General features: G+C 47.4%; 3 protein-coding genes, 1 long non-coding RNA gene and 2 pseudogenes across 7 annotated transcripts; 3 read left to right on the forward strand and 3 right to left on the reverse strand.

Moving 5' to 3' along the window:
* The first annotated feature begins 5478 nt into the window (after positions 1-5478).
* Positions 5479-24422, forward strand: LIN28A (lin-28 homolog A). Its single transcript, XM_050793119.1, has 4 exons — positions 5479-5509; positions 5967-6163; positions 19754-19938; positions 21005-24422. Exons 1-4 carry the CDS (start codon positions 5479-5481, stop codon positions 21219-21221), a joined length of 630 nt encoding a protein of 209 aa, XP_050649076.1. The 3' UTR covers positions 21222-24422.
* A 2918-nt stretch (positions 24423-27340) lies between these two features.
* DHDDS (dehydrodolichyl diphosphate synthase subunit) lies at positions 27341-72354 on the forward strand. 4 transcript variants are annotated; one of them, XM_050792240.1, is made up of 9 exons: positions 27341-27389; positions 27905-28022; positions 34099-34215; positions 39303-39445; positions 43208-43324; positions 45034-45135; positions 57912-58026; positions 60163-60270; positions 69977-72354. In XM_050792240.1, exons 2-9 carry the CDS (start codon positions 27960-27962, stop codon positions 70214-70216), a joined length of 1005 nt encoding a protein of 334 aa, XP_050648197.1. In that variant the 5' UTR covers positions 27341-27389; positions 27905-27959; the 3' UTR covers positions 70217-72354. The 4 variants fall into 4 exon arrangements, with proteins under 4 accessions (XP_050648197.1, XP_050648202.1, XP_050648189.1 ...); XM_050792245.1 differs by having other exon boundaries at positions 69980-72354; XM_050792232.1 differs by having other exon boundaries at positions 27353-27531.
* Positions 49601-54696, reverse strand: LOC126951250 (60S ribosomal protein L17-like; annotated as a pseudogene).
* On the reverse strand, positions 63222-64218 carry LOC126956931 (uncharacterized). The gene is made up of 2 exons (XR_007726543.1): positions 64161-64218; positions 63222-63336 (listed from the first exon to the last, which is right to left on the reverse strand). It is a non-coding gene; the product is annotated as an uncharacterized LOC126956931 (long non-coding RNA).
* Positions 72355-73474: 1120 nt separating the features above from the next.
* HMGN2 (high mobility group nucleosomal binding domain 2) lies at positions 73475-77193 on the forward strand. The gene is made up of 6 exons (XM_050793685.1): positions 73475-73687; positions 74546-74590; positions 74755-74784; positions 75151-75201; positions 75793-75888; positions 76337-77193. The coding sequence occupies exons 1-6, from the start codon at positions 73673-73675 to the stop codon at positions 76370-76372; spliced, it is 273 nt and encodes a 90-aa protein (XP_050649642.1). The 5' UTR covers positions 73475-73672; the 3' UTR covers positions 76373-77193.
* A 54280-nt stretch (positions 77194-131473) lies between these two features.
* Positions 131474-132375, reverse strand: LOC126957929 (developmental pluripotency-associated protein 2-like; annotated as a pseudogene).
* Positions 132376-139810: the final 7435 nt, after the last annotated feature.

Below are 139810 nucleotides of genomic sequence, written 5' to 3' on the forward strand. Positions count from 1 at the left end.
CTGGGAGGCCAGGGCAGGCGGATCACCTGAGGTCAAGAGTTCAAGACCAGCTGGCAAACATGGTGAAACCCTGTCTCTGCTAAAAAAAAAAAAAAAAAAAAAAAAAAATTTAGCCAGGGGTGGTGGCAGGCACCTGTAATCCCACCTACTTGGGAGTCTGAGGCAAGAGAATTGCTTGAACCCAGGAGGCGGAGGTTGCAGTGAGCTGAGATCGTGCCATTGCATTCCAGTCTGGGCAACTAGAGTGAGACTCTGTCTAAAAAAAAAAAAAAAAAAAAAAAAAAAAAAAAAAAGGACAGGCTAGAGCTGTGGCCCATGGAAAAGAAATCACAAACTTGGGCCCTATATTTATCAACAGGGTGGAATATATAGTCTCCATATAGTCTCCCTCCAGTGTTTTTGTCTGCCTGTATCTTTTTTCACTATTGGTAAAATGGTGACGGCACTAGTCATGATAACCACATACTAGAACTGTGGGAATAATGTGGGCTTTGCAGTCAAACATGTGTGAGTTCAGATCTGCCTCTGCCATGTATTAGTTGAGCAACATTAGGCAAGCTATTAATACATTGATTCAATTAAGTTTTAGTCTCCTCTCCTGTAAAGTACAAATTTAATACTTATTCTTCAGCATTATTGAGAGTCTTGAATGAGATTTTATTTTATTTTATTTTATTTTATTTTATTTTATTATTATTATTTTTTGAGACGGAGTCTTGCTCTGTCGCCCGAGCTGGAGTGCAGTGGCTGGATCTCAGCTCACTGCAAGCTCCGCCTCTCGGGTTTACGCCATTCTCCTGCCTCAGCCTCCCGAGTAGCTGGGACTACAGGCACCAGCCACGTCGCCCGGCTAGCTTTTTGTATTTTTTAGTAGAGACGGGGTTTCACCGTGTTAGCCAGGATGGTCTCGAACTCCTGACCTCGTGATCCACCCGTCTCAGCCTCCCAAAGTTCTGGGATTACAGGCATGAGCCACCGCGCCCGGCCTGTTGTTATTATTATTATCTAGCAGAATGCCCATTCCACAAAGGCAGGAATTTTTGTTTGTATTGCGCTTTGATGTATTCTTAACAATTAGAACAATGTCTGTCAAGGAAGAAGTGCTCAACAAATATTTGTCAATTGTTGGATGAATTATTATTATTACTAAGACCTCTTGCAGCTCTTTTATGAAGTTATGAACCTGCATAAAAGGAACTTAGCAAAATGCCTTAAAGAAAGGGATGTTCTTTGTGTTGATACTGGACACCCTTGTCTTCTCTAAAGAGTACATTTACCCTCCTTTTACCTAGATATTATTACTCTCAGAAACCAGTACCCAAGAAACCTACAACACTTAGCTATTTCAGTCTTGTCTTCCTTACTAGACTATAACTTCTCAGAAGCCAGGGAATATTTTTTCTTTCCTTTTTTACTTTTGTATATCCTCATGCTACTTAGTGTGTACTACATTTTATATGTTGGCTGAGCATGGTGGCTCACACCTGTAATCCCAGCACTTTGGGAGTCCGAGGTGGGTGGATCACGAGGTCAGAAGCTCGACACCAGCCTGGCCAATGTGGTGAAACCTTGTCTCTACTAAAAATGCAAAAATTAGCCGGGCATGGTGGCAGGCACCTGTAATCCCAGATACTTGGGAGGCTGAGGCAGGAGAATCGCTTGAACCCGGGACACAGAGGTTGCAGTGAGCTGAGATCACACCATTGCACTCTAGCCCGGGTGACAGAGTAAGACTCCGTCTCAAAAAACAAACAAACAAACAAAACCAACTAACTACATGTCAGGAACTGTTTCAAAAGCTTTGCCTACATGATCTAACTTCATCCTCACAATATCTCTGAGACATCAGTATTCTCATTATTCCCACAGGACAGAGGAAGAAACAGAGGAATACAGTAATCCCAGCTACTCAGGAGGCTGAGGCAGGAGAATCGCTTGAACCTGGGAGGCAGAGGTTGCGGTGAGCCAAGATTGTGCCACTGCACCCCAGCCTGGGCAGTAGAGTGAGGCTCTGTCTCAAAAAAATAAAATAACTTAAAGACCGAGATTAGTTTTTCTTCTACTTTGATCTTCTTCGACTCAAAAAATATTATCTCTTCTTTCCTAACCCTTTACAGTCATAATATGAGGAAGTAGGTTTCCCATTTTTCTGAACAAGAGTTTGAGATACCTGCATCACTCTCACAAAATCATATACTACTGGAAATCTCTCTCTCTCTCTCTCTCTCTCTGAGACAAGGCCTGGATGAGTCTGTCACCCAGGCTGGAGTGCAATGGCACTATCTCCTCACTGCAACCTCGGCCTCCTGGGCTCAAGCGATCCTCCCACCTCAGCCTCCCAAGTAGCTGGCATGCGTCACCACATTCGGTTAATTTTTGTATTTTTTGTAGAAATGGGGTTTCATCATGTTGCCTAGACTGGTCTCTAACTCCTGGCCTCAAGCAATCCTCTCACCTTGGCCCCACGAAGTGCTGGGATTACAGGCGTGAGCTACCACACCCAGTAGAAAATGCCATCTCTTTAGCATTCTAAAAATCTCTTGGCTGGGGCGTGGTGGCTCATGCCTGTAATCCCAGCACTTTGGGAGGCCGAGGCGGGCAGATCACGCGGTCAGGAGATCGAGACCATCCTGGCTAACACGGTGAAACCCCGTCTTTACTAAAAAATACAAAAAACTAGCCGGGCCCGGTGGTGGGCACCTGTAGTCCCAGCTACTCCGAAGGCTGAGGCAGGAGAGTGGCGTGAATCTGGGAGGCAGAGTTTGCAGTGAGCCAAGATAGCGCACTGCACTCCAGCCTGGGCCACGGGCGAGACTCCATCTCAAAAAAAAAAAAAAAAAAAAAAAAAAAAAAAAAAAGTCTCTTAGGCCGGGTGCGCTGACTCACGCCTATAATCCCAGTACTTTGGGAGGCCGAGGTGGGCGGATCACTTGAAGTCAGGAGTTCAAGACCAGCCTGGCCAACATGGTAAAACCCCACCTCTATAAAAATACAAAAATTGGCCAGGCGTGGTAGCACGTGCCTGTAATCCCAGTTACTCGGGAGGCTGAGGCAGGAGAGTTGCTGGAACCTGGGAGGCGGACTTGCCGTGAGCAGACATAGTGCCACTGCACTCCAGCCTGGGCAACACAAGACTCCATCTCAAAAAATAAAAAAGTCTTCATTCATCTGAAATGTGTCGGTGTTACCAGAGCGGGAACCTGCATTGAGAAAAATCAGGTTTTCTGGGAAAGACTTGGAGGTGGGAACTCAAGAAGGTATTCTCAAAACTGTGAGCTGGGAACCAAGACAGCGTGACTCAATTCAGCACCGTGGACAGAGCTGCTGAAGCCCTCAGGACCCTGGACAGAGAAGCAGGCCGCTCAATCCCGGGTAACCGAATTCGCATCACTTGAGAACCCACCAAGCGAAACTAGAGAGTTCAACTCCCCTTTCCCTCCCTTTTCTTCTCCCAGACCTCAGCCACCTGCTCCTGAGTCTTAGGAACAGAGGTACAGGGAGCGAATATATTTTAAGGGCGCCACTAACAGCGGGAGATAAGACTTTTGGGAGGGGAGGATTATGTAAATAAAAATGGCTCTGGCTGATGTACTAGAAGAACTCTTGAAAATTCTAATTAGAGTCCTCAGTTGGGAGTGGGGCACTGCTAACAATATTTGTTAACAATATGTATTTTTTTAGGCGGAGTAGCAAAGGGCCACACTTGTCCTTTTTATCCCACGAAGTCCCACCTCCCATTCCTCATGCTCAAGTTTTCGTTTCTTGGAGAGCACCTCGTAGGAGATAATTTCTGCAGTCTCTTGCTTTCCTTCCCATCTTCCCCTTCCCTACCCCCACTCATCCGGTCTCTCTGAAATACACATGTGCCCACATCCGCATGTGCACACACACACACACAAACACACACACAGAGCCACAGCGTGAGAAGCCCAAAAGGTTCTGCACACTCGGTGGAGAAGATTGAATTCAGAGCAAGCGGATGCCCCCGAAAGCAGGCTCTGTCCCTTTAAATGGGTTGTAGTGGTGGGGGAAGGGAACTGGCCGGAGCTGGCATTGTCCAGTTTGAACTGAGCACCGGAAGTGAAGGGGCAGGGCCAGGGCCGTGCACGGAGCCCCGGGCCATTGTCCATCTCCGACCAGGGCAGTAGCCACCCCCACTAGCCAGCCCTCTTTATCTCCTAGAAGGGGAGGCTACCTCTTCAAATGAGGAGGCCCCCCAGTCCAGTTCCTCCACTAACCCCACTATGGGGATGGGAGCGCATAAGGAGGGCCTGGGAATCTAAGAGTGTGAGGAGTACAGAGGAAGTACCTCTACCCACCAGCCCACCCAGTCCCTCTCTCAGCAGTGGATGGGGATGGGGTGGGGGTGGGACGAGAAGGCAGCTGGCGGAGAAACAGCTTCAAGACTCTTTGGGTTCCTCCTGCTCTTCAGGGAGCTTACCTGGGGCTAACTTTAGACACACAGGTTTGGAGGGAGGAAAGAGGGAAGAATTATTTACAACGAATCAGTTAAGAGCACTTTCTCTTTTCTAACTGGGGGAGGCCCAGAAAAACTCTGTGTCAGAAACTCTGGGAGGCAGACATTCAGATGTAGTCAGAGGCAGACAGACTTTGGAAGGCAGCGCTTTGGTCAGGACAGACCAGCCCTGTGTGTCCCCAGCCTCTCCCCCCTGCTCCCCCATCCCGGGCTTCCTAGTGTCCAGAACTCCAGGTCTATCTAAGCACACGGGGGTGGGGGGTGAGAACGGGTCAGCGCCAAGCAGCCGGGTCAGCTCAGAGGCCTGAGGGGGAAGAGAGGGGGAGGGGCGCTCAAGAGCTGGGGGAGGGGGAGGGCCCATTCATTTCTCCCTTGACAGGTGGTTTGTGTTTCTGATTGGCCAGCGCTGCCAGGCTCACACCTCCCTCCCCCAACTCTCTGGAATGTATAATTATCTGCGCGGGGGGTGGGGGTGGTGTGTGTGTTTGTGTGTGTGTGTGTGTGTGTGTGTGTGTGTGTGTGAGCAGTCACGTGGTTTTAAAACTACCCCCCCCCCACCAGGTCCCCCACCTGTATCTGCTTTGGGGACCCCTATTGAGTCCAAAATGCAGGATCCCAAATTCCGGGGTACTCAAGCCTTCTAGAGCAGACAGCCCCATCTCCAGATGTGTGTGTGGGGAGGGGGTGTCAAACCTCAAGGTTCTGAGAAGGGACACCCCAGAGGTGTCAGAGACCAGAGCAGTGGGGGAGGGCCGGAGCTGGAGCTGGAGGGAAAGGGAGGGGAAAGGAGAGGGAGGGGAGGGGAGGGGGCTGCCCGCGGGGGGTTGGGTCATTGTCTTTTAGAATTTGGGAGCCTTTGAAAAGCCGTGGGCCCTCCCACCGCTATTGTGCGGGGGAAGATGTAGCAGCCTCTTCTCCGAACCACCCCTTTGCCTTCGGACTTCTCCGGGGCCAGCAGCCGCCCGACCAGGGGCCCGGGGCCACGGGCTCAGCCGACGACCATGGGCTCCGTGTCCAACCAGCAGTTTGCAGGTTCGAGCTCGGGACTTAGCTGGGACACCTTAGGAGGCAGGGGCGGCCAGGAGCCACGTAGAAGGAAGGTGGAGAACTGACTCCAAGGCTGCCCAAAGGACCCCAAGACGGTGCGGCCTCCTTCTTCATAGGGCAGTCTCTGGAGCAAGGAACCTTGGTGTTCCAGTGGCGTGCGCGCCAGACTACGTGGGTGGATGGAGGGGAGAGGTTTGTCTCGCCATGAGTCTCCGGGAAACGCATTGTGGGAAGAGGAGCAAACTTTCGGGGCACCACTGTCCCGGTGTACGCTAGGGGAGCGCGGGAGGCGACCGGGATAGGTTTCTTCTGTTCCTTGGTAGCTGCCCCCTCCTGACTGTCCACTTATGGGGTTGGACACTCGGGTCTCCCTGCCTGGAGCCCGAGACCGCCTTCCGATTCCGTGCCCCCTAGCTGAGTGCCTGGCCCTCCCTCTCTCTAGGTGGCTGCGCCAAGGCGGCAGAAGAGGCACCCGAGGAGGCGCCGGAGGACGCGGCCCGGGCGGCGGACGAGCCTCAGCTGCTGCACGGTGCGGGCATCTGTAAGTGGTTCAACGTGCGCATGGGGTTCGGCTTCCTGTCCATGACCGCCCGCGCCGGGGTCGCGCTCGACCCCCCAGTGGACGTCTTTGTGCACCAGGTGAGACTGATTGCGGTAACTTTGTCCAGGGAAGGGCGTCTAGGTGCACGTATCCACGGTTGGGCTCCGGGTTCGCTGTTGAATTGAGGGCCTTCGGGAGCCCTCATTATGCGTCCCTGTCTTTGCTTCGGCACCCCAATTCTGAGTCCCTGTTAACTATCTCGGGGGGAGTAGTTGGAGGCAGCACCAATTATCAGCACCCCCGCCCCCTTCCGGGAACCCCTCCGGCTCACCACGTGTCTATTACCTCTTTCCCCTGGGAAGGGGTAGGGGGCAGGGAGGTGACCCCATGTGGCAGAAACTAAGGTTGTATTGTGCTTGCCGGTGGGGGGAGGGCGAGCAGGCCGGCCAGGGAAGCACATGCCGGGCCTGAGCCGGGCGCCCAGCGCCTCCAACGTCTGAATGGAGCTCAGAAGGCGGGAGAGAGTGAGGGCAACTGGCTACTGGACCCAAGGGGCATAAAGCCGAGAAGTCAGCCACATCCCCTTTTTAATGCAGACCTCACCTGGCTGGTCACTAAAAACTGGGTTTGGCCTATCCCTGAAGGATCCACATGGGAGCTTGTAAGCTCAGGACTGGGGTCTTTGCTGTCCACTTCCCGTGAAGAAGGAAAACCCAAGGAGCCCTGGCCTTCCTTACATTCCTGGGCCAGGCTGGGAGGGAAGTGGATAGGTCGCAACCCCAAGTTCTCAGTTAAAGCAGGGCAGCACAGTAGGGGGTGAAATTCAGTGTCGCAGGGCAGGGGGTGGAGGGAGGCTGGCCTCTGGACCTATTCTCCGCTTGGCATTTATGGCCCCAGACAGCCATTGATTGCTGTCTCAACATTCCTGGCCTCAAACAAGAAGCCAGAGACTTCAGGTCTCCCTCCTCCCAGGCTTCCCCTTCCTGAAGCCTGGTCCACCAGCTACCCATAAAGACCATGGAAAGGAAGTTGCTTGCTGCCTGTGGCCCTTCCATCTTTGGAGGTTTGCGGCTGGATCTGGAAAGAAGAAATTGCTAATCCCAGATCGTGTAGGTTGACACCCAGGCCGGGCAGGGAGGGGTTACTTAAGGGAGGTTGGCTTTAGGAGGTGTGGGGGAGGGGAAAGGAGGATGTGGGGATTAAGGGTTGGAGCCTGAGGGATGGCATTCTTGGGGGGAGGGGTGGGGAAGGGAGATGCTGGATGGACTAGTTGGAGGCAGCAGGGACATCTTTGAGCACAGCCTTCAGTGAGGAACAAACCAGGGGAATAGATGCAGAGAGATGGGGAGCCACTACTTAGTGCTGGGGCCATGGGGTCAGTGGGCTACTTGAACATCTGCCAAGAGGACCTGTAGCAGGATACTGAGCTGACCCCTTGCAGCATCCTGATCCCCCCCAACCCCCCATTAGACAGCTAGTTTCCCACTGGTGGCTTTTCTCCCTTCTCTGTATCATTTACATATGTGAGTGATAACCCACAGGAAGTAATTGTGGGAGAAAGAAGGGAATTGGCCTCTTTAGATCTATTAAATCACTTTATTACAGGAACCAGCTTTGAATGGCCCTCCTCAGCAGGGTAGCAAGCCTCCCCCACTCTCCCATTTATCTGATCACAAAGAGATTAAAATCTTTCCTGGTCTGGGGACTGGACAGCTCCCCCAACTTTGGGAGGCTGGAATAAAAGAGTCAGACCCAACGTTTCCTCATCTCCCATCCAAAGGCTGCCTGATAGGGAAGGGCTGAGGGGAACGTATCCCCTCATCTTTTGGGTTCCTTGGTGATATACATACCCCAAGGAAGGTGGTTTTTTGTTTGGTTTTGTTTTTTGAGCAAATGGGGACTTGGGCCTAGCAGGCTTCACCTCAGGATCTAGAGCAATTGGAAAACTATTGGATGGCATAGAGCATGCATTGAGTCTACACTACGGGGTCAGATGTACTGGCTTGGAAATACTGTGGATTTTAGGCTCTTGGAACATCCAGGAACCCACAGTTGAGTAAGTTGTCAAGAGGGAGCTGAGCTGGAAGAGAACTAAGAATTTGTCTCTCTAATCCCCAGCTCTTCCCATTCTACTCAGAAAGCACAAAGATGGGTGGAGATTCCCTGAACTTTTACCTGGTAGCTCTGATAATGGTAGCATGCTGGCAGGGCTTGGGTCAGGGGTCCTCCAACTCCACCTTAGCGGTAAGTTAGATTAGTGATTCCGGTCTTTGCACTTGTTTTTTGTTTTTTGGTTTTTGGCTTTTTTGAGATGGAGTTTGGCTCTTGTTGCCCAGGCTGGAGTGCAATGGCATGCTCTCTGCTCACAGCAACCTCCACCTCCCAGGTCAAGCGATTCTCCTGCCTCAGCCTCCCGAGTAGCTGGGATTACAGGCATGTGCCACTATGCCCGGCTAATTTTTTGTATTTTTAGTAGAGTCGGGGTTTCTGCATGTTGGTCAGGCTGGTCTTGAACTCCCGACCTCAGGTGATCTGCCCGCCTCGGCCTCCAAAAATGCTGGGATTACAGGCGTGAGCCACCGCGCCTGGCCCTTCTGCACTTGTGGTTAGAAATGACTCTCTGGGAATGGCGTGAACCGGGGAGGCGGAGCTTGCAGTGAGCTGAGATCCGGCCACTGCACTCCAGCCTGGGTGGCAGAGCGAGACTCCGTCTCAAAAAAAAAAAAAAAAAAAAAAAAAAAAAAAAAAAAAAAAAAAGAAATGACTCTCTGGAAATGTAATGGTAAAGGAATTTAGTAAACACAGGATAAATTGTTTACTGGGGGAGGAAAGTGTTCCCGAAGCAGAGAGTAAGAAATCTTTAACAAAACTTCCCATTCTTTGGCTGCTGGGGTTGGGCACCCTGGGGTTAGGGTGGGCTGGTGGGAAGGTAATTGTCCTAAGATAGCATCTACCAGAGGGAGGGGGTCAGGAAGCCCTTTTGCAAGTAAAGAGGAAGGGGGAAAGGCAATTTAAAAACATTTTCTTTTCCCTTCCAAAGTTGGGGTTATTAGGATCCCAACGCCCTATTAACTAGTGTTCTTATGCTCTCTCCCAAATGCTGTAATATCCTCTTCAAGAGTAGATAAGTAGGGGAAAAATCCCACCCCTTAGCCAAAAACTAAACAAAACAACAACAAAACACAAAGCAAAGAGATTTCTATAACAACTCTTCAGGTACACATCTTTAGATTTAGAAATCTGCCTGTCTCTAGAGTTAGGGAAATAGATAGCAAGCCCTTAAATGAGTTTCTCGATCTCAGCACTATTGACATGTTTTGAGCAGGATAATTTGTTCTGGGGAGTCTGTCCTATGCATTACAGGATGTACCGCAGTGTTGCTGGTCTCTACCCGCTAGAGGCCAGTTGCATCTCAGGTGTGACAATCAAAAACATCTCCATACATTTTCAAATGTCCCCTTGGAGTCAAAGTCTCATCCCTGCTTGAGAAACATAGTTATACAGGAAAGCTGGAGCAAGAAGCTAAACTGTCAACTATTTCCCTGGGATTCATCAAGAATTCAAAAATCCTCATTTTGGGCCATTTTAAGAGTTTTGGTGTAACTCATGTTTCCTGTGGTTCAATTTGCAAACTCTCAAGATTTATAAAAATTTGGAAATAAGGAAAACTCCCTGCTTTCCCATAGTTCCTCAGGACCCAGATATGTTTAAATCTCAAATATGTTTAAATTGACTTTCTGGCTAAAATGCTGTATTAGAAGACTAGGAGTCAAAAGAAAAGCCCAGATTTGACCAAGGGACCAAGTTGGTTTAGGAGAAAAAGTTTTTAATACCTAGACGAACTGCTGAAATTGCCCTGAAGCCACGTGGCCTGCTTTTTCTGGAAGCCATGAGTGAGGAGGTGGTAAGAGCAATCTTATTCAGGGTCTAGGTTAGGACTGCTGGGTTTGGTGGCAGGGTTGTGGGGGTGGGTGGGGAAATATACGTGATCTTTCCTCCTGGTTTGTAACACTGCACCTCTGATTGCTCACCTCGTGTCTAGTTATTGATGTACTGCTCTTATACCCTTCTCTATGTAACCCATAGGCTCTTTGAAGGGAGAAACTTAGCTGCCTGGTTAATTTTCTAGTATGCACTCGGTGGGCTGAGGAATGAATAAGAAAAGGGGCATCTTGAGGACCTTGGTGAATCAGAAGTACACTTAGCAGTCTGGGGTCCATGTCGGCAGAGATCTTTCGCTTTCTGGGCTGGCTACATGGCCTGGGCACAACATAGAATATGGCCTGGGCACAACATAGCACTATGAAAGTTTGTGGGATGAATGTCAGTAGATCACAACTCTGAGCCCAGAGATGTTCCTCTCTTTTTTGTTGATAGAGTGGAAGCCACAGATTTAGTGGCCATCCATGAGTTATTTCTGTCCTAATAGGAAAAGGCAGCTTAAAAATAAATTAACTTGATTTTTCAGAAAGTTGGTAGAGAGGCAGGAAGGTTCCTGAACACATGGTGGAATCTTCTGGGGTCCTCTTCTTTCTGAGACATGCTTCTAGACAATGTCTTTTATTTTTATTTTTATTTTTTGAGATTGAGTCTTGCTCTGTCACCCAGGCTGGAGTGCAGTGGCACGAACTCGGCTCACTGAAACTTCCAACTTTTGGGTTCAAGCAGTTCTCCTGCCTCAGCCTCCCAAGTAGCTGGGATTACAGACGTACACCACCATGCCCAGCTAATTTTAGTATTTTTAGTAGAGATAGGGTTTCACCATGTTGTCCAGGCTGGTCTCAAACTGGAGTGGTCCACCTGCCTGGGACTTGCAAAGTGCTGGGTGGCATGAGCCACCGTGCCCGGTGACAGTGTAAAGTAAAGGCTGTGACACCATCCTGAACAAAGCTTCAAATATGGGAAGTTTCTACCCTGTGGTTGTTGACAACTGCTGCCTGCCTTACAAGTGGTTTTCAGTAACATTCACCATGGCCATTTAGTGTCTTTAACATTGCTAATCACATTCTACTGGAATTATTGTTTTTTGGAGTAACTGCCCTAGGTAAAACTACATCTCCTCTCTTCCTGCAGGCATGAGTATCAACCACTGGCCACATAGTCAGAGTGGGAGGTCAAAGGAGTTGGGGGAGAATACACAGTTGATAGAGACTTATTTAACATGATCTCAGCATGGAGGTTTTTTTGTTGTTGTTTTGTTTTGTTTTGAAGACGGAATCTCTCTCTGTTACCCAGGATGGAGTGCAGTGGTGTGGCCCCGGCTCACTGCAACCTCCACCTCCCGGGTTCAAGCGATTCTCCTGCCTCAGCCTCCCAAGTAGCTAGGATTACAAGCACCTGCCACCATGCCCGGCTAATTTTTTGTATTTTTAGTAGAGACGAAGTTTCACCATGTTAGCCAGGTCTCGAACTCCTGACCTCGTGACGATCCGCCCGTCTAGGCCTCCCAAAGTGCTGGGTTTACAGGCATGAGCCACCGCGACTGGCCCAGCGTGGAGTTATTTAATTTAGACGAGACTTGACTTTTCTAAGCAGTATTCTTTTCTCAGCAGTAGACTGTAAGAACTGAGTTTCTGGCCTAAAAGTCTAGGAACCTTTCATTCTTATCCCCGATAGAGCAGGTGGTTGGGTGGGGCCAGGGTGGGACGTGGAGGACGAGATGACTGCCCTAAGGAGCTGTGGAGGATAAATCTACCTGGACACTTGTTCACAGCCCAGACCAGGTAGCTAGCTACTCAGTACCTCCTGGTATAGGCGCCCTCGGGCTTACCTTTGGCCAGACAGGCTGAGCAGCGCCATCTGGTGGAGAACTCCAGGCAGGAACTACACGGCCTGGCTGTGGCTGAGCAGAGGGGATCAGAGGGATTGGTTGCCTGAAGCCTTCGGTTCCAGACACCCCTTTCACCACCCTCCTTGACACACACACACCATCAAATAACTGCTTCTGGGAGAACCGGTTGGTTTCCTAACCCTTACCATATCTTACCTCCAGGAATGAAGCAAGATAGGGATGTGACACCACAGGACTGAGTCACTATAATTACTTTCATCAGGCCGGGCGCGGTGGCTCAAGCCTGTAATCCCAGCACTTTGGGAGGCCGAGACGGGCGGATCACGAGGTCAGGAGATCGAGACCATCCTGGCTAACACGGTGAAACCCCGTCTCTACTAAAAAGTACAAAAAACTAGCCGGGCGAGGTGGCGGGCGCCTGTAGTCCCAGCTACTCGGGAGGCTGAGCCAGGAGAATGGCGTAAACCCGGGAGGCGGAGCTTGCAGTGAGCAGAGATCCGGCCACCGCACTCCAGCCTGGGTGACAGAGCGAGACTCCGTCTCAAAATAAATAAATAAATAAATTAATTAATTAATTACTTTCTTTTTTTTTTTTTTTTTTTTTTTTTTTTTGCAGAAGAGCCAAGAACCCCAGCTTTAATCTGCACAACTGTAGCAAGTACCCTGAAATTCTGTTGCCACTTATGTAGAAAGAGGGACACTTAGGTTCCTGCGTGGTTTTTTTTTTCTTTTTTTTTTTTGTTCATACTTTTTTTTCTTCTATAATGTTTTGTTTTGTTTTTAACTCCACATTTCCTAAGTGACCCCTAAGGCTCATTCTATCTCTAAACTTGTAAAGGCATAAATTGATGCTGAGATGAGGTACTTGGTGTGGGCTGTATAGGGTAAGGCAGGCAATTACTGAGGTATTAAGAAGGGATCAGAAGGCCTAAGTACTTTAACTGGAGAGCTTCCTTCCCTGCCATCAAAAAAAGAAAAAAATGCTTTCTGTTGTCTGATGCCACATTCCCCAACACAGTAGGCCCAGGCAGGCTCCCCACTGTCCTAACTTGAAGAAATTGGGAAAGGATGATGTGAGTCATGCCTCCTCTCCTCCTCCCCTTTAAAACAATTTATCTGAATCAATAATTGAGGATTGGACTGAAGAGACCCAAGGGGAGGTGGTTCTGTTTGGTTCTATCCATGAAGTGGGCAGTGGGCAAGCCAGAGAAGGGAAGATGGCTGCTGATGGTGACTTTGGCAAGACTGCCTGGGGAAGGAAGGATTTTCTACATCTAGTTCTCTTACCATGACCATAACCCCAACATGGAGAGGAAGGAAGAAACTGTTGAATGTGGGGAGGAGGGAGAGGGGGATACAAGAGGGATCTGTGCCTTGGAACTCCAGGAATCTGACCACCAGAACCAGCCAGTGTCAACTCTTTGTTTCCTGGGGCTGGGCTCTATTGGGGGAGCTCAGGCCATGCCCCTCCCCCCAAGGTCTTTTCTTTTTGGAGGGGGTGGGGAAAGGGGCGGGGCCCTGCTTTGTGTGTGGTTGGGGGTGGAATGGGGGTGGTACAAGAATTTCAGGCGCTTTTCAGATGCAGGCCCTGGGAGGCTGGCTCTGTGGGGCTGCACGCTGATTACCTATCTGATAAGAGAGGAATTCAAACTATGTGTTTTAGAAAGGGGCGGGGGAGGAGGGCAGGGAGCCACCCCTGGAGACCACCGGTTTAAATCTTGGCCAGCCGGTTACACTGAGATGCCTGCAGGGGTGGGGGTTCACTCCGTAAAAGTCTTAGACCTCAGATCCTCCAGTGATGCAGTGAGTGACCTGAGAGGACTAGTCAATTTCTTGTTGCAAGTCCCCACTTAAAGATCCTCTTAAAATAAGCCTATGAGGTGTCCATAGAGGAAGGTGTTACTCTCCAGTAAACTGGGGCTCAGAGAGGGGATAGTCTTCTGAGTTTCTATAGCTAGTTAGGATAAAACCAGATGCTTGGCACTTAGTTCTCTCTGTTAACCCGCCCCATCCAGTCGGAAGAGGTTGATAATTGCCACTCCCTGAGGATTTATGTGTGGCAGGCGAAGTGCTAACTACTTCTCATGCATAAAACCTCACAGCACTACCATAAAATTAGTATTTACTCCATTTTATAGATGATTAAAGAAAGGAGGGAACAGGCCCTCAGACTCAATCAACCCTTGTTCCTAACCATTTACCTCCTTAATCACAGCTAGAACTAAGAGTGTCCCAGCCTAACACAGGCTGGGCAAGCCAGTGAAGCTGGAATTGCCTGGGTCCAGAAGGCTCTTGGTCTGGCTCCTCTAAGACCTCCCCACTCACCCACTAATTGCATCTCTTGTCCCACCCAGCTCAATAAAAAATAAGTCAAATCTAATTATAATTTTTATTTTTTGAGATGGATTCTTGCTGTCACCCAGGCAGGAGTGCAGTGGTGCGATCTCAGCTCACTGCAACCTCTGCCTCCCGGATTCAAGCGATCCTTCTACCTCAGCCTCCCAAGTAGCTGGTACCACAGGCACATGTCACCATGCTCAGCTAATTTTTGTATTATTTTGTAGAGAACAGGGTTTTGCCATGTTGCCCAGGCTGGTCTCCAATTCCTGAGCCTCAAGCTCAGGATCCACCTGCCTCAGCCATCCAAATTGCTGGGATTACAGTTGTGAGCCACCATGCTCAACCTTACAAATTTAAGTTTAAACTCAGGGTGGTTACTGTGCAACAGCAAGAGAGATATTGCACCCGGCCCGCAATATCATCTTAAAACAAAAATTTGGCCAGGCACAGTGGCTACGCCTGTAATCCCAGCACTTTGGGAAGCAGAGGTGGGCGGATCATGCGGTCAGGAGTTTGAGACCAGCCTGGCCGATAAGGTGAAAGCCCGTCTCTACTAGAAATACAAAAATTAGCAGGGTGTGGTGGCGTGTGCCTGTAGTTCTAGCTGCTCTGGAGGCTGAGGCAGAAGAATCGCTTAAACCCAGGAGGTGGAGGTTGCAGTGAGCTGAGATCGCGTCACTGCACTTCAGCCTGGGCGATAGAGCGAGACTGTGTCTCCAAAAAAAAAAAAGAAGTGATGAGGAATCTGTGGTTCCCATCTTGATGAAGAGCATGCTTCATCTAAGTTCCAGTTTGGAATACTCCCCCCCAGTCACCAGCATAAAATACTAATGCTACTTACTCATGTTTCCTTGAGCGAGGACTAGGTAGGTGCACAGTGATCCCTTTTGCTTTTTTTCTATGACGACTACTCCTTGTTGACATATTTGACACTGTTGTTTTACTAAAATAAATGAAGCTGTAATGAAGTCTATTCCGGGTAGGGTCTGAGATGCTGTCACCTCCACTAAATGTCAAGTTGGTGGTGCAGTAAGTGGCATGATAGAATGAGCTCTGAGCTTTAAATCAGGAACTCTGGGTCATCTGACTCTGGCTTTGCTACAGAACTAGCTGTAGGAATAACTTTTTTTTTTTTCTTGATGGCTGCTGGCTGTTTGCTAACTGCTTTATAAATATCAGTGTCCTTAAATTTTGGTACAAATATGCAGTGTTCTAATGGGATTATTCCATACATATTGTTCTAAATCTTGCTTTTTGTTTTTTCTTTAACAATACTGTGGTTATCTTTCTCAGCTGAATGATTAAAAATTTGCCTCCTGGTTCATTAATTCATTAAAAAATGTGCTAGGCATTATTTCAGGTACCAAAATGTGGCTGTGAACAAACCAAAGACTTTACGTTGTTTTTAATGGCTGCATGGTATTCATTATTATAGATGTACCATATTTATTCAACCGGTACATTTAACAAGGTAAAAAGCCTATATGAGGAAAAAACTCAAATTATATTAAAGGAAAAAATGAAAAAACATACCACGATCTTGGATTGGAAGATTCAGTGATTCTAAAGGCTATGGGAAAATATAAATTGCCAAGAATACCAGGTATTACCATTTAAATTGGATATCATCAGCAGCATAGCAACTACAAATAAACCGGTAGGTTATTTCCAATTTTTTTAAACCAACAATGAGATACTGAATATATGTGTCATGCTAAGACTTCCTACTGATATCTACTTATATTATGTTGTGTAATTCTTTTTTCTTAGTGATTCATGGTATATTTTTGTAGTTTTACCAGTCTGATTATCTGTCTTAACTTTTCAGTATTTTTCTTAACAATGAGGTGTTTAAATCCTCTGAAATGTATTTTGCATGTGTATCAAACAATGTGTAGGAATATGGCTTCCTTTCCAAATGGATTATTAATTTTTATAGCAGGATTTATTGGATTATTTTCCTTGCTTATTGATTTCTCCATGTATTCTCAGATCTCTCTGTAATTTTCCATTTTAATCCTCTGATCCATCTGCTTGGGTTATACTGTCTTTTGGTAATATTATTTTAATATAATTTCAAACTTTATAAAGGCTGCAAGAACAATACCCAACGCTCCCACATAACCTTTACTCAGATTCATCAACTCTTAACATTTTCCCCCTTTGCTTTATCATTCTTTATCTTGGTACAGATAGTTTTATTTCATTTTTTAAAACTGTAAATTGGAGACAGTAAGCACCTTTATCTCTAAATATTTCAGTGCGTATTTCCCAAGAATGGGAATAGTGATCTTTTTTTTTTTTTTTTTTTTGAGACAGGGTCTCACTCTGTCACCCAGCCTGGAGCATCTCTTTTCACTGCAACCTCTGCTTCCCGGGCTCAAGGGATCCTCCCACCTCAGCCTCCCCAGTAGCTGGGACTACAGGCATGCACCACTATGCCTGGCCCATTTTTGTATTTTGTAGAGACGGGTTTTTGCCATATTGCCCAAGCTGGTCTCGAATTCCTGGGCTCAAGCAATCCGCCCATCTTGGCCTCCCAATGTGCTGGGGATTACAGGCATCAGCCACTGTGCCTGACTGGGAATATCAGTCTTACATCATTTCAGTACACTAATCATAATCAGGAAATTAAACACTGATACATTTATCTATATACCATATGCAAATTTTGTCGATTGTCCTATTTTTTTTTTCTGTTTCAAGATTCAATCTAGAATCTTGGATTGCATTGAACTGTTCAGTTCTTCAGGCTTTGTCTTTTTATAGCCTTGACATTTTTGAAGTCCTGTTTTATAGGAATGTCCCTCGGTTTGAGTTTGTCTGATGTTCCCTCAAGGTTAGATTCATAGTCATAAGATTCAAAGTCATTAGATTTAAAGTCGTAAGTCCTTAGTGCATCATATCAGGAGATATGTGTGTCCTATTGTAGGCAAAGCAAAATGCAAAGAACTTGACTAGGGTATTATTTGCCAGTTTTCTCCACTGTAAACTTGCTGTTTTTCGCTTTGTAGTTGCTACGCTGCTGATGATATCCAATTTAAATTGTAATAACTGGTATTCTTGGCAATTTATATTTTCCCATAGCCTTTAGAATCACTGAATCTTCCGATCCAAGATCGTGGTATGTTTTTTCATTTTTTTCCTTTAATATAATTTGAGTTTTTTCCTCATATAGGCTTTTTAACCTTGTTAAATGTATTCTGAGGGTTTTGGTGTTTTTGTTTGTTTCTGAGACTCTGTTGCCCAGGCTGGAATGCAGTAGCATAATCTCGGCTCACTACAACCTCCATCCCATGGGCTCAAGCAATGCTCCCACCTCTGCTGGGATTACAGGAGTGAGCCAGACAGTGTCTGGCTCCGTCACCCAGGCTGGAGTGCAGTGGTGCCATCTCTGCAACTTCTGCCTCCCGGGTTCAAATGATTGCCTCAGCTTCTTGAGTAGCTGAGATTACAGGTCTGTGTACCATGCCCAGCTAATTTTTGTATTTTTTGTAGAGATGGCATTTCGCCACTTAGGCCAGGCTGGTGTTGAATTCCTGGATTCATGTGATCTGCTCACCTCTGCCTCCCCCAAGTGCTGGGATTACAGATAGGCATGAGTCACGGTGCCTGGCCTATTCCATTTATTTGTTTGTTTAACATGTTTTGCAGCCATTATTGTGATTTCTTTTTTTTTTTTTTTTTTTTTTTTTTTTTTTGAGACGGAGTCTCGCTCTGCCGCCCAGGCTGGAGTGCAGTGGCCGGATCTCAGCTCACTGCAAGCTCCGCCTCCCGGGTTCACGCCATTCTCCTGCCTCAGCCTCCCGAGTAGCTGGGACTACAGGCGCCCGCCACCGCGCCCAGCTAGTTTTTTGTATTTTTTAGTAGAGACGGGGTTTCACCGTGTTAGCCAGGATGGTCTCGATCTCCTGACCTCGTGATCCGCCCGTCTCGGCCTCCCAAAGTGCTGGGATTACAGGCTTGAGCCACCGCGCCCGGCCTTTTTTCTTTTTTTTTTTTGAGACGGAGTTTCATTCTTGTTTCCCAGGCTAAAGTGCAGTGGTGCAATCTCGGCTCACCACAACCCCCTCCTCCCAGGTTCAAGTGATTCTCCTACCTCAGCCTCCCAAGTAGCTGGGATTACAGGTGCCCACCACCACACCTGGCTAATTTTGTATTTTTAGTAGTAGAGACAGGGTTTCTCCATGTTGGTTAGGCTGGTCTCAAACTCTTGATCTTAGGTGATCCACCTGCCTTGGCCTCCCAAAATGCTGGGATTACCAGGCATGAGCCATCGCGCCCGGCCCATTATTATTATTTCTTAAATCAGTGAGCATCTTGAGGTTTTTTTTCTTTCCTAAATAAGGCATATAATATTGCTTTGAAATAAAAATACCACTTGATTTTGTATTTTTTCCAGTATTCTATTTATTTGGTCTTTTGATGATGGTATAAATACTAAGTGAGGCATTATGTGAAAAATGAATGTTTCAGTACTTTATAGTGTGACACTTTATATTTTATTTATTTATTTTTTTGAGATGGAGTCTTGCTCTGCCAACCAGACTACAGTGGTGTGATCTTGGCTAACTGCAACCTCCACCTCCAGGGTTCAAGCAATTATCCTGCCTCAGCCTCCCGAGTAGCTGGGATTACAGGCGACTGCCACCACACCCGACTAATTTTTGTATTTTTAATAGAGACACAGTTTCACATGTTGGCCAAGCTGGTCTTGAACTCCTGACCTCGTGATCCACCTGCTTCAGCCTCCCAAAGTGCTGGGATTACAGGCGTAAGCCACTGCACGCAGCTGAGCTACCATGCCCAGCTATTTTTATTGTATTTTATTTATTTATTTATCTATTTATTTATTTTTGAGACAAAGTCTTGCTGTGTTGCCCAGGCTGGAGTACAAAGGTGCCATCTCGGCTCACTGCAACCTCTATAGCTTGACACTTTAAATTTCATAATTTTATATTTGTTGATTTCTTCCAAATGCTTATATTTAGAAATTGTTCTCTTTGTTTGTTTTGTTTTTTGAGACAAAGTCTCACTCTGTTGCCCAGGCTGGAATGCAGTAGCATGATCTTGGCTCACTGCAACCTCCGCTTTCTGGGTTCAAGCAATTCTCCTGCCTCAGCCTCCCAAGTAGCTGGGATTACAGGTGCCTACCACCATGCCTGGCTAATTTTTTTTTATTTTTAGTAGAGATGGTGTTTCACCATGTTGGCCAAGCTGGTCTCGAACTCCTGACCTCAGGTGATCCACCCGTCTCGGCCTCGCAAAGGGCTGGGATTATAGGTGTGAGCCACCGTGCCCGGCCCTCTGTTCTATTTTATTAAGAACTTTAAATTCTTAATTTAATAGCTATAAAATATCATGGCATCTGCTTATATAATTATGATTTTTGTTAATGTACTGGTAGACTTTTGTTGTTCGTAATTGTAGTGACTCTGAGTCAGTTTCCTTACCAGTAAAATAGGAGTACCATCACATTTGATTCCTGCCCTACAGGAATAAGTGCTCCTGGTCTTTCGGTGTAATAATGGAAACTAATGTTATTTCCCTTCACCAGAGTAAACTGCACATGGAGGGGTTCCGGAGCTTGAAGGAGGGTGAGGCAGTGGAGTTCACCTTTAAGAAGTCAGCCAAGGGTCTGGAATCCATCCGTGTCACCGGACCTGGTGGGGTGTTCTGTATTGGGAGTGAGAGGCGGCCAAAAGGGAAGAACATGCAGAAGCGCAGATCAAAAGGAGACAGGTATGGACTGGAAGGCAGCTTTTAGGTTGCTGGGGCATCCCCAGTCTCCCAATCCTGTCAGTTTTGGGTCACACAGCAAAACACGAAGGGAAGCCTGTGGTCCCTGGCAGCATCTGGAAGGCTGAGTGCCTGCAATAGGTGTGGGCAAGGGCAGTAGGTGAGGAGGGCACTGGGGGTAACTTAGTGCTTCTACTTGGGACAAGTAAGTTTGCTCTGTGGGCTCTAGCCTCAATTGTTAAGTGAGGCCAGTGATACTAACATCCCAGGATGGTTTTAGAATTAAAGGAAATCATGGATTTGCAAATGATGGGACAAGATAGTATTATCTGTATCTGTTGTTGCTTTACCAGGTCTGCAAATGGCGGGTTTCCTTAATCTTGTTTGGTCTTTTTTTTTTTTTTTTTGAGACGGAGTCTCGCTCTGTCGCCCGGGCTGAAGTGCAGTGGCTGGATCTCAGCTCACTGCAAGCTCCGCCTCCCAGGTTTACGCCATTCTCCTGCCTCAGCCTCCCAAGTAGCTGGGACTACAGGCGCCCGCCACCTCGCCCGGCTAGTTTTTTGTATTTTTTAGTAGAGACGGGGTTTCACCGTGTTAGCCAGGATGGTCTCGATCTCCTGACCTCGTGATCCGCCCGTCTCGGCCTCCCAAAGTGCTGGGATTACAGGCTTGAGCCACCGCGCCTGGCCATCTTGTTTGGTCTTAAAGCCCCTTAGCTCTGAACAGATACTATAATTTGGCTTCTTTAATTTCTCTTATATTAAGGGTATGGAAGAATCTCTCCTATCCTCCAAGTTGCAGTTCCCAGTTGGGGTCAGTAACTTCTATTTCTGGTGTCTTGGTATTTTCAAGTTGACATGAATCTGAAGAGATCACCTAGACAATTAGATGTGGAAAGGACTTAAGAGATCATTTAGTAATAGTCCTCCTTTTGTAAGTGGGAAGTTTGGTCTCTGGGAAGGGAAGTAAGTGACAAACCTGTACCACAGCCAAGGTGTCCTCATTCATGGGAATCATCTGGCCTCTTCTTGCTCCTTTCTCTTACTTTTACCATCTTGCTTTGTACTAGGTGCTACAACTGTGGAGGTCTAGACCATCATGCCAAGGAATGCAAGCTGCCACCCCAGCCCAAGAAGTGCCACTTCTGCCAGAGCATCAGCCATATGGTAGCCTCATGTCCGCTGAAGGCCCAGCAGGGCCCTAGTGCACAGGGAAAGCCAACCTACTTTCGGGAGGAAGAAGAAGAAATTCACAGCCCTGCCCTGCTCCCGGAGGCGCAGAATTGAGCCACAATGGGTGGGGGCTATTCTTTTGCTATCAGGAAGTTTTGAGGAGCAGGCAGAGTGGAGAAAGTGGGAATAGGGTGCATTGGGGCTAGTTGGCACTGCCATGTATCTCAGGCTGGGATTCACACCATCACCCTTTCTTTCCTCTAGGTGGGGGGAAAGGGTGAGTCAAAGGAACTCCAATCACGCTCTGTCCAAATGCAAGTGAGGGTTCTGGGGGCAACCAGGATGGGGGAATCACCCTGCAACCTGCATACTTTATCTGAGGCTCCATTCCCAGAATTTCCAGCTTTTGAAAGTGGCCTGGATAGGGAAGTTGTTTTCCTTTTAAAGAAGGATATATAATAATTCCCATGCCAGAGTGAAATGATTAAGTATAAGACCAGATTCATGGAGACAAGCCACTACATTCTGTGGAAGGGAATCTCTCAGGAGTAAGCAGTGTTTTTTTTTTTTTTTTCACATCTTGTATCCTCATACCCACTTTTGGGATAGGGTGCTGGCAACTGTCCCAAGCAATGGGTAATGATGATGGCAAAAAGGGTGTTTGGGGGAACAGCTGCAGACCTGCTGCTCCTGTGCTCACTCCTGCCCCATTCTGAGCCAATGTGATTTTATTTATTTGCTCCCTTGGATACTGCACCTTGGATCCCACTTTCTCCAGGATGCCAACTGCACTAGCTGTGTGCGAATGACGTATCTTGTGCATTTTAACCTTTTTTTCCCTTAATATAAATATTCTGGTTTTGTATTTTTGTATATTTTAATCTAAGGCCCTCATTTCCTGCACTGTGTTCTCAGGTACATGAGCAATCTCAGGGATAAGCCGGCAGCAGCTCCAGGTCTGCGCAGCAGGAATACTTTTTGTTGTTTTTGCCACCATGGAGAGCAACTATTTGGAGTGCACAGCCTATTGAACTACCTCATTTTTGCCAATAAGAGCTGGCTTTTCTGCCATAGTGTCCTCTTGAAACCCCCTCTGCCTTGAAAATGTTTTATGGGAGACTAGGTTTTAACTGGGTTGCCCCATGACTTGATTGCCTCCTACTGGAAGATTGGGAATTAGTCTAAACAGGAAATGGTGATACAGAGGCTAGCAGAGGCTGGGCCAAGTGAAAGGCCCAGAGAGCAAGCCAAGATTAGGTGAGGGTTGTCTAATCCTAGGGCACAGGACGTGTTTTACATCTCCAGATCCATTCTTCACCAGATAAGGCTAGGCCTACCATGCACCACAGGGTGTGTGTGTGTTTGTAAAACTGCAGTTGCCAAGGATAAGTTTTAAGACCAATACCCCTGTACTTAATCCTGTGCTGTCCAAGGATGGATATATGAACTAAGGTCTAAGATTCTTAACCTGTCAAAATTCTCGGGTTCCAGGGAGACACACAAGTGAGGGCTTTGTGGTGCCTGGGGCCTGTGTCCTGCCCTGCTGCAGTAGTGATTAATAGTGTCATGGTAGCTAAAGGAGAAAAAGGGGGTTTCGTTTACATGCTGTGAGATCACCGCAAACCTACCTCACTGTGTTGAAACGGGACAAATGCAATAGAACGCATTGGGTGGTGTGTGTCTCTTCCTGGGTTCTTGTCTCCCCTAAATGCTGCCCCCCCTCTAGTTATTGTATTTGTCTGGGCTTTATAGGACTTCACTAAGTTGATTGCTAGGTGGCCTAGTTTGTGTAAATATAATGTATTGGTCTTTCTCCGTGTTCTTTGGGGGTTTTGTTTACAAACTTCTTTTTGTATTGAGAGAAAAATAGCCAAAGCATCTTTGACAGAAGGTTCTGCACCAGGCAAAAAGATCTGAAACATTAGTTTGGGGGGCCCTCTTCTTAAAGTGGGGATCTTGAACCATCCTTTCTTTTGTATTCCCCTTCCCCTATTACCTATTAGACCAGATCTTCTGTCCTAAAAACTTGTCTTCTACCCTGTCCTCTTTTCTGTTCACTCCCAAAAGAAAACTTACACACCCACACTCATACACATTTAACACTTGGAGTGTCTCCACAACTCTTAAACGATGTATGCAAAAATCCTGAAGCTAGGAAAACCCTCTATCCCTTGTTCCCAACCACCTAAGTCAAGACCATTACCAATTCTTTTTTTTTTTTTAAGATGGAGTCTCTATCGCCCAGGCTGGAGTGGAGTGGCATGATTGGCTCACTGCAGCCTCTGCCTTTTGGGTTCAAGCAATTCTGCCTCAGCCTCCTGAGTAGCTGGGATTACAGGTGCCCACCACACCCAGCTAATTTTCATATTTTTAGTAGAGATAGGGTTTCACTGTGTTGTCCAGGCTGGTCTGGAACTCCTGACCTCAGGTGATCTGCCCACCTCGGCCTTCCAAAGTGATGGGATTACAGGCATGAGCCACCACGCTGGGCCGACTATTTCTTGATATATTCATGCCAAACACTGTAGCCCGGGCACAGTGGCTCACGCCTGTAATCCCAGCATGTTGGGAGGCTGAGGTGGGCGGATCACGAGGTCAGGAGTTCAAAACCATCCTGGCCAACACGGTGAAACGCTGTCTCTACTAAAATACAAAAAAAAAAAACAGCTGGGTGTGGTGGTGCATACCTGTATTCCCAGCTGCTCGCAAGGTAGAGGCTGCAGTGAGCCGAGATCGCATCACTGCACTCCAGCCTGGCAAGACTCCATCTCAAAAAAAAAAAAAAAAAAAACACTGCTGTATTTTGGATGGATCAAACCTACTTAATTTTTAATCCTAAAGTAGAGAGATGCAACTGGGGCCTTCCATGTAGAAAGTGGGGTCAGGAGGCCAAGAAAGGGAATATGAATGTAAATCCAAGTCACTCAGGAGCTTTTATGCAGGTGCTAGAAACTTATGTCAAAGTGGCCACAAGATTGTTTAATAGGAGACGAACGAATGTAACTCCATGTTTACTGCTAGAAACCAAAGCTTTGTGTAAAATCTTGAATTTATGGGAAGGGAGGGTAGGAAAGCCTGTACCTGTCTGTTTTTTTCCTGATCCCTTTCCCTCATTCCTGAACTGCAGGAGACTGAGCCCCTTTGGGCTTTGGTGACCCCATCACTGGGGTGTGTTTATTTGATGGTTGATTTTGCTGTACTGGGTACTTCCTTTCCCATTTTTTAATCACTTTTTAACACATGCTGACTCTTCTCTTCCCTTCTCCTTTCCCTGGGAAAATACAATGAATAAATAAAGACTTATTGGTACTCAAACTGTCATCCCCTTGTCAGATGTTTTTGCCCTTCCCATAACTCCCACTTTCTTGGATTGGGACTCAGAAGTCACAGAAGAACCATTACATTTTTCTGTTCAGCCACTTTGTTAGGAATGAATCTTGAAAGTTCAGTCCTCTTAGCACCTCATTACAGTGGATTTTTGTTTCTAGTTAAGGCCTCTTGTCCTTTCCTTGGAAGCTTCCACATTCAAGAGGGGATTAGGGGCTTGGCATGCATAAGAATGGGGTTGCCTGTGCCACTGGCTGGGATGAAAGGATGGGGCCATGGCTTGGGGCATGAGACCCTAATAATACTTTGTCCCCTACTCCTCAAAGTCCTTTACAAATCTTAATTAATTAACCCCTTGCAGCATCCCAAGGACAGAAATGTGTTGTGGAACTGGGGAAATTGAGGCCAGAGGAGATTCACTGACTAACTATAAATGCAACATTTTCTTTGAGCCAAAGTTTGCTTTTTATGAGCATCGAATTTTTTTTATATATCACAAGTCATCAGGCAAGAACACTGATTTTTAAACATCTATTCCCACTAAGGGAAGGATTTTAAAAAGGAAAAAAAAACTTGATTGGAGGCAAACCAAGTATATTAACACAACGTGCAAGGAAACAGGGAAACCAGTTTAAATCCTCAAGCCTGACATTATCAGAGCAAGGGAAAGAAGTTTCATACATCTACTCCAGGGACTTTGTGGCTCCTTAATTGTACCAAAAGTCAAAGCTGACAGTAGAACCTCATAAAGCAGCAAACTACTAGTGGACTTAGTTAAATTGTCTTGCTGCAAAATGAAGTAAGTCGGACTGAAATTTACTCCCCAGGTTGCAAAGCAGGAAGGATAGAAAAGCTCAATACTATTCATTTCTACTCATCTCTAGGGCTTTCTCTGATCATGTTGCTGTGTTAAAATAACCCCTTTCATTAGAAAGAGTGGAAGACATAATCAATTAGAAATTGCCAATAAAAAATCTCTTCCTTGCCTCATTTCTTTAATATTGAAAAGTGAAATGCGACAAAAAGGTTCTTTGACAATTGTGAATTTTTATTCCACTCAAGACATAATGCATGATAAAGTTGTATTATGCTTTGCAAGAAATACTGGTTGTGGCCGGGCCAGGTGGCTCAAGCCTGTAATTCCAGCACTTTGAGAGGCCTAGGCAGGCAGATCACCAGGTCAAGAGACCCAAACCATCCTGGCCAAAATGGTGAAACCGTGTCTCTACTAAAAGTACAAAAATTAGCCAGCCGTGGTGGTGCGCGCCTGTAGTCCCAGCTACTCGGGAGGATGAGGCAGGAGAATCGATTGAACCCGGAAGGCGGAGGCTGCAGTGAGCCGAGATCGCGCCATTGCACTCCAGACTCAGTGACAGAGCCAGACTCCGTCTCAAAATAAATACATAAATAAATAAAAATAATACTGGTTGTATAAGAATCTGTAAAAAATTTTTTCCTCCTTTTTCAATTTTGAGAAGATTGAACTACGTTTTTTTTTTTTTTTGAGACGGAGTCTCGCTCTGTCGCTCAGGCTGGAGTGCAGTGGCCCAGTCTCGGCTCACTGCAAGCTCCGCCTCCTGGGTTCACACCATCCTCCTGCCTCAGCCTCCCGAATAGCTGGGACTACATATGCCCGCCACTACGCCCTGCTAATTTTTTGTATTTTTAGTAGAGACGGGGTTTCACTGCGTTAGCCAGGATGGTCTTGATCTCCCGACCTCGTGATCCACCCGCCTCGGCCTCCCAAAGTGCTGGGATTACAGGCGTGAGCCACCGCGCCCGGCCTTAACTACGAATTTCTTTTGTGAGCCTAGAATCCTTGCAACCCTTTTTTTCGTAAAGGTTCAGTACAGAGCTAATGCCCTTAGCTTTTCTACCAGGGTTAATTTGTTATTTTCGTTTATGTGCTGCCAAAGCGAGCACCTTTCTGTTATTTTAGAAGTCTTTTTTTTTTTTTTTTTGAGACGGAGTTTCGCTCCTGTTGCCCAGGCTGGAGTGCAGTGGCGTGATCTTGGCTCACCGCAACCGCCGCCTCCAGGGTTCAAGCGATTCTCCTGCCTCAGCCTCCCGAGTAACTGGGACTACAGGCGCCCGCCACCACGCCCGGCTCATTTTTTGTATTTTTAGTAGAGACGGGGGTTTCACGATGTTGGCCAGGCTGGTCTCGAACTCCTAACCTCAGGTGATCCGTTCGCCTCCGCCTCCCAAAGTGCTGGGATTACAGGCGTGGGTCACCGCGTCTGGCCTAGAAGTCATTCTTATGGCAGAGATCCTTCTGGCCTTACCGCTTCTCCTGAGTTCGTTGAGACAGGTCTTGGTAATCCACAAATCCTAAAATATGCGTGCCTTAAATCGGCACAAAATAGATTAATATTCTGCGCGTCTGTAAGATTGGCTGCGGCTAGAAACTTCTTCCCAGACGATTAAATCCACTAAATAAAACACGAAACGTAACGAGATAATTTTTAAGAATATGTACCAGTGCTCTAATGAAGCCCGGTTCTGCGGCATTCCCAGGTTAGGACGCTGCCTTACCCCATTTCTCAGCAGTCCTAAGCTGCCTTCAAAGGCCGAGAAGCGCCTCGATTCTTCCCCCTGGCTCATTTCACTGGCGCGTTTTCCAGAGGCCTCCCAATCTGTGAGTCTACCGACCCTTCCGCTCCCCACACTGGGCTCAACCCCGTCTTCCCCAGCTGGTCCCCCAGCACGTGGCCTGGAGCCCAGCCTCCAGGTCACGTGAGCCTGGCTCTCACCCTAGCCGGCGTCCACACCCCACAGGACTGAGAACTGCCCTCCCTCTAGCCCGCAGGCGCAGGCGCAGGGCAGGGCCCCCCAACTTGGGTGACGGAGGGGGCGTGTCGCAGCGCCCAAAGATGACGTGTTCTTCTAGCGCCACGTCGTGAGGAAGTGCCGGCCCACTGAAGCGGTGGGGACGCGCCCAGCGGAGCGAATCAGGTGCCACTGAACTGAAGGGGTGAACTAGAGGAGAAGAGGGTGACTGGGCGGGGAGCAGCTGCGGGAGAAGCAAAGGGACGACTGAGGGGATAATCAGGAGACCACTGAGGCGTGAAGTACCGGCGGTGCGATAACTGAAGGGGTTAGTAACTGGGAGCGCAGAGTGGGAAACAGCTTGAGGGAAGATGGAGAAGGAAGAAACAGGGAATGATCAAGATGTGGGCACCATGATGTGGCAGGAAGCTGACTTAGATGTTCAGAAGAAGTCAGTGCAGATACTGAGGAAATGGGAATGGGAACAAGTCTGCAAAGGCACGAGAACCGAGGAAAGGCTTTTGCCCCCCAGAGGTCTCATTGCCTTATAAAACTGTGGGTGGTAAAAGATTATAGGCTTAGACCAGTGTCTTTGGATTCTAATGCTGGCTGCTCTCCACAGTCCATCTGATTCCCCAGAAGTCAGTTATAGCTCTTTGCAAACCTTGGTGGCTTCTTATTTTCTTTCTTCTTTATCCAAGATTACCTGGCTGGTGTTTGGTTGTTCTGGGGTGATCTTCTGACTGGAAAAGAACTATGTCATGGATCAAGGAAGGAGAGCTGTCACTTTGGGAGCGGTTCTGTGCCAACATCATAAAGGTGAGCAATGGCCCAGAGCACCAGTTGGCCTTCTGGTCAGTTGGATAATCTTGTATCAAAATCTGTTAATAAAGTTGAGCAATTCATGATTTAAATTCGTGGAATTTAGCAAGGAAACCAAAGAGTCTTAGAATGGTAACTTCCAGGTCTACATTTCTGGTAGACTTTTGTCCTAACTCTGACATTTTCAGGAAGCCGAGGCCTCTCAATATCAGTGGGCCGCCTAGACTGCTAAGTATTCCTTATAGAGAACTGAAATTTGTTTCCTTGGAATGTTGATCCACTGTTCCTTGTACTGTCCTCTGGATTTAAATAGGTTAATCTTTGATACATTCTTTGATCTGGCAGTAGAGCTTGGGGGCTGGGCCTGGTCCCTCAGGCCTGTAATCCCAGCAATTTGGGAGGCCGAGGTGGGCAGACTGTTTGAGCTCAGGAGTTGAGACCAGCCTGGGCAACATGGCAAAACCCTGATTCTACAAAAAAATGCAAAAATTAGCCGGGCTTGGTGGTGTTCACCTGTAGTCCCAGCTACTCGGAAGGCTGAAGTGGGAGAATTTCTTGAGCCCAGGTCAAAGCTGCAGTGAGTCATGATTGTGCCACCGCACTCCAGCCTGGGTGACAGAACGAGACTGTCTCAAAAAAAAAAAAAAAAAAAAAAAAAAAGTTCAGAATGAGACTCTGTCTCAAAAAAAAACAAAAGGAGTTTGGGCTCTAGAGGCAGACAAACGTGGCTGAAATTCCTGTTCTTTTTTTTGAGACGGAGTCTTGCTCTGTCACCCAGGCTGGAGTGCAATGGCACAGTCTTGGCTCACTGCAGCCTTCGTCTCCCAAGTTCAAGCAATTCTCTTGCCTTAGCCTCCCAAGTAGCTGGGGTTACAGGCATGTGCTACCACACATGGCTAATTTTTATATTTTTAATAGAGATGGGATTTTACCATACTGGCCAGGCTGGTCTCAAACTCTTGACCTCAGGTGATCCACCTATCTCAGCCTCTCAAAGTGCTGGGATTATAGGCCTGAGCCACTGCACCTGGTCTGAAAGTCCTGTTCTATCATTTAGTAATCATGTGACTTTAACAACTATAGAATTGTTATGAGAATTAAATGAGACATTAATATAAAGCAGTTAGCATAATGTCTAGCAGTTCTTAATTATTATTAGGGTTGTCTTTCAGCCATTTGAAGACTATTATCTCCCATCTTCCCCAAATCTTCCCTTAGCTTTTTCTCTAGGAATCACAGCAATATTGTATCTGCCTAAGACAGGTTTGAGATTGGGGCCAGTCAGCTTGGTTTTGTTTTTCAGCCACAGGCTGTCAAGCAGCAGGCAGTAATGAATTCATGAGTCAGTAACCTTTATACAAGCCCCACACATGCTCACAAACAAATGCCAAGGGATCTCAAGCAGTCCAGGGAATGGGAAGTATCTCCTTGGGGAACCACTGCAGTGGTATGTTTGGAAGAACAAGCTGCATAACTTGAATGGATTTTGGGGGATGGAAAGGCTGTATGTGGGAGACAGAAGTAGAAAAAGAAGAAGTGTTGATGAGGAAGCAGTCAGGGAAGAGCCCTCCCAGGTGAGGAAAAGTAGGCTAAGGAGTCCATTTGTGTTATGGGAGATAACTCAAAGCTGCTCCAAGCCAGATAAGGGTTTTGTTTTGTATGGTTTCTTTTTTGAGATAGAGTCTTATTCTGTTGCCCAGACTGGAGTGCACTGGTGCAATCTTGGCTCACTGCAACCTCCGCCTCCTGGGTTCAAGCGATTCTCCCACCTCAGCCTCCCAAAGTAGCTGGGATTATAGGCACCCGCCACCACGCCTGGTTATTTTATTTTATTTTTTTTGTATTTTTAGTAGAGTTGGGGTTTCACCATGTTGGCCAGGCTGGTCTCGAACTCCTGGCCTCAAGTGATCTGCCCACCTCAGCGTCCTAAAGTGCTGGGATTACAGGCTTGAGCCACCGTGTCTGGCTCCAAGTAAGTTTTGTTTGGCTCAAAAAAAGTCTTTTTGGTTTGCTTTGAAAAACAATTTTTTTTTTTTTTTTTTGAGACAGAGTCTCACTCTGTCACCCAGGCTGGAGTGCGGTGGCATGATCTCGGCTCACTGCACCCTCTGCCTCCTGGGTTCAAGCAATTCTCCTGCCTCAGCCTCCCAAGTAGCTGGGATTACAGGCACCCGCCACCACACCTGGCTAATTTTTCTTTATTTTTAGTAGAGACTGAGTTTCACCATGTTGGCCAGGCTGGTCTTAAAACTCCTGACCTTGTGATCCACCCGCCTCGGCTGCCCAAAGTTCTGGGATCATAGGCATGAGCCACTGCGCCCGGCCGAAAAGCAAAATTTTTATAAAAATCCTGATGTTTGGTTTTCTTGCAAGATCAACAGATCCAACAATATTGCGCCCCAGTTCCTGTGTGTCAGCAGTTGGCTAGAGGTCAGGAATTAGTGCCCTTTTTTTTTTTTTTTTTTTTTTTTTTTTTTGAGACAGAGTCTCACTCTGTCACCCAGGCTGGAGTGCAGTGGCGCCATCTTGGCTCATTGCAACCTCTGCCTCCCGGGTTTAAGCCATTCTCCGGCTTCAGCCTCCTGAGTAGCGGGGATTACAGGCTCCCACCATACCTGGCTAATTTTTTGTATTTTTTGGTTTTTTTTCCCAAGATGGAGTCTTGTTCTGTTGCCCAGGCTGGAGTGCAGTGGCATGATCTTGGCTCACTGCAACCTCCGCCTCCCAGGTTCAAGCAGTTCTCCTGCCTCAGCCTCCCAAGTAGCTAGGATTACAGGCATCTGCCACCACGCCTGGCTAATTTTTGTATTTTTAGTAGAGACAGGGTTTCACCATATTGGCCAGCCTGGTCTTGAACTCCTGACCTCGTGATCTGCCCTCCTTTGCCTCCCAAAGTGCTGAGATTACAGGCGTGAGCCACTGCACCCAGCCCTAATTTTCGCATTTTTAGTAGAGATGGGGTTTCAACATGTTGGCCAAACTGGTCTTTAACTCCTGACCTCAAGTCATCCACCCATTTTGGCCTCCCAAAGTGCTGGAATTACAGGCATGAGCCACTGCACCTGGCCATATGAGTTCCTTTTTTCTGTAGAAGGTAACATCTTCGTTTCACTATACCCATCAAAATTTTTCGGCCGGGCGCGGTGGCTCAAGCCTGTAATCCCAGCACTTTGGGAGGCTGAGACGGGCGGATCACGAGGTCAGGAGATCGAGACCATCCTGGCTAACACGGTGAAACCCCGTCTCTACTGCAAAAAAACTAGCCAGGTGAGGTGGCGGGCGCCTGTAGTCCCAGCTACTCGGGAGGCTGAGGCAGGAGAATGGCGTGAACCCGGGAGGCGGAGCTTGCAGTGAGCTGAGATCCGGCCACTGCACTCCAACCTGGGTGACAGAGCAAGACTCCATCTCAAAAAAAAAAAAAAAAAAAAAAAAAAAAAAAAATTTTCCTGGCCAGGCACAATGGCTCAAACCTGTAATCCCAGCACTTTGGGAGGCCAAGTCGAGTGGATCTCTTGATCCCAGGAGTTCGATAGCAGCCTGGCCATTATGGTGAGACCCCCATCTCTACAAAAAATAAAAAAATTAGCTGGGTGTGGTAGTGTATTCCTGTAGTCCCAGCTACTTGGGAAATTGAAGTGGGAGAACCTTTCTCCTCCCAAAAAGTGGAGGTTGCAAATGAGCTGAGATAACACCACCACACTCCATCCAGCTTGGGTAACAGAGTAAGACCCTGTTTCTTTTTTTTTTTTTTTTGAGACGGAGTCTCACTCTGTTGCCCAGGCTGGAGTGCAGTGGTGCCATCTCAGCTCATTGCAAGCTCCACCTCCCAGGTTCACGCCATTCTCCTGCCTCAGCCTCCCGAGTAGCTGGGACTACAGGCGCCTGCCACCATGCCCGGCTAACTTTTTGTATGTTTAGTAGAGACAGGGTTTCACCATGTTAGCCAGGATGGTCTCGATCTCCTGACCTCGTGATCCGCCCACCTCGGCCTCCCAAAGTGCTGGTGGGATTACAGGTGTGAGCTACCGCGCCTGGCCTGAGTAAGACCTTTTTCAAGGAAAAAAAAATTTTTTTTTCCCTTTGCTCTCTAGTTGCTCTAAACCAAGCCTGTACTTAAGAGCATATGGTTGAAAGATTAACTCTGGAGGCAGAGGGACATCAGTTTGAATCCCCATTTGTCTCTTCTTAACTGTGTGACTTATGCAAGTCACTAGAAGTCTCTGAGCTTGTTTTTCCATCTGTAAAATGAAGATAATACTATTTACTTTATAGACTTGTATGATAAGATGAAGTATAAGAAGCTTAGCAGGCCGGGCGTGGTGGCTCAAGCCTGTAATCCCAGCACTTTGGGAGGCTGAGATGGGCGGATCACGAGGTCAGGAGATCAAGACCATCCTGGCTAACCCAGTGAAACCCCGTCTCTACTAAAAAATACAAAAAACTAGCCGGGCAAGGTGGTGGGCGCCTGTAGTCCCAGCTACTCGGGAGGCTGAGGCAGGAGAATGGCGTGAACCTGGGAGGCGGAGTTTGCAGTGAGCTGAGATCCGGCCACTGCGCTCCAGCCTGGGCGACAGAGCGAGACTCCGTCTCAAAAAAAAAAGAAGCTTAGCATAGTATTTGCCATGGAGTAAGTGCTCAGTAAATATGTAAATAAAAATAAGTAGGCTGGGCGCAGTGGCTCAGCCTGTAATCCCAGCACTTTGGGAGTCCAAGGCGGGTGGATCACGAGGTCAGGAGATCGAGACCATCCTGGCTAACACAGTGAAACCCCGTCTCTACTAAAAATACAAAAAAAAATTAGCCGGGCGTGGTGGCAGGCGCCTGTAGTCCCAGCTACTCGGGAGGCTGAGGCAGGAGAATGGCGTGAACCCGGGAGGCGGAGCTTGCAGTGAGCCGAAATCGCACCAGTGCACTCTAGCCCGGGCAACAGAGCGAGACTCCATCTCAAAAAAATAATAAGTAGGCCAGCTATGGTGGCTCATACCTTTTTTAATCCCAGCAGTTTGGGAGGCTGATGAAGGAGGATTGCTTGAGCCCAGGAGTTCGAGACCTGGGCAACATGCGAAAATGCCCCACCCATCTCTTTTTTTTGAGACGGTCTCACTGTGTCGCCCAGGCTGGAGTGCAGTGGCATGATCTCGACTCACTGCAACCTCCACCTCCTGGGTTCAAGCGATTCTCCTGCCTCAGCCTCCAGAGTAGAGTAGCTGGGACTACAGGCACATGCCACCATGCCTGGCTAATTTTTGTATTTTTAGTAGAGACCAAGTTTCACCATGTTGGCCAGGCTGGTCTCGAACGCCTGACCTCAAGTGATCCACCCACCTCAGCCTCCCAAAGTGCTGGAATTATAGGCGTAAGCCACCATGCCTGGCCGACTCCATCTCTTAAAAAAAAAAAGAAAAAAAAAAAGGCTAGGTAGGTGTGATGGCATGTGCTGGTAGCCCTGGCTAGTCAGTGAGAGGCAGAGGTGGGAGCATCACTTGAGCCCAGGAGGCCAAGGCTGCAGTCAGCTGTGATCACACCATTGCATTCCAGTCTGGGTGACTGAGTGAGATCCTGCCTCAAAATTAAGTAACTAAGTAAGTAAACTTTAATGTCTTTTTACTGAGTTAAAAGCACAAAGTGGCCGGGCGCGGTGGCTCAAGCCTGTAATCCCAGCACTTTGGGAGGCCGAGACGGGCGGATCACGAGGTCAGGAGATCGAGACCATCCTGGCTAACACCGTGAAACCCCGTCTCTACTAAAAATACAAAAAACTAGCCGGGCGAGGTGGCGGGCGCCTGTAGTCCCAGCTACTGGGGAGGCTGAGGCAGGAGAATGGCCTAAACCCGGGAGGCGGAGCTTGCAGTGAGCTGAGATCCGGCCACTGCACTCCAGCCCGGGCTACAGAGCGAGACTCCGTCTCAAAAAAAAAAAAAAAAAAAAAAAAAAAAAAAAAAGCACAAAGTACCCAATTCCCTTCATTGAGGTTTTCATCACATAACCCAAACTTATCACCTTGGGGTGTAGTGTCTTCCTTTATCCCTGAAGAATATGAAACCTGTTCATGATTTGTCTTCCTATTCCACAGGCAGGCCCAATGCCGAAACACATTGCATTCATAATGGACGGGAACCGTCGCTATGCCAAGAAGTGCCAGGTGGAGCGGCAGGAAGGCCACTCACAGGGCTTCAACAAGCTAGCTGAGGTGGGTTTGTATGGCAGAGCCCAAAGTGAATAGTCTGTGGAGAGGTGGATTATAGCTAGAAAACCAGGCTCTGAGTTTGCTGTGGTTGAAGAGTGTTTTGTGTATCTGTCTCTGTGTTTTACTGTTTGCTTGCTAGCTATAGGTCTCATCTTGACATTGGCCAGATGTGGTTGCTTATGCCTGTAATCCCACACTTTGGGAGGCCGAGGCAGGAGGATTGCTTGAGCCCAGGGATTCAGGACCAGCCTGGGCAACATAGTCAAACCCTGTCTCTACAAAAAAATTTAAAAATTAGCCAGACTTGGTGGTGCACACCTGTGCCTCCAGCTACTCAGGAGGCTGAGGTGGGAGGACTATCTGAGCCCAGGAAGCTTGAGGCGGCAGTGAACAGAGATTGTGCCACTGTACTCTAGCCTGGGTGACAGAGTGACACCATCTCAAGAAAAAAAAAAATGACATTAACAAAGAAGTAATCATCCAGTGAATGACCATAAAATATTGGAAATAGGAACAAAATTGCCTCTTCTTATTTTAATAAATCAACAGTTTATATTCTATGCCTCATCCAATCCTTATTGTATGCTCTACATGACTTAACATTAATAAAATTGCATCTGTAGCTTCGGTAACCTTATTTTTTAACATTTTGGTTTTGTTTGTTTGAGACAGCGTCTCGCTCTGTTGCCCAGGCTGGAGTGCAGTGGCATGATCTCTGCTCACTGCAACCTCCACCTCCCGGGTTCAAGTGATTTTCTTCCTCAGCCTCCTGAGTAGTTGAGATTGAACACCTGTCACCACATCCAACTAATTCTTTTGTATTTTGAGAGAGATGAGGTTTCACCATGTTGGCCAGGCTGTTCTCGAACTTCTGACCTCAAGTGATCCACCCCCATCAGCCTCCCAAAGTGCTGGGGTTACAGTCATGAGCCACTGTGCCCGGCCAACATTTGGGGAAGCATTTTTTAAGGTGTATATATAAGCTTTCTAACTGTATATTTCAATGACTATAGAACATTTTATCAAGAGGATCTGATACAATTTAACTGCTCCACTATTACTTGACATTACAATAAACATTATAAATAGTACTGTTTCACCCTGGGCAACATGGTGAGATCCTGTCTCTACAAAAAAAAAAAAAAAAAATTAGCCAAGCATGGTGGTGCATGCCTGTGGTCCCAGCTACTTATGGGACTGAGGTGGAAGGATCACTTGAACCCTGGAGGTTGAGGCTGCAGTGAGCTATGTTCATGCCACCACATTCCAGCCTGGTGACAGAGCAAGACCTTGTCTGAAAAAAAAAAATACTCTTTTTGGGTAAATTCTTAGAAGTGACATTTCTGGATGAACATTGGGTGACTATTCATTCTGCTTTGGCAAGGCTGACAGGTTTCTCAGGACGCAGATCTTTCAGTGCTAAAACTGGTGAAAGTCCCCAGCAAAGCAGGACATCACTCTACACAGAGGTCATGAACATTTTGTGGTATAATGCATGTTATAAATTGGAAAACACTAAGTTTAACAAAAGAATGGAATATGACAATCTTGGTGAAACTTTTAAGAAGAATGGAGGGCCGGGAGCAGTGGCTCACGCCTGTAATCCCAGCACTTTGGGAGGCCGAGGCACACGGATCATGAGGTCAGAAGATCAAGACTATCCTGGCTAACACAGTGAAACCCCATCTCTACTAAAAATACAAAAAACTAGCCGGGCGTGGTGGCAGGCACCTGTAATCCCAGCTACTCAGGAGGCTGAGGCAGGAGAATGGCGTGAACCCGAGAGGCGGAGCTTGCAGTGAGCTGAGATTACATCACTGCACTCCAGCCTAGGCAACAGAGTGAGACTCCGTCTCAAAAAAAAAAAAAAGAATGGAAATATGGTCTGTAGTTCACAGGTCCCAGTATCCTGGCACAAGGGCACAGCGTGATGCCAGGGCTGTGATGTTTTTTTCTTGAATGAGTGGCAGTGGGGTTCTCACTAACACTTTGTAGAAGTCTTTACTTTATGGAGTTTGTTGACTCTGGCTTCTGTTTTGTAACTGAGAGGCAGTTTTGCCTAATGCTTAAGAGCTTAAGCTCTGGAGTCCCTCAGAACTCATTGGCACCCCTGCTCTGTCACTGTCTGGCTTTGCGACCTGCAGTAAGTTATGTAGCTTCCTTTTGCCTCAGTTTCTTCATCTATAAAACAGGGTTAGCAATCTCTCTCAGTAGATTATTTGAAGATAAATAAGATGGCACAATGGAAAGCATGTAGCACAGGCCCTGACATAAAGGAAGTGCTCAAAAATCAAACTTGTTATTAGCAATTATATTGACTGATGTCAGTGGTGGGTTCCAACCCAGATGTGCCATCCACAGTGGCTGCCTTGCAAGGTCTTTAGAGCCTGAGGCTGTTCAAGTGTCAGGTTCTCACTGGTAATTTTCCTAAGATAACAATAGATTTGTTTGCTTGTATGTTTGTTAAGGGGTTAGAGAGGTAGCTCTTTAGCTTTGTTTCTTCTGTTCTCCATCTCTCAACATTTCTCCAGCTCTCCATCTCTCAACATTGTTCTTCACCTCTCAGCATTGTTCTCCACCTTTAGTGGTACAGGATTAGAGCAGCCCCAAAGGACTAAGTTTTTTTCTTTTTCTTTTTTTTTTTTTTTTTTTTTTTGAGACGGAGTCTTGCTCTGTCGCCCAGACTGGAGTGCAGTGGCGCGATCTCGGCTCACTGCAAGCTCCGCCTCCCGGGTTCACGCCATTCTCCTGCCTCAGCCTCCCGAGTAGCTGGGACTACAGGCGCCCGCCACCACGCCCGGCTAATTTCTTTTTGTATTTTTAGTAGAGACGGGGTTTCACCGTGTTAGCCAGGATGGTCTCGATCTCCTGACCTCGTGATCCGCCCGCCTCGGCCTCCCAAAGTGCTGGGATTACAGGCTTGAGCCACCGCGCCCGGCCCTTTTTTTTTTTTTTTTTTTTTTTTTGAGAGATGGAGTCTTGCTCTGTCACCCAGGCTAGGGTGCAGTGGCGTGATCTCAGCTCACTACAACCTCCGCCTCCCGGGTTCAAGCGATTCTCCTGCCTCAGCCTGCCGAGTAGCTGGGATTACAGGTGCGTGCCACCACTCCCGGCTAATTTTTGTGTTTTTAATAGAGACGGAGTTTCACCATGTTAGCCAGGCTGGTCACAAACTCCTGACCTCGTGATCTGCCCCCCGTGGCCTAAGTGCTGGGATTACAGGTGTGAGCCACCGCGCCCAGCCAGGACTAAGTTTAAGTGTGAGTTTCATTTTTTCTTTTTTTTGAGACAGAGTCGCTCTCTCTGTCGCCCAGGTTGGAGTACAGTGGCACGATCTTGGCTCACTGCAACCTCTGCCTCCCAGGTTCGAGGGATTTTCCTGCCTCAGCCTCCTGACTAGCTGGGATTTCAGGCCTGCGTCACCACGCCCAGCTAATTTTTGCATTTTTAGTAGAGATGGGGTTTCACCATGTTGGTCAGGCTGGTCTCGAACTCCTGACCTCGTGATCCTCCCACCTCAGCCTCCCAAAGTGCTGGGATTATAGGCATGAGCTACCATGCCTCGCCTGTTTTTTTTGAGTCAAAGTCTCGCTCTGTAGCCCAGGCTGGAGTACAGTGGTAAGATCTCCGCTCACCACAGCCTGTGCCTCCCGGGTTCAAGCAATTCTTCTGCCTCAACCTCCCCAGTAGCTGGGATTACAGGCATGCGCCATTGCACCCAGCTAAGTTTTTGTATTTTTAGTAGAGATGGGGTTTTACCATGTTGGCCAGGCTGGTCTTGAACTCCCGACCTCAGGTAATCCGCTCACCTCGGCCTCCCAAAGTGCTAGGGTTACAGGTGTGACCCACCGCACCCAGCCAGTTTCATTTCTTTTTGAATTATAATTTCATATGGTGAAATGCACAGATTTTAGGTTTTGACAATGCATTCATTTAACCCATACCCCTGTTGAGATATGAGACATTTCCTGCTGGGCGCAGTGGCTCATGCCTGTAATCCTACCACTTTGGGAGGCCAAGGCAGGCAGATCACCTGAGGTCAGGAGTTCGAGACCAGCCTGGCCAGCATGGCGAAATCTGTCTCTACTAAAAATACAAAAAGTTAGCCGGGTGTGGTGGCACATGCCTGTAGGCCACCTACTCGGGAGGCTGAGGCAGGAGAATCACTTGAACGTAGGAGGTGGAGGTTGTAGTGAGCCAAGATTGTAGCACTGCACTCCAGCCTGGGTGACAGAGCGAGATTCCACCAAAAAACAAAACAAAAAAAAACAAAAAGATGTATTTCTATCTCTCCAAAAAGTTCCCTGGTGCCCTTTCTCAATCAACTTCTGTTCCACCTCCTCCTTTTCTTCTCTAGGCAACTACTGTTCTGATTTCTGTAACTATAAATTTGTTTTTCCTGTTCTAGAACTCCATATAATGGAATCAGACAGTTGAGTTGAGGATTTTTGACATATTCTTCAACTCTGAGCCTGTTTTATCATCTGTAAAGTAGGCATGAAAACAGCAGTGTCATTTTAAAGTGGGTGTTCAAAGAATCGAATGAAATTATGTGAAACCCCTTTGCAGGCTATTAAATGTTACACAGCTGTCCAGTTATTGCTTTTTTTCTTTTGACTCATCAGCCTCCCAACCTACCAGAATAATGAAGTTATGCTGTGAGTAATAACACCTTGTGTTTTTATATTGTTCGTTAACCACCTTGTAAGGGATGGATTGTGATTCCTATTACAGGTAAGGAGACTTAAACCTAGAGAGATTAAGTGATTTGATTCTAGTCACATAAGTGCATGATGGAGTCAGGGACTAGAACCTAGGTCTTTACACTCTCAGTGCAGAGTTCTTTCTTGTAATGCACAATGCCATCAGCATTCACTAAGATCACATTTTTCAGTTTCTTCAATGGTGGTTTTCTCCTTGTTTGATTCATTAATTCTAACATAAACACTGATGTTATCCTAGCTTCACCCAGCTTTGGGAGGAGAAAAGTCTGCCTCCCATCTCCAGCTCTGAGTCAGGACCAAAAAGTACCTCTTATTTCCCTTCCCACTCTTCCTTGTATCCTAGCTCCTTGCCTTCTCCCCTCTCAGACTCTGCGGTGGTGTTTGAACCTGGGCATCCTAGAGGTGACGGTCTACGCATTCAGCATTGAGAACTTCAAACGCTCCAAGAGTGAGGTAGACGGGCTTATGGATCTGGCTCGGCAGAAGTTCAGCCGCTTGATGGAAGAACAGTAAGATGCTATCAGAGGGGAGAGTATGTTCTTCCACCACCCCCAGCCTTATCCTAACCCTTGAAATTCTGTTATCTGAGACTTACTTAAGGGACTCCCAACTCTTTTTAATGTTGGTTAGACATCTTGGGTGGCAAATATCAGAAATACAAGATAGTCCTTCATTCTTTATTTCTTCCATTTTTTTTAAATTAAAAAAGGGGCATTTATTTGAGGATATTGAGGTGTGTCACATGATTTAAGAACAAGTACAGCCAACCTCAAGCAAAACTGAAACCAGGAATTAAACCCACTAGGTAGAACCTCTATATTCATTTATTTCCATCTCTCTCTGCAGACCAGTTTTCTCTGCCTCAAAAGAGCAACCCAGAATCAATAAAATCCCTTAATTGGGATCCCTAAATTCTATCAGATTTCTACCCCAGAGCCAATAAACTATGGCCAAGGAAGTGGAGTTAAAGAAAACATTAAGGAAGTCATTTTCTGCTGCACAGTGAACCCTAAAAAGTTACTGTACTCCCCCTGCATAGTCTTTTGGGAGGGATGGGATGATGCATAAGAGACAATTATGGGGAAGCGTCAGTACCATTCTTAGCTGTCAGTAAGTTTAGGCTTAACTTAGGGAATAAAGCCAGAGAGGGGCAAAGACGAAGTTCAGTGGAGACTGCTTGCTTCAAAGTATGGAGCCCTTACCAGCCAGAATTGCCCAAAAGCCTTAGTTACAACTGTTGTGTGCCCAGCTCCTACCTATACCAGGAAGATGAGAGAACAGTAAGCCTAGAACTCCAGTGAAGGTAAGCCTAGAACAATGGGTGGTAGGGAGGGTAGCCAGGCTTCCTTCTGTCTATATTAGGATGGTGAGATTCTGGGCTACAGACATTGCTCCCTGGTCCCCAGCAGAGCCTGTGTGGCTCAGAGTTTACACCTAAGGAGCCGGGGATGGAGGCATGGGGGGCACATCCCACTAATCTTACCTTTTTAAAATGCTTACTATATGCCAGGCTTTGAGCCTAAAATATATTCTTACTCATCCTGTAATCACATTATACCATGACAAAGATATTATTGGCCCATTTTTAGAGAGAAGGAAAGTAGAAATCAAAGAAGTTAAGGCATATATCCTGGGTCACACAGCTATCAGGCAGAGCCAAGGTGCACACCTGGGTCTTTCTGACTCCAGAGCTGAGCTATCATCTACACTGTGCTCTGAGAGACAGGCCATCTTACAATTCCTGCAAGATCAAAATGCACGGCAGAAGAGATGCTAATGACATTGCTCTGATCAGTTAATAGTAGAGAAAATGGACTTCGTTTATCATGAAGTCCTGGCGAAAGCAAGAAGAAACCTCAGAGGTGCTTTACCATTAATGTGCCACAGAACCCCAAGGTCTGAGGAGGTGTAGAAAGAACCCAGTGGGAGTAGGGTAGAGGGTGCTGAGTTGCATTTACCTATTTTATGTATTAGGCTTCTGTGTAGAATTTGATTTGAAGAAAGGGTTCTTTGGCTGAAAGAAAGTGGGAAAACCACTGGCCTTATTCTATTTCATCAGTTGGGAAACAAAACCCTGGTAAAGAGAAGAGGTTGAGCAGGGTGGCTCGCACCTGTAATCCCAGCGCTTTGGGAGGCCAAGGAGGGTGGATTGCTTGAGTCCAGGAATTTGCTTGAGTCCAGCCTAGGCAACATGGCAAAACCCCATCTCTACAAGAAAATACAAAAAAAATTAACTGAGGATGGTGGCACATGCCTGTAATCCCAGCTACACGGGAGGCTGAAGAGGGAGGCTCACTTGAGTCTGGGGAGGTTGAGGCTTCAATGAGCTGTCATTGAACCACTATCTTCCATCCTGGGCAACAGAGTGAGATGCTGTCTCAAAAAATTAATTCATTAAAATAAAAATAAGTAAATTAAAAATTTAAAAAACAGAAGACGAGGGCTCACGCCTGGTCACACATCAAGCTAGTGGCAGAACTATACCACAAGCTAGTAGGAAGAGCTGAATCAAGGTCTTCTAGTATACTTCCTTCTATTAAGCTCCCATTTTCCAAACGTGAAGCATTTGGTTTCTTCATAGCATTTCCGGATGAGAGAAACTGGTTGAATTCATTGTCACCATATGCAGAGTTTGGGAGTTATTGTATGGAAGCAATATAATGTCATAATTAAGAAGACAAGCTCTGGAGGCTGACTTCCTATGTACAAATCCTGGTTCTCCATTAATCAACTGTCCGAACAAATTACCTAACGTCCCTGTGCCTCAGCTTCCTCATCTGTAAAAGGGGAATAATAATGGTATATAACTCAGAGGTTGGTGTAAGAATGGAATGTGTTGGTACATGTAAAGCACTTAGACCAATATCTGGAATTTAGTAAACATAGAATGTTAGCTGTCACCATTATCATCATATTTCACTAGAACGTAACAAAAGTAACCAATAATACAGCTCCTTCCCTTGAGGAGTTTACTCACTTCTCAAATGGGACTTCACAGATACATAAAATGCAACTTCCCAAAAAGGACACATGAGGTTGTGTAATGTATAGTAAAGAGTTTGGGTTCTTTTTTTTTGTTTTGTTTTGTTTTGTTTTGTTTTTTGAGACGGAGTCTCGCTCTGTCGCCCAGGCTGGAGTGCAGTGGCGCGATCTCGGCTCACTGCAAGCTCCGCCTCCTGGGTTTACGCCATTCTCCTGCCTCAGCCTCCTGAGTAGCTGGGACTACAGGCGCCCGCCACCGCGCCCGGCTAATTTTTTGTATTTTTAGTAGAGACGGGGTTTCACCGTGGTCTCGATCTCCTGACCTTGTGATCCGCCCGCCTCGGCCTCCCAAAGTGCTGGGATTACAGGCGTGAGCCACCGCGCCCGGCCAGAGTTTGGGTTCTTGCTGGACATGGTGGCTCACACCTGTAATCCTAGCACTGTGGGAGGCTCAGGCAGGAGGATCACTTGAGGCCAGGAGTTTGAGACCACCTTGGGCAACATAGTGAGACCTCATCTTTACAAGAAATACAAAAATTAGCCGGGCATGGTGGTGTACACCTTTAGTCCCAGCTACTTGGGAAGCTGCGGCAGGAGGATCGCTTGAGCTCAGGATTTGGAAGTTATATTGAACCATGAGTATACCGCTGCACTCCAGTCTGGGTGAGGGTAAGACCCTGTCTCCAAAAAAGGAAACAAACAAACAACAAAAAAAAAAGAATTTGGGACTGAGCGCTGTGGCTCATGCCTGTAATCTCAGCTCTTTGGGAGACCGAGGCAGGCAGCTCACTTGAGGTCAAGAGTTCGAGACCAGCCTGGCCAACGTAGTGAAACCCCGTCTCTACTAAAAATACAAAAATTAGCCAGGCATGGTGGCGGGTGCCTGTAATCCCAGCTACTTGGGAGGCTGAAGTGGGAAGATCGCTTGAACCTGGGAGGCGGAGGTTGCAGTGAGCTGAGATCACACCACTGCACTCCAGCCTGGGTGACAGAGCAAGAGTCCATCTCAAGAAAAATAATTTGGGTTCTCAAGTCAGACAGACAGCGTTTCAATCCTAACAGAGCACTTGATGGCTGTATGACCTTGGGCAGTCCCCATCTGACTGTCCTGTCTGAGCCTCGGCACTGAAGTAGGCTTTCAGAGTTGTTGAGGGGATGCAAGCATGTAGAACAGTGTCTGACACACAGGAAAGCCCTCAAAAAACTGGTTGTCAGTTATTACCTGAGCACCTTGCTCTCTCCAGCTCAGCAGGGGCCCTATCCCAATGCTGCCTCTTTTCCCTGATCAGGGAGAAACTGCAGAAGCATGGGGTGTGTATCCGGGTCCTGGGCGACCTGCATTTGTTACCCTTGGATCTCCAGGAGCTGATTGCACAAGCTGTACAGGCCACAAAGAACTACAACAAGTAAGTTCTCAGATTTCCCTGTAGGGAGCTGTTTCAATATTTGATTCCCTGCTGGCTTTAGGGAGACGACCTGGGCTTTTCTTGGTCTAGATTGGTGCAACGGGCAATGAGAGAGTAGGTTGAGCAGCTTAGAGACTTTCTCCTGACTGCAGGGCACACCAGACATGATTCTGCAATAACATGTTATATGTGTGTATACTGACACATATGCATAGTTTCCTCCTTTCTGTGCCTACCCCCCACCAAGTAAATGTGTATGTGTGTATATGTATATATGTTTTTACTTGACAGGGGATGGGATCAGAATACAACAGTTCTTATCCCTGTCTTTGAAGACAGATCCTTCAAGAAATTCTTTTTCTGTTCCACTCCTTTAACCTATGGATAGGATGACCTTGGGAGGTCATACAGACCTACGGGGAATAGAATTCAATAATCCAAACTCCGTGATGTTTGAAACATAACATGTATTTTGGCAGTGGACTTGTATTTTTTTTTTTTTTTTTTTTTTTAGACGGAGTCTCGCTCTGTCGCCCAGGCTGGAGTGCAGTGGCCGGATCTCAGCTCACTGCAAGCTCCACCTCCCGGGTTTGCGCCATTCTCCTGCCTCAGCCTCCCGAGTAGCTGGGACTACAGGCGCCCGCCACCTTGCCCGGCTAGTTTTTTGTATTTTTTTTAGTAGAGACGGGGTTTCACCGCGTTAGCCAGGATGGTCTTGATCTCCTGACCTCGTGATCCGCCCGTCTCGGCCTCCTAAAGTGCTGGGATTACAGGCTTGAGCCACCGCGCCCGGCCTTTTTTTTTTTTTTTTTGAGACGGAGTCTAGTTCTGTCGCCCAGGCTGGAGTGCAGTGGCGCGATCTCGGCTCACTGCAAGCTCCACCTCCCGGGTTCACGCCATTCTCCTGGCTCAGCCTCCCGAGTAACTGGGACTACAGGCGCCCACCACCGCGCTCAGCTAATTTTTTGTATTTTTAGTAGAGACGGGGTTTCACTGTGATCTCTATCTCCTGACCTCGTGATCTGCCGGCCTCGGCCTCCCAAAGTGCGGGCGTGAGCCACAGCGCCCGGCCAGTGGACTTGTTTTACACCAAATCTCCTTCCTATTTTCCTTTGTTTGTGCCAATGTCACAGTGGAATCTTCCTCTGAAAGCCGGTGTACAGTAGAAGAGGAGAGGGTTAGGAGGGCAATAGGAGCTATTTAGTGGCTGGGCACAGTGTCTCACGCCTGTAATCCTAGGCAGGTGAATCACCTGAGGTCAGGAGTTCAAGACCAGCCTGGCCAACATGGTGAAACCCTGTCTCTACTAAAAATACAAAAATTAGCTGGGCGTGGTGGTGTGCGCCTGTAATCCCAGCTACTCGGGAGGCTGAGGCAGAAGAATCACTTGAACCCAGGAGGCAGAGGTTGCAGTGAGTCGAGATCACGCCACTGCACTCCAGCCTGGACAACAAGAGCAAAACTCTGTCTCAAAAAAAAAAGGAGCCATTTAGTACTTGTCTTATTATAAAACTAGTTACATGTTTATTCCAAGAAAACTTGGAAACCACAAAAAATTCATAATTTCACCTTTCAGAGGTATCCACGGTTAACATTTGGTGTGTATTTGTTTTTCTAGGGAAAGGCTGGAAGGGCTGCTCTGTAATCAGTGACTTCAGTCATCATTCCCTGTCCCCCTTTGGTAAATTATTCTCTTCTTCCCTCCTCAGGTGTTTCCTGAATGTCTGTTTTGCATACACATCCCGTCATGAGATCAGCAATGCTGTGAGAGAGATGGCGTGGGGGGTGGAGCAAGGCCTGTTGGATCCCAGGTATCCCGAGTTGTTTTGCATGGTAATTACTAAGGAAAACAAGCCTGGGTCAGCATGGCAGCTCATGCCTGTAATCCCAGCACATTAGGAGGCCTAGGTGGGCAGTCCATTTGAGGCAGGCCAGGAATTCAAGACCAGCCTGGCCAACATGGCAAAACTCCATCTCTTAAACAACAACAACAAAAAAACTAGGCCTGTACCAAACCATAAAACCCCTCTGTGCCATGTACTTGGCCAGAGGTCTAATTAGGGGAGCATGTGGAAAGATTTTTTTTGTTTTTGAGATGGAGTCTTGCTCGGTCGCCCAGGCTGGAGTGCAGTGGCTGGATCTCAGCTCACTGCAAGCTCCGCCTCCCAGGTTCACGCCATTCTCCTGCCTCAGCCTCCCGAGTAGCTGGGACTACATGCACCTGCCACCTCGCCCGGCTAGTTTTTTGTATTTTTTAGTAGAGATGGGGTTTCACCGTGTTAGCCAGGATGGTCTTGATCTCCTGACCTCGTGATCCACCCATCTCGGCCTCCCAAAGTGCTGGGATTACAGGCTTGAGCCACCGTGCCCGGCCATGTGGAAAGATTTAAGGGGATCTCCCAAATTTAGAGATTAGGATTGGCTTATTACAACCTGCTTCAGAACTAGAGTTCACCACACACCAAGAAACCCCAGAGAAAAAGCAAAGCAGATGACAAAGCCATGTTATTATTCCTTTACAAATTACACCCTCCTGGCCCTTTGGTAGTGTTTTTCCAAGAATGACTTTTCATGAATGCAGTTTGTTGGGGCTAGAGTTCTTTAGGTCTCTCATGTTCTAGTTTCACACAAGATTCAGGTGATTTTCTTTTCTTTTCTTTTCTTCTTTTTTTTTTTTTGGTGAGACAAAGTCTCATTTTGTCGCCCAGGCTGGAGTCCAGTGATGTGATCTTGTGTCACTGCAACCTTCACCTCCCAGGTTCAAGCAATTCTTCTGCCTCAGCTTCCCAAGTAGCTGGGGCTACAGGCGTGCGCCACCATGCACGGCTGATTTTTGTATTTTTAGTCGAGACAGTTTTCACCATATTGGTCAGGCTGGTCTCGAACTCCTGACCTCATGATCCGCCCACCCCCTCCCAAAGTGTTGAGCTTACAGGCGTGAGCCACCACGCCCGGCGAATTCAGGTATTTTTCAAAAAGAAAATTATTAATTGTTGTCAACATAGTGGAATCCTAATTATTAGAGCTGGAGGGACTTTTTAAGCCATTTAAATATTTGGTCCCTCTCACATTATTGTTCATATAACTTTCAATATTTGTAAACTAATAGCAATAATATAATAATAGTAACAAAAAGTAACCCAGGAGATATGTTGTGTTCTGTATTTCATTAAGTCATTAACCTTATGTGTGACAGATTCAAGGCTGTTACCCATGTTGTAGATGAGAAAACTGAGTTCAGCATTGAAGTGAATTGCCCAGTTTTACTATACTAGTAAGTGCCAGAGCTGGGACTCATATCTAAAGCTGTTTGATTTTAGGATTCTTATCCTTTACCTCTATTATGTGGGATCTTGGGAACCAGGACTTTTTCTGGTTCCCTTCCCAATTTGATTGACCTAGGAAACTAGATTAAAAATCAAAAAGTTTACTTGGTGAGAATAGAATTAGATAAAAAGGAAAGGAGACAGTTTTTGAGGCTATTTTATGAATGCCTCTCCTTCCTAACAGCTGGGTGACATTTCTCTGTTACATAGTTCATTCATTCAACAAATATTTTATTTTTATTTTTTATTTTTTTGTAGATGGAGTCTTGCTCTGTCTCCAGGCTGGAGTACAATGGCATGATCTTGGCTCACTGCAGCCTCGGCCTCCTGGGTTCCAGCAATTCTTCCACCTCAGCTTCCCAAGTAGCTGGGATTATAGGCGCACACCACCACGCCCAGCTAATTTTTTGTACTTTTTAGTAGAGATGGGGTTTCACCATTTTGGCCAGGCTGGTCTCAAACTCCCGACCTCAAGTGATCTGTCTGCCTCAGCCTCCCAAAGTGCTGGGATTCCAGGCATGAGCCATCACTCCTGGCCTATTTTTATTTTTATTTTGAGACAGGGACTCGCTCTATCACCCAGGTTGGAGTGCAGTGGTGTGATCTCAGCCCACTGTAGTCTGTGCCTCCCAGGCTCAAGCAACCCTCCCACTTCAACCTTCCAAGTAGCTGGGACTACAGGTGTGTGCCACCATGCTCAGCTAATTCTTTTTTGGAGACAGAGTCTCTTGCCCAGGCTGGAGTACAATGGTGCAATCTCGGCTCACTGCAACCTTCGCATCCTGGGCTCTAGCGATTCTCCTGCTTCAGCCTTCCGAGTAGCTGGGATTACAGTGGCATGTCACCATGTCCGGCTAATTTTTGTATTTTAGTAGGGACGGGGTTTCACTATGTTGACCAGGCTGGTCTCGAACTCCCGACCTCAGGTAATCCACCCACCTCAGCCTCCCAAAGTACTGGGATTACAGGCACGAACTACCACACCTGGCCAGTCGGCTAATTTTTTTTTTTTTTTTTTTTTTTGAGACAGAGTCTTGCTCTGTCGCCCAGGCTGGGGTGCAGATCTTGGCTCACTGCAAGCTCCACCTCCCAGGTTCACGCCATTCTCCTGCCTCAGCCTCCCGAGTAGCTGGGACTACAGGCGTCCACCACCACGCCTGGCTAATTTTTTGTATTTTTAGTAGAGATGGGGTTTTACGTGTTAGCCAGGATGGTCTCGATCTCCTGACCTCGTGATCTGCCTGCCTTGGCCTCCCAAAGTGCTGGGATGACAGGCGTGAGCCACCGCACCCGGACCCTACTCGGCTAATTTTTTAATTCAATATTTATTTTTTTTTTTTGAGACTCGCTTTGTTACCCAGGCTGGAGTGCAATGGGGTGATCTAAGCACACTGCAACACCCGCCTCCCAGATTCAAGTGATTCTTGTGCCTCAGCCTCCTGAATAGCTAGGATTACAGGCATGCGCCACCTCGCCAAGTTAATTTTTGTATGTTTAGTAGAGATGAAGTTTCACCATGTTGGCCAGGCTAGTCTTGAGCTCCTGACTGCAAGTGATCCACCTGCCTCAGCCTCCCAAAGAGATTACAGGCGTGAGCCACCGCGCCTGGCCTCTTAATTCAAATATTTTTTAAGTGTGCACTATAGGTAGGCACATTGCTGTACATAGGGGATAAAAATACATATTTCCTGCCTCATGGAGCTCTGGTAAAGGAAAAAAACATTAATGAAGATTATGCAAGTTAGCATAAAATTGTAACGGTGACAACTGGTATGAAGGCAGTGGTGCATGGTACAACAAGAATTTTTCTTTCTGAATTTTCTTTTTTTGTTTCGTTTTGTTTTGTTTTTGTTTTTTTGTTTTGAGACAATGCCTCTCTCTGTTGCCCAGACTAGAGTGCAGTGGCGTGATCTTGGCTCACTGTAACCTCCATCTCCCAGGTTCAAGTGATTCTCCTACTTCAGCCTCCCAAATAGCTGGGATTACAGGCAGCCACCCCCATGCCCAGCTAATTTTTGTATTTTTTAGTTGAGATGAGGTTTCACCATCTTGGCCAGGCTGGTCTCAAACTCCTGACCTCAAATGATCCACCGACCTAGGCTTCCCATAATGCTAGGATTACAGGCGTGAGCCATCTCGCCTGACCCTTTTTTTTTTTTTTTAGCTTTTTTACCCGACTTGCAAACTAAACAAGAATTTATAATAAGAAGAATGGACCCAGTAGGGAAGGCTCCCTGAGAAAATGATAAGTGATCTAAGGAGGAGGAATAAGCAATAACCAGGGTAAGAGGCAGGAGAGTGAGGAGTTCCTTGGTTGCTAAAAAGTTATTGGAACAATTTAAGTAGAGAATACCTGGAAGGCAGCTTGGATTATGGTGGTGGTGGTAGAGTGGTGCTGGTAGTGGTGCTGATGTAATAGACTATGCAAAGAGTTATGAAGTAGCAGCCGGGCGTGGTGGTAATCCCAGCACTTCGGGAGGCCAAGGTGGGTGGATCACCTGAGGTCAGGAGTTCAAGACCAACCTGGCCAACATGGTGAACCCCTGTCTCTACTAAAAATACAAAAAACAGTGTGGTGGCATGCACCTGTAATCTCAGCTACTCAGGAGGCTGAGGCAGGAGAATTGCTTGAACCCAGGAGGCGGAGGTTGCAGAGAGCCAAGATCGCACCATTGCATTCCAGCCTGGATGACAAAGTGAGACTCTGTCTCAAAAAAAAAAAAAAAAGTTATGAAGTAGCTAAAATCAATAGGATTTAATTGACTGACTCTGGGGAAAGAAGTGTTAAGGGTGTCTCCAGGGTTTTAGACTTATATTACAATGAATAGTGGTGCCCTTCACCGTGCTAGGTAACCCTGAAAGAAAATCCAGGAGTTTGGTTTTGGATATCCCGTACATGTTGAATAGAGATGTCAGTTCAACAGTTCAGAGAGGGGTTGGTATAGTCAGGTCAACAGTTCAGACAGGGTTTATCTCTGTCACCAGTATGGAAGCCATCTGTGTGTAAGGCAACCTGAGCAAAGAGGGGATGACAAAGCTAAGGAGAGTCTGTCTATCTGTCTATTTATCTATTTAGAGATGGTCTCACCCTGTCTCCTAGGCTGGAGTGCAGTGGGGCAATCAAAGCTCACTGCAGCCTGGAACTCCTGGTCTCAAAGGAGCCTCTCAAGTACCTACTACTACAGGCGTGCACCACCGTGCCCAGCTAACTTTTTATATTTAGTTTTTGTAAAAACAGGGTCTGATTTTGTTGCCCAGGATGGTCTTGAACTCCTGGCCTCAAGTGGTCTTCCTGCCCTGGCCTCCCAAAATGCTGAGATTACAGGCGTGAGCCACTCTGCCCTGCCTGCAAAGGAGTGAGTGAGAAGAAGAGAGAGCCTAGGATGGTGTTTTTGAGGAACTCTGCCCTTTACTGGCTGGGTAGAGGAGAATAAACTTTATAAGCAAAAAAATAAAACAAAACAAAACAAAATATACACACACAAAAGCAGGAAGAAAACCAGGGCAGCCAGCATTACATAAGCCAAGAAAAGAGGGAGTGTATTGGTGTAGGTTGGGAAGGGGTAGGGCACCCATGGAAACAATGGTGTCAAATGCTGTAGAGAGGTCAATTAAGATGTAGAGTGAAAATTAGCTGTTGGTAAAACAATTAAGAGACTGGTGGAGTTGACGGGTAGCAGGCAAGAGGATGAGACAGAAAAGGGGTATAGGAATAGAAGCATGTTTTTGATAATTTTAAAATTCTTAGTTTGGAGGTAGTTTCATAGTTCATTATATTTTTGTGCTTTATAATGAATATGTTTCAAATGTTCTTGTGTGTATGAAATAAATATTAAGGGACAAGTGTTGACTCTAGAGTGAAAGAAAGCCATTTGACAAGCAGATCTAATATGCATTATGCCTAGGACTCTGATCTTGACTCCTAGTCCAGCATGCTCTACCCTCATACCACATTGCAGTAACCACTGACCTTATCTCCTGCTTCTTGTCCAGCAAGTTTTTCCATATCCTTCTCTGTCCTGCATGGTTTAGTAACTTGCCTCTATGGGGTTAGTTATGCAGACAGGGTGTGGGCTGGGCAGTATCACCAGGGTCAGGAGGCCAATATCTCAACCCACCAACTCCTGAAACTTAGTGTGCTCAGACTGGGCTAATCAGGGCCTGAGGCAGTATACTTTATATTATTCAAATTTAGACAAACCTACATTTATAACAAAGTCAGTGCATTAATTACAATTAGGTTCTATGCTTCAAATAGCTGGAATTTTCCTGCTTTCTCACATCACCATCCAACTCCTCATTCTTATTTCTTCCAGGGTGTGTGTGTGTGTATATGTATATATTTTTGTGTTTTTGTTTCTTTGAGATGGAGTCTTGCTCTGTTGCCCAGGGTGAAATGCAGTGGCGTGCTCTCGGCTCACTGCAACCTCCACCTTATAGGTTCAAGTGATTCTCGTGCCTCAGCCTCCTGAGTAGCTAGGATTACAGGCGCACACCACCACACTTGGATTTTTTTTTTTTTTTTTTTTTTTTTTTTTTTGAGGCGGAGTTTCGCTCTGTCACTCAGGCTGGAGTGCAGTGGCGCGATCTTGGCTCACTGCAACCTCTGCCTCCTGGGTTCACGCCATTTTCCTGCCTCAGCCTCCTGAGTAGCTGGGAATACAGGGGTCCGCCACCATGCCCGGCTAATTTTTTTGTGTTTTTAGTAGAAATGGGGTTTCACCATGTTAGCCAGGATGGTCTCGATCTCCTGACCTCGCGATCTGTCCTCCTTGGCCTCCCAAAGTGCTGGGATCACACCCAGCTATTTTTTTAATATTTAGTAGAGATGGGGTTTCACCATGTTGACCAGGCTGATCTCAAACTCCTGACCTCAAGTGATCTGCCCACCTTGGCCTCCAAAAGTGCTGGGATTAGAGGTGTGAGCCATAGCACCTGGCCTGTTTTGTTTTGTTTTTGAGACAGGGTTTCACTCTGTTGCTGAGGCTGAAGTGCAGTGGTATGAACATGGCTCACTGCAGCCTAGACCTCCTGGGCTCAAGAGATCCCTTCACCTCAGCTTCCTATTTGGGACCACAGGTGCCTCCTACCACATCTGGCTAATTTTTTGACTTCTTTGTAGAGACAGGGTCTTGCCATGTTGTCCAGGCTGGTTTCAAACTCCTGGGCTCAAGTGATCCTCCTGCCTTGGCCTCCCAAAGTGCTGGGATTACAGGTTTGAACCACTGCACCTGACCCAGGTATATATGTATATTTTTAGCAGTTAAATTTTTTTTTTTTTTTTGAGAAGGAGTCTCACTCTATCTCCCAGGCTGGAGTGCAGTGGCGCAGTCTCAGCTCACTGCAAGCTCCGCCTCCCGGGTTCAAGCAATTCTCCCACCCCAGCCTCCTGAGTAGCTGGGACTACAGGCGCCCACCACCGCGCCCGGCTAATTTTTTTGTATTTTTAGTAGAGACGGGGTTTCACCGTGTTAGCCAGGATGGTCTCGATCTCCTGACCTCGTGATCTGCCCGCCTCAGCCTCCCAAAGTGCTAGGATTACAGGCGTGAGCCACCATGCCCGGCCAGCAGTTAAATTAATAGATTGTTTTGTAAGTCCGGAAATTATAGAAGAAGGAACTAGATTGAGACCAAAGGATAGTTAATAAATTCTATTCCACCATTACCTTGAATGGGCTACTTGACTCCCTGTAGGCCTCTGTCTTTCTTATAAAACAATAGTGTTAATAGTAATTGCTAACACTTACTGAGCATTTACTCTGTTCCAAGCATTAAGTATTCCACATACGTTATCCTTAGACCCTATAAGGTATATACTGTTTTTATGCCCATTTTAAAGTGAGAATACTGAGACATGGATAACTTGTGCAAGTTCACATAGTTGGCAAACCTTGGGGCCAAGATTTCAACCTAGCTTCAGAGCCTGTGTTCTCATTCACTGGTATATTGACTTCCTCATAGGAAAGTTGAAATGAACAATAAGGCAGTAAAAAAGAAAAAATTAGATGTGCATGGTGGCTTATGCCTATAATCCCAGGACTTTGGAAGGCTGAGGCAGGAAGATCGCTTGAGCCCTGGAGTTTAAGAGCAGCCCTGGCAGCACAGCAAGACCCTGTCTCTACAAAAATAAAACAGTTAGCTGGGTGTGCTGGCACACGCCTGTAGCTACTTGGGAGGCCGAGTGAGGAGGATTACTTGAGCCCAGCAGGTCGAGGTTGCAATGAGCTGTGGTTGCACCATTGCTCTCTAGCCTGAACAACAGAGTGAAACCCTGTCTCAAACACACACACACACACACACATTCACTTTTGACATAAGTATTTACAACACATGAAGTCACATAATGAATAGTTTACACTTTGACTCATGCTTTTTTCATTCAGTGTTATGAGTACTTTTCCATGACCCATGTTTTTAATAATTCTTCATATCATTATTTATAATGGCTGTAAAATATATCTTGCATTAATTTATTTAACCAGTCTTCTATTTGTTGGGCATATAGGCAGTTTCTAATATTTCATTATTATAAATAATGCCACAATTAAATATTTGACTGAACTTGTCTGCATTTTTTATTGTTTCCTCAGGATCTGAGTTTGAAAGTGCTCATTTCACCTTATTCTTGCCAAGATTTTTAAAATGTAAACTGTTTTGATCAGGTGCAGTGGCTCACACCTGTTATCCAGCACTTTGGGTGGCTGAGGCGGGTTGGATCGCTTGGCTCATGACTTCGAGACCAGCCTGGGCAAAATGGTGAACCCCCCGTCTCTAAAAGTACAAAAATTAGCTGGGTGTGGTGGTATGCACCTGTAGTCACAGCTACTTGGGAGGCTGAGATGGAAGTATGACTTGAGCCCAGGAAGCTGAGGTTGCAGTAAGCCAAGATCATATCATTGCACTCCAGCCTGGCTAACAGCCAGATCCTGTCTCAAAAAACAAAACAAACAAAAAAACCTATTCTCATAGATAAAAATGGATATTTTACCGTTATTTAATGTAAATCATTTCTGAAAAGTCTTCACATAGACAACTTTAACTCACCATTCCATTTAGTGATGGATTTTTGTTGGCCAAAGTCTACAGATGTTCCATTTTGATTTTGTCAGTTTCATCTTTCCATCCACCTTAGAGTTACCCCCTTTTTTTTTTTTTTTTTTTTGGAGTCAGAGTCTGCTGTATCACCCAGGCGGGAATGCACTGGCACAATCTCAGCTTTTTCCATGAGAATTCTGCCCACTGCCTAAAGTAGGTAGAAGAAACTCTTTGCAGATAAATTGTAAACTCAGAGATACTGAGTCTCTGAAGTCACACGCAAGTTGGTGGGACTGAAAATAATTTATTATTATTATTATTTGTATAGCACTTTATAGTTCCCAAAGTGTGCTCAAATCTATTATTTCATTTGATTTGACCCTCATGATAACCTATAAGGTGGATAGGACAAATGGGCCCTTTTTTTTTTTCCTTTTAATTACATTTATTTTAATGCTGAATTTACTCCCCTGCCATAAGTTTTGTTTCTTCAGTTTCTTCTGGGATATCTTTTCCTTCTGGGCAACCTCTTCTGGTTTAGGAACAATCTGTTCCTTTTCAGTAAGGATCATCTCAATGTGGCAAGGAGAGCTCATGTATGGGTTAATCCAACCATGAGCTCTGTAGGTCCAGCGGCGCATCTTAGGTGCTTTGTTCACTTGGATATGCTCAGTGACCAGAGAATCTACATCTAAACCCTTAAGTTCAGCATTACTCTCTGCATTTTTAAGCATGTGCAACAAAAATTCAGCACTCTTTTTGGGCCACCGACCTTGTGTGCAGCCCCACTGCTTGGCCTGGGCACACCTGCCAACTCCACCATTGTAACGTCGGACTGGTACGCACTGTTTTTGTAAAGTGACATCTTTCAGATACTTCGTGGCTTTTCGTATATGCATACCCTTGATGGCCTGCAGTTTCACAAGTGTTCTTAAAGTGAACACGAAGATTGGAACCTCTTGATTTGCATGATATCATGGGTTTCTCCGGGTTAAGTGAATAGCGAACCATTTTCACAGATTACCTCAGGCCGCTTAGGGAAAGAGCAAATGGGCCCATTTTAAAGATAAGAGAATGAGAAATTATATGGATTGTACAGGGTCTTACATAACTTGGAGAATTAAGACCATGCTGCCAAGACAAGACTATCAGATTACCAGAGAAATCTGAACCAGAGCCCTTCTTATTGTTCAATTATAAGTGAATACTGTTTCTTCTGTGATGATGATAAGGAAAATAAAGCTGTCTCTGTGGTTTGCCTTAAGAGGACTGAGAGACCGAGTAACTTGGTCGGGTGCAGTGGCTCACACCTGTAATCCCAGCACTTTGGGAGGCCGAGGCAGGCAGATCACTTGAGGTCAGGAGTTCAAGACCAGCCTGGCCAACATGGTGAAACCCTGTCTTTACTAAAAGTACAAAAATTAGCTGGGCATGGTGGTGGCTGCCTGTAGTCCCAGCCACTTGGGAGGCTGAGGCAAGAGAATCACTTGAACCCAAGAGGTGGAGGTTGCAGTGAGCCGAGATTGCGCCACTGCACTCCAGCCTGGGTGACAGAGCAAGACTCTATCTCCAAAAAAAAAAAAAAGATGAATAACTTGCCTAAAGACATACAACTAGTAAGCATAGAGTCTGGTTTTGAACACTCAGCCCAGATCTTTCTGCTTTCCTGACCATGCATCCAGAAGCATGTTCCCACCAAGAAATTCTGGACCCTTTCCAAGATGCAACTCTTAACTACCTGGACATTCTGAATTCTGCTTCTGGGTAGTTGGTAGGACAGGTAAACAGCATTCGTGGAGCCAATAGACACCAGCCATGCCCTCTTTCTGTGGACAGGATACTTTTACTTCAGATAAATGCTTTCAGTCACCAGTTTTCTTCAATTCTGTCTCCTTTCTGACCATCTGTGTGCTTGGGAAAGTAGCTCTTATCAAACACAGGAGAACTGATCATATTGCTGTTTATTTAAAATCCTGAGTAATGTGGAATTTTTGCAATGTTTCGGGGTCCATATGACTTAACTAAGGTTTTAAAAATAAATTAGCTGAGCATGGTGTTGCACACCTGTGGTCCCAGCTACCTAGGAAGCTGAGGTGGGAGGATTGCTTGAGCATGGAAGGTGGAGGTAGCAGTGAGCTGAGATCACACCACTGCACTCCAGTCTGGGCAACAGAGGGAGACCCTGTCTGGAAAAAAAAATGTTTTGTGTTTTTGTGTTTTGAGACAGAGCCTTGCTCTGTCACTCAGACTGGAGTTCAGTGGCATAATCTGGGCTTACTGCAACCTCCACCTCCCGGGTTCCAGTGATTCTCCTGCTTCAGCCTCCCAAGTAGCTGGGACTACAGGCATACGCCACCACACCTGGCTAATTTTTGTACTTTTGGTAGAGATGGGGTTTCACCTTGTTGTCCAGGCTGGTCTTGAACTCCTGATTACAGGTGATCTGCCTGCCTCAGCCTCCCAAAGTACCGGGATTACAGGCATGAGTCACCACGCCTGGCCAAAAAAGGTATTTACACAAATTCAAACAATAACAGAAGTGCATAAAGTAAAAAGAGAGTCTTTTCTTCCTTATCCAATCCACTGTTAATAGTATGATGTGTCTTTTTAGACTTTGTTCTTTGTTTATGTGTACTTATATGCATGTGTGAATGTTTGAATGTGTGTATATGTGTTTTTTTTGTTTGTTTGTTTTGTTTTTTTTTTTTTTTTCTTCTGAGACGGAGTCTCGCTCTGCCGCCCAGGCTGGAGTGCAGTGGCCGGATCTCAGCTCACTGCAAGCTCCGCCTCCCGGGTTCACGCCATTCTCCTGCCTCAGCCTCCCGAGTAGCTGGGACTACAGGCGCCCGCCACCTCGCCCGGCTAGTTTTCTGTATTTTTTAGTAGAGACGGGGTTTCACCGTGTCGGCCAGGATGGTCTCGATCTCCTGACCTCGTGATCCGCCCGTCTCGGCCTCCCAAAGTGCTGGGATTACAGGCTTGAGCCACCGCGCCCGGCCTGTGTGTTTTATACTATATATTTTCTGAAACTTGCCTTTTACATTTAACATTAGATTTTGGACATCTTTCTAAATCAGTGCATTTCGATTATCTTTATTTTTAGAATGCAGTTGCATAGTATTTCATCAAATACTGGGTCACAGGATATATGTATCTTAAAAAACAAGATGTTTTAAGCAAAAGACAACAGATATTCTTGTGGGTGCATCTGGTTTTGGGCCTGAGGCTAAATGACTTTCAGCAAATTATTCATCTTTGAGCCGCAGTTTCCTTATCTATAAAATGAGGATAGAAATACCTTATGTATCTGCTGAGCGTGGTGGCTCACGCCTGTAATCCCAGCACTTTTGGAGGCCGAGGCAGGCAGATCACTAGGTCAGGAGATTGAGACCATCCTGGCTAACACGGTGAAACCTTGTCTCTACTAAAAATACAAAAAAAAAAAAAAATTAGCTGGGTGTCTATAGTCCCAGCTACTCGGGAGGCTGAGGCAGGAGAATGGCGTGAACCCAGGAGGCGGTGCTTGCAGTGAGCCAAGATCGTGCGACTGCACTTCAGTCTGGGGAACACTGTGAGACTCTGTCTCAAAAAAAAAAAAAGAGGCCGGGCGCGGTGGCTCAAGCCTGTAATCCCAGCACTTTGGGAGGCCGAGACGGGCGGATCACGAGGTCAGGAGATCGAGACCATCCTGGCTAATATGGTGAAACCCCGTCTCTACTAAAAATACAAAAAACTAGCCGGGCGAGGTGGTGGGTGCCTGTAGTCCCAGTTACTCGGGAGGCTGAGGCAGGAGAATGGCGTAAACCCGGGAGGCAGAGCTTGCAGTGAGCTGAGATCCGGCCACTGCACTCCAGCCTGGGTGACAAAGCGAGACTCCGTCTCAAAAAAAAAAAAAAAAAAAAAAAAAAAAAAAAGAAATACCTTATGTATCAGAACAGGTGGAAAAAGGCAGAAAATTAAAAAAGAGAGAGAAAAGAAAGAATTTTACATTGTGTTTTCTTAAAAAAGAAATGAAATACCTTATGTAGTTGTGAAGATTTAAATTCATTCATTAATTTAGCAAACATTTGTTGAGGGCCTTCTGTGTATCACGTAGTATTGGCTAGTGTATTTGATGGTATTGTATAAACTGGGAAGCCTATGTATGGAAGTTCACCATGAGAATACTACAGAAAGAGAATACTACAGGATGTGTGCCTCTCTGTGTCTCCTCTTGCTCACCTTAGTGATATCTCTGAGTCTCTGCTTGATAAGTGCCTCTATACCAACCGCTCTCCTCACCCTGACATCTTGATACGGACTTCTGGAGAAGTGCGGCTGAGTGACTTCTTGCTATGGCAGGTTGGTCATTTCCAAGTACTATTATGTTTGTGTCATGGGGAAAACCAACTGTATCCACAGAATGGATTAGAGTGGTTCATCCCCACTCCCAGACAGGCTGGGGCCAGAGTACTTCAGGGGAAAGCTAAAATCTGGAGAAGCATCTCTAGGCTGTGTCTGATAATATTTGATGTCCATTCCTCATCTGTCGCTGGCTTTGCAAATCCAACTGTAGTGAAAACTTCATTGTGCCCCTGTTCAAGGAATGGGACTTCTGTCTTGCATCCCTGAGATTAAGCTCTTGCCTTGGTAACCTGCCAGGGACCCTAGCCCCTCTGGGTTAGAAGCTTGCCTTGCAGTTACTAGTCCCTCCTCTTCAGGATAAAGGGCCATACCTATGCAAACATGGTCCATGAGGGATATAAACAATATGCAAACACTCAAGTTTCCATCCCCTGTTAACTTGGTCCCTGGATAGCACATAACTAGGGGAAGTCCTTGTTCTAGGATAGGTTGGAGGGAGAGACTCTATTTGGAAACAGCTCACATGATAAAGCTCCAGAAATTTTAATGGACCACAATCTTAAAAACGAGCTAACGCGGGGCGTGGTGGCTCACGCCTGTAATCCCAGCACTTTGGGAGGCTGAGGCAGGCGGATCACTTGAGGTCAGGAGTTTGACACCAGTCCAGCCAACATGGTGAACACCCCTGTCTCTACTAAAAATACAAAAATTAGCCCAGCATGGTGGCAGGTGCCTGTAGTCCCAGCTACTTAGGTGGCTGAGGTGGGAGAATCACTTGAATCCAGGAGGCGGAGGTTGCAGTGAGGCGAGATCGTGCCACTGCACTCCAGCCTGGGCAACAGAGTGAGACTCCGTCTGAAAAAAAAAAGTACAATGTGCACCTATTGGTTCTGTGGCCCACTGTGCTGCTCAGATCACGTTTGGGAAGTTTACAGATGGGCTGAATTTTAAGAGACTACAGAGTCAGTTACTCAGTGTACAGATTAGTTACATTGAAAAACTTGAGGACTTACTGGAAGAGGCCAAACTGGAAAGCAAGGAATCTCATGTCTTATAAAAAATGAGGAAAGGATAGTGGTCTGGAAAAGGGAAGTAAGTGACAAATGTATTCCCTTGGAAAAAAATGTTGAGTTCCTTCTATATGCTGGAAATATAGCAGTGACCGAGTCAGAAATGATCCCTACTGTCTTGAAACTTATAGTTTGCTAGCAAAGACAAACTCTGAACAAGTCATTACAACTTTGGGAACTGGTAACAGGCAGCTCTAATCTAGCCTTGAAACATTTGAAAGAATGTCACTTTGAAGAAGAAACAAACCTTTTCCAGAAAAAATACCTGGGACCTTGGTAGAAGTTGTAGGGAAGGTGACATTGGTTTAGCATAAAAAGCCAAACAGGCTATCTGACAACTAACTCCTCATGATGTACTGAACTCCTCACCACTAGAGATATCAGGCAGTGGCTGTCAAGAGTGTTCCAAAAGGGATTCTTCATCAGTGATTATTGTTAAAGTACACCTGGCTCTTTGCTATACATATGTTATCTCATTTAATCTAAACAGTACCCAAAAATTAGGTATTTCTATTATCCAGTTTTACATTTGAGGAATCTCAGGCCCAGGTGAAATTACCCCTGCTCGAATAAATGGTAAATGGTTGGAGCCAAAATTCAAAGCCAGGCAGTCTAGCTCCAGAGCCTATGCTCTCAACCACTGTGCCCTGCTGCTGCTACTTAAAAATAACAGTGGCAGCTACCATTTGTTCCTTGCTGACCTTTATCAGACAGTATGTCTTCCAGATGCCCTCTAAGGGCCAAGAGCCAATAACATAATCCAGATGTTATTTCATAGTCCTAAAATTGGCTCTTAGAAAAATCCTGGTGGAAATGTTGATCTAGTCTCGTTTTAGTTCTGCTTTGCCACAGGCAGGTGATCTGGCTGCCTCAAATGACTCCTCCCCCTACTAGTGAGTGAATCAGGGCCAGCAGCAGCTGCAGCTATAGCTCAGGATGCCTGTACCATTCTCATCTCAGGGCTTCTGGGTCCTGCTTAGCCTGCTTTTTCCTCGGAGGACTGACCAGGGGTGCAGCCCAGCAACATGTTACTAAATCATACTCTCCTCCCTTCCTTTCCCAGACCTCTCACTCCTGCCTGGTGTTCCAACCTGTTCTGTGGCCAGAGTATACATTTTGGAACCTCTTCGAGGCCATCCTGCAGTTCCAGATGAACCATAGCGTGCTTCAGGTAAGAAAGAGTTCAGGGCTGGCCAGATGGGATGGGATGGAAGAAAAGATTAGTTCGCACTGATTGACAACCACCTTACTATATACCAGGCACTTCCTAATAAGATGATGATAATGATGATAGTAGCTACCACCTACTTAGTATCTACTACTTGTCAGGCACTGCGAACATTTTACATGCTGCGTCTCATTTAATGTTCCCAAGAACCCAATGAGAGAAGTCTTATTAGCCCTATCCCTTATGTAAGTAAGCAAATAGAAATGATTTAGTTAAGGACACATAATCAGTAAGAGGTTGGAATAGGATTTAAGCTACAGGTCTTTTATCTTTTAAAGACTCAGGAGGAAAAGGCTTCTCAGAGAAATTGGCCATTATTCCTTTAAAGTATTACCCTAATAAAAGATTGTAGCAGTAGGGATTAAGAACTAAATAGCAGGCCGGGCGCGGTGGCTCAAGCCTGTAATCCCAGCACTTTGGGAGGCCGAGACGGGCGGATCACAAGGTCAGGAGATCGAGACCATCCTGGCTAACATGGTGAAACCCCGTCTCTACTAAAAATACAAAAAAACTAGCCGGGCGAGGTGGCGGGCACCTGTAGTCCCAGCTACTCGGGAGGCTGAGGCAGGAGAATGGCGTAAACCCGGGAGGCGGAGCTTGCAGTGAGCTGAGATCCGGCCACTGCACTCCAGCCTGGGCGGCAGAGCGAGACTCCGTCTCAAAAAAAAAAAAAAGAACTAAATAGCATTGTCTTTCCATTGTGTAAAACTATGTTGTGTCAAGACTTGAAGTTTGACTTTCAGTTTTCATCACCAAATCTTGAAACAGGTTTTATTAGCAGGTAGAGTCACCTGTATATGCTTAGGTCTCTTTATAATAATGGTAGTGGTAGCTAACATATTGAGGATCTACAAGGGCACTTAGGTGTAAGTTTTCTTATTTAACCTAACAACCCAGCAAGTTTGGTGTCCTCATTTTTCATATATGGTACCAGAGGGACAGAGAGACTTAAGTAACTATCCCAAGGAATCTGAATTTTATTTTATCTTATTTATTTATTTTGAGATGGAGTTTTGCTCTTGTTGCCCAGGCTGGAGTATAGTGGCGTGATCTGGGCTCACTGCAACCTCCCCCTCCCAGGTTCAAACGATTCTTCTGTCTCAGCCTCCCAACTAGCTGGGATTACAGGCACGCGCTACCATGCCTGGCTAATTTTTGTATTTTCAGTAGAGACAGCGTTTCACCATGTTGGCCAGGCTGGTCTCAAACTCCTGACTTCAAGGTGATCCGCCCACCACGGCCTCCCAAAGTGCTCGGATTACAGGCGTGAGCCACCGCGTCCATCCTAAGGAACCTGAATTTTAAAATCAAAGCTGGTGCTGCTTCTTGAGTCTGAAGAGATAATGCCGGAAGGAAATAATGATGTGAGTCAGGGATTCTTAATCTCCTTAGGATTGGGGTCCCTTTGGAGAGTCTAATGAAAGCCACAGACCATCTCCTTAGAAAAATTGCAGATCACTCAAATGTGGAATTTTGTATAGAATTGTAAACTTATCATGGAAACACATAGAATACTTTTTCTTTTTTTTTTTTTTTTTTTTGAGATGGAGTTTCACTCTTGTGGCCAAGGCTAGAGTGCAGTGGTGCGATCTTGGCTCAACGCAACCTCCACCTCCCAGGTTCAAGTGATTCTCCTGCCTCAGCCTCCCGAGTAGCTGGGATTACAGGCATGTGCCACCACTCCCGTATTTTTAGTAGAGATGTATTTTTAGTAGAGATGGGGTTTCTCCATGTTAGTCAGGCTGGTCTCAAACTCCTTACCTCAGGTGCTCCGCCCACCTTGGCTTCCCAAAGTGATGGGATTACAGGCAGGAGCCGCCATGCCTGGCCACACATAGAATACTTTAAAGGGGTTCACATAACTGCTGAAATCTGCCCCTGAATCCCAAGTCCATAACTCCTGGTATAAGTCAATCAAATCACAAAGACTTGATCATGTATTTAATTACTTAGTCTCAGAATATGAGGAAATTGAAAGAAGTTTAGAATTAGTGAAAAGAAAAACAGCAAAAGCACAATTATCTACTGCCAGTGGGGAATGAATATCAGATATTTCCATATGACCAAAGATCCCTCTAAAAACTAAAACTTTCTCCTTTTTTGATGGAAAAATTTCTAAAATGTATCTTGTACATAATTCATTGACATCTATATACCAGGCACTTGCTAATAATGATGATGATTAGGATAATCACATTCTATTTTTTATTTTTTTTTACAAACAGGGTCTCACTCTGTTGCCCAGGCTGGAGTGCAGTTGTGCAACTTTTGCTTACTGCAGCCTCCTGAGTAGCTAGGACTGTGGGCACACACCATCATGCCTGGCTAATTTTTGTATTTTTTGTAGAGATAAGTTCTCACTATGTTGCCCAGGCTGGTCTTGAACACTTAAGCTCAAGTGATCCTCCTGCTTCGGCCTCCCCAAGTGCTAGGATTATAGACATGAGCCACCATGCCTGGCTGTCATATTCTGATTATTATGATAATAATAATTATCTTTAAATACTTCACTGTACAACAATATCCTTGAGGGGTAAGGCTGTTTGCTCTAAGTTAGATGGTCCCAGAATACCTGGGTTTGAGATTTCATGTATATTTTTCTGTGTCCTCCCTCTTTAATTTCCTACTGCTGTCAACAGTTAATTTTGACAGTATCTCTCCTCTTCCATAGTATTTACTGTTTTAAATCGGCTATAGACAAGGAAACCAGTTAGTCAAGCTTGTTGGAATTATGTATATAAAATGAGAGTGAATTGGCTCTGCATGAAGCCCAGAGGAGCTTGGTACATGAGTTTTTGTGTTTTTATCTCTACTTGGGCTGCTCAGATGTCTTTTATAGTAATTTCACATTTCTCAGATACTTTGCACATGGTTGTCAGAGGAGTTAACTCAAGTTTCATTTATTCCATAAGTATTTATTGAGTAGTATGAATCAGGCACTGTGTTAGGCACAGGAGAGTCAATAGTTAGCCAGACGGACAAGATCTCTACCTTTGTGGAACTTGTATTCTTGAGGAGACAGAAATAAACAAGTAAACAAATATATAAGTTCCGATTGTAATAAGGCAGTGAAGAATACAGAGAGATGTGCTAGAAAGTAATGAAGAGAATGCAAAGAGACTGAGGTTAAAGTTCGGGTCTTAGAAGAACAAAAAGGAGGTCAGTGTGCCAAGGGAGAAGGGCATGAAATGAGACTAGAGTCAGACCTTGGCTAATACAGAGCCTTGTAGGTCATGGTAACAAAGCTGAAGGACTTTAATCAGGGGATGACAGGATCTGAGTTGCATTTTGTAAAAATCATTCAGAATTTTCAAGGGGCTGGAGTTAAAGCCAAGAGACAGAACTCCTGCAGTAGTCCAGGTGAGAGAGGATGTGCCTCGAGGTAGGGTGGTGGCAGTAAGGACGGGGAGGAGTGAAGATGGGATAAAAACAAACGTTGAAATAGAAACAAGTGAAACTGGCCGGGCGTGGTGGCTCACGCCTGTAATCCCTGCACTTTGGGAGGCCGAGGTGGGAGGATCACGAGGTCAGGAGATCGAGACCATCCTGGCTAACACGGTGAAACCCCATCTCTACTAAGAAATACAAAAAATTAGCCGGGCGCAGTGGCGGGCGCCTGTAGTCCCAGCTACTCGGGAGGCTGAGGCAGGAGAATGGCGTGAACCCGGGAGGCGGAGCTTGCAGTGAGCCGAGATCCGGCCACTGCACTCCAGCCTGGGCGACAGAGCGAGACTCCGTCTCAAAAAAAAAAAAAAAAAAAAAAGAAACAAGTGAAACTAACTATATCAAGGTGATAACATAACTCCCCAGAGAAAGGAATTAATTCAGCTTACCTGAACACAGTTCTCTGCTATTCATCTTTAGTGGAATTTCTTCTCAGGATAATACAAACTGCAACACAAACTTAAACATTACTTAAGAGTTTTATTGTTAGTGGTAATGTTGATAATATAATTATGAAACTCTTGTTTCTTTCTTTATTTTAGAAACGGAGTTTCGCTCTTGTTGCCCAGGCTGGAATGCAATGGCGCGATCTCGGCTCACTGCAACCTCCGCCTCCCGGGTTCAAGCGATTCTCCTGCCTCAGCCTCCCGAGTGGCTGGCATTACAAGCATGCGCCACCACACCTGGCTAGTTTTATATTTTTAGTAGAGATGGGGTTTCTCCATGTTGGTCAGGCTGGTCTCAAACCCCCGACCTCAGGTGATCTGCCAGCCTCGACCTCCCAAAGTGCTGGGATTACAGGCGTGAACCACCGCACCCAGCCTGAAACTCTTGTTTCTTGTAGGCTAAAACAAATAAGTACAAATAATAATATTTTTAGGAACCAAGACACATAGGTTGTGGCCATAGCAATTGTTCTGCTGTTTCCTGGGATGGGGTGGGAGGTGTTTGAGGTCAACTATTAAGTGTTCCATTTTTACCTATGGATCATATTTGCAAACCTTTTTTTTTTTTTTTTTTTTTTTTTGAGACGGAATCTCGCTTTGTCGCTGGAGCACAGTGGCACAATCTTGGCTCACTGCAACCTCTGCCTCCTATGTAGCTGGGACTACAGGCACATGCTGCCACACTCAGACTTAGTAGAAACAGGGTTTCACCATGTTGGCCAGGCTGGTCTCAAAATCCTGACCTCAGGTGATCCACCTGCCTTGGCCTCCAAAAGTACTAGGATTACAGGCATGAGCCACTGCGCCTGTCCTATATTTGCAAACTTTTATTGAGCTCTTACCACATGTCAGGCATCCTTTCAGTAAATTCTATGAACTGCTTTAAGGCAGATACTATGATTATTGCCTCTGTTTTTAGAACAAGGAAACCAGTTATAATAGAGATATTGATTATCTTGAAGCCTTCTCCAGCAGGAGCCCTTGGAGGTCCTGGCTAGGCTTTCTCTACCCCAGAGGCTTCAAAGCTCTGTTTCTAGAGATTGTTATCACCTTGGCAGACATACTAAGGGGAGAATCCAGACTAATGGCATCCTCACCAGTTTGTTTTCAGACCAGAAAGGTCTTTCCAGGCTTTTCTCATGTCTCCCTTTTACAGACTCTGTAGTGTGACCAAACTGGACTCTTCCCAGTTACTTGTTCCATGCCCTCCAGTTTCCTACCTGTATGTCTGTGCTCTTGCCCTATCACCCAAATTCCCATTGTCAAAATCTGAGCTGCTCTGTCTCTAGGCCCTGCCCAATGTGTCCCTATTCTCTGCAGGAAGCCAGGGCAAGGGGCTAGGCTCTGGACCTGGAGTAGCTTAATAGGAGGAAGGCAGCTGGTGGATCCTAAGGGAAGCAGGGACTTGGCTACAAGTTGTTGGGAGCCAGACCTTGGTATCTGAATGGACCATGACAGTCTCCAGGTGGTCACCTAGCCAGTCTTTTTTTTTTCTTTCTTTTTTTTTTCTTTTTCTTTTTTGAAATGGGGCTGGAGTGCAGTGGCATGATCTCAGCTCACTGCAACCTCCACCTCCCAGGTTCAAGCAATTCTCCTGCCTCAGCCTCCCCAGTAGCTGGGATTACAGGCACATGCCACCACTCCCGGCTAATTTTTATATTTTTAGTAGAGACGGGGTTTTGCCATGTTGGCCAGTCTGGTCTCAAACTCCTGACCTCAGGTGATCTGCCCGCCTCAGCCTCCCAAAGTGCTGGGATTACAGGTGTGAGCCACCACGCCCGGCCACCTAACCAGTCTTAAAGGCTGGCAAAGGGAAATCTTGACTATGATGCAGTAGGACTTGTCAGCAAGGAGGCAGGGACAAATAGGGAATCAGGCCAGGGAGGGGGTGTGTGGAGTGCAGAGCAGCTGATCCTCAATCACAAGTTGCACGGATGGTAGGTCCTTGAGAGGTCATTGATGGAGATGAGTAAAAAGTGTTTGTTCACCTCATCTCCAAGGACGATATTAGAAAGGGAAAAGACACATGTTCCCACGAAGCTTCCTGTAGTACATTTGTCACAATTTAAACAGGCTGGACTGAACATTATAGTTCTTGTGCTCTTCAGGTTGTCACTGTCTTAGGATAAAAGCTTGAGTTATGTATGTATGTATGTATGTATATATGCATGTATGTGGAAATGGGGTCTCGCCATGTTGCCCAGCACTTGGGCTCAAGCGAGCCTCCTGCCTTGGCCTAAAAGCTTGAGTTAATGTCTCAGACGTTCATGACTTTGAATATTGGCACTGCCTACATAGCTATGTGACTGTACAGTTACTTAACCCCCTCAGTGCATCATTTTCCTCACCTGTAAAATGAGAGAAGTGGTGTTTACAGTAATACATACCTTGGAGGTTTGTGATAGGGATTCAGTAAGCTAACACATATCAAGTGCTGAGTGCAGTGCCTGGAACAGAGTTCATTTTTCAAGAATAGTGGCCAATATTGTTCCCCACATGTGTGTCTCTGGGCCTTTCCTCAGACTCCTATCTCTGAAAAAGCACCCTGCGCATCCTGTCCCCAGTACAACTCCCCAGGCAAGGAGACTCTGAGGGTGCTTCAGAATATCATGTTTCTGGTAGGAGGTGTCCTTCTCTGCCTGAGGGCAGCCCTCAGAAATGCATTCCTCATGCTGCTAACCTGGGCTAGCTGGTTGCAGCTTGGGGAAGGACTTTTCACTGGCTAATGTTTTGAAGCCAAGGACCTCCAGCCTCTCTCCAGGTGCCCGCAAAGTGGTGGAGGACTTTTAGATTTAAGTACTGGAGGAACTATTACGTCTTGTTCTCTGATTCTACCAAGGAGAGAATAAGAGCACAGAGGGATAATGCCCAGGTGGATTTAGATTCACAGGTTAGAATCATATTTCTCAAAGTGAGCTTCTTGGAGCCCTTGCACCAAGATTGGATAAAGTCTGTACAAAAAGTCTCTAAGGAAAGAATTAATGCCCTCACTTACCCCGATTGGTCATTATACAAAGAGAGTAGACAAATGGTCAGGGAGAGAAAAGTTGACCTCTAGGACTTCTGTTAGCTTGGATTTCCCAAGGGTAAGTACTTGAGAAGAACCGGAAACATCTCTGAGATTGAAAGGGTAGATCCAGACCATGTGGAAGCTGGATAGACAGGTATCCAGATACAGGTCACCAGCTTTTCCACCCCTAGAAAGTAAAGCTTATACACAGGCACAAGATAGACTTCACACTGTACTCTCAAGAAATTACCTTAGTGGAGAAGCCAAGGGAACTTCAGCCATCTCAGCCTTGCTGTCATTTTCTGTCAAATGACGAGGAGGCACCCTCCCAACTCTGCTATCTGAACAATGAACTGCTGATTCCTCTCAGACAGGAATTAGCTACAGCCCCCTGGGCTACAGCCCCCATTGCTGGCACACACTCTGACGCCATCTGGAAGAAGCTTGCGCCTCATGAAGTGGCTTTAGCTGGCTCTGTATTTCCTCCCTCTGTTGTTGAGTGCCCCCCATCCTTGCTTGCACCTCATGAAGTGGCTTTAGCTAGCTCCGTATTTCCTCCCTCTGTTGCTGAGTGCGCCCCATCCTTTCTGTTCTGCCAGAACTTAGACTACTTAACCCAGTGCACAAATGGTGGTGATAGAACAGCTAACAGTTAATAGCCAAGCAGTAGGCTGGAAATTCATTATCTCATTTTTCCTCAAACAACCCAGTGAGGTGGGTACTCTTATCCCAGTTTTACAGAATAAGAAATAGCCTTAGAGAGGTAAGGGAGGCCTTAGACAGGAAATTCTCAAACCCCACTGCTCCAGGTGGACTTACTCTGGCCTGAACAGACTCTTCAGTTCCATGCATCTTTGCTCATTACTCCCACTGCTGGAATATTCTCCCTGCCCCCCATACACCTCACCTCTGTTTGAATCCTCCTCATTGGTTAAAGGGCCAGCTCAAATTCTGTCCATGAAGGTCACTGCTCCGTGATGTTCATCAGCCACACTTGCTTTCTCCTCTGAACTTGCATGAACCTTACCACATCCTATTTTGTATTATGGCACTCTGTGTGCATGGCTGTATAATCAGCCTGTAAGCACCTGGATTGCTGGGATTGTGTCCTGCACATCTCCATATCCTCAAAAAAAATCCTGTATGTAGCACCCAGGGAGCCTCCTGACCAAGGCCTGCAAGAAGCCCTTCCAGCAAGATGGAGAGCTCTAGCGGCAGCTGTTCAAGCCCGAAGTCTTCATAGCTCCACATGTAATTCATTATAATAGCAGAAGAGAAGTACCCTTGAATGCCTGGAATTATTCAGGAGCCAGGGGGGATAGTCCAGAATTCTCATTTGTCATCCTTATCCATGCAGTAAACCTTTATTGCTGAGAGACAGCAAATCAGTTCCCTGCTCCATGTCTGTCTCCAGCAGAAAGTACCTCCCTCACAGCTCCATTGTGAGGGTCAAGTGAGGCAACAGATGAAGTGGTTGTGCACATGTAAGATATTCTTTGTGAAGACAGAGCAATCAAGGTGCTTACAGGCTGATTAGGACAAAAACATGTATACAAGTTTACCGTAATACAAGGTAGAATGTGGGAAGGGTCATCAGGGTATAGGATACCGTAGGAAAATAGAGTTTCTCACACATGGAATATATTTGGCAGGAGGAGCTCCGGTGCAAAGGCTTTGCAGGTCAGTTAGACTGGCAGGAACAGAGAAGATCAGTGAGGCACAGGAAAGCCTTGGTTCTGCTCCAAAGGGATTTTCCACTCTCTTGTATCAGGAGCATCCTCACTGCTCTCCTGGGATCACGTGGTCAGTCAGTTGAGTGTTTCACATGTACAGGGCACCCCAAGTGCTAGAGAGGAAGAAGCCCAGTCTCTGCCCTCTAGTACTTGGGATGATAACTACTGCCAGGGATTATGATCATCACCTGGTGTCAGAGCTGGTTCCAAGAGGCCTGGAGGCTCTCAAACCTTCAAGGGCTTATTTTCTAAGAGAAAGAGTAGACTATGAACACTAACACTTATTCTACTATGCAGAATGCAATAAGTGGCTTAAGAGAGTTGAACCTACTTCTCAGAATGTTCATAGGAGGGTCATTTGCTGGAAGGATCAGGCTGGTCTTCATACAGAAGGCAAGTGTGGAGCTCTGAAAAATAGCCTAGGGAGTTGGGAGGATGGTGCCCTCAGAGGAAAACCTGGGGAGATCAAAGAAAGTGACCCAATGGACATGTCCCCAACAAGAATAGGACCTTTCTTGCAGCAGAGAATAGGCAATAACAACTTGTAAAAATGCTGTTTCTGTCTAAGAGCCTGCTAATATCCTAGAGAGGATTTTGCATATATTATCTCTAATCCTTAAAACCACTCTTCAAGGTAGGCACAACCCCCACTTTACAGATGAAGAAATGAGGTTAGGACAGGATTTGCCCAAAGCCACAAAGCCAGTTGATGGGGAAATCAGAAGTCAGACCCACATTTGCTTGGTTCCCTTCCAAGTGCATGAGAAAAACTTCAAGAGGTACAGATGCTTCCACACAAAACAAACCAAGATGGACCCAGAACTACCACTGCCCTGCCTGTACAACATGAGCACCACCCACTGCATACCTACTCCCAAGCCTTTTCAAATCTGGTACCTACTTTCCACTGTTCCACTTCACTTGGCCCACCCTGTGCCCCACCCCCTACCTCCTCCATCCCAGTTTCACCCACTCCTAAAAATGATCTCCCCACCCCAATCCCCACTTTTCTCTAGCAGAAGGCCCGAGACATGTATGCAGAGGAGCGGAAGAGGCAGCAGCTGGAGAGGGACCAGGCTACAGTGACAGAGCAGCTGCTGCGAGAGGGGCTCCAAGCCAGTGGGGACGCCCAGCTCCGAAGGACACGCTTGCACAAGCTCTCGGCCAGACGGGAAGAGCGAGTCCAAGGCTTCCTGCAGGCCTTGGAACTCAAGCGAGCTGACTGGCTGGCCCGTCTGGGCACTGCATCAGCCTGAGTGGGGCTGGTCACCTGCCACTTTGCCCTGCCCTCTGCCTCCAGGGCCCCACTCCCCTTCCTTTTCTTGGTGAAAGGCATCTCCTTTCCTGATAATGAATTGTGTTCCCTTTGCTTGGCTGGGGAGCGCCCCCCCCAGGCCAGGTCTGCTGGCCATAGATACCTTTGGGATGCCTGGGACAGGCTCCTGGGGAGGATTGAGGGTGAAAGTCTCCCACGAGTACACTAAACCCAGGTCTGGTCACCAATAGGGTTTGGAGACAAAGGGCCCCAACTTATCAGCTGCCTGTCTCTTAGATGCACTTTGTTTTTCCACCAGCACATCCTTCAACACAGAATTTCAGGGAAGAGTTCTCCCCAAAACCCTAGCTCTTTACCCATCCATTTTAGCCTTCCACCCAGCTTCCACAAAAGATTTGGCTCTACCTTGGATCTGCTAGTAAATAACTAATAGGCAGCCAGTTATTTGGGTAAGGAAAAAAAGGGGCGGGAGAGACAGAAAATTTGCCCATCTGCTGCTCCTCCCCCTTGGCTCTCCACCTGGGATTTGCTATTGAATCTCTACCCCTCTCCCACCACGCAGTACTGATTGCTCACTGAAAGACTCAGCACCCCCAATGGTGTGCGGAAGCCAGGCGGGCGATTACAATCCAATTACCTATTGTCGACTCAGCCCACACAAGCTTTTCTCCTCCTCTTGCAGGGCATGGGGCCAGGCTCCACTCCCAAGTGAGACTGGCCCCTTCCATGGTATAGGGTAAGAGAAGGGCCTGTAGGCCCTGGTGAATCGAATCCAGCACAGGCCTTCTCCCCTGTAAGACAACAGGACTGAGCAGAACCAAACACTTCTCTCAACTGACTCTGCTCCCTGCCCTCACCATCTCAAACTCTGATTCCCACTCCACTCTTCGAGGTTTCTCTCAGCTTTTTGATCTGGCTCCCGATTTATTCTTGGCATGGCAAAGCTTGTTCTAGGTCCTCTGCTTGTGAGGGTCAAAGCTGTGTCCTTTTCCTTACCTCCCTCTGCCAGGACTTGCTGCAGAGCTGCTGAGAGGATTAGTGCCTTTGAAGAGCTGTCTGCCTGAGCAACTCCATTTCAGGTGCCCCACACCGGCAAGTACCAGCCAGTAACACCAACCAAATGCTACTCTCTTTAGTAAAGTCCATTTTACTTTTACTTTTTGAGACAGAGCCTCACCCTATCCGGGCTGGTCTCGAACTCATGACCTCAGGTGATCCGCTGGCCTCACCCTCCCAAAGTGCTGGAATTACAGGCATGAGCCACTGTGCCAGACTTCCCATTTTACTTTCTGCAAGCTGTTTCCCTAGCAGCTCCCTCTAGGGGAGAGGTGAGATCTTGCAAGCAGTAGCAAGAGCACACAGGAAACCCCTAACTTTCCTATACCCCAACCCTCTCTTCCCCTTTCTGTCCCCGAATACCTGGCGGCAAGAGACCTCTTGGCTATTGTCCTTGCTCCCAGAATCAAGCATAAATGCCAGACAAGGCGATTGAGAAGCCAATCAATGCACCCTTTGGCAAGCCCCCATCCACACCTGGCACTCCCCTCTACCAATCCCTGGCACAGGGTTCCTGGAGAGCAGGTGCTGTACATTTTCCAGCTTTACAATGGGGCTGTTGACAGCCATAATTAGGAAGGCATGAATTATGCGGCTGTAGTGCAGAGCCCTACAATTAAGGCGGGAATGAGGGGCTGGAGGCAGCAAATGGAATCTGCCCTATGAGTGTGGCTGTTGAATCCTGTCTCCTGGGTCTGACTTTCCATAATATGATTGGGGTACAGTAGAGGTGATTAATGGGGCTGGCATCGCTCTTTGGCCTGAGGTTCTCTATTCTGGGAAAGGTACACAGGGTGGAGTAGGGAGAAGCCGCCCCAGGAGGCGGTGTAGGGGTGGAAAGAAGAGGCAGAGAGGTCGTCGTCGTCGCCCAGCAGCAAGGGCTGCAAAACAGTTGAACTCCTGGTTGCTTTGGACATGTATGATTTGTACAAGCCAGGTTCAACCGTTGCCTCAAGAAATCAGATGGGACCAATTTAGTGTCCTTCCACCTGTAAGCGAAGCCCCCATTTGAGGACATATATCGTATTGTGTTCTGGGTTTCAAATAGAATTTTTAAAGATTCTTAGATGTAAAACTTGTTTGCTAACTGCAACGGAAGAACACCTTGTTTTGCTGCTGCAATTGCCTACCCTCCCTCAGGTGCACTTGGCTAGCTCCAAGACCCTGGCTTTGGACTAGGAGGCACTGGAAGAGCCCTTTTGCCATGACACCACCTGTTCCTCTACTTGTTTCCTAATTCCCAGGCGCTTTCCTCCACCCTCCTTTTCCTCGCGCAAGTGAAAGGCAGCCAGCTTGACAGTGTGGAAGGAGGGATTTCGCCAGCTGCGGCTGCAGTGCCCAGGCTTGGTGGCCGCGTCGGGTGGGGGCAGCTGGGCTAGATGTCTCCGAGGGGGGTAGAGTTGTAGGGGGAGGGGAGTGCTGGTAGACCTCGGCGGCCGCTCTCCACCATACTGTGACAGGGTCTGGAGGTTTGGGAATATAGGGACCTTAAGGGAGCCACCCGACAGGCGTTGGGGGTGGGGGCTTCGATAGTATTTGGGGAGGCGGCTGCGCAACGGGTGCTGAAAGGACAGCTCCTACCTGCCCCACGGCACCCAAAAGGCACCTCTGCATGGAAAGTCTCCCCCTGAAACCCCTAGCCCACCTCGAGTGGGACCGTCTTTCAGGTGAGGTGCACGAAAGGCTTTCCCGAAGTGGCAGCTCGGAAGGATGCACGTCCGGCTGCGCCAAGCTGGCTTCCCCGCCTTTTTCCCACTTCGGCGTCAGCCTGGACCCTGGGAACTGCAGCCTGTGCCTCCAGCCGCGCGCTTCCTTCTGCCTCCAGTGGAGCAGGGCAGTGCAGCCAGGCCTCGCAAACCCCTCTTCTGGGGCCCCCAGCGGGAGCAGGAAGGAAAGCCGCTGAGATGCGCCCTGAGTGTCGCATGGCTTGGAGAAGTGGGTTGCTGGGTTGCATAAGGTGGAAGGAACTTGCTAGTTTGCAAAAGACAGCTCTTGGCGGGAGCCGGAACCCCGAGCCTGCCGACTCGCGCACCCCTCCTCATTTACTGCCTTAGACGCGCGCCTCCCCGACTGCGCCCCCACCCCCTCGGCGCGCCGCCGTCTCGCGCGCACTACCCCCCCCCACACCCCCCTCCTCACTCCCTCCAGAGGAGGTGAGTTTAAACCCCGCCCACGTGACCCCAGCTGGGCCAATGAACGGCGGCGGGAGGTGAAATCCGGTTCTAACCGGTCCGGGGCTCCCAGCGCTATAAAAACTTTATAAACCCCCCGGAGCCCGAGCAGTGTGAAGAAGAAGAGGCGAGAACGACCCCCGGACCGACCAAAGCCCGCGCGCGCTGCATCCCGCGTCCAGCACCTACGTCCCGCCGCCGTCGCCACCATGCCCAAGAGAAAGGTACGTGGCGCGAGGGCCGCAGGCGCTGGGCCGCCACTGCCGCCGCCGCCGCCGCCTCCCTGGTGCAGGGCGCGAGAATCGGCGCCGGGCAGGAGCTAGCGCGGCCTCCCCGCGCGGGGGCTCGAGGCGGTTTCGGGCGTCTCGGGGCTAACCCTGAGTAGCTTGGCTGCCCGCGGGCGCCAGAGGCCATATTGGAGGAGCGGCGGCCGCGGCGGGAGGAGCCATGTTGGCGGCTGTTTATCCCGCTCTCCTCGGGCTCGCCGCCCCCGCCTCGTGCCCCCTCCCCCATCGCCAGGGCCCCTTCCCTCCCCTCCCTGCGGGCGGGCAATTCAAACCCGAAAGGGCGGGAAGGCGGCGCTCGGGGTTGGCGGGCGGGGGAACGCGCTGCCGCCAAAAAACCGCCGCCGTGAGGGGGCGGGGCTTGTGTGGTATGGCCCCGCCCCCTCGCCCACGTTCCCCGCGCACGAGACGCGCGCTGCCGCCGCCCACGAGTTCCCCGGGCTGCGCGCGCCTCCCTCTCCCGCCCTCGACGGCTGCCATGGCAACGGCGCTGGGCTCCGCCTCCGGAGGGGGTTTGTTTGCGCCATCTGCAGCTGTTGCTCCTGCCTGGCGCGGTGGTGCGGGCTCGGCTGCCCTCCCCGGCTGCGCTCCGGCTTCAGCCCTGGCTTCTCGGGGTCGGCGAGCTGGGGCTCCTGCGCGCGCTTCGTTCTTATACGAACGTCGGGCTCACTCATTTGTTTATGTCCTAAAAAAGTTGTGTGGACGACTGCTTTAATTTTCTTTGTTAGCACTCTAAAGTTTAGGAAAGAACTAAGAACCACGTCAGAAGCTGCAGTGTTTTGTTCTTGTTTCTTATAGGCTGAAGGGGATGCTAAAGGAGATAAAGCCAAGGTGAAGGACGAAGTAAGTCATTCTCTCTTCAAGGGTCAAAGCCTTGGACTAGCAGAGGCCACTGGACTCGGTGATTAACCTGTGTCCTGAATTTACACTCCTATAATCTAGAGCCAGTTGATACCAAACTTTTCAAAGCGACTTACCTGTTCTAATTTTCTCGTTGTCTTTAATAGCCACAGAGAAGATCCGCGAGGTTGTCTGCTGTAAGTGTATGCTTTTGAATTTTCTTTTTTGTCCCTGAACCAAAAAACATCAAAAAACAATTCCCTTTGCTTCCCATGAGTTATGGTTAGTGCCTGGTTTTGAATGATTGCCTCTACTTCGGACTCTTGCCCCTTTGGGTTTTGCTGGTTCTGAAATTTTGATGCCTGTAGCCAAAGTGGGACATTTGAGTGGGCTTCTGGAGATGCCAACATTCTAGAAGAAAGCCAGCCACAAAAACTTTGAGGAGGAGAAACTTCTCTGCCTTTGGTACTTTTGGTTGGTTGGTTGGTTGGTCGGTCGTGGGTGGTTTTCTTCAGTCCATTGTACTGATGTTCAATTTTTCCTCTCTTCCTGCCAAAAAAAAGAAACCTGCTCCTCCAAAGCCAGAGCCCAAGCCTAAAAAGGCCCCTGCAAAGGTAAGTGCTAACATTGGAACTGATCATTTTCACAGAATGAGGACTGTCCTTAGTGCCTTAACTTAATTAGCATAATGGTGCCTCCATTAATGGAGGTTATAAACTGGATAGTTTGCCTCATCCCTGTCATTCATACCGTTGGTTTCATGATCAAGAGTTGTTTCGTTAGTTTGTAGGAAAATATGTATTTAAATATTAAATACCCTAGGGTTTAAACTGATTTATTTTTCTGTTACTTAGATAGGAAATTTTAAGTAGTAAAGATTATAGCAAATTACATATAATTTAGCCTAGTTGGCCGGGCGCGGTGGCTCAAGCCTGTAATTTTGGGAGGCCGAGATATCACGAAAGATCGAGACCATAGAAACAAAAGAAATACAAAAAATAGCCGGGCGAGGTGGCGGGCGCCTGTAGTCCCAGCTAAACCCCGTCTCTACTATTTAGCCTAGTTTTGATCAGTTGTTCTTGTCAACTGATCAAGGGTTTGTGTTTTATCTTCAGTAAACAATCCTACCTTGTGCAGAACTTTGCAGACCATACCTTGGGAATATGAAATGGGGAGAAATAGTTCTATTTTTTCCCCTTTTTCAGAAGGGAGAGAAGGTACCCAAAGGGAAAAAGGGAAAAGCTGATGCTGGCAAGGAGGGGAATAACCCTGCAGAAAACGGAGATGCCAAAACAGACCAGGTATAACTGCTGTTTCACCCTTTGTTAGATTTGCTCATTCGGTTAGTTGCTGATCTCAAAAACTTAATTGCCTTTTTTTAATATCACTCCAAATGTACCATTTGGTCCAGAATCTGCTTGTGGCTTTCCTGTTAACTTTTAAGTCCTAGATTCTTGAAATCTCTACTGTCAGCTGAAGGGCATTGTGTTTTATACTACATAAAGTTTTCAAGCTAGAAGTAACTTCAGGTCTCTAATTCTGGTGTTCCTCCTACCTCAGTTTTACAATAAGGCCCAGAGGAGAGGTGACTTAGCATAGTTACCTAGTAAGTCATTCTCAGAAGAAATACTGAGTCTCAGAACCTGAAACCTGAACTTTGGCCTGGGAGCAAAATGATGCTGTAGGTGGAATGTGAACAAAGATAGTTTTGAAATCTACACATTCATTAATTTGTCTGTTTTCTTTTAGGCACAGAAAGCTGAAGGTGCTGGAGATGCCAAGTGAAGTGTGTGCATTTTTGATAACTGTGTACTTCTGGTGACTGTACAGTTTGAAATACTATTTTTTATCAAGTTTTATAAAAATGCAGAATTTTGTTTTACTTTTTTTTTTTTTAAAGCTATGTTGTTAGCATACAGAACACTTCATTGTTGTTTTTGGGGGAAGGGGCATATGTCACTAATAGAATGTCTCCAAAGCTGGATTAATGTGGGGAAAACACCTTTCCCTTCTAGTTTTGAGAGACTTCCTCTTGGTTCCCAGGAGGAGGGAGTCCCTGACTTTGACACACATGGACACCTTGGCACAAAAGCCTTGTGGTATGGAAAAACAAATTTGTTTTTATGTCCTCTTCTCCCTTTCCATCTTTCAGCATAGACTTAACTCCCTTAAGCCCAGACATCTGTTGGGACCTGACCCGTAGTCATTGGTTACCAGTGTGTCAGGCAATCTGGACTTTCCAGTGATGCCACTGAGATGGCACCTGTCAAAACAGCATTGGTTCCATTTCTAGATTGTGGATCTTCAGATAAATTCTGCCATTTTCATTTCACTTCCTGAAAGTCAGGGTCGGCTTGTGAAAAGTTGTTAAACAACATGCTAAATGTGAAATGTCAACCCTCACTCTAAACTTTCCCTGTTCAGAGCATCAGATGAAGACTTCATTGGGTTTTATAGTGGCTTTCTGATTTTTGGTAGTCCATTGAAGAAGGGAGTTTGAAAGTTGTTGTATACTGTTAACGATTGTCTGCCCATGTCCTGCCTGAAATACCATGATTGTTTATGGAAAGTATCTTTAATAAAGCTGGATACAGTTTGGCTTGGAATGCTGCCTCTGATCTTTTCCCACAAGTGGGGTAACCTGGTTTATCCAAGTCTCTTGGAACAGGGTGCATTCTGCTTTGAGGTATTCTGTGTACAGTCTAATGATGATCTTTCACTGATTAATAGTCAGTTTCCAAAACACACAGTGCTAGGTGGAGTTAGGAAGGATTCCAGGAGTAGATTTAGCTAGTGGTGAAAGGCTGGGAGTATGGAGTGATTTCTGTACTTGGTTATGCAGCATTCCCTGCAGTGTTTGTTTTTTGCATGACTCCGAATACATGAAGTGTATTAAATGCAGATTTTTCGTAGATCTGAGGTTTTGCCTTGGTAGCTGACAGGAGCCTCTCTACTTCCATCTGCATTTGCAACCTCTATAAAATTAGTAAATTAATAGACTCATGTCAGAGAGGGCCTGTGCCCCTGTGAATGTGTGCACAATTGTCTATTTGTAAGGTAGATGACACTTTGCTCTAAGTAGACCTGCAGGCAAAGACAGAATGGGGTCTTTCCTGATTCTTTAGTTTGGAGATGCAGAGAACCCCACGTTTCTCTAAGTGAAATGGCAAAAAGTTACTTGTTAGAATATGGAACTTGTAACAAATTGATGTTTGCACCTTAAATTTGCTTTCACAGACCTCCTGGCTGTATTGGACAGGAATAAAGAAAGTTGGAGACTACAATTGCCTTGTCCATTCCCTTGGTCAAAAAAGTATCAGTTAAGCTCATGAGGTTTTTTGTGTATTATCTCTCAAGTGTTGAGACGTTTGTGTAATGTAAGTACCACACTCATGGATGAGGAAGCAGGCACAGATGAAGAAACTTGTTGAAGGTTATGTGTACATCTCATGAGCAGCAGAATCAGGATTCAGACCCTCAACTAGAAAAAAGTCATCTCTGACAGACATTCAGGATAAAATACCATCTGTCCATGTAGCCAATTACTAGCCATTTTCATTATTGCTGAAGTCATTCTAGGTTGTAGATGGGTAATTTTCTTTCTAAAAGTGGTGTCCTCTTCCATAGGAAACAGAGATGTCTTAGAGTGGTCAGGGGTAATAGGCTGCTATTTGAGCAGAGGTTGCAGAATTTGAGAAAGCTATAGCTGGGGTTCTTTGTCGGTGGCAAGTCTGCTGAGCCCTGAGCTATGCTAGCATCTCTGCCTCATGCGCTTTAATCTTTGAGTCAGTCCTGTGAGATACAGGTGTAGCCCCATTTTGTAGTTGAGAGTGAGGCTCAGATGTGAAGCAACTGGCTGTGGTTAAACTTGATAGTCTGTTTTTACTTACTTTCTGGCCCTCTTCTTGTTGCCAAATAATTACGATGAGTAGGGTGAGCTTGAACTTTTTGGAGTTTTTTTTTTCCCCTTCCTGGAAAATACTGATTTGACTGGCTCTGGACCATGAAAGTAGCTGGGCCTAAAACCAAACCAGACATCAAAACGTGGTAAGGACCATTCACTAAGACAGCCATAGTAGCATGCTCAGTGCCAGCACTGTCTCCAGGCCCATTCTTACGATCTCAGGAAAAGTCACCAGATGCTTGGGCTCTAAGTAAAAAAAAAAAAAAAAAAAAAAAAAAAGTAAAATAAATGGCACTAACTAGAGGATTCATCTGATACAAGTCCCGAGGTTGGGCAGTTGTGAGGACCCAGGTGGGCTTCCCATCTTTCTGCTCTGCTGCCTTCAACATGTTCTCCAGCCACCTCACCTTCAAGGCAGTTGTTCCAGGCATTGTAACTTGCCATACCAATGGCAAGAGGCTGGAGGACTGCTGCTTTTTTCCCTGTATTTAAGAATAATGAAATATGGCCGGGCGCGGTGGCTCAAGCCTGTAATCCCAGCACTTTGGGAGGCCGAGACCATCCTGGCTAACACAGTGAAACCCTGTCTCTACTAAAAAAAATACAAAAAACTAGCTGGGCAAGGTGGCAGGTGCCTGTAGTCCCAGCTACTCGGGAGGCTGAGGCAGGAGAATGGCATAAACCCGGGAGGCGGAGCTTGCAGTGAGCTGAGATCCGGCCACTGCACTCCAGCCTGGGCGACAGAGCGAGACTCCGTCTCAAAAAAAAAAAAAAAGAATAATGAAATATTTCGTTCAAGTACCATAGCAGCCTGTGTTTCATTGGGCAGATCTGGATTACCTCTCCATTCCTAAACCAATTGTAGCAAGAGGAGTGAAACCACAGAATCTGCTTAGACCAGTCAGGATTGTTGGAATTCAATAGAGGAGGGATCATGATAGAGGAAAATGGCTGTTGTGTGGATAGCCTGCTGCATGGTCTCTTCAGGCCTGGCCTGATTGATTGCAGCAGTTAACACTGCTGAGAATTACTCTTCCCCTTCTTTAAATTGAGAAATAATCATATGCCATTAAACGTCACCACTTTATTATTATTTTAAGAGATGGAGTCTTGATGTGTTGCCCAGGCTGGTATTCAACCCCTGGGCACAAAGCAGTCTTCCCACCCTGGCCTCCCAAAGTGCTGGCCACCACACCCAGCCAAAAGTCACCATTTTAAAGCATATACTACAGTGGTGTTAGTACATTCACAACATTGTGCAACTATTGCCACTATCTAATTCTGGAATATATATGTATGCATGTGTGTATAACTATTGCCACTAATTCTGGAATATATACGTGTGTGTGTATATATATACATGTATATACACACGTATATATATACACGCACACATATATACATATATTATATATATATATATTTCTTTATGAGATGGAGTGGTCTCACTGTGTCACCCAGGCTGGATTGCAGTGGTATGATCTCAGCTCATTGCTCACTGTAGCATCTGTCTCCCAGGCTCAAGCTCCCACCTCAGCCTCCCAAATAGCTAGGACCACAGGCACAAACCACGGCTGGCTAATTTTTTCTGGTTTTGGTAGAGACAGGGTTTCACCATGTTGCCCAGACAAGTCTTGAACTCCTGACCTCAAGTGATCTGCCTGCCTTCGCCTCCGAAAGTGCTGGGATTATAGGCATGAGCCACCCTGCCCAGCCTCTGAATGTTTTCATCACCCTAAAACTCCATGCCCATTAGCAGTTAACTCCCCATTTCTTCCTCCCCCCATCCCTAGACAATCACTAATTTCTGTCTCTAGACTTTTTCTGGATATTTCATCTAAATGGAATCAGTCTGTGGTTTTTCTCGACTGATTTCTTTCACTTAGCATGTTTTCAAGGTTCTTCCATGTCGTATGTATTTGATAACTTGTACTTCCAAATAACATTCCATTGTGGGAGACTCCGTCTCAAAAAAATAAATAAATAATAAAAATTTCATAGAGACAAGGTCCCACTATGTTGCCCAGGCTGGTCTAAAACTCCTGAGCTCAAGTGATCCTCCTGCCTCCGCCTCCCAAAGAGCTGGGATTATAGGCATGAGCCACCATGCCCAGCCACATAAACAGTTTTTGTTTGTTTTTTGTTTTTCTGAGACGGAGTCTCTGTCGCCCAGGCTGGAGTACAGTAGTGCGATCTCGGCTCACTGCAACCTCTGCTGCCGGGTTCAAGCAATTCTCCTGCCTCAGCCTCCCAAGTAGCCAAGATTACAGATGTGTGCCGTCATGCCCAGCTAATTTTTGTATTTTTAGTAGAGATGGGGTTTCACCATGTTGGCCAGGCTGGTCTCGAACTGGTTGGGCTCAAACTCCTGACCTCGTGATCCACCTGCCTCAGCCTCCAAAGTGCTAGGATTACAGGCGTGAGCCACCGTGCCTGGCCCTAAACAGTTTTTAAAGCCATGGTTCTAGGCCGCATCTCCAAGGATTCTGACTCTGTGGGTCTGAAGCAGGGCCCAAAAACTGCATTGCTAAGTTCACAGGTATGCTGATGCACTAGTCCCCAAGAGAATGGTGGCGTGGACTAGGTTGTGTCTCATCCTGGTGTTAACCTTGGCCGTTGGGAAAGAGGTGACTGAGGAAAGGATTAAAATGCCAATACTAGACTTGGAAAGGTGGGAGGGTGGTGAGGGATGAGAAATTACCTGATGGAGGCTGGGCGTGGTGGCTCATGCCTGTAATCCCAGCACTTTGGGAGGCCAAGGTGGGCGGATCACCTGAAGTCAGCAGTTTGAGACCAGCCTGACCAACATGGAGAAATCCCATCTCTACTAAAATTAAAAAATTAGCCAGGCATGGTGGTGCATGCCTCTAATCCCAGCTACTCGGGAGGCTGAGGCAGGAGAATCGCTTGAACCTGCGAGGCAGAGGTTGCAGGGAGCCGAGATTACGCCTGGGCACTCTAGCCTGGGCAACAGGAGTGAAACTCCATCTCGGGGGGGAGAAAAAAAAAAAAGAGAAATTACCTGATGGATACAGTGCATACATGCACACTCTTCAGGTGATGGTTGCACTAAAAGCCCAGACTTCAACACTAACCAAAGTATCCACATAATGCAACTTCATGTATGCCCCCTAAAAATATATTTAAACAATTTAAAAGCTGACACTTTATTTGGGAGGTGCAAGAATGATCCAATAGAAGTAATGGATAAGGCAAGTGAGGAGGTACCTGTGTGGGCTTAGTCTTAGAGGAGCAGAGGGATAGGTCCTGATCACAAGTTGAAAGTTTGGCTTTAGAGATTTCCCCCATCATAGGAAGGGACCCAAAGGGCGTGTGCACTGTGCTGCAGGTAGGTAGTAGAGGAGATGGTGGGAAGACAAGGTAGCTCTCTTCTCACCACATCTTCTATCACCATGAAGTATGAAGGGAAATTGCTGATGAGGGTGAAGAAAGCAGGAGGTTGGAGATGGGAATGAGGTGAAGGTGTGAAATAGTCTATCCAAGACAGGAAAGGTGCCTATATTAGGGAAGTGTAATTAGAGAGTTTAGCAGTATTGAGGGCCCATTTGAAATCTGCGGTTGTAACTATGAGGTGCGTCTAGTTAGCACGATGGTGTAGTAATCTTATGCAATGTCCAGCTGTTTGGGTACAGGTGCCAGCTAAGTACTGGGTTAAATGTGATAGAGAAGGGCGTTCAGTGTCTAACTCCCTTCGTGCTGGACCATAGAATCTAAGCTGACAAAGAAGGTATGTGAAGACAGGAGGTGACTGGTGGAGAAAAGGTGAGAGTTAGGTTAATCGGCTGGGTGTGGTGGCTCACGCCTGTAATCCTTGGACTTCAGGAGGCCAAGGCAAGAGGATGACTGAGGCCAGGAGTTCAAGACCAGCCTGGCCAACATAGGCAAGAGGATCAACGAAGGCCAGGGGGTCACCGAGGCCAGAAGTTCGAGACCAGTTTGGCCAACATAGTGAGACCCTGTCTCTATTAAAAAAAAAAAAAACATGTATCAATGGATTAGAAGTCTCAGGCTGGAAAAGACTAAGATTATTACATATTTATATTAATAATCCTATTATTAAACTTTCCTAAATAACAAAAACTTTCCTAAAAACATAAACATTCCTAAATAACAAAAAAACATAATTTTAAAAAGTAAGAAAAAGACTGCATATGAAGAACTATAGGCCAGGCGTGGTGGCTCACACTTATAATTCCAGCACTTTGGAAGCTGAGGCAGAATTGATTGTTTAAGCACAGAAGTGAGAGACCAGGCTGGGCAAGATAGTGAGACCCCGTCTCTACTTACTTATTTATTTGAGACAGAGTGTCACTCTGTCACCCAGGCTGGAGTGCAGTGGCACGATCTCGGCTCACTGCAACCTCTGCCTCCTGGGTTCAAGTGATTCTCCTGCCTCAGACTCCCGAGTAGCTGGGACTACAGGCACACAGCACCACTCCTGGCGAATTTTTGTATTTTCAGTAGAGATGAGGTTTTGCCATGTTGGCCAGGCTGGTCTTGAACTCCTGACCTCATGTGATCTGCCCTGCAAGCCACCACACCTGGCCCTGTCTCTATTTTTTTTAAAAAAAAGAAAAGAACTATATTTTAAGTGGGCTGAACACGAAGGCTCATGCTTGTAATCCAAGCACTTTGGGAGGCCGAGGCCAGTGGATCGTATGAGCCCAGAAGTTCAACACCAGCTTGGACAACATGGCGAAAACCCATCTCTACCAAAAATTGTTTTAAAAATTAACAGGGCATGGCTGGGCGCGGTGGCTCACGCCTGTAATCCCAGCACTTTAGGAGGCCAAGGCAGGTGGATCACGAGGTCAGGAGATCGAGACCATCCTGGCTAACATGGTGAAACCCCGTCTCTACTAAAAATATAAAAAATTAGCCAGGCGTGGTGGCGTGCGCCTGTAGTCCCAGCTACTTGGGAGACTGAGGCAGAAGAATGGCATGAACCCAGGAGGGGGAGCTTGCAGTGAGCTGAGATGGCGCCACTGCACTCCAACCTGGGCAATAGAGCGAAACTCGATCTCAAAAAAAAAAAAAATTTAGCTGGGCATGGTGGTGTGTGCCTGTAGTCCCAGCTACTCAGGAGGCTGAGGTGGGAGGATCGCTTGAACCTGGGAGGCAGAGGTTGAAGTGAGCCAAGATTGTGCCACTGCAATTCAGACTAGGTGACTGAGAGAGACCTTGTCTCAAAAAATAAGTAAACAAATAAAACTTTTTTTTTTTTTGAGATGGAGTCTTGCTCTGTTTCCCAGGCTGGAGTGCAGTGGTACAATCTTGGCTCACTGCAACCTCTGCCTCCCGGGTTCAAGCAATTCTCCTGCCTCAGCCTCCTGAGTAGCTGGAATTACAGGCATGCGCCACTACACCCAGCTGATTTTGTATTTTTAGTAGAGATGGGGTTTCTCCAGGTTGGTCAGGCTGGTCTTGAACTCTCAGCCTCAGGTGATCTGCCCACCTCAGCTTCCCAAAGTGCTAGGATTACAGGCGTGAGCCACTGTGCCAGCCTGCCTTTTGTTATTCTAATACTCTTGTGTAATATGGGATAAAAGAACTGAGTAATTATGATACTCTTAATTTTATAATTCAGGGTATCACTGAAAATGGATTCTCAGTGTTGAAAAAAGGTATACAGATGTGAGATAAATTCTTAAGTCTTGATTTGAATTGGAAATATCTGTAGAGCAAAAGATGTATTTTATCTTAAAACATGTGCCTTGGCCAGGCACGTTGGCTCATGCCTATAATTCCAGCACTTTGGGAGGCTGAGGCGGGCGGATCATGAGGTCAGAGATCGAGACCATGGTGAAACCCCGTCTCTACTAAAAATACAAAAAATTACCCAGGCACACTGGCAGGCACCTGTAGTCCCAGCTACTCGGGAGGCTGAGGCAGGAGAATCGCTCGAACCTGGGAGGCAGAGCTGTCAGTGAGCCGAGATCACACCACTGCACTCCAGCCTGGGTGACAGAGTGAGACTCCATCTCAGAAAAAAAAAAAGGGGCTTTGGCGGGGCACGATAGCTCATGCCTGTAATCCCAGCACTTTGGGAAGCTGAGGTAGGCAGGTCATCCAAGGTCAGGAGTTCGAGACCAGCCTGACCAACATGAAGAAACCCTGTCTCTTCTAAAAATACAAAATTAGCCAGGCATGGTGGCGCATGCCTATAATCCCAGCCACTCAGGAGGCTGAGGCAGGAGAATCGCTTAAACCTGGGAGGCGGAGGTTGCAGTGAGCTGAGATCGCGCCTGGGCACTCAAGCCTGGGCAACAAGAATGAAACTCGGTCTCAAAAAAGCAAAACAAAAAAACAAAACATGTGCCTTATGCTCTGTCCCCCCAAACACAGTGGCAACAAGGCATTCTAGAAGTTAGATTTTGGTCTTGTAATGCCAATCACCACTAAAAGGAACCAGGGTTGGTTTGTTCCTAGAAATAGCTGATTCCAGGTTTGGAGCAAGAAATATACAAGATAAGTCTGGAACTTCTATCATGTTAGATAGCAAGGAAGTTGTCAAATACTACTAAGGTTGTATCAAAAGGACTCAGGAGCCAACTTACACAGATCCCACTGGCCAAAAATAAGGACAATTTGAGCATCAGTAAGTTTAATAATTGCAGTGAACTGAAACACATGAAATATATTCAATTTAGTGATCATGATACTAAAAATACTAAACAACTTACTAGTCACCTAAGGAGGATACTAGTAAACCAACTCTTATTTTGGAAATGGCAGAAAGAGAATATCTGGATATTTATTTTCTTTTTCCAACGTGAACTTTAACTCTGGGTAACCAAACAACAGATGAGTGAACATTTATAAGTATTTCAGGTACCATATAAATAAGGAATAATTAGAACATCACCATTTTACAACCCTTGATGAATTAATGAAGGCAGGTGTTTTTAATGGCTGTAACATACAAAAAGAAAGCCAACCAGACATCATGACAACACACTTTTTGTGAGGTTTTCTTGCCACAAAATCTGAATCCAATCACACCTCCAGATACATCCCTAATTAACAGGATATACAAACAATAGAGAAAATGGTTAGAAATTACATATAGAGATATAATCAGTAAAGCTCAGAGTGGGAGAAACAGGGATGGAGACAGAATCTACAGGCTCAAAGAGATGTAGGAGATATGCCAACCAAATGCAATGTATGGACCCGGATTGGACTTTCTTGTTTGTTTTTTCTTTTTTGAGACGGAGTCTCTCTTTGTCACCCAGGCTGGATTGCAATGGCGTGTTCTGGCTCACTGCAACCTCCACCTCCTGGGTCCAAGCAATTCTCTGCCTCAATCTCCCAGGTAGCTGGGACTCCAGGCGGGCACTACCACGCCCAGAGCATTTTTGTAGTTTTAGTAGAGATGGTTTCACCATATTGGCCAGGCTGGTCTCAAACTCCTGACCTCAAATGATCCTCCCACCTTGGCCTCCAGAAGTGCTGGGATTATAGCTGTGAGCTACTGTGCCCAGCCAAGGACCTGGATTGGATTCTAATTCAAACAAGTGCATTCTTATTTTATTTATTTATTTATTTATTTTTTGAGACAGAGTCTCGCTCTGTCACCCAGGCTGGAGTGCAGTGGCACGATCTCAACTCACTGTAAGCTCCGCCTCCCGGGTTCACGCCATTCTCCTGCCTCAGCCTCCTGAGTAGCTGGGACTACAGGCCACCACGCCCGGCTAATTTTTTTTTGTATTTTTAGTAGAGATGGGGTTTCACCATGTTAGCCAAGCTGGTCTCGAACTCCTGAACTTGTCCTTGTGATCCACCTGCCTCGGCCTCCCAAAGTGCTGGGATTACAGGCATGAGCCACCGCACCCGGCAAACAAATGCATTTTCAAAAGAAGATACTTGGACAGTTAGAAATTTTAAAATTTGGGTATTTCATAATATTAAGAAATTAATGTGGACAATGGTATAAACAAGAACCGCAAGAAGTTAATAAGTGTTGAAGTTGTGTGGTGGGAGCATGAGGCTCATTGTATTATCTTACTTTTGCACACATTTGAAATTCTCCAGGACAAAAAAAAGATGTTTTTTCAAAGTCAAGTCACCATGACTGAACACACTCACTAGAAATATGTGATGATGGGGAGTGAGAGATGAATCTGGGATAACTTTCAGGTTTCTAGCTTGAGGGGTGGAATGGGTGGTGGTGCTTTTATTATGGGCATGTGAACCAGAGCAACCCCATCTTAAATAGGAACTAGGTAAAATGAGGCTGAGTCCTGCTGGACTTCATTCCCAGATGGTTAAGGCATTCTAAGTCACAGGATGAGATAACAGGACAGCACAAGATACAGGTCATAAAGACCTTGCTGATAAAACAGGTTGCAGTAAAGAAGCCGGCTAAATCCCACTCAAACCAAGATGGCAATGAGAGTGACCTCTGGTCATCCTCACAACCAGTGCCATAACAGTTTACAAATGCCATGGCAACGTCAGGAATTTACCCTATAAGGTCTAAAAAGGGGAGGCATGAATAATCCACCCCTTGTTTAGCATATCATCAAAAAATAACCAAAAAAATGGGCAACCAGCAGACCTTAGGGCTGCTCTGTCTATGGAACAGCCATTCTTTTATTCCTTTCTTTTCTTTTATTTTTTGTTTATTTTATTTTATTTTATTTTGTCTTATTTTATCTATTTTATTTTATTTTTTTATTTTATTTTATTTTATTTTATTTTATTTTATTTTATTTTATTTTATTTTCGAGACAGAGGCTGGCTGTCGCCCAGGCTGGAGTGCAGTGGCGCGATCTTGGCTCACTGCGAGCTCTGCCTCCCAGGTTCACGCCATTCTTCTGCCTCAGCCTCCCAAGTAGCTGGGACTACAGGCGCCTGCCACCAGGCCCAGCTAATTTTTTTTGTATTTTTAGTAGAGACAGGGTTTCACCATGTTAGCTAGGATGGTCTCCATCTCCTGACCTTGTGATCCACCCGCCTTGGCCTCACAAAGTGCTGGGATTACAGGCGTGAGCCACTGCGCCTGGCCCTTTCTTTTATTTTTAATGTTTTTTTATTTTTTGAGATGGAGTCTTGCTCTGTTGCCCAGGCTGGAGTGCAGTGGAGCAATCTCGGCTCACTGCAACCTCTGCCACCTGGGTTCAAGCAATTCTCTTGTCTCAGCCCCCCGAGTAGCTGGGACTACAGGCACCCGCCACCACGCCTAGCTAATTTTTTTGGTATTTTTTAGTAGAGATGGGGTTTCACCATAGTGGTCAGGATGGTCTCAGGTGATCCACCCGCCTCAACCTCCCAAAGAGTTGGGATTATGGGTGTGAGTCACTGCACCCAGCCTCCTTTACTTTCTTAATAAACTTGCTTTTGCTTTGCACTGTGGATTTGCCTTGAATTCTTTCTTGCTCGCCATCCAAGAACCCTCTCTTGGGGTCTGGATCAAGCTCTCTTTCCTGTAATACTTCTAAAAGATTGGGGGGAAGTAGAGGAGGTGGGCTTGTGAAGAGCAAGGAGAGTTGAATTTTGGTCATGTTGAGTTTGGGGTGCCTGTGGTACATCTGGATGGGACTACACAGGAGTTTGATGGAAATACTGACCTCAAGAGAGATTGGAAGGGATGCAAATGTGAGTCACTAGATGACATCATGAGGAAAAACTGAAGAGGAGGGGATTGCAAAGGGGCTGGAGGAATGGTATCTCGGAAACTAGAAGTTCTAGCCCAGAAAGAGGTCTAGAAAAGTTTTTAGGCCAGGCGCAGTGGCTCACACCTGTAATCCCAGCACTTTGGGAGGCCGAGGCGGGCGGATCACGAGGTCAGGAGATCGAGACCACAGTGAAACCCCGTCTCTACTAAAAATACAAAAAAAAAAAAAAAAAATTAGCCGGGCGCGGTGGCAGGCGCCTGTAGTCCAGCTACCTGGGAGGCTGAGGCAGGAGAATGGTGTGAACCTGGGAGGTGGAGCTTGCAGTGAGCCGAGATCACACCACTGCACTCCAGCCTGGGCAACAGAGCTAGACTCCATCTCAAAAAAAAAAAAAAAAAGAAAAGTTTTTAAAAGGAGGAAATGCTTGGATTCCTACCTCACACACTATACAAAAATTAACTCAAAATAGATCAAAGATCCAAAGTGAAGAGCTAAAACTATTTAAAACTCTTGGAGAACATGCGTGTAAATCTTCATGACTGTGGACTAGGCAATGGTTTCTCAGATATAACACTAAAAGCACAGGTAACCAGAAATAAGTAAACCGGACTTCATCACAATTAAAAACTTAGTTTGTCAAAGGACGGTATTAAGAAAGTGAAGAAGGGCCGGGCACAGTGGCTACTCCTATAATCCCAATGCTCGAGAAGGCTGAGGCAGGAGGATTCCTTGAGTTCAAGACCAGCCTAGGCAACATGGTTAGACTCCGTCTCTACAAAAAAATTTAAAAATTAGCTGGGCATCATGAGACGTCTGTAGTCCCAGTTATTCAGGAGGCTGACGGGGGAGTATCACCTGAGCTCAGAGACTGAAGCTGCAGTGAGCAGTGTTCATGCCACTGCACTCCAGGCTGGGTGACAGAGCAGGACTCTATCTCAAAAACAAAACACACACACACACACACACACACACACACACACAGAATGAGGGGATTACAGATCTTATAAGTATCTAATATGGAAAATATATAAAGAACTCAGGCTCGGTGTGGTGGCTCATGCCAGTAATCCCCAGCACTTTGGGAGGCTGAGGTGGGCAGATCACTTGAGGCCAGGAGCTTGAGATCAGCCTGGCCAACATGGCGAAACCCGTCTCTACTAAAAATACAAAAATTAGGCCAGGGTTGGTGGCTCATGCCTGTAATCCCAGCGCTTTGGGAGGCCAAGGTGGGCAGATCACCTGAAGTCACGAGTTCAAGACCAGCCTGGTCAACATGGCAAAACCCCGTCTCTACTAAAAAATACAAAAATTAACTGGGTGTGGTGGCAGACACCTGTAATCCCAGCTGCTTGGGAGGCTGAGGCAGGATAATTGCTTGAACCCAGGAGGTGGAGGTTGTGGTGAGCTGAGATCACACTACTGCACTCCAGCCTGGGTGACACAGGGGAGACCAAAAAAAAAAAGGCATGGCTAGGTGGTTCAAGCCTGTAATCCCAGCACTTTGGGAGGCGGCGGGCAGATCACCTAAGGTCAGGAGTTCAAGACCAGCCTGGCCAACATGGTGAAACCCCTGTCTCTACTGAAAGTAGAAAAATTAGCCGGGCATGGTAGCGGGCGCCTGTAATCCCAGCTACTCGGAAGGCTGAGACAGGAGAATCGCTTGAACCCGGGAGGCAGAGGTTGCAGTGAGCCAAGATCCCACCACTACACTCCAGCCTGGTGACAGAGCAAGACTCAATCTAAAAAAAAGATTATCTGGGCATGGTGGCACATGCCTGTAATCCCAACTGCTCAGGAGACTGAGGCATAAGAATCGCTTGAACCCAGGAGGCGGAGTTTGCAGTGAACCAAGATTGTACCACTGCACTCCAGCCTGGGTGACAGAGTTGAGATTCTGCCTCAAAAACTCCCGCCAAAACAAAAAACTAGCAGGACACGGTGCTGTGTGCCTGCAGTCCTGGCTACAAGGGGGGACTGTTTGAGCCTAGATCAACACTGCAGTGAGCTGTGTTTGCACAACTGCACTCCAGCCTGGGAGACACGGTAAGACCCTGTCTCAAACATAAAAAACTGTCTCTCTCTCTATATACACACACACACACACATATATACATATATAGAAAGAACTCTGAGGCCAGGCACAGGGGCTCACGCCTGTAATCCCAGTACTTTGGGAGGCTGAGGTGGTTGGATCATCTGAGGTCAGGGGTTCGAGATCAGCCTGGCCAACATTGCAAAACCCTGTCTCTACTAAAAATACAAGAATTAGCCAGGCGAGGTGGTGCATGCCTGTAATCCCAGCTACTTGGGACGCTGAGGCACAAGAATCTCTTGAGCCTGGGAGGCAGAGGTTGCAGTGAGCCGAGATTGCGCCATTGCACTCTAGCTTGGGGGACATAGCAAGACCATCTCAAAATAAAATGAAAGAAAAGAAAAGGTGGCTCACGCCTGTAATTCCAGCATTTTGGGAGGCCGAGGCAGGCAGATCACCTGAGGTCAGGAGTTTGAGACCAGCCTGGCCAACATGGCGAATCCCCGTCTCTATTAAAATTCCAAAAAAATTAGCCGGGCACAGTGGCGGTCATCTGTAGTCCCAGCTACTCTGGAGGCTGAGGCAGGGAGAATTGCTTAAACCCAGGAGGCAGAGGTTGCAGTGAGCCGAGATCGTGCCACTGCACTCCAGCCTGGGTGACAGAGCAAGACTCCATCTCAAAAAAAAAAAAAAAAGAAAAGAAAAGAAAAAAAGAAAAGAAAAGAAAGAGAACTCTTATACTTCAACAATAAAAACAACCCAGAAAAAATACTTTCCTGAGGAGCATGTTAAACCCACACACACACTCCCTAATTAGAAGCTGGCAAAGGATGTGAATACACCCTTCTTTAACAAAAGATATACAGGCCGGGCACGGTGGCTCACACCTGTAGTCCCAGCACTTTGGGAGACTGAGGTGGGCAGATCACCTGAGGTCAGGATTTCGAGACCAGCCTGGTGGCCAACATGGTGAAACCCCTCTCTATAAAAATACAAAAATTAGCTGGGCATGATGTCGGGTGCATGTAATCCCAGCTACTCAGGAGGCTGAGGCAGGAGAATCGCTTGAACCCGGGAGCCGGGGGTTGCAGTGAACTGAGATCGTGCCATTGCACTCTAGCCTGGGTGAGAGAGCAAGACTCTGTCTCAAAAAAAAAAAAAAAAAAAAAAAAAAAAAGACCGGCACGGTGGCTCCTGCTCATACCTGTAATCCCAGCACTTTGGGAGGCCGAGGCAGGCAGACCACAAGGACAAAGTCAGGAGTTCAAGACCAGCCCGGCCAATATGGAGAAACCCCGTCTCTACTAAAAATATAAAAATTAGCCGGGTGTGGTGGCAGGCGCCTGTGGTCCCAGCTACTAGGGAGGCTGAGGCAGGAGAATTGCTTGAATCCAGGAGGCGGAGGTTGCAGTGAGCAGAGAACGTGCCACTGCACTCCAGCCTGGGAGACAGAGTAAGACTCTGTCTCAAAACATAAAAAATAAATAAATGAGGCCGGGCATGGTGGCTCATACTTGTAATCCCAGCACTTTGGGAGGCCAAGGTGGGCAGATCACCTGAAGTCAGTAATTTGAAGCCAGTCTGGCCAACATGATGAAACCCCGTCTGTACTAAAAATACAAAAAATTAGCTGGGCGTGGTGGTGGGCACATGTAATCCCAGCTACTCGGGAGGCTGAGGCAGCAGAATTTCCCAGGATGGGGAGGTTGCAGTGAGCTGAGATCACGCCACTGCACTACAGCCTGGGTGACAAAAGCAAAACTCTGTCTTAAAAAAAAAAAAGAGGCCGGTGCTGAGATCCGGCCACTGTACTCCAGCCTGGGCGACAGAGCGAGACTCCGTCTCAAAAAAAAAAAGAAAGAAAAGAAAAGAAAAGAAAAGTCTGGGCGTGGTGGCTCACGCCTATAATCCCAGCTCACTGCAAGCTCCGCCTCCTGGGTTCACGCCATTCTCCTGCCTCAGCCTCCCGAGTAGCTGGACTACAGGCACCCACCACCACACCCAGCTAATTTTTTGTATTTTTAGTAGAGACGGGGTTTCACCATGTTAGCCTGGATGGTCTCGATCTCCTGACCTTGTGATCCACCCACCTCGGCTTCCCAAAGTGCTGGGTTTACAGGTGTGAGCCACCGTGCCCAGCCCAAAATTTTTAATAATTAGCTGGCTGTGGTGGCATGCACCTGTAATCCCAGGTACTTGGGAGACTTAGGTGAGTGGACTGATTGAGCCCAGGAGGTGGAGGCTGCAGTAAACCATGATCACACCACTGCACTCCAGCCTGGGCTGAACAGAGTGAGACCCTATCTCAAAAACAAAACAAAAACAAAAACAAACAAACAAAAGAAAACTGTTTAGGTGATTGTTGTGCCCGCCCGAAGTTTGAGAAAGATTTTCTTGAGGGGAAAAAGAGTTTCTAGAAGAGAAGGATTTATTGCTCCTTCCCTTCTTGCTTCCTCCTTGAGATATTTATGCGGATCTGAAGCTTGGAGCTGCAACAACCACCTTATGACCCTAAGGTCAAATGCCAATACACTGACGATAGCAGAGCAGAGGAAAGCCTGGGACAGCACTGAGCTGTCAAGCCAATTTGAGAGCTCCCACCCTCCAGATACGCAGTGAAGTAAAATGCCTTTCTTTTTGTCAGGTACAGTAGTCCCCCCTTAATCCTCTGTTTGACTTTTCGTGGTTTCAGTTGCCCAAGGTCTGAAAATTTTAATTGGAAATTTCCAGAAATAATAATTTTAAATTATGTGCCATTCTGAGTAGCATGATGAAATCTTGCGCCATCTCTCTCCCTCTTGCCTAAGACATGAATCATTCCTTTGTCCAGCATGTCCATCCTGTCTGTGCTCCCTGCCCGTTGGTCACTTCAGAGCCCTCTCGGTTATCAGATCGCTGGTCGGGTACTGCAGTGCTTGTGTTCAAGTAGCCCTTATTTTAATAATGGCCTCAGGCCAGGCGCAGTGGCTCAGGCCTGTAATCCCAACACTTTGGGGGGCCGAGGCGGGCGGATCAAAAGGTCTAGAGACCATCCTGGCTAACACGGTGAAACCCCGTCTCTACTAAAAATACAAAACATTAGTCGAGCGTGGTGGCGGGTGCCTGTACTCCCAGCTACTTGGAAGGCTGAGGCAGGAGAATGGCGTGAACCCGGGAGACGGAGATTGCAGTGAGCCGAGATCGCACCACTGCACTCCAGCCTGGGTGACAGAGCGAGACTCTGTCTCAAAAAAAAAAAAAAAAAAAAAAAAAGCCCTCAAAGCACAGGAGGAGTGATACTCATAATGTGGATATGCCGAAGAGAAGCCACAAAGTGCTTTCTTTCTTTAAGTGAAAAGGTGAAAGTTCTCTACTTCAGGGGGGAAAAAAAAAAAAAAAAAAAAAAAAAAAAAAAATCAGGCCCGGAACGATGGCTCAAGCCTGTAATTCCAGCACTTTGGGAGGCCAAGGAGGGCGGGTCACGAGATCAGGAGATCAAGACCAGCCTGGCCAACATGGTGAAACCCTGTAGCTACTAAAAAGAATATAAAAATTAGCCGGGCATGGGGGCGCGTGCTTGTAATCTCAGCTACTCGGGAGGCTGAGGCAGGAGAATGGCTTGAATCCGGGAGGCGGAGCTTGCAGGGAGCGGAGATCGCTCCATTACACTCTAGCCTGGGTGACAGAGCGAGACTCCGTCTAAAAAAAAAAAAAATTATACACTGAGGTTGCTAAGATTACAGTAAGAATGAATCTTTTTTTTTTTTTTTTGAGAGGGAGTTTCGCTTTTGTTGCCCAGGCTGGAGTGCAGTGGCGTGATCTCGGCTCACTGCAAGCTCCGCCTCCCGGGTTCACGCCATTCTCCTGCCTCAGCCTCCTGAGTAGCTGGGACTACCGGCGCCCACCACCACACCCAGCTAATTTTTTGTATTTTTAGTACAGACAGGGTTTCACCATGTTAGCCAGGATGGTCTCGATCTCCTGACCTTGTGATCCACCCACCTCGGCCTCCCAAAGTGTTGGGATTACAGGTGTGAGCCACTGCGCCTGACCAATTTCCCATTTCTTTTTAGTTTCACATGGCTACTAGAAATCTGAAGACTGCATGTGTGCTTGCATTATATTTCTGTTTGACAGCGCTGCTTTATGTGCATTGCTACTCCACACACTTGTAACATTTATTGAATAGCTTATCTGTGCCAGTCACTAGGCTAGGCATGGGGGATGCAGCAGTGAACAAAATCCTTGCCCTTATAGAGCTTCCATTTTAAGTCATTTAATTTTTTAGCAACAACCTTACCAGGTAAAAACTATTGTTATCTCATTTAATTTAATTTAATTAATTTTTTTTGAGACAGGGCCTTACTCTGTCACCCAGGCTGGAGTGCAATGGTGGGATCACAGCTCACTGCAAGTTGACCTCCTGGGCTCCAGCAATCCCCCGACCTCTGCCTCCTGACTACAGATGAGCACCATCGCATCCAGCTAATTTTTAAGTTTTTTTGTGTGTAGAGGTGGGGTCTTCCTATGTTGCTCAGGCTGGTCTCAAACTCCTGGGCTCAAGCAATCCTCCAACTTCGGTCTCACAAAGTGCTAGGATTACAGGTGTGAGTCACCATGCCCAACCCCATTTTATTTTATGTTTATGTTTTAATTATTTTCTTGAGACAGAGTCTTGGCTGGGCATGGTGGTTCACACCTGTAATCCTAGCACTTTGGGAGGACTGAGGCAGGAGGATCACTTGAGCCCAGGAATTCAAGACCAGCCTGGCCAAGATGACAAGATGATGAGACCCCATCTCTAAAAAAAAAATAAAAATAAAAATAAAAATTTTAAAAAGGCCGGGCACGGTGGCTCACGCCTGTAATCCCAGCACTTTGGGAGGCCGAGACAGGAGGATCACGAGGTCAGGAGATTGAGACCATCCTGGCTAACACCGTGAAACCCCGTCTCTACTAAAATACAAAAAAAAATTAGCCGGGCCTGGTGGTGGGCGCCTGTAGTCCCAGCTACTCAGAGTCTGTGCAGGAGAATGGCATGACCCCAGGAGGTGGAGCTTGCAGTGAGCCGAGATCGCGCCACTGCACTCCAGCCTGGGAGACAGAGTGAGACTCCGCCTCAAAATAAAAAAATAAAAATAAAAAAATTTTTTAAAAGACTCTCTTTAATTAAAAAAAAAAGTTTAAAGAGACAGAGCCTTGCTCTGTCACCCAGGCTGGATCATAGCTCACTGCAGCCTCCAACTCCTAGACTCAAGTGATCCTCAATCTCAGCCTCCCAAGTAGCTAGGACCACAGGCATGCACCACTATGCCTGGCTAGTTTTATTATTTCTTGTAGAGACTGGGTCACAATATGTTGCCCAGGCTGTTTGTTATTCCCTTTTATAAATGAGCAAACTGAAATGCAGAAAAGGTAAATAATTTTCCCAAAGTCACAGAGCCAATGAGTGGTCGAGCTGGGACTTGAATTTGGGCATTTTGAGTTCATCAATTAAGTTATTAACTGCTGTGTGCCGTGGATACCCATAATATGCAGTGTTATAATTTGTCAAACCAGGCCTTGACTGTTGGATGGTATACAGGAACCAAATAATGTTATGAGACCAAGTCATCTGTGGTTGAGGGCAAACACAAGAGGTTGAAAAGAGACAAGCTTCAAGTCGGAGGTCATAAGCAAGGCCACAGGTGGGACAATGAGGGATATAAGCTGGGGGTGGGGCTTGGCTGGAAAGCATTGAAGAGACCATAAATAGGGGAAAGGGGAGGGCTGGTTTGTCATAGCAGCATCGCCTGGTCGGGGTGGCCCAACAGGCTGAAGGACCTTGTGGGATAGGACTGAGGCTTGGAGAGGTGACTGCATTAAAGGGGCAGCACACAGTAGGGCCAGGCACCAAGGAGAAGCACAGCAGGAACCCCCGAGAGCCAAGCCCTGTGCTAACAAACCTCTAACATGCATTTGATCAACCAGCCAGTCACTCAATAAATATGGACTGGGTGTCTATGGGGCACCAATCTCAAGTCAACAACCTCAGAAGAGCTCTAAGAAGAGGGGTTTTCCCCAACCATTTTACAACTGAATAACATGGGGCTCAGGGAGGTGAAGTGACTTAGCCAAGGTAAATTAGTAAGGTAGTGGAGAGCTGAATGCAAACCTGAAACCACCTGGTTCCAGGACCCTTACCATCCCGGGCCTGCCTTTGTGCCCCAACTCCCCCTCTCTGGCCATCCCAAGTCCACTGGAGATTGGGGTGGAGGTTGGGGTCTATAACTAGCTCCTAAGCCACAGTTGCAGGCGGGCTCTGACCCAGCACAGGAGATGGGAGGAAAGGGGGTGACCCTCATTCCTGGATTTCTGGGTTTTTTGTTTGTTTGTTTGTTTTGAGACAGAGTCTCGTTCTGTTGCCCAGGCTGGAGTGCAGTGGCGTGATCTCAGCTTACTGCAACCTCTGTCTCCCAGGTTCAAACAATTCTCTTGCCTCAGCTTCCGAAGTAGCTGGGATTACAAGTGCCCGCCACCATGCTCGGTTAATTTTTATACTTTTAGTAGAGATAGGGTTTTGCCACATTAGCCAGGCTGGTCTCAAACTCCTGACCTCAGGTGATCCACCCGCCTCGGCTTCCCAGTGTTGAGATTACAGGCATGAGCCACCACACCCATCTGTTTATTTGTTTTGAGACAGAATCTCTTTCTGTCACCCAGGCTGGAGTGCCGTGTCGTGATCTTGGCCCACTGCAACCTCCACCTCCCTGGTTCAAGCGATTCTCCTGCCTCAGCCTCTCCAGTAGCTGGGATTAGGGGCATGCGCCATCATGCCCAGCTAATTGTTTTATTTTTAGTAGAGATGGGCTTTCACCATGTTGGCCAGGCTAGTCTCAAACTCCTGACCTCAAATGATCTGCCCACCTCAGTCTCCCAAAGTTCTGGGATTACAGGCATGAGCTGCCAGGCCCAGCTTCATTCTTGGGTTTCTAAGGGAGTTGTGTGCGTATCTTAGATCTGGAAGAAGAGCACTGTGAATCTCCTGGTGAAGGAAATGTTCCCAACCTCCCACAGAGGGGTCGACAGCATGCTGGGAGGCACAGAGGGAAGACCCTAGGCTCAGGGTCTGAGTAGGCTCGGGTTCTAATCCTGGCTCTGTCCCTGACTGTGTGACCTTGGGCAAGTGACCTCTCCTCTCTGAGGCCTGGCTTCCTCATCTATTGAAAGAAGATCATAAGAAATTATATTTCTTCTTGTCCTCAGTCCCAGGCCAGACCAAAGAAGCACCTCTACTCCCTTGTGCCCACCACTGACCAGAGAAACAGTGGACCCAGACTGAGCAGAGAGGCTTCAGGAAGGGAAGGAATAGCACTCATACAGTGGTCTCCACGCGCTCATTTAATCCCCACAATGACCCTCTCTCGGAGCTTCTGCTCCTCTTGTGCCCGGACTGTGCCTCTCCCTCCCGGCTGTGACCATGCCTCCTCTGTGGTCTCCCCTCAGCCTCTTCCCTGTCCTACCAGTTTTGCAAGATGACACTTTAGTTCATTCAACAACTATTTATTGAGCCCTCTTCTGTGTGCCAGGTCCAGTCCTAGGTGCTGTGGACACAATGACAAGCAAAACAGGCAGGTTCCTTCGCGCATGAAGCCTATGCTCTATGGGGGAGTCTGACATTCAACACAGAACCCCACCAGTGGCTGCACAACTGCAGACTGAGGTAAGAGTTCTACAGAAGACCGGGCACGGTGGCTCACGCCTGCAATTCCAGCACTTTGGGAGGCTGAGGCGGGTGGATCACCATAGGTCAGGAGTTCGAGACCAGCCTGACCAACATGGAGAAACCCCATCTCTACTAAAAATACAAAATAATCTGGGCGTGGTGGCACATGCCTGTAATCCCAGCTACTGGGGAGGCTGAGGCAGGAGAATCGCTTGAACCCGGGAGGCTGAGGTTGCCATGAGCTGAGATTGCGACATTGCACTCTAGCCTGGGCAACAAGAACAAAACTCCGTCTCAAAAAAAAAAAGAGCTCTGCAGAAAAAGAACAGGTGTAAGAATTTGACTGAGGCCTCCTGAGGCCAGGACGGACGACGGTCTTGTGGAGTGGCCAGGTTGAACGAGTGGGGCTAGGGAAAGGGAATGTTAGGCAGAGGGAAGTGCTTGAGTGAGGAGGCCAGAGTGGGGGGTGTGGTGGGAGACAGGCCAGAAAGTGGAGGGGCCCGATGACACAGGTAAGGCTCTCACCTGGTCATTCCCCTGCTTCCACACTACCTGTGGCTCCCTTTGGCTACACACTCATAGCCCTCAGAGGACCTGAAGGTCATCCTGGACTCCTCTCTCTTCCTCACCTACCATGTCCATTCCACAGCATTTTCTACAATGTCTGTGGTGGCCAGGGACCGTGTTAGGCTCTGGGTATGTAAACATCAGTGAATAAAATGGACATGGTGCCTGTCCTCCTGGAGGTCACAGTCTCTCTGAATCCTAAACGGCTCCTTCTAGCTTTATAGCCATGACCTTTCCAATCGACCCCATCCCTCACCTTGATCTCAGTGGCTTCCTCGCTGTCTCCCACACTCCCTGCTTGCTCCTGAACAATCTCTTCTCTGCACAGCAGCAAGACACATATTTTTTTTTTTTTTTTTTGAGACAGGGTCTGGCTCTGTCGCCCAGACGGGAGTGCAGTAAGACACATATTTAAAGACACAAATCTGCATTTTTCAAGTCTGAGTCATCCTGCCTGTTTTCATCTTGTCCCCTGTTTGTTTCCTTTGTAGCTCTCACAATCTGTAATTATTAATCTATGTATTGGTTTAGGCGAGAATAGAGGCTCTGCAAATTATGGTAGATTGAACATACACATCCAATTTCACTCCCTCCCATAACCTCACTGAAATTACAGTAAAGAGATTCTGTTTAAGGCATAAACCCACCAAGATGGGGAGAATGAGGGAGGAGACAAGTGCACAGCATTTGGAAGCTGGGAAGCAGATGGTCAGGTGGTCACTACACAGCAAACCCATGAAAACTGTACCCCTAAACTAGATGTGGGGAAAGAGAAGAACCCACCCAGTCCAGATCACAGACTCCCCCAAAGGCTGAGGCACCTGTTTATGGGGGTGAGGAGGAATCAAATAAAGAGTTGGACCCTGCTGTTTAAGGATGAAAATTATTAGGTCCCTGGGTGGCTTCCCTAATCCTGGCCGAACACTGGAGGTTTATTCTCTGAGAGGAGAAAACAGGATCACTGGAAAGAGAGATCACAGGCATGGTTGAGGGCGGGGAGATTCTCCCCATATCAGGAGATGAAGTGAACACACACACTGTGAATGCTGAGATCCCATGCCAACCCCGTTTCCCAAACTGGCTCCCAGAAAGCTGGCCGCCATGGCTTTGCTCCCTAGGCAAGAGAGCAGGAAAAGTTTTGTCTAAAGGAAATCTGACCAAGCCAAGAAGAAAGACCTACCTTTAACATCTTCAGAGAGAGAAGAGAAGATATTACATCTGTGATGCAAGAAGAGGGTGTTATTTTATTTTATTTTATTTTATTTATTTATTTTTTTTTTTGAGACAGAGTCTCACTCTGTCGCCCAGGCTGGAGTGCAGTGGCGCAATCTCGGCTCACTGCAAGCTCCGCCTCCCGGGTTCACGCCATTCTCCTGCCTCAGCCTCCTGAGTAGCTGGGACTACAGGCGCCCGCCACCGCGCCCGGCTAATTTTTTGTATTTTTAGTAGAAACGGGGTTTCACCGTGGTCTCGATCTCCTGACCTTGTGATCCGCCCACCTCGGCCTCCCAAAGTGCTGGGATTACAGGCGTGAGCCACCGCGCCCGGCTTATTTTATTTATTTTTTTGGGAGACAGAATCTTGCTCTGTCACTCAGGCTGGAGTATAGTGGCGCGATCTTGGCTCACTGCAACGTCCGCCTCGTGGGTTCAAGCAATTCTCCTGTCCCAGCCTCCCAAGTAGCTGGGATTACAGGTGCGCACCACAATGCCCGGCTAATTTTTGTATTTTTTTAATACAAAAATACAAAAATACACCACGCCCAGCCGAAGAGGATGTTATTTTAAAAGAAACAGTCAAGGCCGGGCACGGTGGCTCACGTCTGTAATCCCAGTACTTTGGGAGGCCGAGGCAGGCAGATCACAAGGTCAGGAGTTTGAGACCAGCCTGGCCAAGATGGTGAAACCCCATCTCTGCTAAAAATACAAAAATTAGCCAGGCATGGTGGCGCACACTTGTAATCCCAGCTACTCGGGAGGCTGAGACAGAAGAATCACTTGAACCAGGGATGCGAAGGTTGCAGTGAGCCACGATTGCCCCACTGCACTCCAGCCTGGGCGACAGAGCAAGACTCCATCTCAAAAACAAACAAACAAAAGAAACAGTGAAACATCACCACCAACAAAAAGTCCTTGGGATTTAAAAATTCAATGAAAGGGTTGGAAGATAAATTTGGAGAAATCTTCCAGATAGTAGAACAAAAAGAAAAAGGGATGAAAAAGGGGAAAGAAAAAGATAATTAGGGGCCTGGTCCAGGACACCCAACATTTGAATTAAAGAAATTACAAAAAGAGAAAGCATAGAAAAGAGAGGGGACCAGGGTCGGGCATAGTGGCTCACACCTGTAATCCCAGCACTTTAGGAGGCTGAGGCTGTCGGACTGTTTGAACCCAGGAGTCCAAGAGGAGCTTGGGCAACATGGTGAAACCTCATCTCTAGAAAAAATACAAAAATTAGCTGGTGGCTCCAGCCTGTAGTCCCAGCTACTCAAGAGGCTGAGGTGGGAGGATGGCTTGATCCTCCTGGAGGCAGAGGCTGCAACAAGGAGACAGAGCCATGGCACTCCAGCCTGAGAAAGAAAGAAAACAGAGGGGAGGAATCAATTAAAAACTGAAAGGCCAGGCTCAGTGGCTCATGACTGTAATACCAGCACTTTGGGAGGCCGAGGCAGGCAGACGGATCACTTGAGCTCAGGAGTTCGAAACCAGCCTGAGCAACATGGTGAAACCTTGTCTCTACAAAAAATACAAAAATTGCCGGGCATAGTGGCTCACACCTGTAATCCCAGCACTTTGGAAAGCTGAGGCAGGCAGATCACAAGGTCAGGAAATCGAGACCATCCTGCCTAACACAGTGAAACCCCGTCTCTACTAAAAATACAAAAAATTAGCCAGGTGTGGTGGCAGGCACCTGTCTGTAGTCCCAGCAACTCTGGAGGCTCAGGCAGGAGAATTGTTTGAACTCGGGAGGTAGAGGTTGCAGTGAGCCGAGATCATGCCACTGCACTCCAGCCTGGGCGACAGAGTGAGACTCTGTCTCACAAAAAGAAAAAATACAAAAATTAGCCCAGCACTACGGCATGCACCTTTATCTCAGCTACTCAGAAGGCTGAGGAGAGCAGATCAATTGAGCCCAGGAGGTCCAGGTTTCAGCGAGCAGAGATGGCACCACTGCACTCTGGCCTGGGCGACAGAGCAAGACTCTGTCTCAATAAAAATAAATAAATAAATAACAAGCCAGGCGCAGTGGCTCACGCCTGTAATCCCAGCACTTCGGGAGGCCGAGGCAGGAGGATCACCTGAGGTAGGGAGTTCAAGACCAGCCTGACCAACATGATGAAACCCCACCTCTACTAAAAATACAAAATTAGCTGGGCGTGGTGCCGCATGCCTGTAATCCCAGCTACTCGGGAGGCTGAGGCAGGAGAATCACTTGAACCTGGAAGGTGGACGTTGTAGTGAGCCGAGATTGCATTGCACTCCAGCCTGGGAAACAAGAGTGAAACTCTGTCTCAAAAAAAAAAAAAAAAATAAATAATAATAATAATTTTTAAAAATGGAAGAAAATTTCCAGAACTGAAGGACATGCATTTCCATGTTGAAAGGTATCTGCTGCCAGGCGCGGTGGCTCACGCCTGTAATCCCAGCACTTTGGGAGGCCGAGGTGGGTGGATGACGAGGTCAGGAGATCGAGACCATCCTGGCTAACACTGTGAAACCCCGTCTCTACTAAAAATGCAAAAAATTAGCCGGGTGTGGTGGTGCGCGCCTGTAGTCCTAGCTACTCAGAGGCTGAGGCAGGAGAATGGCGTGAACCCGGGAAGCAGAGCTTGCAGTGAGCCGAGATTGCGCCACTGCACTCCAGCCTGGGCGACAAAGCAAGACTCCATCTCAAAAAAAAAAAAAAAAAGAAAAAGAAAAAAGAAAGGTATCTGCAAGTGCTCAGTGTGATAGATGAATATAGATCCATAGCAAGGTCACCATCATGACCAGGGTGTACCCTGGGGACAAAGAGAGCATCCTCCAGCTTTGAAAGTAAAAAAGAAATTCTGTGCTAAGCACCAGGAGGCAGAATGCCTTTGGTTTATCTATAATAACACTAAAGGAAAATACTCTCCAGCCAGAACTTTTCATTGTACTTCCTATGTGCCAGGCACCATTCTAAGGTTTTTTCATATATTCTGTACCTAGCCAAATTATTAAGCATGAGGGTAGAATGAAGAAGTCTGCAGATACTCGAGGTCTCAAAACTGTCACCTCCCATACCATCTTTCCAAGAAACTACTAGAGTAGGTACTCCACCAACAATGGAGCAAAATGAAGAAAGAGGAAAAGACGTCCAATAAGAATAGAGGTGAGGGGAACCCTGGGATGATGGTGAAGGAGATCCCAGGGTCAGAGGTGGACTCACTGCGAAGCCCCAGAAGCCTCAGTGTCAGGTTCCTGCACTTCCACAGGCCCCTGTGAGTGCATGAGTGTTGGGGCTGTAGAGGGTCCTACAGCCTGAGACCTCAGAAGAGAGGTCCTGAGCTGCCAAGGGACCTGAAGAACCAGGAATATACTGATTTATTTTATCAAAATAAATAAATTATACCTTTTTTTTTTTTTTAAGGACCAGGCACAGTGGCTCACACTTGTAATCCCCGCCCTTTGGGAGGCCGAGGCGGGAGGATGCTTCAGCTCAGGACTTTGAAGCCAGCCTGGCCAACATGGTGAAACCCCATCTTTACTAAAAATGCAAAAAACTAACTGGGCATGGTGACGTGCACCTGCGGTCCCAGCTACTACTCAGGAGGCTGAGGTGGGAGGATTGCTTGAGCTCAGGAGTTTGAGGCTGCAGTGAGCAGAGATGGCACCACTGAGACTCGGGAGGCTGAGGCAGGATAATCGCTTGAACCCTGGAGGCAGAGGTTGCAGTGAGCAGAGATCACGCCACTGCACTCCAGCCTGGGTGACAGACCGAGACTCTGTCTCAAAAAAAAAAAACAAAAACAAAAACAAAAAAAACGCCAGCAGTGGCTCACGCCTGTAATCCCAGCACTTTAGGAGGCTGAAGCAGGTGGATCACCTGAGGCCTGGAGTTAGAGACCAGCCTGGCCAACATGGTGAAACCCTGTCTCTACTAAAAATACAAAAGAATTAGCCAGGCATGGTGGCACACACCTGTAATCCCGGCTACCCCGGAGGCTAAGGCACAAGAATCGTTTGAACCCCGAAGGTGGAGGTTGCAGTGAGCCGAGATGGCGCCACTGCACTCCAGCCTGGATGACAGAGCCAGACTGTCTCAAAATAAATAAATAAATAAATATATAAGCCTTTTTTTTTTGAGTCAAGGCCTCACTCCTTCGCTCAGGCTGGAGTACAGTGGCGCAAACATGCCTCAGTGCAGCCTTGACCTCCTGGGCTCAAGCAATCCTCCTGCCTCAACTTCCACCACACCCAGGTAATTTTGGATTGAATGACTGATGGTAGAAAGTGGGGCTTGTTATGTTGCCCAGGCTGGTCTTGAACTCCTGGCCTAGATTCTCTTACTTTGGCTTCTCAAAGTTCTGAGCCACCACACCATGCCTGCATAAGTTTTAGACCTTAAACAATCTGGATCTTTCCCTGCCCAGAGTGACACCTGCTCACCAGGTATAAAGGGCAAACACTCCAGACTGGAGCAGAATACAGGACTCCAAGAAAACTTCAAGAACATGAAAGTGATAGAAGATTGATGTGGTAGTCATGGAGATGAGCCTCCCAGCACCCCCCCACCCTTCAAGGAAGGGCCTGCTGCCCAGATGTCAGCTCCAGGGCTGGCCTCAGATGCAGATAGCTCCCTCACTCAAGATCACATCCTTCCACATCCTTCCCCAGGGCAGCCCCATCAGGTGACTGAGCCAGGCAGTGGTATAAAGGCCTGGCTATTCCAGCCAGGTTTGGCACACTCTGATGATCAAAACTCGCTCCAGAGATCCTTGCCAGGTTGGCCTAGGCTTTGCCAGGCCTGCACTGTAGTTTGACTTCTGCCCAATCCTGCTTCCTCCCACTTCCTTTCATAGGTGTCAACCCCTAACAAACCTCTCCTCCGTAACTTCCAGAGAGACCAACCTGAGACACCTGATTTGTCTGAACATCTTGAGAAGAGATTTAGATACCTGGTGGGGAGTGGAATACGCTAAACAAGTGGCAAAACAGGACAATTGAGAGCTGCAGGGAAAACAGAAAGTTGCAGAGGAAAGGAATCATAGTGCCATAGAATAATGTAAACAATGAGAATTGAACAAAACAAAATTATGATGGCAGTTTAGAGAGATGGGAATTATGTGTATGGCTGGTGATGGGAAGTGTTAAAGCTATCTTCCTCCAGCCTGGGCAACAAAAGTGAGACCCCATCTCTACAAAAAACAGAAAAAGTATTAGCCTGGCATGGTGGTGCACGCCTATTGTCCCAGTTACTCAAGAGACTGAGCTGAGGATCGCTTGAACCAGGGAGGTCGAGGCTGCAGTGAGCCACGGATGGCACCGCTGCACTCCAGCCTGGCTGAGAGTGAGACCCTGTCTCAAAAAACCCCCCAAAATAAAACTTTTTTCCATGGTAGAAAAACAAGAGATAGTGCCTATAACTGAAACATCAAGGAGCAAAACAAGCACTTCGAGATATGGAGATAAATATGAAATATAGTCAGTTAGCCGGGCGCGGTGGCTCAAGCCTGTAATCCCAGCACTTTGGGAGGCCGAGACGGGCGGATCACGAGGTCAGGAGATCGAGACCATCCTGGCTAACACGGTGAAACCCCGTCTCTACTAAAAATACAAAAAACTAGCCGGGCGAGGTGGCGGGCGCCTGTAGTCCCAGCTACTCAGGAGGCTGAGGCAGGAGAATGGCGTAAACCTGGGAGGTGGAGCTTGCAGTGAGTTGAGATCCAGCCACTGCACTCCAACCTGGGCGACAGAGCGAGACTCCGTCTCAAAAAAAAAAAAAAAAAAAAAAAAAAAAAAAAAAAAGAAATATAGTCAGTTAAAGAAGTTGAAAATGGTTTCCTCTGGTTCAGTGGAATGGGGGATGTCTTTTTGTTTTCTTAGTAGAGATGGAGGTCTCACTCTGTTGCCCAGGCTGGTCTTGAACTCCTGGGCTCAAGCAATCCTCCCACCTTGGCCTCCCAAAGTGCTGGGATTACAGGTGTGAAAATCATGCCCAGCCTGCTTTCTGCTTTTATAAAAACTTATCTGTTTAAACTTTGTGCATATATAACTTTGATTAGGAAAAGAGTATAAGCTTCCCAGTGACAGAGGCTGCAAGAGTCTGGTTACTATAAAATCCCCAGCATTCTACATGTAGTAGGTGCTCAAGAAGTATTTGTCGTTCACCTCATTGAATAAAAGTCATCCCCCAGCTTGGAACTCTGAATGGCTTCTGATAGCACAGTATTAAGATCACAGTCTAAGACTGGGCAACACAGGGAAACCCTGGCTCTACAAAAAAATACAAAAATCAGCCAGGCATAGTGGCGCACACCTGTAGTCCCAGCTGCTAGGGAGGCTGAGGTGGAAGGATTGCTTGAGCCTAGGAGGTCGACGCTACAGTGAGCCATGGATGGCACAACTGCACTCCAGCCTGGGTGACAGAGCCAGACTGTCTCAGAAAACAAAAAAAATCACAGTCTGTGATGCACCAGGCACTCAAGAGTCTGGCCTCTGCAGACTCCTCCAGTTTCTTCTTCACGCCTCTTTCAGGTGGTCACACGCACAAGGTTTCCTCCTGTCTCAGGAACTGCTTACACGCTGTTCCTTCTCCCTAGAAAGCGCAGCATCACCTGGTTCTCGAACATAAATTGGTGAGATTTCTGCTCAAATGTCACTTCCTCCAGGAAGCCCTCCCTGTTTCTTGGTTCTCCTGTCTCATTCTCTCATTCACCAGGCCAGTGGAGCCATGGTGGACCTATCCCAAGATCCCAAAGGGCCTTGCAGGCCATGTTAAGACATTTGCTCTTTGTCTGGAAGAGAACTGGGAGTCACCGAAGTGTTGACAGCAGGGAAGATTAAGATCAGATATGCTGATAGATCTGGGGCTCAGAAAAAATTATGAAAAGCAGCAAGCCTCCTTACTTGATACACAGACAAGCTTGCTCAACCAACAGTGGCTTCATCCTATCTCCCCAGGGTACTTCCCGTAATTCCCTACGGTAGTGTTTTCCAGAATGGGACATGACTACACCTGGGGGCCCTAGAATTTTTTTTTTTTTTTGAGACAGCATTGATCTGTTGCCCAGACTGGAGTGCAGTGGCGTGATCTGGACTCACTGCAACCTCTGCCTCCTGGGTTCAAGCAATTCTCCTGCCTCAGCCTCCCGAGTAACTGGGACTACAGGCATGCACCACCACGCCTAGCTAATTGTTGTATTTTTAGTAGAGATGGGGTTTCACCATGTTGGCCAGGCTGGTCTTGAACTCCTGACCTCGTGATCTACCTGCCTCGGCCTCGCCTTGGCAAAACTCCGTCTCTACTAAAAATACAAAACTTAGCCAGGCGTGGTGGCTCGTGCCTGTAAGTCCCAGCTACTTGGGAGGCTGAGGCAGGAGAACTGCTTGAACTTTGGAGAGAGAGGTTGCAGTGAGCCAAGATCATACTGCTGAACTCCAGCAAAAAAAAAAAAAAAAAAAAAAGGAAGCTGGGGCTGGGCGCCGGCGCTCACGCCTCTAACCCCAGCACCTTGGGAGGCCAAGATGGGAGGATCGCTTGAGACCAGGAGTTTGAGACCAGCCTGGGCAACAGAGTGAAACCCTAAACAAAAAAAGCTGGTTGGTTGTTGGGAGGCCTGTTTGCTTTTTGGGAAGGATAATCCTCGTCCACACCAGGTGATTCAGTGAGCAGGGTGGACACAGATGCTGGGTGTCCACGCCCCGGCCCCACAGCAGCCAGAGGAAGATACCAGCCCGCACACCCGTCGCCATGGCAACCTCAACCCCACTCCTGGACCCTAGCTCGTAAGGGAGCAGGGTCTCGAAAGCCGTTCGCCCAGAGGCTCCTCGGTGCTCCGTGCGGGTCCCCGCCGTCAGCCCCAAGGACCCTCTTGGCACCAAGCAGCGCTGTCTCCCTTCGGCCACACGGTGGCGGCGCAGAGCCGAGCTCTGCGCCCCACCTGGGAGGCGGCGCCCGCGGGATGGGGCTCCTCCGCCCAGCTCCCCGACCTCGACCAGGACCGGGCCCGACATCCAGGCCGAGAGCGTCGCTGGGGCTTAACCGCTGTTCCCCAAGGCTCCTTCCACTCCTCCAGCGGGCTCCCGCATCCCCCATTATCCGGCGGACCCCAACCCCTGCTCACGTGACTCGCCCGCCACCCTCGAAGAACTCTCGAGCGGCCTTCCCGCCCTGCTGCAGGTCACGCGCTGCGCACCTGGAGGGCGTCAGGCCAGCCCCCAGCTACAGCTTTCCCCTGCTCAGGCTCGGCTCAACCCGGGCCCGCCCCTGCTCCGAGCCCAGGAAGAGCGTCCTGTCCAGCTCCCAAGTGTGCCGGCCCGTGGGGAACGAGGCGGGAGTGGGCTCCAGCGGTGCGACCCTCGCTTCTCCGACTCGGGGCCCTCCCACCTCGGGGGAAAAAAGAGGCCTCTGCCTCCGCCTCCTTCCCTGAGCGCTGCCACCCTCACCCCAGCTCTCCGACCGCGGATCCCTGGTATTGCGCTTAGGGGTCGTCTTGCAGGCCCAGAGAAGCGGGCAGAGCACGCGCACGCACGTGCCGGGGCGGGGCGTCACCGGGGGCGGGCCCTGGAGGGGCGGGGTCTGCCGGCTCCGGTTCCCGCGGGGCGCGCGCGGGGTGACGGGAGCCAGGACTACGCGGAAATGGGGGTGGGGGGCGCGGCACGCGGAGGGGCGTCCCCAGCATCCGCGAGTGGCTTGAGGGAGCACAAGGCCAGCTGGGTCTGGGCGCTGGATGGGCGGCCTTGGCATTGGGTCCTGATTTGGGTCCCAAGTACTGTGCACAACCGGCCCGAGGGGAGAGGGGAGGAGACAGGAACCCCGCCCATTTTCCGGACCAGGTTCTTGGAACCAGCCCGGAAATCCTGGGACTCAATCTGGGGGCCAGATCTGTAGGCGATAGTTTTTTCTAGAGACGGGTTTATGCAGCCCCAATACGCCGTCGCACTCATTTCCCACATTCCAGGAACGGTCCAGGTCTGTCCTTCAAGGGTTTGGGGACTCCGTGACTCCCTCTCTCCACAACTGCAGGGTGGGCCCCACTCTGAAAACCCGGCAAAGCGATGGCGGTCCCTCAGAGCCCCTCCTTCATATTCAGTTTCAACAGGATTGGGCATTGGGGAAACCTTGGGACCTCAAGCCACATGGAGAAAGAGCTCCCCGCTGGTTCCTTTCTCGTGCAGTCTTTGCAAAAGAGGACCAGGTGGTGGCCAGAAGGGCACTTTGAGGGCTGAAGAGCTCAAACTGCACAGGGATAGGACCAAGGTGCAGAGTCCTGGGGGCCCTTTTTTTTTTTGTCATGTCTGTTTTTCCATTCGGCCTGGAAATACCCGGAAATTCTTCCTACCTGTTTTTCCCTCAGAAAAGTTTTTTTCTGTAAAAGTGGCCAGGCACGACTGTAATCCCAGCACTTTGGAGGCCGAGGTGGGCGGATTGCTTGAGGCCAGGAGTTCGAGACCAGCCTGGGTAACATAGCAAGACCCCCGTCTCTGCCAAAAATACAACAAGTTAGCCAGGCGTGGAGACGCGCGCCTGTAATCCTAACTGCTGGGGAGGCTGAGGCAGGAGACTCGCTTGAACCTGGGAGGCAGAGGTTACGGTGAGCCACCAAGATTGAGATCGTGCCACTGCACTCCAGCCTGGGCCACAGAAGTGAGACTCTGTCTCAAAACAAGGAAAAAAAAAGAAAAGTAAAGAAAGGACATCTCGACCGGGCTCTGTGTGTGGCTTATGTCTGTAATATCAACACTTTGGGAGCCTGAGGCAGAGGGATTGCTTGAGGCCAGGAGTTTGAGTCCAGTCTGGGCAACATTGAGAGACCCTGTGTCTACAAAATATAAACAAAATTCATGCGCCTGTAGTCCCAGCTACTCTGGAGGCTGGGGTGGGAGGATCACTTGAGGCCAGGAGGTCGAGGCTGCAGTGAGCAGCCGCTCTATCCTGGGTGACAGAGACCCTGTCTCTCAGAAATGAATGAATGAATGGACATCTTGCTGTGAGATGTGCTGTGTAAACCCTTTGCAATGTCCTCCAGAGAACTTTGGTAAGGGCTTTTGCTTTTTTTCGGTGCTTTTTGGAGTTGGATTGGGGGGTGTGTGTGTGTGTGCGCAAGTAGGGAGAAAGGGACTGGTTTTATACATTTTGTATATTTTTCCTTTTATGAGAATAGAATAGCCTCCCTGGCTATTCTGGTAGAATAGCTCATTCTGTGCCCTCTACCCCGAATGCCCTGCCTTTCCTCCTCCCCATCCTGTAAGGGCCACCTTTCTCCACCTCATTCTGCTCCTTCTGTTGCCACCAGCTCTTTTCCAGTCCCTCATTATAGTCAAATAAGAACAGGTGAGTGGCCTTTCTACTGGTGAATCAGTAGGCCATAATGAGTGGGAATTTTGCTACCACCAGAATACTTTTTTTTTTTTTTTTTGAGACGGAGTTTCACTCTTGTTGCCCAGGCTGGAGTGCCCAGGCACGATCTTGGCTCGCCCCAACCTCCGCCTCGGTTCAAGCGATTCTCCTGCCTCAACCTCCTGAGTAGCTGGGACTACAGGCGCCCGCCACCACGCCCAGCTAATTTTTGTATTTGTAGTAGAGACAGGGTTTCACCATGTTGGCCAGGCTGGTCTCCAACTCCTGACCTCAGGTGATGTGCCCGCCTCAGCCTTCCCAAAGTGCTGAGATTACAGGCGTGAACCACCACACCAGGCCCCAGAATCCTTATGATTACAAGAAACTGCTGGTTTGTTGGTTTTATAAACCTCTTGGTTAACATAATTCTTGTTTCCCTCTTTGTTTTGGATGGTAAGAAGCTCAGAACTTTTCTGTATCTTTATTATTTTTTGTTCTAATTTCCTTCCTTCCTTCCTTCCTTTCTTCCTTCCTTCCTTCCTCCCTCCCCCCCTTTCTTTCTCTCTCTCTCTTTCTCTCATTGTCTCTTTCTCTCCTTCCTTCCCTCCCTCCCTCCTTCCCTTCCTTTCCCTTCCCTCCCCTCCCCTCCCCTTCTTTTCTTTCTTTCTCTTGCACTGTCACCCAGGCTGGAGTGCAGTGGTGCAATCTGGGCTCACTGCAACCTCCACCTCCCAGGTTCAAGCAAATCTCCAGCCTCAGCCTTCCGAGTCGCTGGGATTACAGGTGCATGCTGCCATGCTTAGCTTAATTTTATATTTTTAGTAGAAACAGTGTTTCACCATGTTGGCCAGGCTGGTCTCAAACTCCTGACCTCAAGTGATCCATCAGCCTTGGCCTCCCAAAATGTTGGGATTACAGGCGTGAGCCACCATGCCCAGCCCCAATTCTCTTATTTACTTTTTTTTTTTTTTTAAAACAGAGGAGGTCTTGCTACGTTGCCCAGGCTAGACTCGGACTCCTGGGCTCAAGCAGTACTCCCAACTCAACCTCCCAAGTAGCTGAGACTATAGATACCCACCTGGCTTGGTATAATAAAAATATTTTTTAAGGCTAAAAGTAAAGAATAAGTTCAGTGCAGTGGTGCATGCCAGGAGTCCAATTATAGCCTAGGAAACACAGCAAGATACTGTCTCTCAAAAAATAAAAAAATAAAAACTTTTTATTTTGGAAATTTTCAAGCATACATAAAAGTAGAGAGAATATAATAAATTATCATGGCCGGGCACGGTGGCTCACGCCTGTAATCCCAGGACTTTGGGAGGCCAAGGTGGGCAGATCATGAAGTCAGGAGTTCAAGACCAGCCTGGCCAAAATAGTGAAACCCTGTCTCTACTAAAAATACAAGAATTAGCCGGGCATGGTTGCATGTGCCTGTAGTCCCAGCTACTTGGGAAGCTGAAGCAGTAGAATCGCTTGAACCCAGGAGCTGGAGGTTGCAGTGAGCCGAGATCTCGCCACTGCACTCCAGCTTGGGCGACAGAGTGAGACTTCATCTCAAAAAATAATAATAATAAATTATTATGTACCTACCACACACCTTCAATAATTATCAACATTTTACCAATCTTGTTTCATCCACCCCCCCACTTTTTCCACTCTCTGAAGTATTATAAAGCAAATTCCAGACATGATATCAATTCACCTGAATTATTTCATTATCAATCTCAAATAAGATTTTTTCATGGGAAGCTGAGGCAGGAGAATGGCGTGAACCGGTGAGGCAGAGGTTGCAGTGAGCCGAGATCTTGCCACTACACTCCAGCCTGGGCGACAGAGCGAGACTCCATCTCAAAAAAAAAAAGAAAAAAAAAATTTTTTTTTTTTTTTGAGACAGTCTCGCTCTGTCGCCCAGGCTGGAGTGCAGGGGCGTGATCTCTGCTCACTGCAACCTCCGCCTACCGGGTTCACGCCATTCTCCTGCCTCAGCCTCCTGAGTAGCTGGGATTACAGGTGTGCGCCACCACGCCCAGCTAATTTTTGTATTTTTAGTAGAGACGGGGTTTCACCATGGTGGTCAGGCTGGTCTCGAACCCCTGACCTCGTGATCCACCCGCCTTGGCCTCCCAAAGTGCTGGGATTACAAGCGTGAGCCACCGCGCCCAGCCCAAAAAAATTTTTTTTCAAACATAACTCTAATGCTACTGTCACACCTAATTGACAAAATTTATGCAAATTCCCTAACATTATTTAATACCTAGTCCATGTTCAAATTTCTTTTTTTTGAGACAGAGACTCACTCTGTCACCCAGGCTGGAATGCAGTGGTACAATCTCGGCTCACTGCAACCTCCGCCTCCTGGGTTTGAGCAATTCTCCTGCCTCAGCCTCCCTAGTAGCTGGGATTACAGGTACCTGCCACCACACCAGGCTAAGTTTTTGCATTTTTAGTAGAGACGGGGTTTCACTGTGTTGGCCAGGCTGGTCTCGAACTCCTGACCTCGTGATCTGCCCGCCTAGGCCTCCCAAAGTGCTGGGATTCCAGGTGTGAGTCACCGTGCCCGGCCTCGAGTTTCTTTAACAATTGGTTTGTTCCAATCAGGATTCAACAAGATCCACACACTTCACTTGGTTGATGTGTCTCTTAAGTAACTTTTGATCAGTTCCACTTTTCTTTCCATTTTCTAATGCTATTGAGTTGTAGAAGAAACCAAAATATTTGTCCTGTAAAAGTTCCTACATCCCAGATTTGGCTGATTGCTTTCCAGTAGTGTATTTTTTTCTTTTTTGAGACGGAGTCTTGCTCTTGTCGCCCAGGCTGGAGTGCAATGGCACGATCTTGGCTCACCGCAACCTCCACCTCCAGGTTCAAGCAATTCTCCTGCCTCAGCCTGCTGAGTAGCTGGGATTACAGCCACCTGCCACTACGCCTGAGTAATTTTAGTAGAGATGTGGTTTCACCATTTTGGCCAGGCTAGTCTCAAACTCCTGACCTCAGGTGATCTACCTGCCTTGGCCTTCCAAAGTACTAGGATTACAGGCGTGAGCCACCGCACCCAGACTCGGTAGTGTATTTTACCTTGTTTTTCTGCCCTTTGTATTTCCAGTAAACTGAAAATTAGATCCAGAGGCTTAATTAGATTCAATAATGCCTGAATGTTTCTTTTTCCTTCTTTTTTTTTTTTTATTTGTGACAGGGTCTCGCTCTGTCGTCCAGGCTGGAGTGCAGTGGCACAATCATGGCTCACTACAGCCTTGACCTCCTGCCTCAGCCTCCCAAGTAGCTGGGACTACAGGCAGGCCATCACACCTGGCTACTTTTTTTTTGAGATGGGGTCTCACTCTGTCACCCAGGCTGCAGTGCAGTGGCGTGATCTTGGCTCATTGCAACCTCCGCCTCCCAGGCTGAAGCGATTCTTCTCCCTTAGCCTCCCGAGTAGCTGGGACTACAGGCGCCTGCCACCATGCCTGGCTAATTTTTGTATTTTTAGTAGAGATGGGGTTTTACCATATTGGCCAGGCTGGTCTCGAAGGCCTGACTTCGTGATCCACCTGCCTCGGCCTCCCAAAGTGCTGGGATTACAGGCGTGAGCCACCGCGCCCGGCCATACCTGGCTACTTTTTAATATTTTTGTAGAAATGAGGTCTTACTATGTGGCCCAGGCTGGTCTTGAACTCCTGAGCTTGAGTGATCCTCCCACCTCGGCCTCCCAAAGTACTGGTATTACAGATGTGAGCCACTGCACCTGGCCCCCTGAGCGTTTCAAGAATACCTTATTGGTAACAGTGCTGTGTACTTATTATATCACATCTGGAGACACATATGTCTAGTTGACATTTTTACTGATTGATCAGTGGGTTTGCCCTCTTCAGTATAAAATTTCCCATCAACCTTTCACCTATTGGTTTTAGTATCCACTAATGATTCAATTGTATTAGCTATTGCAAAATAATTTTCTAATTCATTCTTTTTGAATTCATTAGCTCAGTGTAAAGAACTTTTTTTTTTTTTTTTGAGACGGAGTCTTGCTCTGTTTCTCAGGCTGGAGTGCAGTGGCGCGATCTCCGCTCACTACAAGCTCCGTCGCCTCCCGGGTTCACGCCATTCTCCTGCCTCAGCTTCCCGAGAAGCTGGGACTACAGGCGCCTGCCACCACGCCCGGCTAATTTTTTTTTTTTTTTTTTGAGACGGAGTCTTGCGCTGTCGCCCAGGCTGGAGTGCAGTGGCCGGATCTCAGCTCACTGCAAGCTCCGCCTCCCGGGTTCACGCCATTCTCCGGCCTCAGCCTCCCGAGTAGCTGGGACTACAGGCGCTGCCACCTCGTCCGGCTATTTTTTGTATTTCTTAGTAGAGACGGGGTTTCACCGTGTTAGCCGGGATGGTCTCGATCTCCTGACCTCGTGATCCGCCCATCTCAGCCTCCCAAAGTGCTGGGATTACAGGCTTGAGCCACTGCGCCCGGCCTTTTTTTGTATTTTTTAGTAGAGACGGGGTTTCACCGTGTTCGCCAGGATGGTCTCGATCTCCTGACCTCGTGATCCGCCCGCCTCGGCCTCCCAAAGTGCTGGGATTACAGGCTTGAGCCACTGCGCCCGGCCAGTGTAAAGAACTTTTTCTCATTCATTATTTGATTCTTTTGAAATAAAATTTATACAAGACAGACAAAATAAATGCTTAATTTCTCTTATGTATTTTTATGACTTGCCTGAACTCCTTTGTGGAACAGTGTGTTAAAAACAAAAAGGCAGGCCTAGCCGTGGAATTGAGAGAGTACACACCTCGGAGTCATACTTACTAGCTGTCTCACCTTGGGCAATCCTTGTGAGCCTGTTTGCTTAACTGCAAAATGGAGTTACTGACCCCAGCATCTCCATACCTTCCATAGAATCATATCCAGGCCTAGATCTAACAATTCCTTGTGCAGGATGTAGAAAGCATTAATTGTGGAAAATTTGGAAAATGCAGATAGAACAAAGAAGATGATATAAGTCTTGTGAAAAAAGTCTAGCACATGCCTAGCATATAGGAAATAATTTTTACAATCCTTGCTCCGCTTTCATGCTGCCCTACCTCAGCATCCTCCTGGAAGAGGGGAAATTTAGCCACGAATTTCTTGGGATGACTCCAGCTTCATCCCTAGAAAATCCAAGCAGGAGTGAGAGGGGGTGTCCCGGGAAGGGAGCAGGTGGTGGATTCCTCTAGTCTTATGTTAAGAGCTAGTGGTTTGAACTTAGACCTGCCACAAACTTGCTGTGAGATCCTGGGAAAGTCACATAACTCCCTGAACCAGAGTTACTCACCTGAGAGATAGAGGTTGTCCATGCTGATCTGTCGAGGTTGTTGGAAGACCACATGGGATGTGAACGTGTATGTGCCCACCACAGTGCTAGCTATTGGGAGGTGCTCAGAAAATAGCAGTTAGCTCGGTTCTGAGTTGGGGACCTCCCTTCACATTCAAGTTCACTCATAATAGTCTATGAGGGGCTGGGCATGGTGGCTCACGCCTATAATCCCAGCACTTTAAGAGGCTGAAGTGGGCAGATCACTTGAGGCCAAGAGTTTGAGACCAGCCTGGCCAACATGGTGAAACCCCATCTCTACTAAAACTACAAAAATTAGCTGGGTATGGTGGCATGTGCCTGTAATCCCAGTTACTTGGGAGGCTGAGGCTCCCAAGCCTGGGCGACAGACTCCATCTCAAAAAAAAAAAAAAAAAAAAAAATTCGGCCAGGCACAAAGTCTATGAGGGCTGTATGAGGTGAGGTTTGGAACTCAGCTTCTCACAAAGCTGCTGTGTGAATTGGGAAACCTCCCCTTTTCTGGGGCATGGATCCCTCCATTTGTGAAACGGTGAAATTAGAGGTCCAAATTTAAATGCCCATAGGAGCAGCTGGGTAACATAAGGAAGTTAAATGAGTGAGGAGTTCAGACAATGGGGACTATAGCAGTTTGACAAACTAACCTCATGCAAAAGAGGTGGCTACTCTATTCCTGCTGGTGGTTACAAAGCAGGAATAGCAGGAATGTGGGCCTGGGTGGCCATGTTTTTTTTTTTTTGTTTTTTGTTTTGTTTTGTTTTGTTTTTTTTGAGACAGTGTCTCGCTCTGTCGCCCAGGCTGGAGTGCAGTGGTGTGATCTCAGCTCACTGCAAGCTCCTCCTTCCGGGTTCGGCCATTCTCCTGCCTCAGCCTCCTGAGTAACTGGGACTACAGGCGCCTGCCACCACGCCTGGCTAATTTTTTGTATTTTTAGTAGAGACAGGGTTTCACCGTGTTAGCCAGGATGGTCTCGATCTCCTGACCTCATGATCCGCCCACCTCAGCCTCCCAAAGTGCCTGTAATCCCAGATTACAGGCATGAGCCACCGCGTCCGGCCACCATGTTTTTAAAGAAGCTGGAGCCGGGCGCGGTGGCTCACGCCTGTAATCCCAGCACTTTGGGAGGCCGAGGCGGGCGGATCACAAGGTCAGGAGATCGAGACCATGGTGAAACCCCGTCTCTACTAAAAATAGAAAAAAATTAGCCGGGCGCAGTGGCGGGCGCCTGTAGTCCCAGCTACTCGGGAGGCTGAGGCAGGAGAATGGCGTGAACCCGGGAGGCGGAGCTTGCAGTGAGCCGAGATTGCGCCACTGCACTCCAGCCTGGGCGACAGAGCAAGACTCCGTCTCAAAAAAAAAAAAAAAAGAAGCTGGAAAGTTGTATTTTTAAAATCTTATTTATTTTGTTGTTAATTTAATTTTAAATTGGAATGATGGCAAGTAATTTGAGATATTTAACAACCTGTGCACAGCAAACAAAACGAGTGCAGACATACCTCATTTTATTGCACTTTACTTGTGCTTCATCAAATTTTTTTTTTTTTTTTTTTTTTTTTTTTTAGGTAGGGTCTTGCCCTGTCACCCAGGCTAGAGTGCAGTGGCACGATCACTGCTCACTGTAGCCCCAACTGCCCGGGCTCAAGTGATCCTCTCACCTCAGCCTCCTCGGTAGCTAGGATCACAGGTGCGAGGCACCAGGTCTAGCTGATTTTATTTTTAATTTAATTTAATTTATTTATTTATTATTATTTTTTGAGATGGAGGTTTGCTCTTATTGCCCAGGCTGGAGTGCAATGGCACAACCTTGCCTCACCGCACCGTCCACCTCCCAGGTTCAAGTGATTCTCCTGCCTCAGCCTCTGGAGTAGCTGGGATTACAGGCATGTGCCACCACGCCTGGCTAGTTTTGTATTTTTAGGAGAGACGGGGTTTCTCCATTTTATCAGGCTCGTCTCGAACTCCTGACCTCAGGTGATCCACCTGCTTCAGCCTCCCAAAGTGTTAGGATTACAGGCATGAGCCACTGCACCCGGCGTATTTTTTATTTTTTGTGTAGAGATGAGGTCTCCCTATGTTGCCCAGGCTGGTCTTGAACTCCTGTGCTCAAGCAATGCTTCCATCTTGGCTTCCCAAAGTGCTAGGATTCCAGGTCCAAACCACCACGCCCAATCGATATTTTTTTTTTTTTTTTTTTGAGACGGAGTCTCGCTGTGTCTCCCAGGCTGGAGTGCAGTGGCGTGATCTCGGCTCACTGCAAGCTCCGCCTCCCGGGTTCACGCCATTCTCCGGCCTGATATATTTTTTTTGAGACAGAGTCTCGCTCTGTCGCCCAGGCTGGAGTGCAGTGGCTTGATTTCAGCTCACTGCAAGCTCCGCCTCCCGGGTTCACGCCATTCTCCTGCTTCAGCCTCCCCAGTAGCTGGGACTACAGGCGTCCGCCACCATGCCCAGCTAATTTTTTTAAATATTTTTAGTAGAGACGGGGTTTCACCATGTTAGCCAGGATGATCTCGATCTCCTGACCTCGTGATCCACCCGTCTCGGCCTCCCAAAGTGCTGGGATTACAGGCGTGAGCCACCGCGCCTGGCCCCGATATTTTGTTTTTAACAAATTGGAGGTTTGTGGCAACCCCATGTCGAGCAACTACAGGCACCATTTTTCCTACAGCATGTGTTCATTTCGTGCCTGTGTCATATTTTGGTAATTCTCACAATATTTCAGATTGTTTCATTATTATGGTATCTGTGATGGTGATCTGTGACCAGTGAGCTTTGATTTTACTATTGTGATTGTTTTGGGGTGCCACAAACTGTGTCCGTATAAGATGGCAAACTTAGGCTGGGTGCGGTGGCTCACACCTGTAATCCCAGCACTTTGGGTGGCCCAGGCGGGTGGATCACGAAGTGTAGGAGTCCGAGACCAGCCTGGCCAATATGGTGACACACCCTATCTCTACTAAAAATAGAAAAATTAGCTGGGCGTGGTGGCTCGCACCTATAGTCCCAGCTACTTGGGAGGCTGAGGCAGAAGAATTGCTTGAACCCAGGAGGCAGAGATTGCAGTGAGCCAAGACTGCACCACTGTACTACAGCCTGAGTGACAGAGTGAGACTCTGTCTCAAAAAAAAAAAAAAAAAAAAAAAAAAAAAAGATGGCAAACTTAATAAGTGGTGTGTGTTTTCTCACTGTTCCACCCACCAGTGCCCTTCCCTCATCTCTTTCCCTCCCCTTTGGCCTCTCTATTCCCTGAGATAAAACGATATTGAAATTAGGCCAATAAGCCGGGCGTGGTGGCTCAAGCCTGTAATCGCAGCACTTTGGGAGGCCGAGATGGGCGGATCACGAGGTCAGGAGATAGAGACCATCCTGGCTAACACGGTGAAACCCCGTCTCTACTAAAAGTACAAAAAACTAGCCGGGCGAAGTGGTGGGCGCCTGTAGTCCCAGCTACTCGGGAGGCTGAGGCAGGAGAATGGCGTAAACCCGGGAGGCGGAGCTTGCAGTGAGCTGAGATCCGGCCACTGCACTCCAACCTGCGCCACAGAGCGAGACTCCGTCTCAAAAAAAAAAAAAAGAAAGAAATTAGGCCAATAAAAACCCTACAGTGCCCCAGAACTTAAAGTATAATTACAAATAATAATAATAATAAAAAAATCCTGCAGTGGCCTCTAAGTGTTCAAGTGAAAGGAAGACTCGAATGTCTCTCATTTTTAATCAAAAGCTAGAATAAATTAAACTTAGTGAGGAAGGCCAAAAGCTAGGCCTCTTGTGTAAGTTAGCCAAGTTGTGAATGCAAAATAAAAGTTCTTACAGGAAATTAAAAGTGCTACTCCAGTGAACACATGAACGATAAGAATGTGGAACAGGCTGGGCACTGTGGCTCACGCCTGTAATCCCAGTTCTTTGGGCGGCCAAGGCAGGCAAATCACTTGAGTCCAGGAGTTAGAGGTCAGCTTGGGCAACATAGTGAGACCCTATCTCTACAAAAATAAAAAGTGAGCCAGGGCTGAGTGCAGTGGCTCACACCTGTAATCCCAGAACTTTGGGAGGCAGAGGCAGGCAGATCACTTGAGGTTGGGAGTTTGAGACCAGACTGACCGACATGGTGAAACCCTGTGTCTACTAAAATACAAAAAAAAAATTAGCCGAGTGTGGTGGTGCATGCTTGTAATCCCAGCTACTTGGGAGGCTGAGGCAGGAGAATTGCTTGAATCTGCGATGCGGAGGTTGCAGTGAGCAGAGATCGTGCCATTGCACTCCAGCCTGGGCGGCAGAGTGAAAATTCGTCTTAAAAAAAAAAAAAAAAAGTGCAAGGTGAAGCAGCAAGTGCTAATGGAGAAGCTTTAGCAAATAATCCAGAGAATCTTTTGTTTTTTTTTTTTTTTTTTGGAGACAGAGTCTTCTTCTGTCACCCAGGCTAGAGTGCAGTAGCACAATCTTGCACTGCAACCTCCGCCTCCTGAGTTCAAATTATTCTCCTGCCTCAGCCTCCGCCTCCTGAGTTCAAATTATTCTCCTGCCTCAGCCTCCCACGTTGCTGGGAATACAGGTGCCCACCACCACGCCTGGCTAATTTTTTTTTTTTTTTTTAGATGGAGTTTTGCTTTTGTTACCCAGGCTGGAGTGCAATGGCTTGATCTTGGCTCACTGCAACCTCTGCCTCCCGGGTTCAAGCAATTCTCCTGCCTCAGCCTCGCGAGTAGCTGGGATTACAGGCGTGTGCCACCACACCAGGCTAGTTTTGTATTTTTAGTAGAGATGGGGTTTCACCATGTTCACCAGGCTGGTTTTGAACTCCTGACCTCAGGTGATCCACCCGCCTCGGCCTCCCAAAGTGTTGGGATTACAGGCGTGAGCCACCGTGCCCAGCCTAATTTTTGTATATTTAATAGAGACGAGGTTTCACCATGTTGGCGAGGCTGGTCTCAAACTCCTGACCTCAAGTGATCCACTTGCCTCAGCCTCTCAAAGTGCTGGGATTACAAGAGTGAGCCACCATGCCCACCCAACATATTTTCAGTGTAGATGAAGCAGACTCCAGTCCAAGCATGGTGGTTCATGCCTGTAATCCCAGCTGGGTGTGGTGGCAGGCACCTGTAATCCCAGCTACTCAGGAGGGTGAGGCAGGAGAATTACTTGAACCCAGGAGGCAGAGGTTGGAGCTGAGCCTCGGAAGGAGCCGAGATTGCACCATTGCGCTCCAGCCTTTGTAACAAGAACAAAACTCTGACACACACACACATGCACACACACACGAGCCTTCTATAGGAAGAAGATGCCATCTAGAACTTTCATAGCTAGAGAGAAGTCAATGTGTGGCTTCAGTGCTTCAAAGGACAGGCTGACTCTCTTGTTACGGGCTAATGCAGCTGGTAACCTGAATTTGAAGCCAGTACTCACTGACCATTCTGGGGAAAATCTCAAGGACTTTAAAACTTATGCTGAATCTACTCTTGCTGCCCTCCATAAATCTGGCAACACAGCCTGGATGACAACACATCTGTTTACAGCATGGTTTATGGAATAGTTTAGGCCCACTGTTGAGACCTACTTCTTAGGAAAAAGATTTCTTTTAAAATATTACTGCTCATTGACAATGCACCTGATCACCACCCAAGAGCTCTGATGGAGATGTACAAGATTAATATGATTTTTGTGCCTGCTAACACAACATCCATTCTGCAGCCCATGCATCAGGGAGTAATTTTAACTTTCAAGTCTTACTATTTTAAGAAATACATTCGGCTGGGCGTGGTGGTTCACGCCTGTAATCCCAGCACTTTGGGAGGCCGAGACGGGCGGATCACGAGGTCAGGAGATCGAGACCATCCCGGCTAACATGGTGACACCCCGTCTTTACTAAAAATACAAAAAAATTAGCCGGGTATGGTGGCAGGCATCTGTAGTCCCAGCTACTTGGGAGGCTAAGTCAGGAGAATGGCATGAACCCAGGAGGCGGAGCTTGCAGTGAGCCGAGATCGCGCCACTGCACTCCAGCCTGAATAAATAAATAAATAAATAAATAAATAAGAAATACATTTTAGGCCGGTGCAGTGGCTCATGCCTATAATCCAAACACTTTGGGAGGCTGAGGCAGGCAGATCACCTGAGGTCAGGAGTTCAAGACCAGCCTGGCCAACATGGAGAAACCCCATCTCCACTAAAAATACAAAAATAGCCAGGCGTGGTGGCACGTGCCTGTAATCCCAGCTACTCGGGAGGCTGAGGCAGGAGAATTGCTTGAACCTGGGAGGTGGAGGTTGTGGTGAGCCGAGATCATGCCATTGCACTCCAGCCTGGGCAACAACAGCGAAACTCCGTCTCAAAAAAAAAGAAAGAAAAGAAAGAGGAGAGGGGAGGGGAGGGGAGAGGGGGAAAGAGGAGGGGTGGGGCAAGGCAAACATTTTAATGCTGGGCGCCGTGGCTCCCACCTGTAATCCCAGCATTTTGGGAGGCCGAGGCAGGTGGATTACCTGAGGTCAGGAGTTTGAGACCAGCCTGACCAATATGATGAAACCCCGGCTCAAAGCAAAACAAAAAACAAAGTGTATGTCCTTGACCAAATCACCTAGCCTCTCTGTGGCTCACTTTTCTTTTTTTGAGACAGTCTCGCTCTATCGCCCAGGCTGGAGTGCAGTGGCCTGATCTCGGCTCACTGCAACCTCCACCTCCCGGGTTAAAGCAATTCTACCTCAGCCTCCCAAGTAGCTGTGACTACAGATGCCCGCCACCACGCCTGGCAAATTTTTAAAAAACTTTTAGTAGAGACGGGGTTTCACCGTGTTAGCCAGGATGGTCTTGATCTACTGACCTTGTGATCCGCCCACCTCGACCTCCCAAAGTGCTAGTATTACAGATGTAAGCCACCGTTCCTCGCCTGTGCCTCACTTTTCTTATCTGTAACATTGGGTAATTATAGCACTTACTTTACAGGATTGTTGCAAGGGTTAAATGAGCAAGGTCAGGACTAGGGGGAGGTTAATGAGGTACTCCTCTTAAAGCACAAAATTTAAGGAGACACCAAAAATCTCAATAATCAAGACAATAACTGGGTTTTTTTTTTCTTTTTTTCATTTTTTTAAGAAGGAGGCTAGGCATGGTGGCTCACGCTTACCTGAGCACTTTAGGAGGCTAAGGAGGGCAGACAACTTGAGCCCAGGAGTTTGAGCCCAGCCTGGGCAACATGCCAAACTCCGCCTCTACAAAAAATACAAAAATTAGCCAGACATGGTGGTGCATACCTGTAGTCCCAGCTACTAGGGAGGCTGAGGTGGGTGGATTGCCTGAGCCGGGGAAGTCGAGGCTCCAGTGAGCCACGAGTGTGCCACTGCATTCTAGCATGGGAGACAGAGTAAGACCGTGTCTCAAAAAAATAAAATAAAGGCCAGGCACGGTGGCATATGCCTGTAATCCCAGCACTTTGGAAGGCCAAAGTGGGTGGATCACCTGAGGTCAGAAGTTCAAGACCAGCCTGGCCAACACGGTGAAACCCCATCTCTACTTAAAATTATAAAAATTAGCTGGGTGTGGTGGTGTACACCTGTAATCTCAGCTACTTGGGAGGCTAAGATAGGAGAGTCACTTGAGCCTGGAAAGTGGAGGTTACAGTGAACCAAAATCGCTCCACTGCACTCTAGCTCAGGAGACAGAGTGAGACTTCATCTCAAAATAAATAAATAAATAAATACATAAATACATAAAATCAAATAAAAAAGAGATGGGGTCTCAATATGTTACTCAGGCTGGTCTCAAAATCCTGGGATCAAGTGATGCTCCCCCTCAGCCTCTCAAAGTGCTGGGATTACAGGCATTAGCTACCATGCCTAGCCAATAATCAAGGCATATATTTTAATATAATTTTGTTTTTCTTTGTTTTGAGATGGAGTCTCTCTCTGTTGCCCAGCCTGGAGTGCAGTGGTGTAGTCTCAGCTCACTGCAACCTCCACCCCCTGGGTTCAAATGATTCTCCTGCCTCAGCCTCCCGAGTAGCTGGGATTACAGGCACATGCCACCATGCCCGGATAATTTTTGTAATTTTAGTAGACACAAGATTTCAACATGTTGGCCAGGCTGGTCTTGAACTCCTGGCCTCAAGTGATCTACCCACCTCAGCCTCCCAAAGTGCTGAGATTACAGGCATGGGCCCCTATGCCCAGCCTTAATGTAATTTTTAAAACTCAAAAATATTGCAAAAAACTCCATGATGAACAAAACATCAACATTTTAAATAATGACTGAATTTGACACTTGCATGGGCACTTGCATGACTGGGGTTTACTGGTCTCACCCTAATCTCAGTCCTGTGGGATCCTGTCTGTATTGAAATTTTTAAATGAGATGCTACATATCAAACCTTAGAACAGTGTCTGGCACCATGCGAGTGCTCAGTAAAATAATAATGATGAGGCCAGGTGCAGTGAATCACTCCTGTAATCCCAGTACTTCGGGAAGCCAAGGCAGGAGGATCACTTGAGCCCAGGGGTTTGAAACCAGCCTGGGCAACATAGCAAGACCCTGTCTCTACAAAAATAAAAATTAAGGCCAGGCACGGTGGCTTACAAGTGTAATCCTAGCACTTTGGGAGGCCAAGGTGGGTGGATCACAAGGTCTAGCAACTTGAGACCAGCCCAGCCAACATGGCAAAACCCTGTCTCTACTAAAAATACAAAAAATTAGCTGGGTGTGGTGGCACACACCTGTAGTCCCAGCTACTCAGGAGGCTGAGGTAGGAGAATTGCTTGAACCTAGGAGGCAGAGATTGCAGTGAGCAGAGATCACACCATTGCACTCCAGCCTGGGTGACAGCGCAAGACTCCATCTCAAAAAAAAAAAAAAAGTAGTCAGGTGTGGTGGTTAATGCCTGTAGTACTAGCTCCTTGGTAGGCTGAGATGAAAGAATCACTTGAGCCCAGGAGTTTGAGGCTACAGTGAGCTCCACCACATTTCAGCCTGGGTGACAGGGCAAGACCTGTGTCCAAAATAGATAAATAAATAAAATGATGATTATGATGGATAACATAATGATGTAAGCCACTGTGGGTCCTATTCTGTCTTCAGGTCAATGGTACACATAGTGTATTTGACACACAGAGAGAATCATATTTTAACCTCCATATGTCAGAATTTTTATCAGTAACAATTATGAAATAAAACAAATAATCATGGCCAGAAAGTAAACATAGTGAAAATTTTATTTTTTATTTTTATTTTTTTTTGAGATGGAGTCTTGCTCTGTTGCCTGGGATGGAGTGCAGTGGCACGATCTTGGCTTACAGAAAGCTCTGCCTCCCAGGTTCATGCCATTCTCCTGCCTCAGCCTCCCGAGTAGCTGGGACTACAGGTGCCCGCCACCATGCCCAGCTAATTTTTTTGTATTTTTAATAGAGATGGGGTTTCACCATGTTAGCCAGGATGATCTCGATCTCCTGACCTCGTGACCCACCTGCCTCGGCCTCCCAAAGTGCTGGGATTACAGGTGTGGGCCACCATGCCTGGCCAAAAAATTTATTTTATTTAACTACATATATATACTCAAACTAATAAAAATGTCTTGAAAATGAAATAAAAAGCCAGGCACAGTGGCTCAAGCCTGTAATCCCAGCACTTTGGGAGGCCGAGACGGGTGGATCACGAGGTCAGGAGATTGAGACCATCTTGGCTAACACGGTGAAACCCCGTCTCTACTAAAAATACAAAAAACTAGCCGGGCGCGGTGGCGGGCGCCTGTAGTCCCAGCTACTCCGGAGACTGAGGCAGGAGAATGGTGTAAACCCGGGAGACGGAGCTTGCAGTGAGCTGAGATCAGGCCACTGCACTCCAGCCCGGGTGACAGAGCAAGACTCCGTATCAAAAAAAAAAAAAAAAAAAAGAGGCCGGGCGCGGTGGCTCAAGCCTGTAATCCCAGCACTTTGGGAGGCCGAGACGGGCGGATCACGAGGTCAGGAGATTGAGACCATCTTGGCTAACACGGTGAAACCCCGTCTCTACTAAAAATACAAAAAACTAGCCGGGCGCGGTGGCGGGCGCCTGTAGTCCCAGCTACTCCGGAGACTGAGGCAGGAGAATGGTGTAAACCCGGGAGACGGAGCTTGCAGTGAGCTGAGATCAGGCCACTGCACTCCAGCCCGGGTGACAGAGCAAGACTCCGTATCAAAAAAAAAAAAAAAAAAAGAGGCCGGGCGCGGTGGCTCAAGCCTGTAATCCCAGCACTTTGGGAGGCCGAGACGGGCGGATCACGAGGTCGGGAGATCGAGACCATCCTGGCTAACATGGTGAAACCCCGTCTCTACTAAAAAAGTACAAAAAACTAGCCGGGCGAGGTGGCGGGCGCCTGTAGTCCCAGCTACTGGGGAGGCTGAGGCAGGAGAATGGCGGGAACCCGGGAGGTGGAGCTTGCAGTGAGCTGAGATCCGGCCACTGCACTCCAGCCTGGGCGGCAGAGCGAGACTCCGTCTCAAAAAAAAAAAAAAAAAAAAAAAAAATGAAATAAAAATTACAATTCAAAATGGAAAAGTAGGGGGCTATGCATGGTGGCTCACACCTGTAATCCTAGCAGTTGGGGAGGCTGAGGCAGGTGGATGGCTTGAGCCCAGGAGTTCAAGACCAGCCTGGGCAACATGGCAAAACCCTGTCTCTACAAAAATTGCAAAGATTGGCTGGGCACAGTGGCTCACGCCCACAATCCTAGCACTTTGACAGGCCAAAGCGGGTGAATCACCTGAGGTCAGGAGTTCGAGACCAGCCTGGCCAACATGGTGAAACCCCGTCTCTTCTAAAAATACAAAAATTAACTGGGCATGGTGGTGCATGCCTGTAATCCCAGCTACTTGGGAGGCTGAGGCAGGAGAATCACTTGAACCTGGGAGGTGGAGGTTACAGTGAGCTGAGATTGTGCCACTGCACTCCAGCCTGGGCAACAAGAGTAAAACTCCATCTCAAAAAAAAAAAAAAAAATTAGCTAGGCATGGTGGTGGGCATCTGTAGTCCCAGCTACCCAAGAGGCTGAAGCGGGAGGATTACCAGAGCCAGGGAAGTCAAGGCTGCAGTAAGCTATAATCACACCACTGCACTCCAGCCTGGGTGACAGGGCGAGACCCTATCTCGAAAAAAAAAAGAAAAATCAAATGTTGGGGAAGGCGGGCACAGTGGCTCACACCTGTAATCCCAGAACTTTGGGAGACTGAGGTGGGTGAATCACTTGAGCCCAGGAGTTTCTGAGACCAGCCTGGGCAACATGGTGAAACCCCATCTCTACCAAAAATACAAAAATTAGCCAGTGTCATAACTTGGTCTCAAAATAAATAAATAAATAGATTTAAAAAATTTTTTAAGCACAAAAGGGAAAAAAGTAATGGACTAATAGTTTTTAATTATATTTATGGAATTTTTTTTTTTTCCCACAAAAGGGAACATACGTACACACAAGAAGAAATACCTCCAAAAGTGTGCATTTGGCTGGGTGCAGAGAATAATTTGCACAAAGAATGACAGAATTGAAGCAATTCAAATTTTTTCCCCTTGCTTTTTTTTTTTTTGTTTGAGACGGCGTCTTGCTCTGTAGCCCAGGCTGGGGTGCACTGGCACCATCTTGGCTCACTGCAAGCTCCACCTCCCACGTTCATGCCATTCTCCTGCCTCAGCCTCCCGAGTAGCTGGGACTACAGGCACCCACCACCACGCCTGGCTAATTTTTTGTATTTTCAGTAAAGATGGGGTTTCACTGTGTTAGTCAGGATGGTCTCAATCTCTCGGCTTCGTGATCCACCCGCCTTGGCCTCCCAAAGTGCTGGGATTACAGGCGTGAGCCACTGTGCCCGGCTCTTCCCTTGTTTTTACAGTTACTGTGCTATCACTGTTGATTTCAAATTTGTTGTTTAAATGCAAGGATGTGGAGACATGAACTACTCCCAAAGTGAGCTCCCATGATTTCGACCCACTGGGGACTCTCAAACTAAAGGTGTTTTGTAGCTGACTCCCTGTGTGCTGGGGGCCAAGCGTATAACTCAGAGTTATCCAAATTAGCTTCCATGTAGAATATATTACTTATTAAACATTAGATAATAAAAACATATGAATCTGCAGCTTACATATATTCCTAAAATTTACAGTAGTCCCTCTGCTTTGGGAGGCCGAGGTGGGAGGACCCCTTGAGCCCAGGAATTCGAGGCTGCAGCGAGCTGTGATTGTGCCACTGCCCTTCAGCCTGGCTGACAGAGGGAAACTCTGTCTCTTAAAAAAAAAAAGAGGCCGGGCGCGGTGGCTCAAGCCTGTAATCCCAGCACTTTGGGAGGCCGAGACGGGCGGTTCACGAGGTCAGGAGATCGAGACTATCCTGGCTAACATGGTGAAACCCCGTCTCTACTAAAAATACAAGAAAATTAGCCGGGCGAGGTGGCGGGCGCCTGTAGTCCCAGCTACTCGGGAGGCTGAGGCAGGAGAATGGCGTGAACCCGGGAGGCGGAGCTTGCAGTGAGCCGAGATCACGCCACTGCACTCCAGCCTGGGGCACAGAGCAAGACTCCGTCTCAAAAAAAAACAAAACAAAACAAAACAAAACAAAAAGAACAAAAAGCAAAAACCTCACAGCAATCACAACAATTAGTACTTTGACCAACAGAGGGATCTCTTTAGGAAGGATGATTTTATTACCAACATTATTTAGAATTGCCAAGCCATGGTGATAGTAAAAAGCAGACCTACCCAGTTTCATTGATGTTTCTATTTTATCTATTTTTTTTTTTTTTAACTTTTTTTGTAGAGATGGGGTTTCGCCATGTTGCCCAGGTTGGTCTTGAACTCCTGGGCTCAAGCAATCTGCCTGTCTCAGCCTCCCAAAGTGTTGGGAGTACAGGCGTGAGCCATGGCACCTGGCCTCACTAATGTTTTAAAATTCTCTACAGACAAAGCATGCCTTATTTCTTCCACATGGCAGGCTCCGCCACCACCCTTACCTGATTCACCTCTGCCTCAGGCTACCAGTTTCCCATCTTTGGCCAAGACAAAGGCCCCTTCCAAAGCTGACAACATTCCACTACTTTTTTTTTTTTGAGATGGAGTCTCACCCTGTCTCCCAGACTGGAGTGCAATGGCACGATCTCAGCTCACTGCAACCTCTGCCTCCTGGGTTCAAGCCACTTTCCTGCCCCAGCCTTCTGAGTAGCTGGGATTGCAGGCGTGCACCACCACTCCCCGCTAATCTTTAGTAGAGACAGGGTTTCACCATATTGGCCAGGCATGGTCTCGAACTCCTGACTTTGTGATCCACCCACCTCAGCCTCCCAAAGTGCTGGATTACAGGCATGAGCCACTGCGCCCAGTCCTTTTTTTTTTTTTTTTTTGAGGTGGAGTCTTGCTCTGTCACCCAGGCTGGAGTGCAGTGGCGTGAATTTTTATTTCCCGGTTTCAAGTGATTATCCTGCCTCAGTCTCCCAAGTAGCTGGGATTATAGGCGTGGACCTTGATGCCCGGCTAATTTTTGTAGTTTTAGTAGAGACGGGGTCTCGCCATGTTGGCCAGGCTGGTCTCAAACTCCTGACCTCAAATGATCCATCCGCTTCAGTCTTGCAAAGTGCTGGGATTACAGGCATGAACCACTGCACCTGGCCAACTTTCTTTTATTAATTCTTTCTTTTATAAAAAGAGACAAAGACTACCTCTAAATCCACTCTTTCTAATTTTGGCTCCACAAGCTATTTCCAGCCAATGACCCTGGGTAAGTCAGTTCATCTCTTTAAGCCTGTTTTCTCATCTGGAAATGGAAGTAACAGTCCCTGCCCATGCCTTACCCCTGTGAGGGCTCCATGAAGCAGTGGGGGAGAAGAGTGTTTAGAAAGAGGGAGGCACCACCCAGGTGGCAGGTGTACACAGATGGCAGGCCTTGACAACAAAGTTGATTATGTTCTTCTGAGGTCACTGGATCCAGGATCTGGGAGAGGGGAAGGGGATCTGGTGGGTGCTAGACTGCAATCACTGAGTTAGAGTTTTTCCTTCCAGGAAAAGGCTAGATCCTCTTGGCCAGGAGGCAGAGGACTGATCACCATGACCTGGCCTGCTCTGCTGCTGGATCAGAGCCTGACTGGATAGAGAAGTTCTCTTCCAGTGGAAGGTGGCCAAGGAGTAGGGTACAAAGAAACTCTGAAGCCCACTGGCTCTTGTCCTGCGAAGCACCCGGAAAAGAGCTTACCTATTTGTTTAACTGTCTTCCCCAAAGAAAATGTAACTTTTTTTTTTTTTTTTTTTTTTTTTTTTTTTTTTGAGACAGGGCCTCATTCTGTCTCCCAGGCTGGAGTGCAGTGCCATAATCATTGCTCAGTGCAGCCTTAACATCCCAGGTTCAAACTATCCTCCTGCCTCAGCCTTCCGATTAGCCGGGACTACAGGCACATGGCACCAGGCATTTTTGTAGAGACGGGGTTTCACTGTGTTGCCCAGGCTGGCCTCAAACTCCTGGGCTCAAGCAAGCCTGCCTCAATCTCCCAAACTGCTGGAATTACAGGCATTAGCCACCGTGTCTAGCCAGAGAATGTAACTTTCTAGAGCGGGAGTCTTTTTTTGGGGGGAGCTCAAACAGCAGAAATTTATTTCTCACAGTTCTAGAGGTTGGGAAATCCAAGATCAAGGTGCTACCAAGGTAGATTTCATTCTGAGGACTCTTCCCTTGACTTGTCATCAGCCACCATCTTGCTGTGTGCTCACATGACCACATGACCTCTTCTTTGTGAGCTTGAGAGACAGGGAGTAAGCTATCTGGTGCTTCTTCTTATTAGGGCACTGTCTTAGTCCATCGAGGCTGCTACAACAAAATACTTTACAGTGGGTAATTTATCAAAGACCGAAATTTATTTCTCCCAGTTCTGGAGGCTAGGAAGTCCAGGATCAAGGCCCCAGAAGATTTGGTGTCTAGTGATGACCAGTTCCTCATCCAGAGCACTTTCTATGTGTCCTCACACGGCAGAAAGGCAAGGCAGCTCTCTGGTGCCTCCTTTTTTTTTTTTTAATTTCTTTTTATTTATTTTTAGACAGAGTTTACCTCTTTTTGCCCAGCTGATCCGCCTGCCTCAGCCTCCCAAAGTGCTGGGATTACAGGCGTGAGCCACTACACCCGGCCTCTGGTACCTCTTTTTTTTTTTATTTTTTTTATTTTATACTTTACATTCTGTGATACATGTGCAGAACATGTAGGTCTGTTACACAGGTATACACATGCCATGGTGGTTTCCTGCACCCATCAACCCGTCATCTACATTAGGTTTTTCTCTTAATGCTGTCCCTCCCCTAACCTACCTCACCCCCTGAACAAACTTTTTTCCGAAAGAGCCAGCTAGTAAATATTTTAGGCTTTTCAGGCCATATGGTCTCTGTTGCAAGTACTCAACTCTGCTGTTGTAGTGAGAAAGCAGCCATAGACGATACGTAAACGGAGCGTGGCTGTGTTCCAATAAAACTTTATTTATGGATACTACAGTATGAATTTCATATAACTTTCACATGTCATGAAATATTCTTCTTTTGACTTTTAAAATGATTTAAAAATCTAAAAACCATTCTTAACTTGCGAGCGTACAAACACAGTAGGCCAGATTTATCATGTGGGCCACAGTTTGTGCGCCTCTATCCTAGAGGGCAGAGACCGTCTTCTCCTCTGCTGTATTCCCAGTGCCTAGAACAGTGCCTGGCATGTAGCTGGTGCTCAGTAACTATTTGTTGGTGATCAGCTGCTCCCTTTTCTGCCCCTTTTAACTTCAATTCCCTCCCCAACTCTTCCTGCTACTATATCACCTCTGCTGTCACCTCCTGTCCTCTCTGATGCCAGCAACCAAATTCAGCCTCACCCCCGGGCTCCAGGACAATGGTACTGCTCTGTGGAGGAGCTCACTGCCTAATTCTCCGCCTTACTCTCCTTCACCCTCTGCAGTCCTGGACCATCCCACCTGCATGTTTCTGTTCCTCCTCTTCCTCTCTGACCACTCCCTTTTTTTTTTTTTTTTGCCAATTTCAGTGACTTTATTTTAAAGGGTTTTCAGACTTATAGAAAGGGGCTTTTTAGATGGGGCTGTGTCACTAGTCAACCATCTTCACTGTGGAGTCCTAATCACTATGATGCTTGTTTTGTAGATCACAAGGATTCATTCAAATTGTCTCTTCCATTCCTTCATAATAGGTTACGTAGTCTGAAAGTACACCCCTCCTTCTCTAGTACACTGCATTCAAACAGGTTGCTGCTACTTCTCTATTGTCATTCATCTTTTCATCATCTTCTTATTCCTCTTAGCGCAGTCGGGGCATAACATATTATCTTCTATGCCTGGGGGGGGGGATGGGAAAATGCAGACAGGTGACAAGAAGAGAGAAATCATCCTCCTGTGAGTGGTAGGCACCCAGGCCTGACCTGCATGAAACTGCAGGCGCACCCAACCCTTTGTGTCTGCCGAGAGAAGTCTGCCATGGACCACACACCACCTGACTCCAGAGGCTTGCATCAAAAAGGCCTCAAGAGAAACAGGAATGGAACATGAATTCACAGCCTTAGGCTGAACAGCCCTTGCAGCAATTCTTGCCCGTGATGCCAACATGGCTCCCTCGCTGAAGTTATCACTTCAAATGTATTAGTCTCTTCTGCTCTCTCATTCATCTCATAGGTTTTCTGAAGCCTTGCTGTCTTGGTCACTGCCTTGCGTTTCCTCGAACATCGCTGTAATCTGGTCCTTTGTGACACTTCAGGTATATCTTGCTGTTGTTCAGGGCAAGCATGCCTACGGACCCTTAGATAAACTTCGATTTTCTTGCCATTGGTACTCAAACTGAGTTGTCAACACCAGTCCCGCAAAGAGTCCCAACACACCTTATTAATGGGAGGCAAAATGGTTGGCAAGGGAAGAGCCGGTATTTTGCATCTAGCTTTTTGTGGAGCTGTAAATTTCTCATGTGTTTGAAGTAGATGACCTTGATTGTATTTCATAGGCTTCTCCAGTTTGACACCAGAAGTTGAAGAAACACTTGGTTCCGTTTGTTCCATATTTGGATCATCTTTAACTGGCACCAATGTCAAAATCACACTTTCCTCATCATCTACTTCCCCCTCAAAGAAATTGTTCTTGCTGCTATCCAAATTTGAGTCTGACATTTTCAGCAACACCCGTCTTGCCCATTCGGTGATATGTTGTTTCAAAAATTAGGCCGGGCAAGATGGCTCATGCCTGTAATCCCAGCACTCTGGGAGGCCCAGGCAGGCAGATCACTTGAGTCCAGGAGTTCGAGATCAGCCTGGGAAACATGGCGAGACCCCTGTCTCTACCAAAAAATACAAAAATTAGGCAGGCGTTGTGGCGTGTGCCTGTAATCCCACCTACTTGGGAGGGGGTAGTGGGAGGACTACCACTCCCTCTTTTTTTTTTTTTGGCAACGCAGTCTCACTCTGTGGCCCAGGCTGGAGTGCAATGGCACAATCTCGGCTCACTGCAACCTCCACCTCATGGGTTCAAGTGATTCTCCTGCTCAGCCTCCCGAGTGGCTGGAACTACAGGCGTGTGCCACCACGCCTGGCTAATTTTTGTATTTTTAGTAGAGATGGGTTTCACCATGTTGGCCAGGCTTGAAACCACTCCCTCTTTGGCTTCATTGTCTACCAGTCCCTGATCACAGTCAGGGGAGTTCCTCTAGGCTGAGGCCTCATGCCTTCACTGCACACAAGTGCAGAACCCACTCAGTGAACCCCAGGCCCCAGTCTCTGGCTCTCCCACTTCTTTGCAGGGGGAAGAATTTGGAGAAAAGAAGGAAGTCTATGATTGTCACCTACCATTTCTTTTTTTCTTTTTCTTTTTCTTTTATTTATTTTTTTTGAGACAGAGTCTCACTCTGTTGCCCAGGTTGGAGTGCAGTGGTGAGATCTTGGCTCACCACAAGCTCCGCCTCCCGGGTTCACACCATTCTCCTGCCTCAGCCTCCCAAGTAGCTGGGACTACAGGCGCCCGCCACCACACCTGGCTAATTTTTTGTATTTTTAGTAGAGACGGGGTTTCACCGTGTTAGCCAGGATGGTCTCGATCTCCTGACCTCGTGATCCACCCGCCTCGGCCTCCCAAAGTGCTGGGATTATAGGCATGAGCCACCACGCCTGGCTGTCACCTACCATTTCTATGGAGCACCTATCGTGTGCCAGGTGCTACACAGGTATTTTATTGCCTGATCTCACTTAATACTCATAACCACCTCTAGTTTTCCAAGGCACAAACTGAGGCTCAGAGGGGTTAACTGAAATACTCAAAGTCACACAGCTAGGAGGTAGCCAGACTGGGATTAGAGCCAGGGTTGGTGTGGCTCCATTCACAAGTACATTTTGAGGGCCTACAGTATATCATATGTATCCAGAGAAACAGCAGTAAATAGACAAGTGCTGCCTCATGGAGCTTTGTTCTAGTGGGAGAAACAAACAGGTAAATATATAACAGGACTGCTAGTAAAGAGGTTTGCCATGAAAAATAAAAAGATAACATAGGTTATATCGCTGATGGAGAGCTTTTTTTTTTTTTTTTCAGACAGTCTCGCTCTGTCACTCAGGCTGCAGTGCAATGGCGCAATCTTGGCTCACTGCAAACTCCGCCTCCTGGGTTCAAGTGATTCTCCTGCCTCAGCCTCCCAGGAAGCTGGGATAACAGGCGTGCGCGCCAACACGACCGGCTGATTTTTGTATTTTTAGTAGAGACGGGGTTTCACGGTGTTGGCCAGACTGGTCTCAAACTTCTGACCTCAAGTGATCCGCCCACCTCAGCCTCCCAAAGTGCTGGGATTACATGCGTGAGCCACCGTGCCTGGCCAAGGGGAACTATTTTAGATAAGAAAAGCAAAGTCCTCTCCAGGAGGTGACATTTGAGCAGAGGTGTGAATGAAGTAAGAGAGTGAACCCTGAGAACTGGAGAAAGAACGTTCCAGGTGGAGGGCACAGCAGGAGCAGAGCCTGATGGGAGCATACCGGGCATGTCCAGTGATCCGCAAAGATACCTGGTGGCAGGAGGGCAGCAAACTAGGGACAGAGTGGTAGGAGAGGGTGACCGAGGGAGTGGGCTGGGGCCTGGGGGCCTTCTCAGACTTGGCCAAGACTTCGGATTTTGTTTGAACTGTGATGGGGGAGGCACAGGAGGGTTTCAAGCAGAAAGATGACACCTGACACCATTCCCATCCCTCAGATGAGGGATGAGACAGACAAGAGACTCTGCCCCCTGGCTCCATCACTGCCACCCACTGTGTGCACACTGAGCTCTCCTGGACCCCCTTCTGAACTTAGCATAGTGAAGTGATCAAGAGCACTGGCTTTCAGGTCTGAGAGAAGTGAGTTCCCAGCCCAGCTGCAATACTTACTGGCTGTCTGACCATGGGCAATCCTGTTCCTCTCTAAGCCTCAGTTTTCTCATCTGGAAAATGGGGACAAATGGGGACAATAATTTTTTTTTTTTTTAAACTGAATCTCGCTCTGTCGCCCAGGCTGGAGTACAGTGGTGCAATCTCGGCTCATTGCAAGCTCCACCTCCTGGGTTCATGCCATTCTCCTGCCTCAGCCTCCCGAGTAGCTGGGAGTACAGGCGTCCACCACCACGCCCGGCTAATTTTTTGTATTTTTAGTAGAGACAGGGTTTCACCGTGTTAGCCAGGATGGTCTCGATCTCCTGACCTCGTGGTCTGCCTACCTCGGCCTCCCAAAGTGCTGGGATTACAGGCGTGAGCCACCCCGCCCAGCCGATGACAATAATTTTTGTCTCATGGCATTGTATCGTTGGGGTGATTAGATGATCTCTTACTTGTAAAACACTCAGCTCCAGGCAGGCTACATAGTGCTCTCTCAATAAGCACTCATAGTTTGTTACTATTTTTTTTTTAAGTTTTTTGAGGCAGGATCTTGCTCTTTTGCCCAGGCTGCAGTGCAGTGGCTCAATCATAGCTCATTGCAACCTCAAACTCCTGGGCTCAAGCTATCCTCTGGCCTCAGCCTCCAAGTAGCTAGGACTACGAGTGCGTGCCACCATGCCTGGCTAATATTTTTATTTTTAGTAGAGATGGGATCTTGCTATGTTGCCTAGGCTGGCCTCAAACTCCTGGTCTCAGGCAATCCTCTTGGCTCAGCCTCCCAAAGTGCTGGAATTACCGGCATGAGCCACTGCACCCCACTTGTGATTATTATTATTTAAAGTCTCAGCTCTGTTCTGGCACTTTGTAACAGCTCATTAAAGGTAACTATCATTATGATTATTCTCCTCACCCTGTTCCACCTGTTAAAGACACATTAGCCAGGAACCCCCTTTACTGAGAGGCCAAGAAAGAATAATGATGACAGACCCTCTCCCCAGGGCAGGTCCCTTCCAGAACCTCTGCTCTTGAACATTATAGAAAAACCTCGGCCGGGTGTGGAGGCTAACGCCTGTAATCCCAGCACTTTGGGAGGCCAAGGCGGGCAGATCACAAGGTCAGGAGATCAAGACCATCCCGGCTAACACGGTGAAACCCTGTCTCTACTAAAAATACAAAAATTTAGCCAAGCGTGGTGGCACATGCCTGTAGTCCCAGCTACTCGGGAGGCTGAGGCAGGAGAATCGCTTGAACTCAGGAGGCAGTGAGCCGAGATCGTGCCATTGCACTCCAGCCTGGGGGACAAGGGCGAAACTCTGTCTCAAAAAAAAAAAAAAAAAAAAAAAAAAGCCAGATGTTAATCAAATAGTCACATAAACACATGTAAGAAAGTACAACTTTGAGAAGCACTGTAAAGTATTGATTGCTATGGGCATGAGTACTATGGAGGTGAGGGAAAATGTCCTGGAGGAAGTGATGTAGAGCTGAGCTGGCTTGAAGAACACAGAATACTGTTTCAAGTACAAGGAGTGACAAGTGCAAAAGCCCTGCGGCAGAACTGAAGGAAAGCCAGTGTGGCTGCAGCCGCGAGAGAGGTGGAACAAAGTGTGCACTGAAACTGCAGCAGCATCAGCACTTGTGGATTACGGTTTGTTCTGCACAGCTCTCTGATGAGTGAGTGCTATGCCTACCCCAGAGATGGGCAAGATGACCTGGAGAAGCTCTCCAGGTAGAGCCCAGATGTCCTTTGGGCTCCCTTCTTACCAGCATGACCCACTCGTGGGAGAGGGGACACAGGAAGTGAATCTTATTCATAAAAGGTTGAAAGCACAACCAATCAGTCCTTAAGTGAGAGGATGCACTTGACAGGGAGATTACTTTGAGAGGGAGAAGAAAGAGGGTCAGGGGCCCAGGATGGGGGAAAGCTGAAGGTAAAACCACTCCTGCTTTCCCTCACTTCCTCTATTCCTGCCATCCACCCCACCTCTCTGGCCCAGCCCCTCACCCTCCTTCTGTGGGTCTCAGTGTCTCTCTTCCTAACTTAAATGTGGCTGACTGCAAGTCAGGTATCTGGCATCTGTGTGCGATCTGTTTCAACTCCTGAGTACGATTACTGGATCTAGCAAATCAAAATACATGATGCCCAGTTAAATTTGAATTTCAGACAAACAACACATAAACTTTTAGTCAAAATATGTTCAAGTATAACAGCTCAAACTGGGAGCAGCAAGAGCTGGGGCATCACAAACTGCTTCCAGGTAACTGAACTGGATGATCCCCACACTGATGTGAATAATGGCTTCCATCTCTGGTCCAGGCTGCTGTCTGTTTTGTCACCTTTTCTCATTAGGGAGGTGGAGACTATGTGAACAAAAGAACACACTCTGGGCTGGGCATGGTGGCTCAGGCCTGTAATCCCAGCATTTTGGGAGGTCGATGGGGGCAGATCACCTGAGGTCAGAAGCTCAAGACCAGCCTGGTCACCATGGTGAAACCCCATCTCTATTGAAAATACAAAAAAATTAGCTGGACGTGGTGGCAGGCACCTGTAATCCCAGCTACTCGAGAGGCTGAGGCAGGAGAATGGCTTGAACCCGGGACGTAAAGGCTGCAGTGGGCTGAGATCATACCATTGCACTCCAGCCTGGGCAACAAGAGTGAAACTCTGTCTAATAAATAAATAAATAACACACTCTGGAGCCAGACTGTCAGGTTGTCTCTCCGCTCTGCCATTTTTCAGTCCTGTGGCTTTTTTGTTTTTTTTTTTTTAGATGGAGTTTCCCTCTTGTCACCAAGGCTGGAGTACAATGGCACAATCTCAACTCACTAAAACCTCCACCTCCCAAGTTCAAGCGATTCTCCTGCATCAGCCTCCTCAGTTGCTAGGATTACAGGCACCTGCCACCACGTCGAGCTTTTTTTTTTTTTTTTTTTTTTTGTATTTTTAGTAGAGACAGGATTTCACCGTTTGGCCAGGCTGGTCTCGAACTCCTGACCTCAGGTGATCCACCCGCCTTGGCCTCCCAAAGGGCTGGGATTGCAGGCGTGAGCCACCGTGCCTGGCCACAGTCCTGTGGCCTTGGAGGGACCCAAGTAATGGGATGCTTACTTTCTCTGCCCTCAGTTTCCTCATCTGTACACTGGAGAGATGTGCTATGGTTGCCTCTATGAATAGCCACTGCACTCCAGCCTGGGCAACATAGCGAGACTCCATCTTTAAAAATAATAATAATAGGTCAGGCGCAGTGGCTCATGCCTGTAATCCCAGCACTTTGGGAGGCCGAGGCGAGCAGATCACGAGGTCAGGAGATCGAGACCATACTGGCAAACATGGTGAAACCTTGTCTCTACTAAAAAATATATACATAAAATTAGCCAGGTGTGGTGGCACACGCCTATACAAAAATTATCCAGGTGTGGTGGCACATGCCTGTAGTCCCTGCTACTTGGGAGGCTGAGGCAGGAGAATTGTTTGAACCCGGGAGGCAGAGGTTACAGTGAGCCAAGATCAGGCCACTGCACTGCACTACAGCCTGGGCGACAGAGTGAGACTCCATCTCAAAATAATAATAATAATAAAAAGAAGGCTTGGCTTACAATACATGCTCAGAAAGAGGGCCTAGTGTGTAATATATAGCCATAAATAAACCAGGTGTGGTGGCTGTAATTCCAGCATTTTGGGAGGCTGGAGGATCGCTTGAGGCCAGGAGTTTAAGACCAGCCTGGGCAAGATAGTGAGATTCCATCTCTACAAAAACAAAACATATAGAAAATTAGCTGGGGGCCTGGTGCAGTGGCTCACGCTTGTAATCCCAGCACTTTGGGAGGCCAAGGCGGGAGGACCATGAAGTCAGGAGATTGAGACCATCCCAGCTAATACAGTGAAACCCCGTCTCTACTGAAAATACAAAATGTTAGCTGAGCGTGGTGGCATGCACCTGTAGTCCCAGCTACTCGGCAGGCTGAGGCAGGAGAATTGCTTGAACCTGGGAGGTGGAGGTTGCAGTGAGCTGAGATTGAGCCACTGCACTCTAGCTTGGGTGACAGAGCGAGACTCTATCTCAAAAGAAAATAAAAAAAAATTAGCTGGGCATGGTGGCACACACCTGAAATGCTAGCTACTTGTGGGAGATAGGAGGATCACTTGAGCCCAGAAGTTCAAGGCTGCAGTGAGCTATGATCTTACCACTGCACTGTAGCCTGGGCAACAGAGTGAGACCCTGTCTCTAAAAAACAAATAAAAAATATATAGATGTAAATAATTTATTGAATTAAAATGAATCTTGTCCTATATACCTGAAAGATTGAGATTATAATTCCCATTTTACAGATGGAGAAATTGAGGTTTAGAGCCGTAAAATGAGTTTCCCAATGTTAAGAAGGTAGCAGAGCTGGAAGTCAAACCCAGATTTGTTGGGTTCCAAAGTCCTTTCCACTCAAAATTCAGTTCAACAGCGGAGGTCCTACCCTGGGAAAGCCATGGAAAAGGGGGAGCGTGTGGATTCTGGAGAAATCCTCATCCACTTTGATTTTTTTTTTTTTTGAGATGGAGTCTCCCTCTGTCGCCCAGGCTGGAGTGCAGTGGCTCTATCTCGGTTCACTGCAAGCTCCGCCTCCTGGGTTCACGCCATTCTCCTGCCTAAGCCTCCCGAGTAGCTGGGACTATAGGTGCCCGCCACCACGCCTGACTAATTTTTTGTATTTTTAGTAGAGACAGGGTTTCACCATGTTAGCCAGGATGGTTTCGATCTCCTGACCTCGTGATCCGCCCGTCTCGGCCTCCCAAAGTGCTCGGATTACAGGCGTGACACTGATTTTTTTAAGCCTTAGTCTGTTCTCAACTTCTTGTGTGACCTTGGGTAAGTCACTTCATCTTTCTGAGCCTGTTTCATGATTTGTAAACTAGGTGGTGGTAATCACTCAAGGAAATCACATGGCTCGCAGGAAGCTTTTGATAAACATTCCTTCCCATCCCCCTGCCTTACAACAGCTTTGCAGATAACTGACCAGTCTTCCTGCCTGCTAAACCAGCAAGCTTGTCCCTCCAGCAAGCTCACTCCTCACACGTGAATACATCTCACCACACCCAGACCCCTAAGGCTCTTCGGGTGCAGGCTGAATCTCTCTGGGGGAACCAGTTTCCTGGCCTTTCACTCTGAGTCTCACCAAGCCACAGTTCATCCTGGGAGCCTGGTCCCTCCTCAGAGAGTCGCAAACCTAAA

The sequence above is a fragment of the Macaca thibetana genome, chromosome 1 (assembly GCF_024542745.1).
Source record: "Macaca thibetana thibetana isolate TM-01 chromosome 1, ASM2454274v1, whole genome shotgun sequence".
Classification (NCBI taxonomy): domain Eukaryota; kingdom Metazoa; phylum Chordata; class Mammalia; order Primates; family Cercopithecidae; genus Macaca; species Macaca thibetana.

Bases quoted from the DNA above. Each gene is read 5' to 3' on its own strand.
- LIN28A (XM_050793119.1), top strand. From the start codon at position 5,479: ATGGGCTCCGTGTCCAACCAGCAGTTTGCAG. The intron at 6,164-19,753 runs GTGAGACTGATT...TCCCTTCACCAG, and splicing joins TGGACGTCTTTGTGCACCAG to AGTAAACTGCACATGGAGGG. The intron at 19,939-21,004 runs GTATGGACTGGA...GCTTTGTACTAG, and splicing joins CGCAGATCAAAAGGAGACAG to GTGCTACAACTGTGGAGGTC.
- DHDDS (XM_050792240.1), top strand. From the start codon at position 27,960: ATGTCATGGATCAAGGAAGGAGAGCTGTCACTTTGGGAGCGGTTCTGT. The intron at 28,023-34,098 runs GTGAGCAATGGC...CCTATTCCACAG, and splicing joins TCTGTGCCAACATCATAAAG to GCAGGCCCAATGCCGAAACA. The intron at 58,027-60,162 runs GTTGGTCATTTC...TTCCTTTCCCAG, and splicing joins GTGACTTCTTGCTATGGCAG to ACCTCTCACTCCTGCCTGGT.
- HMGN2 (XM_050793685.1), top strand. The intron at 74,591-74,754 runs GTAAGTCATTCT...TGTCTTTAATAG, and splicing joins AAGCCAAGGTGAAGGACGAA to CCACAGAGAAGATCCGCGAG. The intron at 75,889-76,336 runs GTATAACTGCTG...GTTTTCTTTTAG, and splicing joins GAGATGCCAAAACAGACCAG to GCACAGAAAGCTGAAGGTGC.